Below are 144,179 nucleotides of genomic sequence, written 5' to 3'. Positions count from 1 at the left end.
CTTTCTTAGAAAGGAATGAAATTTTAGTAAAGGCAAGATTTGGGGAAAGGGAGTTCATATGGCCAATGGACCAAGGATCCTAAAGCACTACGGGAAAAGTTGCAAGGAAGTCAACTGAGAAAGGAAGTGGGGAGAGCTAGAGAGAAATGAGAATGACCTTCCTGTGGAACTTAATCATTATGACTCTTGTATAAGAGTTTTCATTTTCATGAATACCTCTAAGATTTGTCATGTCTAGGTCCAGACCAGACCAACAATAATGACACATTAGTATATAGTCAACATTCCTCTTCCCTTGGAATTATCTCTAGGATGACAAGACATACTGCTCAGAGTCCAGGCGTATTCCTTGTTTTGAAGTTTAAGTAATTCAGTGAGCAGAACAAGAAAGATTTTTCTCTCTGTAGATCTCAACAGAACAGAAGGCAGTAGGTATTTGCAGAGATAGGCCCTGGAAAAAGAGAAAAAACGCTCATCTGATAACCAGAGTTAAACTCTTGACATAAACTATTTGCTTGGGTCACCTAACCCACATTTTGTTCTAGCAGCCCAAAGAACTTGCAAAACCCGAAGACAAAAGAAGGTCATCATTGTTGTGAGTATGACCTCCTGACTGATAATGGTCATTAAACAAGGTTTATTTTGAAGTATTCAAATGGGCAAATACTGTACTATGAGGATTCATTTTATAAAAGCCTCCACCTGGGACCCTGACAAGTAGTTCCTGGGAGTGTAAGTTGGTGCTTCTTCTCTGAGACGCAATTAACACAAAAGTCTTAAAATGGTTATGCCCTTTAACCCCGCAGTTCTACTACTCAGTATTATCCTAAAGATATAATCATAGATACGCACCAGGTTCAGTCATAACTGGCGACAACCTAAACACCCAATATTTAGGAGGATGGTTAAATAAATGGTCCTATAATCACACAATGGAATACTACAGAGCCACTGAAAGGGATACAAAGGCATTTATGAAATATGGCATGGCAGTTGGTCATGATTTATGAGGTTACAAGAATACTTATATATGATACCAATTCAAAAATGAAATATGAAGGCCAAAAACAAAGTACAGAAGTGTATATGTTAAAATATGACTTGTGATTATCTTTAGGTATTTGCATTATGTATGGATTTGATTTTCCCCTCTTTACTTTCTTAAGAAAAATTTCCAAAACAAAAATGTATCATATCTATAATAAGAAAAATTATTAATATGCTTTCATCAGTTTTCTGGCAGATGATATTCAAAACCAGTGCCCTAGAAAACCAAGTTTACATATATATTTTTTTAGTTAGGTATAGTAAAATATAAAGGAGGAAAGTGTTCCCTATACTTGAAAATGCAGCACAAAGTGGTATCAGTCCTAATTTTGAAAGAAAAGCTCCCTTATTTGCAAATACCCTTTTTGGTTGGTACTTAAAGGAACATCCCTGCCCCCTCTGTGGTCTGGCCATTTTTGAAGTAGGGGCTGATATCTTTACATTCCCATAATGAGGCGAAGTTTATTGTTCTAGTCAAATGATCAAGAAAGATTTTAGTTAGCACCTATTTCGTGCCCAGCGAATGTATTTAACGTTGTGGGTGGTGTAAATAATGTTATTTAAAAAAAAAAAAAAAAAACTGTGGCATTTACAAATCGACTAAGAAAAAAATTGTAGCTATTTACATACAATGTAGGCATAAAAGAACTAATAACAGCTAGCATTCCAGCAGTGCATACTATTTAGGAAGACTTCTTAATTATGTATATTCCCAAACATATGAGGCATTTTCCTGAAATTCTCCAGAAAAGAGGGATATTCGAGTATTTCCAAAGGCTCTCATATTACAGGACATTCTCTAATTACTTTATTTAAACAACTAAGTATTGCTTGGGGAGGACTCATTAGCCTGAAATGACCTCAGTCAATGCTTGTTTGGGATGCTTTGAGAGGTCGCTTGACAGAACCCATTACAGAGGAGGCCAAGAGATTTAATATAGATTTAGTCCTTGGTCCTGGAGTGAGGCCCCACAATGCAAATGTTTAATATCGTTGTAAGCAAGCATTCTAAAAATAACTACTTAAGTGAGATATATAAATAAATAAATATAAATATATATTTATTTAACATTTACTTTATTTCTGGGTCTGTTTTCAGTGCTACTGTAATACAAAAATGGTCTCCCTTTCCACCATAATGATAAAGACAGCACTTTGCAGTTGACAAACACTCCCCAAAACATCATCATACTTGATTATCCTAGTACAGTAAAAGAATGGATATGGCCAAAACTTTGGGAAAATGAACCAGTATTTATTTTAACGCACGCAAACAAGGAATCAGCCCATTGTTCTTTAGCAACCTGTTCTTTAAGACCAGGTTAATTGGGGGAAATCATTTTGCAATTATTTCTAACGCAACTGTTACTAGCAGGATCAAAAAAAATCCACTAGCAATGGAGTCCTACTTCCTAAAATAACAAGCCTTTGATAAACATTGTAAAGATGATTCCATTCCCTTTTACAAGTTTTTTGGCTCTTTTCACAAAGCTATGTAACCCTTTTAGTTTGACATCACACAAAGAAAGAAGTAAAGGATTTCATTAGCACAGCTGCAAGGCCCAGAGTGTGTCCCCAACTTCAGATGTTATTTTACTCTCTAGGTTGGGTGACTAATTTTAACCCAGAAAAAGTTTAGTAATCTATTAGAAGTGCAAGAAGATCCAAACTAAAATTTTACGTTTGACTTAACTCATTAAACTGTTCTCTTGACATTGTCAACAGAGAGGATTTTAAATGATGCAAAGATCTTAACTTTCCAACTAAGTTTGAAATCTTGCTTCCTTGCTTGCTTGTGACAGGGAGAACAGGGTGGAAAGCAAGTCTTCTGTCTAGATTACTCACAGGATCCAAACTCTGCCAGCTCCTTTCCTTTGCTGAGTAAGAGAGAGGGAGGGGGTTGCTGCTGGAGGGAAATTCACCCTTAGAAGTCCCTACTTACAAATTTCCAAAGTTGACATGTGAGTCAGGACAGACCTCAGCCCCTCACCTGTTCTTTCTATATACATTCTTTATTGTTCTTTCTTGACACTTCACACAGTTTAAAGGGGATGAGGATGGATGGATGGATGGATGGATGGATGGATGAACAGAGAGACAGTAGGCGATGGATAGATGATACGTGTATATATATGGATATAGATACAAAAGACTTTTATAATATATATATTGTGTGTATATATATATATATATATATACACATCATATATGTCATGTGATCTATGTCTCTCCTACCAAATTAAAGCTCCTTGAGGACAGGGACAAACGCATTGTAGGCACAAAATCAATCTTGAATGAAAACGAATCAATTTTTAAAAAATGAACAACCCTTCACAACTACCCCTTGACAAATTCATCCTATGTTTTCCTTCTGCCAGAAATGCCCCCTCTGCCCCATTCCCATCCTTCTACTCCCCTGCCCAAATTCTCTCCATTTTTCGGAGCCCAAATCAAATGTCACTACCTTCTTGAACCTTCTGTGATTCTTCCAGTCAAAAGTAAAAAGTAAACTCCCCCTCATCCTAATGACCATAGCACTATTCTCCACTCTTTTCTTTTTTTTAATTAATTTATTTATTTTAGAGAGAGAGATTGGGGAGGGGAGGGAAGAGGGAGAGAGAATCCCTGGCAGGGATTCCGATGTAGGGCTCGATCTCAGCACCCTGAGATCATGACCTGAGAGGAAGCCAAGAGCCAGATGCTTAAGTGACTGTGCCGCCCAGGGGTCTCACTATTCTCTGCTCCTTTCTTAAAGCACTCCCCATTTTCTAAGCTTCTCGGCATAGAGGTGATGCACTGCCTGTAACCCACAGCCATGCCTAAGGAAATGTGTTTTATCCCTCTTTGATTCACCTCGGTCATCCATTTGTTGATCCAGCCAAAGGCAGCCCAGCCTGGTGGTTAAAACAGGGGCTTGGAAGCCAGATGTAACAGATATACAAATCCTGGTTGTACCACTTCCTAGCTTTGTGATCTCTGTGCCTCGGCTGTCTCAATGGTAAGAGATCATATGTAATCCTAATTAGAGTACCCGCCTCACAGGGTTATTCTGATGACAAGATGAGTCAGTCCACATCAAGCACTTTATAAGATTTCTGCAAGGTTATAGTAGTGTTCAATCCATGGGTTCTATTATACCTGACTCCATATAATGTATTAAGAATCTACTATGTGCCAGGCACTCCACCAGGCTGCCAATCAGTCTGTACTCTATAAATATTTGAGGACTGACTGATAAGACCTAACACTGACTCAGCCCTGCATTAGTCAATCGCATCACTGAATCTTTGCTAGCATTCGAGGAGATGGATATGATGATTCCCACTTTCATGCAGAAGCAAATGGAGTCCCTTCTGCTCTGAACTGCACAAGCACATATCTGACGGGTAAAAAGTCTCCGTAGTGTTCACCTCACAAGCCCTCCAACTTCTAGAGATTTTTTTTTTCCCATCCCCTCCTGCAGCTCCCTCGACTTCACACGATGCATCTATTTTAGCATCTGTTCAGCCTGACTCCTGTCATTAGATACATTCTCGTGTGTTTATAATGCACCACTGATTTGTTTCAGACTGAATCGTGGGATCTAAAAATAAAGTGATGTGGAACATATTTCTTTGCATATTAACTTTAAAGAAATAGATTAATCTTAGAAATAATCAAATATGAATGATCCACTCAGCTTGTCGCAGTTACCAAAAAAAAAAAAAAATTAAAAGTAAAATAAAAAACCCTCAGATTCCCACTTTAACTCCTTTCTCCTTTCTGAATTTATTAATTGAAGTATACACTTCATAATTTTTTCATTTTAAAAATTAAGAGGTCTAGTGAGCCAGTGGTAAACCAATCATGCTCTTCCCTGGAGATGCTTAAATGAAGGCAGGATTCATTTATTCTCTGAGTCAAATTCCCGTTTTCAAAAAAATGACATGGCAGACTTGCCCTCATCATCCTGAGATGGAACAAAGAACAATAAATAAGGTGACACATATAATGGTATAAAATTGTTTTCTGAACTCTCAGCCATTTAGCCAACCCAGTTGGCTGGGTTCTGTCTGTCTACTACAGGGTAGGCACGAGGAGGGCTCCAGAGCCAAGGCAGGCGCGGTGCCTTCCCGCAGGGAGCTTCCTGGGTGGCGTGGAGCTTACACACGAACCAGGACAACACACAGCAGAAAAGGTAGAAGAAGGAGGACTGGCAGTGGAAAGAGAAATTAATTCTTGCCCAAGTTAAAATAGGACTGCATCTATTTGATAAATCATTTCAGATGTGTCCCCCTTCAATGTGCACGCACACATACACCCATGTAAACTAGTTGCTTCTTTTCTTTCTTTGAAACCTGAAAAACACTGTCAATCATCAGCCCTTGGGTGTTTATCTTAAGCCATCAAAGAGGCTTAGTGACATCGTTTTTATTCGCTTGCATGTGTTCCTCTATTACTAAGAAGGGGTTGCATACGCAAATATATATACATCCTGGTTGTGGCACTAAATAATGAAGAAAACTGCAGTTTATAAAATGCAGTCATTCTACGCCACATTTCATTTTGGAAGAGGGAGGGCTACAGTCGACTGTGAACAATTACCAAATTGTCAATGGAATTCAATAAATGTTGTTTAAAAAAACTAATTATTTGTTACAATAACCAGCTACTATTGCCACTTTGTATTTGGAGGTTTGTAAACTACTTCCATTTGAAATGTAATTGATTCCATTTTTATCATTTGTTCAAGTTTATGTGGTTGTTCTCATCCTAAGAGATAACATCTATTTTCAGCAAATTATACATTATAATTCCTCATTCAAAAGCCGTGTAACAGAAAACAAAATGCTAATTCATGCTGTAAACGAAACTACAGAATCATAATCACTCATTGTTAACATTAGGGACTAAACTGCTACTGGAAATAATAAATTGGAGCAAAATGTGGTAGGGGTTGTTGGTGAGAGTTTTCTTTTTCTTTGTGTCGCTTCTTCCTGTTTTGTTTTGTTGTTATACAACTAACACACTTTCTAATATGCTTTCACTCGAGATTACATGGATATTTTGTATTCTCCCAGATATAAGCCAAACTTCCACTTTTGCCCCTTAGCTATTACCTGAAGTTCTATATTTCAAATCTACAAGATGTGCTCGCCAAGCAATCAGAAGTGCATGCAAAAGAGGGAACGCATATTAGAACTGCACACCTGCTTTTCTACATTTCATTAAGCTTCCAAACCTACGCTTCCCTTTAGATCAGGGATCACCGGCCCCACCCCCCCCACCCCCCACCCCACTCCCCCCACCCATGCCTCTCCTGTATGAGGATCCCTCTGCAACACTCATTCCCCCATGGCAAGCTTCCTCTCTGCATCAGGGACTATGCGAAATTTAAAAACAAACAGAAATCCAGGAACTGTAACAAATCAGGTCAATTCTTATTAAGGAAAAAAGTAAGGGGAGGGGTCTCTGTTACCATACTCCAGACACTCTGCTTTCCTTAAATAGCTATGCTCGAGTGAAAAGACAGTAGCATCACCCAATGGCATTTCTCCTTTCCTTAAAAGAAAAAAAAGACACACACACATAATCCCAAAGAAAGTATTTAAATGTAATTATTATATCAAAAATGTGAATTCTTTAACGGACCAAAAAGTCACACTGCCTTCTAGAGTAAATCACTTTTCTGCTTCCCTTTTATTTAATGCCGTCTGCTGTCCACATTTACCTCTTCACTGGCAAAGTGTGATCATTGATTTCCTATGGTCTCTCTGGAAGGAAGTTCTGCTTCCTTGATGACGACTACAAAGGGTAGGTGACCCCATTTTCATTCCAATGCAAACCCTGCAAACCCTGCACTTTTACATTTCCGCTAGGGGCACAGGAATGTGAAAACAGCAAGAAACTCTGCCCTCTTCCTAGAGACTGTCTTGCTGTAACTACTGACATTTAATGTTTTCCCTCCCCTTTCCACGACTATATTTTGGAAGATCACGATATCAGGGATGAACCACTACGAGGCATTAGTTCATGATGGCCATAAATGTTAGATGCGTGATTCAATGCAAAAGACACGGCCATGCTGAAAAAGGTAAGTTTGGGACTAAATGGCAAACATAACTATATAATACAGGGCAAACCCAACATGATGTGGGTTTGCTCACAAAAGGAGAGTAAGTTTATGCCAGAAAAAAATACATATTTTATACACATACATATACATATATGATAGGGTTTTGATGCATCTGAGTGATTATTTATAAAATCATTCTATTCATGAATCTTAAAATTACATTTCTTCTGTATAGTGTTATTTTACTGATACTCACATACATTTGTAATGGGCCCTCCACTAAGTCAGAATTATTTGAGGTTGGGAGCTGGCAATCTAAAGACCCTGTCTATCTCTAAAACTGGATCGACCATTCATTCAAACCAAAAAAAAAAAAAAAAATGGTAAACTCAAACATTTAGTCCATCACCAAGAAAAAATAAGAACATCGGGTAGTTATGGTTGATTTTGCCAAAACAGAAGACTTCACCTCCTTTACCAAAGAGAATTTTCTCTGGTTATATAAATAACCAGGGGGAAAAAATGGGCAAACGAAGGAGATCTTCACTATTTCATGAAACTGGCAAATGAAGGACACCATCACAAACTTGCTGGAAATGTAGATGTGGCCACGTGATGTTTTTACACTGCATTGAAGAGGGGGTCGTGCTGAGAGTAAGAATTAGCTGGCACTCTGGGCTCTGAAACCAGACTTGCCTGGGGAATATCCCAGTTTTGCCCCTACCTAGCACTGATAGCTTAGACAAAATATTTAACTCTCTGTGCCTTAATTCCTTCATCTGTAAAATGGGAATAATAATAAAAGTACTTAATCCATATGTTGTCTTGGAGATTAAATGAGTCAAATACATGTAAAGTGTTTGGAACAGCATTAGTTAATAGTAGCTCTCGCCACTGCTGCTTCGTTCCCAAGTTTTAGGTTAATAGAATTTTACAGAGAAAAGCAAACAATATTTCCAAGCTGGTGCCTTAGGAAAGCTAGCCTTGGGGCGCCTGGGTGGCTCAGTCATTAAGCATCTGCCTTCGGCTCAGGTCATGATCCCAGGGTCCTGGGATCAAGCCCCACATCGGGATCCCTGCTCGTCAGGAAGCCTGCTTCTCCCTCTCCTGTTCCCCCTGCTTGTGTTCCCTCTTTTGCTGTGTCTCTCTCTGTCAAATATATAAATAAAATCTTTAAAAAAAAAAAAAAAGGGAAGCTAGCTTTATTGGAAGGCCCACAAGGAACCCACAATATTACAAGTCTCTTTTGCTTTTCTAGCTACCTAGGAGAAACGCAATGTTGGAAAAACTGGGGTCAGGTGAGCTCGATTTATAAGTAGATTTCTAAAAAGTATTTAAGGTAAATATACAGAAATGCACCTAAAAACGATTTTGCAGTTCATCTGTACATCTTCAAGAAAATAAAAATGTTTAAAATGTATAGAAATCCAGTTTATATTTTCTTGAACTTTAAGATATTGCTTTTCTAACAACCTTGTAAATGCGGGACATTCCCAAGTCTTGGCTCATCTCCGTGAATCCAAACATTGTTACTACTTTAAGAATTATGAAATACCCAGAGAAGAGGAAAAAAAATATTGAGTTCTTTATAGTACTTGGACTGGATGGAGAAGTGTTCCTCAGTGGGCTGCTTTCTGCTTTGGCTATCCATATTCATGGAAGTTGTGCCAAGCCCAAAAAAAAAAAAAAAAAAAGGCAATCAGCAGAAGCTTTCAACAACTTACCCACATCCATTAATGATTCTGCATTGAAACTTCTATCCTGCTTGAAAAGACAGAGTGAGTACAAAGAATTACGGCACTGGCTAACAAAAGTCCAGAGCTAAATTCAAGACGGTCACTGCCTACTCTAGAAAGATAGTGTGTGTCCATATAAGGATGTCATTTTATATTTCTAGTCTGGAAAATGTGAGGGAGTGGCAGGGGTTGGAGGGGAGTGGTGGAGAAGAAAAGTAAAAGAGCAGAGTCGAGCCTGGTGGCAATCTCTTTTTCACAAACTCAGGTTAAGCCATCCAGTAACCAAAGACCTGGTCAATCGGATGAGTAAAGTCAGATGTCTGGCCTCATGGACGTCCAAGCAGTCAGCTAAATGGCTCCAATTTCACTTTCAAGTGATTGATTCAATATCATACAGACCTGGCCTGCTTCGATGTGGGCTTCCACAGTGACAACTAAATAAGGTGACCCAGGTCCAAACCAGCAAGCAGTAATACTGCTCCACAGTCAGCGTCGTGATAGAGATAGAAAAGCTCAAACATCTACAGGAGAGACTCGCAGGTTGAAAAGCACAACATAAAAAGATAATGTTGGGTTTTGGAAGCTTGCACTACTGCCATCCTTAGGCGTGAAACTGTAAATTAAAGAATGGTCTGCTGTCTGCTGCAGGGAGCCAAATCAGAGACATTTCACATACACACTTTAATTGGGGGTTTCATTCTAATTGAAGAAATAAATTCCACCAAAGCAGATGCTTCCCACACACACACACACACACACTCGCACTATGGTATGTTTTGCACTTTGGCAAGTGGGTGCAAAATATCTGCAACATGGTCTATTCAGATATAAGATGGAATTTCCCAGTTTTTAAATGGTAACAGATGCAGTTTCGGCTCTGATACACATTGGGCTCTCTCCAAAAAAAATCACCCCAATTCCCCCTCCCCCAGCCTTGGTGATAAAATGTCACAGAAAAAAAAAAACTAAAAAACCTTCCAGTTGATGATGATTCGTGGCTGGGTTTTGGGGTTTGGTAATGAATAAATGCCCCCAGTTGTTTCCAAATTTCTAGATGTCTATACAAAGAACCCCCAACCTCATTATTTTTTGCACTTGCTTGTTTATAATCAGAGGTGTCATAATCATGTTTCTTGTGAAAATGAAAGCAAATCAAAATGCCTTGTGATTCCAGGAAAAGAGGTTCTTAGGGAGACATGCCTGCCTGCTATTGATGTTGTAAAAAGGCTCTTTTTACATGGCATTAGATGTTGAGAGCACATCATATTGATCTAGAAATAAAAAGCTTGATTTTTTTTTTTTTAGTACAGTCAACCCTTACCTTCATAAGCACTTTATAACACTAGGAAGATGGTTTTATTTTTAATTGAGGTAGAGTAAACAAATTATATTTGAAGAGCATTGCTATTTTTAGGGAATGGAGGATTTGTAAGCTTTTTGGCAGCAATTCAGGTAAAAATCATGAATAAGTCTCACTCTTTCAAATTTGGCCCAGGCCTTCCCATAGCAGCCCTGCCTGAGTCCAAGATGAGATTTAGTGTTGCCTTTGGTTTATCCTTTTTCAACGAAGGAACAGTTGGGAGCAGGTTTCTTAGTCCTGTGCCCAGGCTCAACCGCTGAAAATGTGAACTGCAGAGCACTAGGAACCTAGGTCCTTATGCACATAATCCCGGAAAATGGTGAGCCGGCCGCGTTGGAGACCGCAAATTCTGGCAAGGCGCACTGCCTGGCTGCGTTCGTCACCAAAGATTAAAGCTTCTGTAGCACTTGAGGGCACATTAGTCTAATGATGTACATCTCTCATTTGTTTCTGGACCTCATCGTAAAGTTCATACCGCACCACTGCAAGGAGAGATCAATATTTCAAAGAATCTCCCTTTCCCCACCATACAATTCCACGCACTAAGAGTAGCACGCCACCCAATACCAGCCTGCGAGCTGATCATCCTCCACAGAGCTGCGCCAGCTGCTTAATCAGAAATTCTTTCCGATTTTCTTAGCAACACGAGTCTCCCTTTCTAGAAGAAAGATCTTGCCTTTTGGGAAAATGCTTTTCCAAATCAAGTTAAACTAACTTTACCCGAGGAAACCGATAGTTTTTCTCCTTTTTAAAATGCTTTCCCCCCCGCCCCGCCACCGTCTCTGGCTCTCGGCTTCCTTTACTCCAACCCTGCCCATCTCCCCTCCCTCTCGGTTTCCAAGGAGTTTGCACGTGATTGCCAGTCTTGGCAAATTCGGGCCGCGGCCCTTCGCTTTTAAACGCTCTCCAACGACTTGTTTCCTATCTCATTAAAGATGTTGCCAAAGTTCCCACCGCTGTAAAGCTATATCACTGCGAGCTTCCTTCCACCCCTTCTCTCTCTTTTCGGAAGAAAACGCAGTGCCCGAGTTTCGCGGCCCCGAGATACAGGTCGGAGGTACGCGCCTGGAAACTTATCCCAAAGCATCTGACTCCCGGACTGAGGGCGCGGCGCTGCCGAGGAATCCCGAGTCCCCAATCCCCGCCAGGCTGGTTCTGGGGGTGCGGGTCAAGCCTTTCCTACTCGTCTTGGTCCTTAAAGGCGAGCTGGGGTTGGTTTCTGACTCATCGACAATCACAGGCGCGCGCGCGCGCACACACACACACACACACACACACTCTCTCTCTCTCTCACACACACACGCACACACACACGCACACAGGCGCGCGGACGCCCGCTCCTGGAGAGCTGGAGTTGGCCGAGCCGGAGGAATCGTTGGCCCTCGGCTACCCGGAGCCGGCGCGGGGAGGCATGCAGAGCACCGGGGGCCTGCAAGACGGGGCAGGGTGGCCTGAAGAAAGCCCCCTGCACCGGCCATGGGCAGCCAGGGCACCCCCCCACACCCCACCGAGTCCCCTAACTCCAGCGCCAGCCCGAACACCCCGGCAGTTCTTCAAGTTTCTGCTCACAGCGGGGCCTCCCCTTTCCCGGCTGCCTCGCCCCTAAACCCTCAGTTCACGCGCCTGGGCCGCCCTCTCGCCCCGCCCGCAGCTCCGCGCCGGGTGCGCTTCCCCGGGGGGCCAGACGCCCCCATCCGCGGCGGCGGCCCCGCGGTCTGGCCCGAGCTCGCCGCCGCCTCCAGCTGCTGCTTGCCGCGGCGGCAGGAGCTTCTCCAAGGCTCCCGGGCCGCCCTTATGTATTATTCACTCGGATGGCCGCGGCGCTTTCCGGGGAGCCCTCACCGAGACGCCAGGGCTTCGCCCGGCAACTACTAGTTTGGGGATTTCCGTTTCTTAGAAACTGGGGGTGATGCGGGGCGGCAGAACGCATTTTTCGGTTGTTTTGCTTTGGGGGGTTGGCTCTTCAGCCTGGAGCTCACAGGAGCGCGCTGCGCCCCGGGCCCGGGAGGGAGCGCGCCAGAGCCGGCGAGTGCGGCGGGCAGCCCCGCGAGCGGCCGAGGCTGGCGGGCAGGCTGGGGGAAAGAGACGCCGCGGCGGCCGGGTGAGCCGGGCCGAACAGAGCTCTTTTCCTCGACATCCCCAAGCCCCCGCCGCCCGGCTCCCCCCGCGGCGCGCGCTCGGCGGAGCCCGGGAATCCCCCGCGCCCCGCAGCCCCGACCGCCCACCGAGTTGCTGCTGCCTTTCCCCATTGCTCTTTCACCTTTCCTCCGGCCCCAACTTTCCCCAGCCTGGACATGCGCGTGTACGTACACACACACACGCGCGCGCGCGCACACACACACACACACACACACACACCTCCCCTCCCTCGACTCCAGCTCCACTTCCCCGTGTAGTTTGGAGATGACAGATGCCTGTAGACTTTCACCAAACAAGCGGTGGGGGCAGCAGACTACAACAGTTATTTAATTAAAAGGCATTTTTCCTCTCTCTTTTTCTCGCTCTGGCTCCCAGAATAGCTCTTACACCCCTAGACCCGGAGCACACTCCTGTCTCTCCAGGTTACCCGTGGCCGGCTAACACCCGTCTCCTTCCACGCCCCCCCCTTCCGGCGTCTACCTCCAGCTTCCCCGGCCCCTCCACCCCGGAGTCACACCGACATGCACACCTACAGGCCGGCGGCGGGGAGCGTCGAGGGCACGATGCAGCCGGACTGCATTGCACAGTCATCAAAGTTAAGTGTGTATGTTTGTGGGGTGCTTGTGCGCGCCAGGGGAAGCGCCGGGTCACGGGCGCCCGAGCATCCACTCTGCCCCCCCCCACACCCCGCCTCCGCGGGGTCAGGGGACGCCTCCACTTGAGATTGCAGCCATTTTAGGGAAAGAGGTGGCTCCGGGCCCGGGGGCGGGGGGGTAGTGGAAGGGGAACAGCACGTCGCGGGGGACTCACAGCTCCGCAGCCCCTCGGCGCAACTGGAGGGCGGGCAGGCGCCGGGCGCACAGGGGCGCGGCGCCCGCGGCGACTTGGGGAAGGTTGCGCTCGAGTTCGCCGGTTTTGCCAGGAGTTGTTCGGGGTAACGTGCCGGCTCCTGCCTCTTTCTCGGGTTCCCGCTGGGTTGGGAGGTGGGGGGGGGAGGCAGATTGGGCACGGGAGGGGCGCGACCGCCCCTGGAGACTGGAAAGCTAGAGGTGGGGACGGGGGGCACCTCTTCTCGCCGGTTGGCACTGACCCAGACAGTGAGACCCACTTGGCCCCCCGGCCTCCCCACCCCCTCCCAAGCCTCTGCCTCCCCGCCGAGTGCCAAGTGAGCGCGCGGCAGGGGGCACAGGGCGCGACGCCGCCGGGCCCCGAGCCACCCCTTACCTGGTTGGAAGGGGTTTCCCAGGAGGAGCCGTAGTTGTAAAAGAAGGAAGAGAAGAAGGTGTCTTCCGACAGCCCGCAGCCCGCCATGCTCTGGATGCAAATAAAATGAGGAAAGGGGAAAAAAAAAAAAAAAAAAGCACACACACAAAAGCAACCAAAAATTTTCAAAATCAAATTAAACCAATAAGCGAAGAAGAAATTCTCTCGCAAATAAAGAAAAGGAGGGGGAAGGGAACGGCAAAGGGAACGCAAACTCTCGGCGGTGCTCGCTCTCCGGGTGAGGAGGGATGCTCGGGCTGCCGCCGCCGCCGCCGCCGCCGCCGCCGCCGCCGCCGCCGCCGCCGCCGCCGCCGCCTGCTCAAGACGGTACCTACAGAGGTTCGTCCTGACTTGGGCAGCCGCCGCCGCCGCCGCCGCCGCCGCCTGTGCCGGCTGCGTGTGTGCGCGCGTGTGTGTGTGCGTGTGCGTGTGTGTGGTGTGTGCGCGCAGAGCGAGAGACCGCAGGGGAAGCGAGAGGGCGAGAGAATGAGCGAGCCGGGATGGAGGGCGCAGAGGCAGAGCGGGCGGGCGGGCGTGTGCGCGCGGGGGTGCGTGCGTGTGTGTGTGCGCGCGTGTGGCTGGGTGTGCGTCTGTTTGGGGAGCTCACCGGAGAGCCGGGGCCGTCACGTGGGCGCTCTGGCTCCGCCGGCTGCCGGGGACAGCCTGTACTACAGCCCCGGCCACTAAATCAGCCCGCGCCGCCAGACCTTTGCAGCGCGCCCCCCGCGCCTGCCACGGCCGGCCGTGCGCGCCCCGGGACGGCAGGGGGCGCGGGTGCGGCCGGGGGCAGGTGGGCGCGAGGGGAGGGGGACGGGAGGATGCCTGCGGAGACGCACATGTCCCTCGCTACGCCCCGCACCCTCCCGGCAAGCCTTCCTCCCGCCCTCTTTGAAGATTTTTTTTTTTTTTTATTCCTAAAATTGCTTTCCCGTGCAGAGACCCCTCTTCCAGCCACGGGGAAATTATTTTCACACAGTTGCTCTGTCTCGATTCCCGGTGCCCCTCGTCTCCCGCGTGCGCACACACACACACACACACACACACACACCCGTGGCCGCCTCCTCCCATCCCAAATGCAAACCCACTTCCTTTCGCCGGTTGCTGTAGTTAAGCTAAGTCAATGCTACATCAAACTAGGCTAGGCTGAGAAAACTGGAAAGTGGATTTAGGGGACAATACTGCCCCAGCAGGAAGAAAGGCTCTAGCTTGGCATTCTGTTGATTTAACAGTTTAAAACGAAAAGGGATTTTTCCTTTTCGTTTAGCTTCTGCACCTAAAACTCAGGCCCCTTGAGTTGCAATTCTTTAAATGGAGCTCTTCTCTTAAGCCTGTTGTATGGTCTAAAAATATAAACGGATATAATCCCCCCCCACCTCAAAATGGTATTTTAGGACTAAACCTTTTTCTCAATTTTAATAACTGAGTAGCCAGAAGTTTTTTTTAATGCAAAAACCCATTCCTTACCTGCTCCCCCGAACTCTTTATACAAATCTTTCTAGTGAGTAAAATTCAAATAAAAATGGGCAAATCGGTGTAAGATGCTCTTACAAGTATTTGAACACAGGAAAACTTGAAACAAACCTGTTACAGGAAATTTATATTGTTTTCTTTCTGAATTCTTTTTCCAAATGCTGCCCGTTTTTATTAAAACCAATTGTGTTTTTCTAAGACTTCACACTTCCTCCTGCAAATTCCCCACTTGAGGTCGAAATCCTCTGTGAAATAAACATTTCCACAGCAACCCAGTGATGTCACAAACATCGGCTCATGATTTCAGAGGGGAAATAAAGCAGGAGAAAGGATCTCTCTAGAAAGACAGTTTCTGTCTTCTTGCAAATAGCATCGCTCCCAAATAGAGATTCAGAAAACATTAGATTTCTGGCTAAATACTTGCTTTTGTTTTTGTTTTCTGAGATTGACTTATTTTTCAAAGCTATGTCAACCCATCTTTTTAAAAAAAAAAATAGGTCATCATCCTCTTTTCTGGGTTCATGAACAATGGTGTTTCATGTGGTCCCTAACCACACCGGCCACTACAGATTTTAATGAAGGGGAAAGGATTTTTTTTTTTTTTCTAAAAAAATGATGTCAAAAAGAACATTGAGAGATGACATTTAATGTACTAACTTCAGACCCAAATAATGCTGACTGACCTCGCTTCAAAAATACAATAGTTTTTAAGAAGTATTAGACCCACAGAAATTCTATTCCATTATCAAAATTAGTGCTGATCTCACCACTATTGAATAGAGGGGCTTCACCTCCATCATTCCTTCCATTGTTTCCTTTGTCTCCAGGCTTGGGGAAAGAGGGAAGCATTCTTCATGCTGTCCCCCCTTTTAATTCTCCTATAAATATTAAACGTAAAAAGACTGGAAAATATGAGATGAGGACCAATGCCTGGGGTTTCTTAGCTTTCCTGTCTAAATCAAGTTCTGTAGATAATATTTCTACTATAGAAATATAGACTATTGCTACTACAGAAATCTAGGCTGTAATCTAGGGGTGCCTGGGTGGCTCAGTCAGTTAAGCATCTGCCTTCAGCTCAGGTCATAATCCTGGGGTCCTGGGCTCCCTGCTCAGTGGGGAGTCTGCTTCTCCCCCTGCCCCTGACTTGTTCTCTCTCTTTCTCTCTCTCTCGCTCTCAAATGAACAAATTAAAATCTTTAAAAAAAAAAAAAGAAAGAAAGAAAGAAACCTAGTCTGTAATCTAGTCTCATTTACAGTTGACCTTTGAACAATGCATGGGTTGGGGCAGACCCCCCACACAGTCGAAGATCTGGGTCTAACTTTGACTCCCCAAAAACTTAACTATGAATAGCTTACTGTTGACTCGAAGCCTTACCGACAACATAAATAGCTGATTAACACACATTTTGCATATGTATTATATACTGTATCCTTACAAGGAAGTAAGCTAGAGAAAAGAAAATGTTAAAATGTTATTAAGAAAAGCATAAGGAAGGGAAAATAGATTCACAGTACTGTGCTGTATTTATTTTTTAAAACCCACATATAAGGGGACCCATGCAGTTCGAACCTGTGTTATACAAGAGTCAAGGGTATATTTTAGTCCAAACGTACGTTCTGCGCCTGCGGTTGCTTATTGCTTCCCTGGTTTCAGCTTGGGTCCCACCTCCACCCCAGCAGAGGAAGTTAATTCTGTCTCTGTGATCCCCTTTCCTAGTTGTTGAATGAATGGATTCACAACAATCCTAGAAGAATCTGGACACTTTATCCCCATTTCACAGATGTGGAAATGGGCTGAGAGATGCTAAGGAACCTGCCCAAGGTCACCCAGCTACAAAGTAGTAGGAATTGAACCCAAACTTTGAGACCCCTCCCAACCTCTCCCATCCAGCTCTAACTGAGCCCATCATAGTACCGCTCTTCTATGACTGGTTCACATACTCCCCCAAGAAGAGAGGGCGTGGTTCCCCCCTCTAACTGCCCCCATTGCTGATAAGTGTTCATTTGTGAGATGTGTTCATTTAACACTGATTGCACGTCCACTAGCTCAACCACTCTTCATGAGGACCCTGTCAGGAAGCTATTACTATGTTTGTTTTATGGATAAGGAAACTGAGGCTCCGACTCCCAACCTCCTCCAACCCATAGCTAAGCTAGTAAAAGGTAGAGCTGGATCTCGAATCAAAGACTTCTGGCTCATGACTACTCTTGCCCTGAAAATTTATTTTTCCCATTTCCAAACACACAGGAAAATGGGTGAACGGATCCACGGAGCAGGCCCAGGACCTGCAGAGACATGTGCGGGGCGGAGGGGGGAGGGGGCAGAAACAGGTGGAAAGAATCTCCTCTGAGCAGCAAACAGGAAAACATTTGTATAAATGAAGTCTGGCCTCCAGCCACAAATGTTTGGCTGCCTTCAAATCTCTAGCTCTTTCTTTTTAAACAGGGAAGGCCCAAGAAGGGCCACCTGGAGAGACTTCTGATAAAATGCCTCCCTCTTTGCCCAGCTCACCCCTCTCCCAGGGCAGCCCTATCACCCTGAAAGAATTCTTCCTCAGTAGGTTTGCTCACCTGGCATGAACATGGAGGTTTGTTTGCTAGTTCCCAACAGCATAAAAACAAGCCACCCCCCGTTTACCCCCACTGGGGCCCAAAACAGATGCAGACAACCCCTTGGGAAGCAGAGAGAGCTACAGGCTCATTGAGAAAAGATCACCCCAGCCACCTTGCCAACTTCTTGCCAAGCAGGATTCAGAGGTCTGAAGATAGAAACCCAAAACAGAAAGCTTTTGATTTCTGAATCCACTGTCGTTGGTTCTCTCAAGACAAACCAAACTTTCTTCTGCGTGCATTCCTGTCATGTTGCCGAGTCACAATTTGTCACACAAAAATGTGTGATGTGTGGAACTGATATCACTCCATTAATGAGAAAAGCCATCTTTATTCATAAACACTCCCCCCCCCAAAAAAATAAGTTTTGCATTAATCTCCTATTGGAAATCGGTTAATAGTCCAGATGATGCTGGGGTGTGTTCCTTGTTTATAAATGAGGTGCATTAACAGTCTCATACCACCAGAGTATCATTTAGTGAATGGTGGCTCCGCTCTGCCAAGGCGAGAGGCCAAACTGTCGTGGATGTGGATAAAAAAAATGATCCTTTTGGCCAAAACTGCAGGGGGGAAGCAGATGTGATACACAGAGGAAGTAGATCTCGTTCAGTCTCCTTCCTTTATTAAAATAAAGTCTGCTCATTCGTCTTATTTTTAAAAGCCCTCTGCATACAAACTCATGTGTTCCTCCTAAGGCAAAGGGAAAAGCAGCATCCTTCCTGCCTTCAAGAAGTTGCCAGTCCCGACAAGTGTGGTCCGATCTACCAGTCTTTCTAGTTGTCCATTTTTCTCTGTTAATTGTTGACAAATTTCCATCCTCTCATCGAACTGAGAGTTGCCCTGGGGAGACAGGGAAATGCAGAAGTCGCCAGACGAGGCAGAGGGCAGAGGAACGGTGGAACGGTGAGAAGTGCCGAAAGGCAAGGGCAGAAGGAAGGGCACAGCACTGAGGCGACAAGACAAGATGGCAGAAGATCACTGAGTGATTTGCGGTGTGTCTACCATGATGGCAGTGCAGGGCGACCTTTCTTCCTTTGCGGCTTCCCTGAGACAAGACTGCAGGGTCATTTGCGTGTTTGGGAGGAGACCCTAGGAAACGCAGCAGGGAAGTTAAGAGAAGTGGGAACAAGAAGTGGAGGAGGCGGGACGGGTGCCCCTGGGGGCAAGTGGAGCTCAGGACTGCTTGGGAACCCTTTGGAGCAGGGGAGACGGCACCTGTCGTTGGCGTCACCCATTCAAGGGCGAGGGGGGCGGGGCCTGGGCGTTGACCCTGCAGCTCCTCAGCTAGAGGCTGCTCCCCGATGATGCTAACTCCCCAGCCGGTAGCACCTGCGGCAGGCACGGACAAAGAGGGGTCTGGCAGCCGCAGAGAGTCCACAGGCGGAGGGATGCAGAGCCTGAGGTGAGGATCTGGGGCCACGTGCGTGGAGATGGTTAAGGGCTGTGGGATATGGGTGGGGCACCCAGAGCATCTGCTCCCCAAACATTAACTCATTTCATTTTACAAAAACCTTGTGAAGGGGGAACTATTACATTTCCACTTTTCCCCCAGAGAACACGGTCTAGGAGAGTAAGGAGTGACATCTGTTGTTTTTACCCTGTACCATCAGCTCCCTCTTCCAGGAACAGCCCCCTGCTTTTCCTGGGAGAAACATACCCTCCCCCATCTCTGACCTAACTGTCTCACTCCAGATACGTGCCTGTGACCCAAGCCAAGCCATCCTGCTAAGAGCTCTCCCTCAGATTGTCCCGGGAGCTGTAGGGCAGGAGGTGTGCGCTTTCTGCTGGGAGAGCGAAGCCAGGAAGATGTAAGCCTGGAGCTCCTCCAGGCCGTGTTCCTCCCACGAGAATGAACCCAACTGCTTGAGAATGAAGCCAGCCCAGAGGAAAGCCAGCTTGAGATCCAGCCCTGACAGGAAGCACCACAGGTTCCCGATGTACATCTTTTGAGCAACTGGATCCAGCCCAACCTGAAGCTAGACACCTCCCTGGACTTTCCAAGTTCATACGCCAATAAACTCCTCTCGAATTATAAGCCAGTCTGAGCTGAATTCATAGAAGTTAAGCAACTTGGCCAAGATCACACATCTAACGAGTGTGGAAGTAAGACTCAAACCCAAGTAACCCTAATTGCATATGGCACTATCTAGCGCACATGTTCTGAACAATCATGCTCTACAGAGGCAATTAGCATCTACCACAGAGCAGAGCTCAGAGCCACATCATCCTTCTCATTGCTTGGCCCTCACCTGGAGCCTCTTTCCTTCCAGAAGCAGCTGCCAATTTGTTTAAGAGGATGAGGGATCTGGGTGCATCTCAGTTTTATTTGAATTATTTGTCCCATCAAATCACGAAAGGTGCAGCCCCGTCATAATGATGGTCACTTGAAGAAAGTCTGGAGTCGAAGTCAAAGAAAGTTTTAAAAGAAAAAGAAATAGGAATTGTGGCCTTCAGGTTTTTGTTGGTGGTGAGTTTAGTTTTGTTTTTTTCTTTTCTGTTTTGAAGAGCCAATCAAGAGATATTTATGGACAACGGTTTTAGTCAAGACCTGTGGTTGCAAGTGACAAAAACCCCACTTCCCTGGCTAAAGCAAAAGAGAGAGAGAGAAAGAACTGTGAGAACCAGTGGTTCTAACAGAGAGTAGACAGATGCCCCTCTCTCTCAATAGTCCCAGCAAAACCCCTGAGATTGCAAATCACTGGCTCTGACTGGGTCCTGTGCTATCTTTACATGAGCCAGTGGGATAGAATAGTCCGACTGACCCGACTTGGTCCCATGCCCGTCCTTGGCTCTGTTGGTGGAATCACCCTACCAAAGCACAGGAGACTGTGAGGCTAGAGAAGATGTGGTTCTCCAGAGGAAAACTGGGGCACAATCTGGTAATCTCCTATTTCTGGAAGAAGAATGGCCGTCACACAGGCAAAAATGGCTGTAATCCACCTTGACCTTGCTGGACATTACAGAGGATGCCTGACCTCACCCTTGTCTTTAAAGAGTTCATACTCTGTTCACAGAAAAGCAACACCACACAAAGAACAACAAAGAAGATATATAATAATGAACGAAGTTCATTGCAGGTTCTTATTCCCAGGCAACGGAATCCACTTCAATACTTTAAGCAGATAAGTCTGAGGTAACTTATGTAATTACTGGGATGGGCCAGAGAATTGGGTTTGGATGCTACAAATAGGAACAAAGCAGCCAGAAAAAGAAGCTGCATGACAGTAGGGAGTGGACACCAGTAACTCTACCACCCGCTGCCCTGGAAAAGCAAGAAGACTTTGCCACCTCGTTGGCCAGAATATCTGATCTCCTGCTTAGCGGCCACCATACCTTGCTCACTTCTGCCTGTCAGTCTCAGGCCGCTGTGTTTGCTTGGGGGCACTTCAGTCCCGTGCAAGACCTGCCCTGCAAAGACATCTGGGAAATGTAGTTTTCAGCTTTCTGGCCTCAAAGTGCTGAAGGGTTAAGTAAGAGGTGTTGCAATGGGTAGTGAGTGAGTTCATTTACAGGATCGGCCATAGAGCAGATTACAGGAGTGAGGTGGGAGAGAAGACAATAAAGACTGAACTCAAGATCGGGTCACCTGTCACACTGGTTTATCTGACTTGGTTCTGACATTTACTGAAAGCTCAGAGGCTCTAGATGCCAGGGGATAGGATGTCCCCAGAAGCCAGGACACTCAGCCCACCTGGGGCCACCAGACCAGTAAGGCCATTTGAAGACTGGATGGCACATTGTGTTTGTCTGTGGGAGCCAATCAGAGGGAAGTCTGGACCCTGTTTCGGGAAGAATAACCTTGACACCTCCTTCCCCTTCAACACCCATAGGCAATGTTTCTTTGACTTAAATACTTCTCTCCACTTTGACTCTGTCAACCTAGACCAGGCCACTTTCCTCTCTGGCCAGGACCTTAGAGTAGACTCCCGCATGCCTCCAATCTCATCACAAGTAACTTTCTCCTCTGCCCCTTCTCCCAGGTCTCTCAGCCCACACGCTGACGTTCCACACACATCACATTCTTCCACACGAGTATCACTTTGCCCCTATTGTTCCATGTGCCTGGAGTGCCTTTTCTATCCTTTCTGCCTGGCAAAGACCTTCTCAAAATCTAGCTTGGGACTCGGCTTCTTTGGAGAAAGGCCTTTGTAACAGCCCCAGAGGAAACTCCGCATGTCTCTCTCCTCCCCGTTTCTACCCTTCCTATGGTCCATTTCCCACAAGCCCGGTCCTATTCACTTTGATTTTCCCCACCTAGCACAGGACCTACTCGATAAAAGTTGACTAAACAAGACAGAATAAACTTTAAAAAAAAAAGAAAATCCCCTACACAGAAAGCAGTAATAAAGAAAATGTGTTCTACCACCACCTTGAGACCTCAATTAATGTGCTTTTCTCCTCACGAATCCTTGCTTCCAAGCACACGGAACCTGACAGCCTGAATTAAATCATTTATCTTTCTACTTCTCTGCCTTGGCTCCAACACTGGGGGAAAAGCCCTGATATTTCATAAGAAACTGGCAAAAACAAAAGCTGCGGCCCAGCACCTTGACTTTATCTGGTTGTGCAACCCACATATGCACACAGACAGGAGAAATGTTCGTCTCCGATCTTTCTTTTACCTAGGCAGAATTAAACGCCAGATTACTATCTTTGATCATTTTGTTTTCTCACGTAAACCCTCAAGAGGCTGAGTCTGGGTGTCTGAGTGCGCGCGCGCGGGTCTGCGTGTGCGCGCGTCTGTGTGTGCGCGCGCACATGCATGCGCACCAGCCGCGTTATTCAACACCATACACGAATTACGCAGCACAAACAGCCTTATCAGAGAAGAACACAGCCAGAAATGCACAAGTCTTCTGCGAAATGTTATGTTCCAGTTCCTTCCGATCCACTGTGATGCCTTCTGATTTAGAGTGACCTATGGGTTTTTAACCACGGGCGGGTGAGGAAACAAAAGACTATTTCCACTCGGCCCCATACAAGTAAATACCTAGATGAAGTTTTCTCCGGTTCTGCTTTCGGAGCCAAACAATGCTTGTTTGCATTCCATCATCATATATAAACACCCACAGGCCGGGATAATTTACCTTTGCTGTTTTGTCATTAGACCCTTAACTCAGGGCCTCCTGAATGGCATTTAAGCATATTAGAAAGGCCTCTGGTTATGAAGCCTGCAGTGTTTATTTTTCTTTAAATAACAAAAATATCCTAGTTACAGTCTACTGTCTGGAAAGCGGTAAGGTGGATATAAACACTCTGTAGATCAACCCTCCTACATCAGCTCCACGGACTCAAATCTCTTTTTCTCTTCAAACCTCCGTCTCAGAGCTGCTGAGTCGTCACTAAGACAGTGGTCTGGAGGTGGCTTCTACTGGTTTTTCCTGCTGAGCTCTGGACAGTGAGATCGCAGCGAGCAGTGAGAAGGCATGATGACCAGGGGACGAGAGAGGTGGGCGGTGGGGACAGCCTGGGGGACGACACCACACGGCACAGCAGTTCGACCAGGGTCTCCCCCAAACGTCACCATGCACATTCGTGAGAGGGGCTGAGTGTAATGCCTGGCGAGTTATAAAAGTATTTGGTAAGTGTTACTGTTACCGGGCCCAGAGGCCTCCTGTACCGAAGTAGGATGGTGACAGAACTGAAACCAGAGCCCACCTCCCGCACTCCCTGGAAAGGGTACCTTGCCCATTTTATTATTTCACTATTTTTTGTAATAAATAATTTTTCTTGGTGTTACTGTGTTATTACACAAAGTAATATATTTTTTGCTTAAAGAAAGGGAGAGAGAGGAAGGGAGGAAGGAAAGAACAAAATAAAATAAGAAAAACCATTATGTACCAGAGAGATCACCTGGCATTTTGGTCTATATACATCCAGTCATAGATACACATTCATCGGAAATAATGCAATGACACTGTACATATTTTCCAATCCTTTATTTTCACTTGACACATCACAATGGGTAAAAATGAGAACAATACAGAAATAAACAAAGATAGGAGCTCTTCTTCATGAGGCTCTTCCTGTGGGCTGAACAGCCCCCTCACACAGTGCGTGCCCTCGCTCGTTCATTTCCACAGCCTCTGACACAGACTCTCCGCTTTGACAGGTGAGGACACCGAGGCCCAGAGCGTGTAATTTACCCAAGGTCACACAGCCAGTCAATGGGGAACTCAAGTTGGAAACCAGGCAGCCTGGAGGGCACAGCCTGGGCCTGTTCATTTTCACGTGCTGCGCGCTTCCCGGGGTCACCCCGACACGCTCTCTGATCGCCTGATGTTTGTCCCGCCTACCACATCGTGCATATCTGTCCGAGCCGGTCCACACTTCTGCACATCGTTTTTGGTGGCTATGTAGTAGTCCAGTGTCTATTATTACACCCATTTTACAGAAGAGAAAGGCGAGGCTTGGGTGCGCAGTAGACTGGCAGACAGTAAGGGGAGCAACCACGCGTGCCTGGGAGCCTGGGCGCAGTCTCCCCGACAGCGCTCCCTCAGGAGCCGACACGGACCACCTGCCACGCGCAGGTACGTGCTCGTCCCAGTGGAGAACGGAAGAGCAGCACGATCCTTACCGCAGTGGAACCTGCTGCCGGCGGGTTGAGCCCCGCAGGAAAGTAAGCAAGCAGATGGGGGAACGAGATGAGTTGAGATTTTGGTAAGTGCCAGGAAACCAGTCCCAGCCTCTGATCTGAAGAACGGAAGCGGCGGTGAGAACTTAGACTGTTTGAGGAGGTGAGATTGGAGGTGATACCCCATGACAAGAAGGAGGTGGTCCCACGGTAATCTAGTCGGATTTATCTAAATCTCTTCACACAAAACCAAACCAAACCAAACCAAACCCTAGGGAATGGGACTCAGAAGTAGGTCTACAAAGTTCTCATAGAGAACATGTGAGAGAGGGCACAGGACGGGGAGGGCAAGGGTCGGGAGCCAGACGCTGCAGAGGGCGATCCCGGCCCCGCCTTCTGTATGGCCTGAGACGGAGCTCAGTCTCCCGGTCTGCAAAATGGGCTTGTGACACTGAGCTTCGGGCAAGGCCGCTGGGAACATGAAATGGAATAACCGTGTAAGGGACCTGCCCGTGTGGGACACTGAGCCCCGTAGCTATTGTTGACATTGACACTCAAGTGTTTAGTGGGCCTGGCTATTGCAAGGTCAAATCCATATATTCCAACATCTCTATTAATCCATGGTGGAATAAGGAGATTCCGGAGACCTCACAAACCACATGGACTCATGAGCCCCTGGGGCACTGCCACCGTATCAGGATTAAGACCCAGATAATGGGGCGCCTGGGTGGCTCAGCTGGTTAAGCGTCTGCCTTGGGCTCAGGTCATGATCCGGGAGTCCTGGGATCGAGCCCCACATCGGGCTCCCTGCTCTGCGGGGAGCCTGCTTCTCCCTCTCCCACTCCCCCTGCTGGTGTTCCCTCTCTCGCTGTGTCTCTCTCTGTCAAATAAATAAATAAAATCTTTAAAAAAAAAAAAGACCCAGATAATACTCTGCACATCATTTGCTAAGTCTCACCTCCAGGGCATCGAGAAAATTCGGAGTGGTGACTTTCAGCTTCTCATTTACTCTGTTTCCTCTGGTAAACTGAGGGAGAGGCCACCTGGGCCACCCCGACCGCCCTTGACTTCTCTCCACTCTCACGTGATGCCACTGAGGGAGAGGCCTTGGGGGGCGGGGTGATAACAAAGAAGCCATCTTTGTTCGTGACCGTAAGTCCTACCGACAGTGGCTCCCACCATGTCGGGGGCACCGGGCTAAGAGCTTTACACCCACCATCTAACCCCATCCTCCTACCTCCCGTTCTCTCCATTTCACAGATGAAGGGACGGAGGATCCGAGAGGTTAAGGAGCTTGGCCAAGGCCACACAGCAGTTAGGCAGCTAGCTCTGTGCCAGGCCCTTTTTACATGCCCAAGCTCCGTCCTCTTCGGCCTCAGGGACCACTCCCCCTTCTGGTTCATCCTGGTTAGCTGCCCCCTCGTCTCCAGATCCCAGTGATGTCACTTCCTCAGTGAGATGCCCCCAAAACGGGCTGGCCAAGCTCTGTCTTCTCCCTCCTGCCGCCTGTCCGTGCTCCAACGGCACAGTTGTCCATGCGATTCCCGGCGCTCCGTGCACAGCTCAGGCATGGGGTCCGAGGGACTGGAGCAAGGACCACCTCTTTCCGGCTGAGCTGCGGCCTCGCTCCACCTGCTTCCTTGTCTGCCACCTGAGGGACACGCTGACAGTGGCCTAAGGGGACGATGGCGACAATGAAAGAGACCAGTGCCGCTAAGGCGCTTGGGGCAACGCTGGACACCTGCGGGGAGCCGCCCGAAGGCCGACGCCCCTCACGCCGTGCCCTGCACCAGGCCAGGCCCGGGTCCAGCACCGCGGCTGCCAGCGCGGGGGCCCCAAGTAGCTGGAGAACTGAGCGCAGCGCTCCTGTGGTCAGCACCCCCATCTCACGGTCGGACGGCCGGCGCGAGCCCTGTGCTCACACTCACGTGCTTCCTGTTCCCCTGGCCATGGGGTCTTTCCTTCCCAACCGTGGGGTAAACACCCACGGTCTTGGGGGGGAGAGGTGGCACGGGGGTGGCGGAAGCTTAGGAGGACACATTAGACGCCACATGGGCGCCTCCTCACACCCTCCCCCCACGGGCGGCACGGGGCCTGCACACTCACCTGGCCCCACCATCCTGAGCCGCCACAAACAAAGAGGGCAGCAGGGGCGAGAGGGGCCTTGGGGGCCAGACCTCCCTGCACCCGGCGGCGGCGGGGATCTCCCTCGGGGCCTCAGGCTCCTGGGCACAGAAGGGGGGCGCTCCCATCTCTCAAACGCCCTGGTGTTTTTAACTCGTTCCTTTATTTCCCCCGGGGACTCGCATGCGGCCTGGGCCTAATGATTTCCTGTGAAAGCCCTACCCGGGCTGTTTTCCCGTGTCTTCGGAGGAAGGTCTATTCCAGCCAGGCCGGCTCCACTCCCCGCCCTTCCCCTCTCGGACCAGACCGACCCAGCACTTTTTTTTTCGCTCGAATTTAAGAGCCTTGCAGACACAAGGATCCTTTTAGCTTTTAACATACTTAATAATTTATTATTTATCTGATATTTTTGTAAATGTGTCCCTCAGATCGGGCCTTTGCCTCTCCAGTTTCCAATTTGCACCTACCTGACATGGTTTCTGTTACCGCCCATCGAGGCTCACGAGGCCGGGCTTCCTCTTTTAACACTTCTTTATAGTCCTAATGAACTTCCATGCTTCATTTACTCAAGAAGACAGCTCTCTCCCCCTTTTACATTTTCCTGCTCACAGGCATACAAATCCTATGTGTCACTAATACAGTGTTGGTTTTCCCGGCGTTGGTGCTTTTTTTTAAACATGTTTGCCCTTCAGCTTGCTATTAACCAGTTTCTTCCTACTTTGAAAAACTTGCTCTTTTAAATTTCATCATTCAGTTTTTTCCTCGGGGATTTTACTCTTTATTAAGAAGTCAAAACCAATTTTGGAGCAATCATAGATACCAAATAGTCTCATGAATCTTTTGTATCCTTCACAGCTCCTGGCACAGGGGTGGGCACACAGCAGGGACATAATAAATACGTGTGGCTGCCAAGGTGGCCCACGAGCAATTGGGAGCCAGGGGGGCGTATTGGTGAGGCGCCCAGGTGTGAGCCCAGACCGCGTGGGGTTGAGTCCTGCTTCTATCCCACAGGAGCTGCGTGGCCTCGAGCATGTTCCTCAGATGCTCTGGGCCTCGGCTTCCTGAGCTCTCAAATGGGAAGGAGAGTCGTTCTACCATCTTCTAAGGCTTCTTGCAAGGAAGAAATAAGTGAAACACTTAAGGTGGTTCCTGACACACCAAGCTCTCAGTGAACAATAACTTTTGTTATCACCGACTGCCTACTATTTGCAAGACTTTTAATATTAGAGATTATCTTCGATCCAAGAATCGGGCGAATCCTGCCCCTCCCCTGCCCTTCCAATTCAGAGCCACACGGGACAAAGGTAGTAAGATGATCTTGTCCTTGGTGGTCTACACAAGCATTCAGCTGTGTGGAAAGGACCCATCCATGCGTCCCAGGGTCACTCTGTCACTTCTGGGTGACCTCAAGGACAGCATCTGTAAAATGGGGATGGTACTTGGTCGTTTACTGAGAAAAGAACCCACGATCTCTGTTCTACAACCTATGATCTTCTTGAAGTAATTTCTTGACTCATTAGTCTAAAACGAATTGCCCACACACCAGTTCAGAGCACTTGCTAACAAGCCAACAGAAGCCAGCCGGTCCTCGTAAGGATGGTGGACTCAGGTGGCAGAGGCAGAAATGCCCACTAGGGGGCGAGTGTGTTCATTCACTGTTCCTGTGGTGCGTCCGTCCCAGACCTGGGGAAGGCGAAAGCTGGCGTATGCTCTGGCCCCATCTCCCTGCACACTCCTGCTCGTAAGCTTTCCACTGCCCCAACCCAAGAAATTGCATTAACTCCATATTAGACCTGAGACAGCTGAGCCTAGCCTGCCCAGAACCACAGAGCTAAGAGGAGAAACGGAAGGAACCCAGTTTTCTCTTACTCTACCAGGCCGGCGCCAGGATCCCAGGAGAGGGCAGCACTAAACTTTGCCTGGAGGAACGGAAGGAGTGCAGACACCTGAAACGTAGATGCTAACAAAATGGTGGCTCCAGTGCACCTTCCCACAAAAAGGAACACGGCTGTCGGCCTCCCTTTCCCAAAGTATGTCCCAGGGAACAGAGGGTCCTGGGATGTGCTCTCTAAAAAGAGTCTAGAATCGCCTAAGTCCATGAAATGTGGCCTTCACCTTTCTCTCTGACATACAAAGGACACATTAATTAAAGGTTCTGAGAAGTCCTGCAGTAAAGAACCCTGTCTGACTTTAAGCCAGTTAGCATTTCCCCAACCTATGTGACATCAGGGTTTTTATATGCATATCATCTCCATTAATGTTCGCTTTGAGAAACGTTGCTTTTGGTAAATAAAGAACATAATGAAAGTGAAAAAATTAAGACCTTACACACTTGAATAAGGAACTGCCACAGATATCTCAGGACAGAGGAAAATGTGTCCAAGCAAGATACTTATGGAAAGTCTGAGTTATGAAACAGAACCAGAACTACAAAAAAACCTAGTCTTTCAGCATTCAGGGTGACCCCCGAATATAATCCAGAAGACAAGATCAAATGGCGACCAAGTTGTTTCACACCATGGGGTAGAAAATCTGTATTTTAGGAGTCCGTGCTCAGAGCTAAGATCTTAAGTGGGGGATGCAAGTTTGTTCATGAAGTTGCTCTTGCTCTGTTCACCAACACGATCAGAGGGTTCGCTGTGGCTTGACATCTGAGTGACTTGGAGAAGTAGAGCCCATGCGGCATCATGCAGCAGCCAAGAGCTGGAAACGTCCTAAGTATCCATCGGCAGATGAACGGATAAAGAACATGTGGTATACACACATACGCAATGGAATAGTATTCAGCTCCCCGCCCAAAGAAGGAAATCTTGCCATTTGTGACAACACGGATGGACCCTGAAGGCCTTACGGTAAGTGAAATAGGTCAGTCACAAGGACAGATACTGTATGATCTCACTTACTTGTGGAATCTAAAAACCCAACACTACTCAAAGAAAAAGAGGTCAGATTTGTGGCCAGCAGAGGTAGGAGGTGGGGGGAGGCGGCACTGGATGAAGGTGGTCACAAAGTAATAACTCCCAGTTATAAGGGGTGCCTGGGTGGCTCAGTCGGTGGTGAAGCATCTGCCTTCGGCTCAGGTCATGGTCCCAGGGTGCTGGGATCGAGCCCCGCATCGGGGTCCCTGCTCCGCGGGGAGCCTGCTTCTCCCTCTCTCTCTGCATGCTGCTCCCCCTGCTTGTGCTTGTGCTCTCTCTCTCTCTCTGTGTCAAATAAATAAATAAAATATTAAAAAAAAAAAAAACCTCCCAGTTAGAAGATAAGTAAGGACTGGGGATATCATGTACTACCTAAGTGGTTACCACTACTGTTCGGTATATTGGAAAGTTGCTAAGAGAGTAGATCCTGTAAGTTCTCATCACAAGGAAAATAAAAACATTTTTGTAAGGATATGAGGTGGTGGATGTTAACTGACTGTGGAGACCAAGTCACAACATCTGCGTGTCAAGTCATTATGCCGTACACCTGAAATTTATCCAGTGCTGTATGTTGACTGTATCTCAATAAAACTGAAGAATGTAAACAGTCCTTAAAGGGTTACTCCGTAAAAGAAATGAGAGAGAGTGAGAGAGAGAGAGGAAGACAGACTATCAACACACACAGAGGGGAAGAGTCCAGTCCCCAGGGACCGATAGTGGGACCGAGGGCGGCTCTGCGATCTGCCTTCTCGAGCTCAGGGAGAGGCCAGCAGAGACAAGGAGGGAGCCAACTGCCATCGTGCAGCTGCAGGGCTGACCCTGCAGAGACCCCTGGTTAGCCCAGGTGCCCAGCAGCTTCCGCTGACCTCAGGCCTCGGGATGACACCGAATAAAAGCAACAGTGACCACCCCTGGCAGAGTTGCAGACCGGGCACAAATCCTGGGAGGCTCCTTTTCATAGGGGTGGTCTCACTTCCCTCCCCTTGAACCTGAGCTGGCCCTAGTGACTCGCTCAGGAAAATGCAGCCGCAATGAGGTCCTGGGACCCTTGAGGCCGGATCACAAGGAAGCGTTACAGCTTGTGCCCGAGGCTCTTGGAACACACGCCAGGAGCCCAGCCGCTCCGCCGTGAGGAAGACCAGGGGGCCCCCCGGGAGGAGGCCACGCGGCGCTCGGGCTGAGCCCCAGCCAGCAGGCGGCGCCACCCTGCGCGCCACGGGAGCGAGCCGTCTCAGAAGGGGACCCGCCAGCCCCAGCCCAGCCATCTCAGCCCCGGGGCACCAACACGCCGCCCACCCAAGCCCGCCCTCAAAAACCTCACCCTGTGTGCATGGGATACAGGAAGAAGGTTGCTTTAAGCCACTGAATTTGAGGTCATTTGCTAAAGAGCGGTAGCTAGCTGGAACACAGTTTTACTGAGCTACTTGAGGACAGGCTCCGAGGCTGGTGCTATATGCTACTCCCTGCCGTCTTCACAGGAGGCTGCGCAGGGCAGGTGTTTAATCCTACAAACACGAGAACTAAGCTCTGGCCTCGGGAAAATGAAGAAGCTCACCCAAAGTAAGACAAGAAGTCTGTTTCATCTGTCTCTGATAACCTCTAATGACTAGGAAACCCTTAACGGGGAAGAATCCGCCCAACGTGCTAGGGATAAAATAGGTGGGAGAAATGCAAAGTGAACGGCGAGCTTATGTGGGTGCAAGAGAACGCACCTCAGGTTCTGCCTAAAATAGAAAACAAGGTGTCGGCTATGGACAACTTTCCTAAAAACGTGCTCTCCCTCTGGCTGCAGCCGCATCACTGCTATGGGCCTGAACAGGAAAAAGAAGGGAAGGCGGGGGCGCCTGGGTGGCTCAGTGGCCTAAGCGGCCAACCCTGGATTTCAGCTCAGGTCGTGATCTCAAGGGTCGTGGGATGGAGCCCCACGTGGGGCTCCAGGCTCAGCACCATGTCCCTTTGTCCCTCTCCCTCTGCTCCTCCCCCTGTTCACACTCTCTCTCTCTAAACTAACTAAATAAATATTTTAAAAAGAGAGAGAGAAGGGAGGGAACATTTTCACAATGTTAGAGATTTTTTTCCCCCTTTAAATTAGCAAAGCCAGCACACCGACCGTGCCCTTGACGTCTGTCACTGAAGAACACCAACGCTGTGGCCTTCGCCCCTACCATGCGTCAGGTACCTCGCCTGTCAGGTACCCACAGGCACGTTTCCTTGCATTTGTAAGTGCTTTAGAGTTTACAAACTACATTTGCCCACATGCTCATCTCATCGTGAGAGCTTTTCCTGGGGAGCAAACGGAGCCATATTAATCAGTGAATAATTAATATTTATCAGGCAGTACGTACGTGATGGAGAAATACGGCCCTTCCTTGCAGTCTCTTCCCTGCCGGGGTGCTTTCCCCCCTTTGCTTTCTTACTGCACAGTTCGTACTGTAACAGACTGTATATATTTCCCTCATGGGCCTCTAAGCTTCTCTTGCACCAGGAGCCTAGGGGAGCGCTTGGGGCAGAAGAGGCCAGTGGCACTGGTGGGAAGGACAAGTGGATGGATGGATGGGATGGATGGACGGACAGATGGACTGTATTTACAGTTAATCACCCAGTCCCTGTTACATTCCTGACTCCGTGACTGTGGGCCAGGCACCTAACCTTTCTGAAGGGAGATTCTATTACTTCCATAGTTCCTGGAGATCAAATGAGTTAATGCGTGTTTCTCGTGGTGGCAGACACATTGCTAACTCTCCAAAGCAGAAGCTGCAAAGAGGAGAGAGAGGAGGATACTGCAGAGGATGAAGAGCTGGAAGATGAGGATGGAGAAGACAGCACAGGCTAAATCATCAAAACAGGCACTAAGGAAGGAAAAAAAAAATGTATTTAAAGTATCATCTGGTCCTCAAGGTGCCCAAAGCCTACTTAGGGAGAAATGAGAAAAGACACCAAATCTACCAGGTCTTTAACATCAAGTGTAAGCTGTGGATGCAGACAGAAGCAGGCAGGGAGGTAAGGGGAGGTTTCAAGATGGACAGAAGACGGGCAGGAGTAGATGGCGTGGGCAGGATAGGGGCTGGGGGCGGTGCAGGGGGAAGACAGGAGACCCGCACTAGACAAGGACAAGGACGGACGTGCAGTGAGAGGTACCTTGAGGGCAGCGTGTCTGGGGAATCCAGCATTGTGGAGCGAGCGCTCACAGGGGGCTGAAAGGAGAGACGGGAGAGGGAAGCAGAAGTCCTCCTGATGGACACAAGGGGGCATCACGGCAGAGGTCTGCCGGTTTTCTACTGGCTGCCGGTGAGCAAGGGCTCGGCGTCAGTACCATGGTAAGAGCACCATGAATGAGCGAAGTACTGTGCTAAGTCACTACATGCGAGATCTCATTCAAGCGTCCACACCAAACTCATCTGGTACCAACCACACTATTATCCCCATTTTATAGATGAGAAAACAGAACTGAGACATCAAGTCACGCAGGATAACACATGGGGTATTAGGCCTTGATTTCTGATTTGCCCAACTCCAAAAGAGGAGGCTGTCATACTGCCCCAAACCCATCTTTTGTGCTGTTCTACATGAGCAGAGCGTAGACGTTACAGAGACACAGGTCTGGGCTCAGCAGAAACCGTTCTCTCAGAATTAAGGCTGAGCCTGACTGTCTGCCCACCCCCCACCCCTGCCAAAAGTAGCCTCCTCCACTGGAGTTCATCAGACAGAGGTGACGGAGGAGAGTGCCGTAGGGACTGTCCTACGTCCAGGTTGCCCAGCTTCTTTGGAACGTTTCCTAGACACAGTTTCATACAGATCGTTTCGGTGCCATTGGTTTTGTGGTCCTTGCTTATTTTAATACCTCTGAGGAAAAGTCAAGAAAATGGGACTTGGCCTGAAGAAGGGAGATGAAGCTAGACAGGTTTATGAGAAGGTACAGGCCTAAAAATCCCTTAGGCGATTGATCAAGAAGAAACAGGTTTAAGGGGGAGGATACTCTGATGGGAACGAACCTGACAATTCCACCAAGATAATAAAACATGGGCTCGCGCTACAAACTCCACGGGGGTGCGTGCGGGGGGCCCCTCTATGGGAGGCAGCAGGAAGGAAACTGCCAGGACTGAATCCTCCGGGAGGCCAGACCCAGTAACCTCCACCATTGTGTGGACAATGTTGGTACAACGGATAGAATCCCATCACAGTCTCCCACTCTTCCGGAAAGTTCTACAAGGTTAATTTTGGCTACAGCCTGACCCAGTGACTTCCACCACGTTTTGGAACACGGCAGGCAATGCAATAGGTGGTATTCCATCACAGTCTCCCACTCTTCTAGAAGGCACTACACAGTTTATATTGGCTACAAACAGAATCAACTGTTTGGTCAGGCAATTGGCTGCAGTCCCTGCGGGCTTGACTGCATGCCTCTGTTTCCAGGTGCATCTACTGCCAAAGTTCTAGGCAACCTCCTCCCCACGACTTGACACTGGTTAGTCTAGAAACTGTCATTACTCCCTGAGTGGATCAATTATCTACCAAATACCACTGTAGAAGGAACACTGGCGAAGCACACGGAAAGAATCCTGTTGTGATTTATTTAGGAAAACTACTGGTATTTTTAAACACTTTTTTCAATTTTCCCTGTTTTCTCTGAGTTTTATGGTGTCAGGACTTACATTTAAGTCTCTGATCCATTTCAAGTTAATTTTTGTGAGTGGTGTTAGAGAAGGGCCCAGTTTCATTCTTTCTCATGTGGCTATCCAGTTTTCCCAATGCCATTTCCTGAAAAGACTGTCCTTTCCCCATTGTGGGTTCTTGGCACCCTTGTCAAAAATGAGTTGACTGTATTTGTGGGGGTTTGTGTCTGGACTCTATTCTGTCCCACTGAAATGGGAGAAAATATATACAAACCCATGTATCTGATAAGGGGTTGATAAACAAAATATATAAAGAACCCATACAACTCAGTAGCAAAAAAAAGCAAACAATCCAATTAAAAAATGCACAAAGGACCTGAATAGATATTTTTCCAAAGAAGACATACAAATGGCCAACAGGTGCAAAAAAGGTGCTTAATATCACTATATCATCAGGCAAATGGAAATCAAAGCCACAATAAGAAATCACCTCACACCTGTTAGGATGGCTACATTCAAAAAGAGATAATAAATGTCGGCAAGGATGCGGAGAAATGGGGACCCTTATACACTGTTAGTGGAAATGTAAAATGGTACAGCCATTATGGAAAACAGAATGGTGGTTCCTCAAAAAATTAAAAATTGAACTGCCGGGGCGCCTGGGTGGCTCAGTCGTTAAGCGTCTGCCTTCGGCTCAGGTCATGATCCCAGGGTCCTGGGATCGAGCCCCGCATCGGGCTCCCTGCTCCGCGGGAAGCCTGCTTCTCCCTCTCCCACTCTCCCTGCTTGTGTTCCCGCTCTCGCTATGTCTCTCTCTGTGTCAAATAAATAAATAAAATCTTAAAAAAAAAAAATTGAACTGCCATGGGATCCAGCAATCCCACTCACTCACAGGTATTATCCGAAGGAAATGAAATTAGTATTTCAAAGTAGTATCTACATGCCCCTCTACATTGCAGCTTGTTCAGAACAGCCAAGACATGGAAACAACCTAAGTGCCCTTCCATGAATGAATGGATACAGAAAACATGGTATTGAGATAGATATATAGATAGCTAGCTAGACAGACAGACAAAAATATATACACAAAGGAATACTCTTCAGCCATGGAAAGGGAAACTGCCATTTGTGACAATATGGATGAATTTGGGGGGCATTACACTAAGTGAAATAAGCCAGAAAAAGACAAAGGTAAGTAGTGTATGGTATCACTTATATGTGGAATCTCAATTAAAAAAAAAAAAAATCCTACTTTATAGAAATACAGAATAGAACGGTGGTTGCCAGGAACTAGGGGGAGGTGGAAACGGGGTGATACAGGTCAAAGGCACAAATTTTCAGCTCTAAGAAGTAGTTCTCTGGATCTAATGTACATCTTGGTGACTCCAGGTGGCCCAGGGATGTAACATTTTTGAAGAGCCATCCTTTTATTAACCAACCAGTCAGTTCCAATCTTACTGGAAAGGAGTGCTTCTACAGTATCAAAAATATTTATTCCGCTTTGCTCTAACAATAGTGAGCATTCACTGAGTGCTTTCCCTGGACTGGGCAGTGTTTTAAACGCACTAAGTAGTAACTCCATTAATCCTCACAACACTGCTTCCTGCTAGATACTATTCCCATTTTAGACAAGGAAAGAGGCACCGTGAGCTCAGTTGCCTAAAGTCTGGATCAGGGTCTGCAAGAGCAAGCACCCCTTCTCCTCCACTATCCGAGGCCACAGAAGTGACGTGGGGGCTCCAGCACCCCTGTCTGGATAAAGCAGAGGTCCCAGCGGACACAGCGCAAGACAAGAGCTCCTGGGAAGAACCACTATGTTTACAACTGAGGCAGCTGACGCTGAAGTTGGTAATAGTTGGGATCCCCAAGCAGGATGCAGACAAAGCCAAAACGGAGGAAAGCAGAGGTGAGGGGAGGGGAGGGACTGCGTCCCAATGCCATTGTCTGAGCCCTGTACTGAACCGTGTCTGAAGTCATTTCCGTAGACTCTTCCACTGTATGAGCCAATATACTGTCAGTTTTACTGAACCGTAGGAGTTGGGTTTTCTGTCATCTGCAACCAAACTGTAACTGAATTTCTAACCACAATCCTTTTTTCTGGATACTTTAGTCCCTGAACTGGTCTTTGTTGAGAACCTCTTAGGTATCTGGGTCCAACACTACAGTTCCTAAGGGAGAGCAACAAGTCTAAGACAGTCCCTACCCACCAGGAACTTAGGGTCGCTCTGGGAGTGAGATGCCCACCCTCTCCACCTGACTCCACCAGAAGCTGAGTATCAGAGCTGCCCCAACGCAGTGACCATGTGCCAAGTGCGAAGAGGGATATTAGGTGCTGAGGAAGGAATGGGCTGGCGGGGTGTGAGAAGACAGGATGAGGTGGGGAACGCCCCGAGAAATGCCAGCAGAAGAACCAGGGAGTGAACCGACTGGTGAGGGTGGAGCTGAGGGTGGATCTCCAATTTGAGTTTCCCCCAAAAGCAGACCCTGAGACAACAATTCCATGCGTGTATTGTATTTGGGATGTGGTCCCTGAAAATACTGATAGGAAAATGGGGCAGGGAAGGGAACGGAAGGGAAGGAAGCCAATTAAGAGGGCCGCTGTCAAGCTCGATAGCGCCAGGGCAACTGGGGCTCTGTCCTGGGAACCCCTGGGAGACAGTGGGGAACAGGCTTGAGAATCAGCCCAGTGAAGGGGAGAAGAATGAGGTATTCATCTATAAACTTCCCCACCCCAGCGTGACTCAAAGCTGCTTCTGGGGCCACCACCTCTTCAAGCCTGCCCACAGTCGGGTAGCCAGGCCCAGGAGCGAGTCCCACAGGTCTGCGACAGTCCCCAATGCGACTGACTGCCCTTGCATCGAGCCAGGCCAGCCAGGGTTTCTCTGTCCCCAGTGGTATCATAAAACCTGTCAAGTGGCTCGCTGAAGGCTGGGAAGTTTGGGGCCAGATGGGAACGGGAGAAGGAATGTTCTGAAAAGGGGAACTATTTTCTTAAACTCCAGAGCCCAGGGACTGTTTCAGCAGTTCACACCGGCAAAGGTGGGGAGTGAGTCCAGATGATCTCCCCAGCTCCCTCCCAGCTCTGCTGATCTGAGAGTGATTAGGATGAAACAAATCTGCTCCTCCTGGGAAGCCCAGGTGAGCCATCGGGCTCACCTTTGCCCTCCGCCCAGGACAGTGGCCCAAATCCCCACAATTATGGTTTTAAAAAGCTGCTGGTCTTGGACCAGGCACTTTTGTTTTTCTCATTTGCAATGTAGAATTAATGCCAATTTCTTGCTGGCAACCTGCTGTGTGTTTGAAGCGTTCGTCATTTAAGCAGAGTGCCCTCATTTTATTGAAAGATTTGAGGAAGAAATATACAAACTATACTAAGAATATAGGTGAAGGAGGAATGTCATTTAGGAAGCCTTCAAGTTCGAGGAGTCCTAGCACAAACAAGATCTTTCCTTCCTTCACTCAATCAACAAATATTTCACGGAGCCCCTACTTTGTGCCAGGCAAAATGAGTAAAGCCTAGACTCTCTGCTCTTCTGCGTATATGTATGTATATAAATAAAAATGGACATCTATGGTCAGGTTGTGATCAGTGCTATGGAAAAAGATTAAGCAGGGGAAAGAGTGATATGAGAGCGTGTTATCTGAAATAGGTCCCTCTGAGTAGGTGGCATATGAGATCAGAGAGACCTAAGAAGCTAAAGGAGGTGAGGAAGGAAGCCATGTGGGTATCTGGGGGAGGACATTTTAGAAAAAGGGGACCCAGGGATGCCTGGGTGGCTCAGTCGTTTAAGCGTCTGCCTTCGGCTCAGGTCATGATCCCGGGGTCCTGGGATCGAGCCCTGCGTCAGCAGTCTGCTTCTCCCTCACCCTCTGCCACACACACCTCCCCCGACTTGTGCTCTCTTGCTCTCTTTCCCTCTCAAATAGAATCTTAAAAAAAAAAAGCGGGGCGGGGGGGGACCAGAAGGCACATGCCTGAAACACGCGAAACAGGCTGTATTAGTTTCCAACTGCTGCTGTAACAAAGTATGGCAAATTCAGGGGCATAAAACAAAAAACAAGTGCATTATCTCCCGCTTCTGGAGGTCACAGGTTCCAGATGGGTCTTACAGGCTAAAATCACAGTGTCAACAGACCCGTATTCCTTCTGCAGGCTCTAGAGGAGAACCTGTTTTCTTGGCTCCTCTAGCTTCTGGAAGCCGCCCGCCTCCCCGAATAGATGTGAAGTCACACAGCTGTGCAAGTGGCAGGAACCAGGGCCTAAAGAATGATTCCAAATGTCCCACCCTTTCACCACTGCACCCTAATGCCCTCACGGAGACCGAAGGGCCCAGATAACCCTTTATTTGAAAAGTGCCTTCACTTCCCCAAGCCCTGAGCCATGTTGCCCAGTGGAATATTTGAAGAAGGGAGAAGCAGACTGGGTACAGCTGGGGGCATCGTTATGGAGGCATATCTGGGGTGGGGGTGCTTAGATTAGGAGCCTAGTGTTTTCATTCCCAAAGTGCTTCTCTTGTCCTCATAAAGGTCCCCAACCCATTCCCACTGGCTCATTTAAAGAATGCTGTCTGGCATAACTCAACTGACATTTACATGGGAGTCAGCATGGAATGACAAGATCGCAAAGAGGGAAACAGGATCCTACACCTAGACGTGAGAACTTGGACTAGCTGCTTCTCAAACTCTGTCAAGGTTGGGTTTGCTTCACTGCAAATGGAGACCTTTCCTGCTCTACTTGATACACAGTTCCTAGTCATTGACAAATAAACCACAGTAATAATCTTTTGGGTACCTGATCAATAGCTAGGGGCTATGTTCTTTTAAATACATTACATACTTTTATACTTAATACACATATATGAAGTAGATGCTAATACTACCCCATTTTAGATGACAAAACAAAAAGGGTAAGCAATTTCCTCAGTGGACCCAGGACTGAATGCAAGTCTGTCTGACCAACAAGAGCCCATGATGTTAGGTTAGCGGAAATAGGGCCATGACTGAAACATTTCCTTGAAGGATCTTGGATCTTTTTCCATTACAAGTTCAAAAGATTTCATTTTATGCTTTTTAAAAATTTTTTTCAAGTAGGCTTCATGCCCAACGTGGGGCTCAACCTCATGACTCCAAGATCAAAAGTTACATGCTCTAGCAACTGAGCCAGCCTGTAGCCCCTAAAAGATTTCATTTTAAATACAACTCACAACTGTGCCTTTACCATAGGCCTTGGTGGGTTTGGGTCTATAGATCAGAAAGCACACCACCAAGTAAGATCCGTGTCTGTGCACCTCAGTCAGGACAGGCTAAAGGACACTCTAAGAACACACAGTCCCCAAACCTCAGAGGCTTCTAAACATTTACTTCTTGTTCATCTCCAGCCGAGGTCATCTGGGAACTGCTCTGTGTCACCTCGCTCTGGAAAGTTGCTACGGCCAAGGGAGAGGGAGTGTGGAAAATGCACACTGACTGTGCTCCAACAGCCTCCATCAGATGTGCCCCCTGGCACTTCCACTCCATTCCACCAGCTGAAGCAAGTCACATGACCACACCTCACTTCCAAGGTGGAAATGGACCACAGGCCTGGAACCAAAAGTATTTGGAGGACTGCACTCATATCACCACAGGGATCTTACAGTTTACAAAGCATCTGTCACAATGACTACCCAACTTAATTCTCACAATATCCAAGATAGCAATTAATTAGTTAAATGTGATAATTCAATTATAAGGCAGCAACAAAACACCAAAAACAAGACAAAACCAGAGGGAAGGCAGTATCAAAAGTTTGGACAACTCTGCCCACTATTCTAAATGAGAGTGCCTTGAGTCAATGGAAAAGGAGGTGTCAATGTGCCATTTGCTTACCTCAAGAGCTGCCTGCCTCTTGAAGTGTGTGTGTGTCTTCTATAATGAGTGGGATTCTCCCTTGATATTTTTTTTGTAAATGACCTCTGAATGAAGGCCCATTTTATCAATTCTCAGCTTAAAAATTGTGATCTTCCAATACTGAAGGGAAAAATGGCTATTTCTCGCCCCCCTTAAAATAGCCCAGCATGCATCTCTAACATCTCCTCTTCTTGGGGAGATTTAATTTGAACTATATAACGATTTTAGCCTTAAGGACTGATTCAGAGTCCGACCCCGGATGAAAGATGAGACTCCACTCTACCCCTCTCTAACAGATGAGAGAATGAACAGAGGCTTGACAATCAAGTAACAAGGACAATGAGCAAAGAAGTGGCTCAGGACCCCCATCTCCTCAAGGGAAGTCCCTGTGAAGGGATAACTTAGATGAATCTCAAGAACTGGGTGGCTCTCCTGGTCTGGCCCCAGCTCAGAATTTCAGCTACTGCCTCCACAGTGGAGATAAAAGTATGAGGCAGGAGGCTAAGAACAGTCTCTGGTTTTCTTAGTTAACCCCGAAAAGAAGTGTTTTGGTTTCAAAGCTTGACGGCCAGGTGTCAGGCTTCAGGGGAAAAGAAAATAAATAGAGATGGTTTATCAACCCCACTTAATTATGCCAATACAACTCAAGTGAGATTTGCTAAAGGACAGAGAATCGGCTGGCCCCAGTATGTTAATATGTCAGGGAGAGTTTACTAAACTTTCACTCATCTGATTACATCAATTAATATTTATCTTTTCTATTTCTTTATCTGTACAAATAATTCATTAGGCAGCACAATGATGGGACGGACCTCAATCCCTTCTCTTCATTAAAGATTAAGAAGTGGTCAACTTCCATATCCAACAATTCTAGAGACAGATAACCTGAAAGTTCCTACAACAAAACACCTGGAAATGCACAAAATAAATACAACACGATATTATAATTTATTTTATTTATTTATTTAAGTAGGCTCCACGCCAAGCATGGAGCCCAATATGGGGCTTGAACTCAAAGACCCCGAGATCAAGACCTGAGCTGAGATCAGGAGCTGGACCTGAATCAATAGGTGAACACTCGACTGACTGGGCACCCCCAAACAAGATATTTTAAAATGCACAGCTGGGCATATCAGGAAATAGGGGAAATCCTTGGGGTGGGGATAGGAGGAAGGGACTGAAAATTCAAATGATGATGTGGCTGGGTATACTCTGACATTTGCCAAACTTGGCAAGACAGGGCCATGAGGGATGGGAGGAAGGGTGGAGTAAAATTTCTATTTCTACATAAAGCCTGGGACTTCACGAGACCATGGCCAAAGTGGCACACAGATATGACAATGAAGGTCCGCTTCGCACTGGCTTGGAGTGGCGTGAGGTGGGTTATGGGGAGAACACGGCTGGAAGAGGTAAGTTAATGGGCCTTTGGGGTCTGCTCTTCCCATCCTCCACCTCCATTACCAAAGTTTAAAACCCAGCTCTCACTAGTCCTAGACCCTGGGCAGGTTACATAACCTCACAGGGCCTCATTTTCCTTGTCTGGTCTGTTGTGAAAAATGGATTTAAATTCATTGCACTTTAAGTGCTTAATTAGCACGAGACCTGTACATGAAAGTAGTGCTTAAAACATGGCAGGGCAAATCAAAATGTGTTTGAAATGTGTTGTTCTTCCAGAGATCAACAGATTTTTCTTTAAGAAAGTCAAGAAATGGTATGCATTGCCCAAAAATTTAATAAAAAATAAACAAACTTGATCTTTAGTTATAATATAGGGCCAAGATTTTACAGCCATTATCAGATCCAAATCACATAATTAGAAAAAAAAACTGTCTGGAAAAAAATTTTAAACTTACTCCGTGGTTAAATCACTAAAATAATGCACACACCCAAGTTTTGCTCACTATTATCCACATTCTCTTAATGCCACTGGCATATTTCAAAAGCCATTTTTGTTTATTTGGGGAAAGCAGGAAATCAGGGACAATTAAAAGCCACCATCATGTCTATAACTGCCATGTGGGGGGAAAAGCCATGACTTGGAATGAGGAGACAAAGTAACCAACTGAATGACCCTGAAGAGAATCTGGTTATCTCAGGGCCTTGGTTTTCTTTGAAAATGAGGGTTTAAAATCAAGGACTTCTGAGGTCCCTTCCACCGCTTTCTTTGATTTTATGACAGCTACTGCAACAGAAACTAACTATCCATGTGGCCCTCCCATTCCACAGAAACAAAACACACAGTATCATTTTAAGAGTCAAATTCTTGTTTTGAATTTTAAAGTGCTACATGTCTGCTAAGGTTAAAACTCCTTTCAAAAATCGAAAAGGCTGAATCATCAGAGGATAAAACCCATCACCAATGCAAACCAAAGTGGATTTTCAACCTAGTAGAAAATTTGAATTGACAAAGCATGCAAAAATTAGCTCAAATAGCTGCAGCCTTCCTCTAGGAGTATCCAGGCAAATGCTTAGTGGTTTAAGTGTTTATTGTTTATGCTGCACGAAGCAATGAGGCTGGAAGCGTGAATGTGATATGCCCAGAAACTGGAATCTTCACTCAACAGGGAAGCAGTCTTCTTCAAGGAAAAATAACACAACTAAAAAATTACAAATTCTTAATCAGAACTGTTTAATTGTTTCCACAGGATTTGGGGGGGGGGGCAGGCAAGGAAGGGCTGAAGCATGGGGGTAAATCACCAACTGTCAATCATGCGTTTGCAAATTTCCAATTTCTTACAGTCACTGGATTTACATACATTTGTTGGTGATGTTTCTTTCTCCATGTACACAGTGAAAGACATTGTCCAAAATAAATTTTGATATAAAATGGAACTTAGAAAAATCACTTAAGAAATCAAATCTTATATAATGGAAATACTTTAAACCATAGCTGAATTCATACATTTGACTGTGGATCCCAAATGCTTATCTAAACAGAGGCAACGCAATTAAACTGCCTTCACTCAAAATGGTGTCAGAAGGCAACTACCCTTTTTACTAGCCACTGATAAGTTATGACAACACTATTTCATAGCCTGTCACTGCATTGCTTTTAACCCCCCGGCTCTAGGATTCAGGATTTCCTCAACACTAAGGACTTATCTCAAATATTTTAGTGCCGAACAGTAAAAAAAAAAAAAAAAAAAAAAAAAATCAAGGTGGAAATGCCATATTCAAAAACTAGATTATGATTTGGAAATAAAAGAGGGATGGGCCCTGGGAAGTGATGAACTGCCACTTATGTTTCCCTAAGCTTTCTATTTTTTTAAATAAAGAGCGAAACTTTGAAAACTAACTTAAAAAGATAAATCTAGCGGGCCTAGAAATTCTGTGGGAAATCTGATGGCCATGGAAAACTTTTAGGTCACTAGCAGTCTTTGTATTGTTCAGATATAACTTAATAATAATAAATATGAACATATGATCGATGGTGTTTGTATTTGCTAACAAGTTCAGCAAAAACACCTAATATTCCCTTTTATAAAGTAAATGAATTTTGAAAAAATTTTCTACATCTACCCACACGAAAGCTATCAGTATTACAAGCTATCAGTATTACTTTTTAATATGAAATATGTAACAAACTAATTTCCTTACGCCATTTAAGTTTTATTTTCCCCCTCTTCCTTTATGAGACTGAAAAAAATGCTACAGAAGAAAAATAATTGTTGATGCCAGATAGTTCAAAAACTCTTCTGTAAGTCTGAACACCAGCTCCCCTGCCTGCCTAGTGGTGCCAAAATCTTTGTCGTGAGACTAAAAAGGAAGGCCAAGACGAGTAAAGCCTTCCCTGGGAAACTGAAACTAGATGCCGAGTGCACCTTGTAGACCAATACTTCTGTCATTTATGTGTAATCAAATAATGACTTCAAGAGATTAAAGCACAGTATCTATAAACACTGTCACAGATGCTACACTCTGTCAATTCATAAATACAATGTGGATTATCCATAAAAAGCTCATGATTCCTTTCAATACCTTCTTTCTGGATACTTCCCTGCCAGCATCCCCTAGCATGTAATCAAGCAGGGAAAGCATTCAGGTTACTCAGATCTGCTTGACTTGCTCACAGCAGCATCGATGTTTATACAGGGAAACCTCTTTCCAAGTGACTTTTAAAGAATCCTAAGAGTCAGGGAATAAGCAAGACAGATCTCTGGAAGGAGGTCACAATAATTATTTCAAGTTCTATGTAAAGAATGGAGCTTTACTAAGGTCCCACAAAATACCTATTTATAATCGTATTTTTGACAGTGGAACAGGAAAAGCTGTCAATTATGGGCATCCACTGGACCAGATGTTATATTTAGTGAACCAAACCCTTTGAAGGGCAAAGTATTGTAACCAAGCCTCCCCTTACAAATGAAGAGGCAGGTTAGGTAAGTCACAAATCTACAATCTCACTGCCTCATAAGGGCAGAAATGGGTTTTAAAACCTGACTAGAAAAAAATAAATAATAAATAAAAATAAAATCTGATGCTCTGTTTACAAAACCTTGAACAATCTGGTTTTTAGCCTAATGGGTAAAAAGCAGTAGGGAGTCTTAAGTTCTACCACTACCAGTAAGAAGGGAACAATGATATAAAAAACCAAACACATGAAAGCCACAGCAGTTGTATTTTTAAAATATCTGCTGAAAAGCTACTGCATACCAGGCCTAGAGTTAGGTACCAGGGACAGAGACATGCGACATAGCTCCAACTCTTCAGGAACTCACAGCCCAAGAGAGTAAAACAGCCTCAAATACGCAGACCGAAAATACAGAAGTGGGAAGGATGATCTATCCTCACCATGGCTCCGAGTCATGGGGAAAAGCAGTTTAGCGTGAATAAAAGCAGGAAGAAATAAACGTGATTCACTTTGGTTTGGAAATATTTCTAATCCCAAAACTGAACAAGTGACTTGTGGATTGTTTACTTCAGACTTCACTTCAGATTATGTTCACTGAGCCATTCTAAAAACACAATCAAGAAAGGGCTGCACTGAAAATTCACACAATAATAAACACGTAGGTCACCAATTAAAACAGGTGTCCTCCTCAGATCCCCCCCTTTTTAAGATTTTATTTGAGAGAGAGAGAGAGAGAGCGCACAAACAAGGGGAGAGGCAGATGGAGCAGCAGACTCCCACTGAGCAGGGAGCCCGATGTGGGGCTCGATCCCAGGACCCTGGGATCATCATGACCTGAGCCGAAGGCAGACGCTTAGCAGACTGAGCCACCCAGGCGCCCCATCCTCCTCAGACCCGTAGAGTACTACCTAAAAAAGAGGAGGACCAGGGATACAGTAAAGTTCCCTTTCCATTTTCTTATGAAGATTAAACCAAAATGGAAAACTAGACCCACCCCGTCACAAATGTGTCTAATACTTAATGTGGGAAATGTTCTAAACTTATGGTAAGCACCACAATCTAAGGACCATGCAACCAATCAAGGACTCCAAACAGGCTTTTTATATCCCAGCTCCCTGCTATACAGGCTCAGGGAAAACACATTTAGTACAGGAGGCCCTCAGGCAAAATGAGGAATAGCCAGTTTTGCTGGTAAGTGGCCACATGACCTTGGACCTCAATTCTCCTTAAAAAAAAATAAAAAAAATGGAAATAACGCAATATACCACAGAGTTACAAGGTTAAGTTTTTTTTTTTTTTTAAGATTTTATTTATTTGACAGAGAGAGAGAGAGAGAGCGAGAGCAGGAACACAAGCAGGGGGAGTGGGAGAGGGAGACGCAGGCTTCCCGCCAAGCAGGGAGCCCGATGTGGGACTCGATCCCAGGACCCTGGGATCATGACCTGAGCCCAAGGCAGACGCTTAACGACTGAGCCACCCAGGCGCCCAAGGTTAAGTTCTGATAAAGGACTCTGAAGAGTGCCTTTCCTATAAACTATTTTAAAAGTTGCTATTGATTGCTTTCTCTTTTCCTCCACCATGCCTGATCATTTCTACTACCTTCAGTCTACCTTATTGTTTCTTGGTGAAAACATGACAACTATCCAAGAGCCATCAATTCATGTCAAAGTCCTCTATACTAAGATACCCAATATTACATTTCTCCATACTAATAACACAAAAATGGGGAAACGTGCTCTTACCCATCAAACAAAATATCTTGTACCAAAACTGACATGAGGAGGTCCTGATCATAACTATACTTTAAGAGAACAACTCTAAAGCAGTCGGCCGTTACTTTTTGTACAAAGTCCTATGTTTCTCTAAGGTAATTAAATGTTCCAGAAGGTAAGTCAAGTGCAGACATTCAAAGCCTAAAAAATACCTTTAACATCATCAGTCCAGCCCCTCCTAAATGTAAAAAGGTAAATAATAAAGCATACACTATATTACATTACAAAAAAATTTTCATTAATATAATTAATTTTGGGAAGAAATGATTACACAAAACAGCCAAATACAAAGCTTTAACAATTTTTAAGTTATTTTACAAAATCGTCCTGTATGTTTTTGTACCAAGGAGAACTGAGACTGTACAACTAAGAGCAAATATACTAAAGCAATGTCTACATACACTATCACAATTCAGAGATGAAATTCCAATCATTTGTTACAATTTACTGCATGAGTTTATTATTCCTTAAAAATTAAAACGTTTCCCTTTTAAAGAATGTCGGCACTGGTAGGTAAATCCTCCCTGTGAATCAAAGACTAGGTTCTCTGTTAAGACACTAAACAGAGCTAGTGCCATAAAGCTAAAATATTCTAGTAATTCCACTTCTTTATATAATCTAAAATAAAACAACACACACCTCTGTAGCATTAAAATCAATTCCCATTCATTAAGGGCTTTAAAATAAGTCACTCCCTAAAACTGAGAGCATGTCTCATTTCACTCTGATCATGTCTCAAATTTGGCTAAGACAAAATTTCAATTGCCTAACAATTCATATGAAAAACAAATATATGAGCTGAAATGAAGATACTTCTCAGCAAAGACATCACAACTAGTACTGTGTATACAATGTTCACCAATGCTACTAACCAAACATCACAGAAGCGCAAGGCACAAGGAAAACTCAGGGATACTAGATGAGTTTATAGGGACAGCTATCAATGATTTTTTATTTTTTTTTTTTAAAGATTTATTTATTTGAGAGAGTGCGTGCGCATAGCGCACACAAAACTCCGAGGGACAGAGAGAGAGAGAGAATTCCAAACAGATGCCGTGCGCTGCACAAAGACCGACACAGGGCTCAATCTCACGACCCTGAGACCATGACCTGAGTCAAAACCAAGAATTGGACACTTAACCAACTGACCCACCCAGGCGCCCCTCAATGATTCTTTTTAATGACAAGATCTTAAAGACTTTACCACTTTTCTCCATGCCCTCATTAGACATACTCAAGCTGGGCAGCCTTCTCCCTGTTCATCACTCCCGGGCTATAGACCACAGCAGAGGAACCTGTCAAATTCACACAGTACTCCTCTCCCTCAAGCCTGAACTTGATTCCCTGGCACTCTCCATAAGAGGCCATTTGAATTGAGGTCCCTTAACTGTCCTAACCTAAGGAAATTTTTGCCCTCATCTAAGGAAATTTTCTCATTTCCAAGGCTAACATCACCAAGCTTGGCCTCAACCCCAGTCTCTTCCAAGACACTGGTTGAAATTTTGCCTAAAAATATGTTAAGGTGGTCCCCTTCTTTAAACAAGTATCCCCCCTTCTCTTCCTTGATCTCCATCCTAACCGTGTAAGTTCTTGTAAAAAGTAGCCTTTGCAAGTTTTTTCCACTTCAAAACCCTTTCACTCAACAACAAAAAACCAAGTTATTTAAATGTGGTTTTCCCAAGTTCATGACTTGAGTTCTCCACTGGGTTCCATTTACCACAACCTACTATAATTACAAATGAAGACTCTACATGAAATAGCATATTTTAAAACAGAATAAGAGAGGCCCACGTATTAACAAGAACAACAACAAATCTAAGAAACGTGCCCAATCTCATCAACTCCCAGGCTGGGCTACCCTCAGCACGCCACTGCTAACAGAGGTGGCTGCAGAAAACTGCTTTTGCCAAGTTAGGCTCAAATACCCCCGAAATGAGAAGTCCAAGCCCGAGAATTCAGTTAAGCAAAACAGGAGAGTTTCCATCATCTAGCCAGTGTATACCAGCAGAAGTAATTAGAAGTCACCGCAGCAACGAGTTCTCAATAAACATTTAGTCTTGGCAATGCGAGATACCACCTGACCACCTGTGCCAACAGGGTGTCTACAGGGCCACTTTGTCCACAGGTCCAGTACTGGCTAGGGCACCACTAAAACTGCCTGGGAACACCATTCCTCCCAGACTTTCTCTAATATAAAAAGAAATTGTAAGATTCAAATCATTGTGTAAACATGTACATACCGAATCTGTCAACTTTCCTTTTAAATTCAATACTGATAAAAACTGCATTTGAAACAACGTGTAGGTTAGTTTCACACTACAAGAATTCTAGAACTATTAGAAAACATGTACTTGAGATATTCCTATCCCAATTACTCAGGAAGCAATTGTTCTCATGTCTTGTAATTTTTTAAATGTTACTTAATGAGCGATATAGAGATGCATTTAAAAGCGTGCGTGGGGTGAGGTCTCTAAAGATGTACACTGTCCATGGTCTGTGAGGGTCTTTTCCCAGCCCTGAGCCACATCCAAAACTATCACATAATAATTGGACGCCTTAAATTTATGCTAAGATTAACATGAGCCAAAAGTACGCTGTGGCTGTTTGAAAGGTTAATGTAATCATAAGCTGCATTAACAGAAGTGATGTCGTGTCTGGTCCCCTGAGAGATACAAGTTTCACCACACTCTGCCCAGTTTAGACCACAGCACTGACTACAATCCAGAGAATATCTAGCAGAGGTTAATCAGGGATGTTCAGGATATCTAGAAACTGTATCGAAGAGAAGGGTGATGGGAAAACAGGCTATTCAGCCTAAATCAGAGTAAAGGAAGAGGACAGTTAAGTATCTAAATAGCATCATGCAGTAAAACAAACATCCTTATTTAACTAACTTTGCTCTAGAAGCAAGAATTAGAAACAATTAGTCAGAGAGAGAAATTTTAGCTCAGCATTTCTAGCAGAACTATTAGGATGTCTTTGAAAGTAATGGTTTTCTTTAAAGTATCTGAGCCATTAAAATTATTCAGAAGAGAATCTCAAGGTGTTTGTTATAAACCTGAAATTCTAGGACTAAGTCATATGCTTTTTGTTCTGTGGGACTGTGGCTTAGTGGCTTGACTGTAGGGTATATTTTATCCTGTCCTATTCCCCCAAGTTGTGTTCATTTCCTCAACTTGTAGTCAAAGGCTTTTCTTTCTTATGCTACGTTCACAACAAAAAGCAGCTCTACTATTCTGAGAGGTGAGGAGACCTCTTCAGAAAAATCTTCAAATAAGATTTTCTGAATATTATGGAAAAAATTTTTATTTTCTTGTTCTACAGTACCACTGAGGATTCATTTGCTAGATTTAACCACCTATGTAAACAAGGGAAATTGTAACCACTTTTGTATTCTGCTACCAAAGCTATAATGAAGGGGTTAGAGGACACAAATTTTTTAAAAGCCATACCTTTGCCAATAACATCAATGCTTAGGATTCAAAGCTTTGGTCAGATATGGCCAGCCTTGCAAAACTGAACGGTGGGGGGGGGGGGGGGGGTACTGTGATGACAGGGAATGAGAAGAGCTCAGCTCGCTCCACTGTTTCCATGGCCACTCCCAGTGCACACTCATCACTTACAAGATGGAAAGAGTACTCACTGTTCCTAGAAACTCTGCCAAACTTCCTTCTTTACAGCAGAGTTCTGCAACTTAAGTTTCTCTTTAAGAAAACCTAATGGTCTAATTTAGAATTTTAAAAAGCACAAGATTAAACAACACATACACTACACCGAGATCTATTTAAAACTAGGAAGATGGTCAGATTATAAAAATATGCAACTGTTAAAATAATGCAACATAATACTTTGGCAAAAGCTGCCTGCTTAGGGGAAATAGTCTGACCAAGTGCCTAGACGTTCTTAACAATAATCTAAAAAAATCCTAACAGATAATTCACCAATACTTAAAGTAGGATAAATTTTAACCAATTTAAATTCAACCTAAAATATTATTTCACCATGTAAATTATCCCATGGGAATGAGGTGCTTAGAGAACTCTTGCATTAACTCTTAAGCCACCAGCATCATTTAGTAACAGCTACCTATATACTAAAAAGCATACAGCCTGAAAAACTCTAATTTGCCCAACTAACTCCCTTAAACCACATAAGATATATGCTACAAAATATATTTAAATTCCAAGTAAACACACCTATAAATTTTCTTTAACATTTAAATATTTGCAGGGGGAGGGGGAGAGAGTAGGAGAAGGGAGTCCAGAAATTAAGCAGTATTTACTCTTTAAGTGAAAAGAACTGATTACAGGCCCCTTGAGGGGTCACACCAAACACCTCATCTGCTGTTAAAAAAAGGGTTTTTAACTTGTCTACTACCTGTTACAGGAAACGGAAAGTCAAGTTCACATTTTAACACACTTTGCTAATCACTCTGTACACTGCATAAAATATCCAAATCTGAGATTTTAGTAAAACCAAGACCTACAATATAACATCATTCCCTAATATTTATTTAATACAAATAAACATTTGTTTCAGAAGTATATAGGGTGTTTAGAAGGTTTCTCTAAGTATAATAAAAAGATGTGGTAACAAATCAGCCTTATGAAATGAATTTAAGATGAAGAGAAAGCTATTCTTTCATTATTCTGTCCTTGGAGATCCAATTTTGAATAAAAACTATATACTTTTATCCCATTAGATCACACCCTGATTAACCTAACGAAGTGCCATGCTATCTTCTTAAAAATACTGCTTTAATGACTATTTTATCTAAGGAATAGTAACCTTTGTGGAAAGATGCAATCATAGTATACTTACATTAAAAAAAAAAAAAAAAAAAAAGGACCCACAATTGAGAAGAGAAGAAGCCATACTTAGACTAGAACAAAGATATCAAGGTGCTTTGGCTGAAATTAGTATAAATAGACTTTATTGAAGTCAGTGCCTCTGTACTGAGACAGAAGATTGTGTCTACATAAGCACAAGTTGTAACATTTCACAACTTCTAAAAGGAATGTCAACAATTACAACGATCATGCATACCATGGTCGATAATCACATTTTAGAAGCATTTTCAACCATTTCTAAAGAAATGCTTATAACATTGTTATATATAGAACTACTTTCAATAAACTGCAAAACATTGATCGACTTTTCCAGTATGAGCTACAGTGTCAACACAAAAGGGAGGCATAAATGTTTAATTTATGAAATCAGAATGGAATATTTACTGTAAAGAAAAATTAAAAAGCTTTCAAATAAAGGCCATTATTGAACCAACGTGAAGAGCACAACTTGAACTTTTGAGTTCATTCATCTTTTAAAGCTGTCCTCTGAATAACTTCAGTTCTAAGCACTGAATTCAGTACTGTGAATATTCCTTGGATTGAAGTTTGGCAATGATGCGGTCCAACTGTCTCTTTGCTTCACACTGTGGGAAATTGCTCATGTCATAATATTGAGGGGCAATTTTCACCAACCTGTCCAGAAGGGGGGGGAAAAATTACCAAATTAACATTTAATTAAAGACTGGAGTTGCTAATAGGATAGGAATTACTCATTAATATACTAATGAACAAAGGCAAATCTACAAATCCAAATCAACATTACAACTGCAAACACCTAATCCATACAAACACTACTTTTAGAAGTGCATTACTTTCGTTAAGCTGTAAATTTTCTGATGTTGGACTTTCCATAACTTAAAAAAAAAAAAAAAAACTCAAGACAAATCCTTTTAAAAACACTTTTTTACATTAATAGGAAGATATTAAAATAAGGTTATTAATTTCTTCACTATAGAACACTATTTTTAGACCAACCTCTCCAAGGTTATAGTAATACAGGTTCTATATGAGAAATATCTTTGTATTCAAATGATTGTATCTTCTCATTTTTGAAGTTTAGTAACAATATAGATCTATACCCCAAAGAATTCACTTGACTGAATCTTTTTTAATGTTTAGCCATACAATTTTTTCTCAACAAAGCATTCAAGATAAAATGGTAATGTCCTACACAAGTGTCAAAAGTCATAAATTTGTGTAGGAAAGAAGCCTCACAATATCTAGCAAGTGACATCAACTAAAATAAGTGCTTTCAGTCCCACCATTCTTGGCTGACGTCTCCTATCATAAGTTACAGAATGGATTCTGGCAAGCCAGCCAACCAACCAACCAACCAAAACAAAAAAACCAGACATACAGAAGGGGAGGGGTGGTAATTTTGCTTAAAATAACACAATCATTTCCGGTAACAATTTGTAAATCAATTATGCTAAGATACAACGAGATGTGTAGTTTTTATGTTTGCTTAACTCTTTCTAAAGCATCAACCTATGAACAGTTCACAGCTAATGATAAAAGACTGTTTCTAGTACAGTACTAGGAGACTTGAGTTGATCACAACAAGAGAATAGCTCCAAAGACACTCCTGATGCTAGTCAACTATAATTTTATATTTGGCTTCAAATCCTGCCCAGGCCCATACCAACAATCCCACTGTCCTCTTAGCAAAGCAAAGATTCTAAGAGATCAACCATACCATCAGGTCAAAGCCCTATACCTAAACACGGGAGCACATATCCTGAGCTAATGAGAAAGAACATTAAGGTCCAGGACAGGACTAGTGCAACAAAGTCAGATTCCATTCGGAGCAAAAATGCTAACAAAATCTGTTAGAACAAAGGGTGGTGCTTACCATTCTGGCTTGATATCTGTACACGTCCGGATGTAATTCTTCGTCGTAAGAACAAACTCATTATAAAGCACCCATTCAGGCTTGTGGTCCAGAACAGTAGAGGGGTGCAGCTGAACCACCTGGTTATCCTTCACAGTTAAGTAATGCCCTGTCCGTTCTAAATGCGCCACCTGAAACCGAAACCCAGTCAATTAATACAATGCTTGTGATGTGCTCATTGTAAAGCACAAGTGGTGTAAAGCTACCTATATAATTAGAACGGGCAGACCTCAGCTTTTGCTTTTTATCCGATGGCCTCACTTATTTATCACTGCCTGATAAAAGCAAGGATCAGCAAACTACTGCAGGCCAAATCCAACTCATTGCCTGCATTTGTTAAGGCCTGTCGGCCAAAAGTGGTCCATACATCTCTAAAGAATGGGGGGGGGGGGGGAGGACCAAAAAAAAAAATTTGGTGATGAGTGAAACTCATGTAATTCAAATTTCAGGGTCCATAAGTAAAGTTTCACTGGAACACAGAGCTGCACATTTGCACTGCGTGGGCAGGCAGGACTAAACAGTTTCAACAGTGACATAAGGGGCCCACAGAGCCTTGTATATACACTAACTGGTCCTTCCTTAAAACTATCTGGAGTGGGTTCTTTAGTGCCAGGTGGCAACTGTGTATTAGATGAACAATTACTACAACATTCATGATTAAGATGGAAAAATAAAGCAAAAGGTAGTCTACAGGGAAAAGAGAACAAGAGAAAGAATGGAGCGGACAAAGGTGCACATTCTTCTTGCCTCTATTTCTTCTATCTATAATCAAACACATCAACTGTGGAACTTATCTAATATGTAATTAGCAAACACTGAAACAGATGATGATATGCCTTTTCCAATTCTAGAACTATAGTAATATGAAAAATGTGTATGAATGATAGAAATGAATAATTATTAATAAATAACAGAAAATGAACTCAATTTCCTTCAATAATACTAAACACCTACTAGGTGCCAGGTACTTACTGCATGCCCTGTTTCTAACAAAGTTTAATCTTCAGAGAAGTAGAAATCTATAATGTTTGAGTATGGCTTTGTCAATCTTTTTTGAATTACTAGCAAATTTAAGAATATGTCAAAAAGAAGCCACGGTGTACTAGTACATATTAAACAAATATTAAGAATAAAGTGTCTAAAGAATGAATTTTCATACCTTGCTCTATTATTTTCCTAACTCCAATGAGCATGGGATCTTATAGAAGATGCCACAATAAAAATTCTTACTGTTAGTATGATTTCAACTACAGACTATGCACCCATCAATTCTTATTTTGATTTTGTGCATTTGGGTCAATTCTATTTATTCAGCTCATTTGGCCTTAAGGCAGGCCACATCTTGCTTAACAGACATAGCCAAAACAGAGAATGAAAAAACAAGCCGGCAACAGAAGAGATCATTAAAATCAATCCAATCCCAAGTAATGGACTGATTTGTTTTCAATTTTACCACCAGAGAATGAGTTTTTAAACATAGTTTAAAATCCCTTAAAATAAATGTTCACTACGTTTATCTGACAACCTATACGTCAGTTAGTACAGTCCCCACCATAACACACTTAAAACTAAATGAAACATTTTAAATTACTTTCCATCATTATCACTTAAAAGACATTTTTGGCTTTTGTAGCACCCAAGTTTCTTAGTTACAAATATCAATGATCACATCACTCTACAGTGCTGTGAATGAAATACAGGTGTTTGAATATTTGATTCTGGAGTCTTTAATTTCTACATAAAGAGAAAAGTGAACTGCACTTCCGGATCCACCCAGGCAACTGCCTCGTTTCAGCAGTTTATAATCATACAACTTCCACTCACAATCTAGATTCACAGACTTTTCAAAAGCCAAGAACTGAAATTTACATTGAAGAAATAGCTGCTAATCCCACCTGAAAATGGCCAACATATCATCTGGTATAAAAAAGACTGTTAATTAAGAGTTAATTCCAAATTGATTTCTACATAACTGGATTACTAACTTTGTCATTTAACGAGTTAATCTGTTACTCATTAGACAGATAAAATTTCTTAGAATATTAGCTCATTCGAGAATCCGGACATAACATTTAAAATCAATATTCAGAGGCATTCTTTAACTTGTTGAAGTAGATTCAAAGGGCTGTTAGAGAAAGCAAACAATATTATGTAAACATCTAATTATGCATGCATGTATTATCCACGTACCTGCATAAAATACCCAGTAACCAAAGCTTTTCTTATATTAATATAATAGTCCCTGCTTGTAAAGTCAGTACTTCGACGAGGCAAATTAAATCTGTCCATAATTCGTGATAGCTGCTGGCGTACATTATCTGCTGACATCAGGGACCTGTAGTTAATGAAGTTGTCATAACACCACTGAACCGATTCATGATCTACAAAGTTGGAGGGAGGGGAAAAAAAGAGGGGACATGAATCATCTATATAGGTATATTATCTAATTAAAAAGGAAAATCATTATTAAGAATAAACTAAGTAATCCAGAAAGGAGAATTACCCACATCAGTGTTATAAAAGAATCACTATGTTATCAACTTTCCTAAAAATCTGTAGTAAAGTTCAAAATCAGAAATAGCACTAAGGTTTCTGGTTACTGGATTTTGTGATTTTTAAATAAACCACTTTTAATGAACTAAAGTTAGGTTACCCATGAACATCCACCTGGTTGCTTCTAATATACTCCAAAAGACAGGGATGGGTTGAGGGAATCTGATAAAATGCCAGGTCTTCCTCATTTTCAAAGAAAGGACAGCCTTAGATTAAGATTACCAAATACAATTTAGAAGTTATAAAACAGAACTCAAATGACTACTGCGTAATTTTTATTTAATTACTCCTGAGCTAGAGCACCAAACCTAGAGCTAAACGTTTAAAAGTTTTACTGCAACCCAGGTGCCTCTTAACGGTGGACAAACAAGATTTAAAACACAAGTGGTAAGTGCACTCCTTAATCCCCACCACCTATTTTTCCAACTCCTCCTCTACCACCTCCCCTCTGGTAACCATCAGTTTGTTCTCTATAGTTCAGAGTCCATTTCTTGATTTGTCCCTATCTTATTTTTTCCCTTTGCTTGTTTTGTTCCGTCCTTGTCGTTGCAAACAGCAAGATCTCGTTTTTATGGCTAATATTCCATCATATACATACACACCCCACCTCTTCTTTATCCATTTATCAATCAATGAACACTTGGGCTGCTTCCATATATTGTCTATTGTAAAATACTGCTGCTATAAACATAGGTGTGCAGGTATCCCCTTGAATAGCAATGAGAATTACTATATTGAACATCTGAAACTACTATAACACTGTATGTCAACTAACTGGAATTAAAATAAAAACTGGGATAAAAAACTGAAGAGCTAGACTATAAAAGTAAAAAAATAAAACAAAAACTAAAATACAAGTAGTTTATAGGGATGTCTGGAATCCCCACTCATGTTTAATAAACAAGTCTTACTATTATTAATAAACAAAACTAAACACTTCAAATAATTTCACTGCATGTATTTATTATCAAAGGGATATTTCCCCACTGATGAATCCTTGACAAGCTTCCAACCAACCCACTGTTTGCTCATTTAAGCAAAGAGCTCAAACTGCAGCATAATATAAAATATTATACAGTGACATTTTTATGTCCCGGAGAATCACAATGGAAAACTTGATCATTTACTTCATAGGCCTTTTGATAAATAAACCTAAGAGGGTTATTGTGAAATGGGGGGTTCGGGGGAGGGGGGGTCCTTAAAATCAGAATTATGTTGATCCTTCTGCAGCTTCTGTAATATACACTAATCTTTGGCATCTTCGTTCTAGGATTCTACCAATTATAACATACAACATTTTCTTAACTGCTTTTCAAAGGAGCAACAAATATATTAATAAAGGTTTGCCCATTACAAAATGCAGCCACCATTTCAGAAAGGGTGGGTGGGTAGGTGAGGTAGTAATATGGATCTTTAAATTAAAGAACTGATGTGTTCAAGTCTATTAATTAACCCATCTAGAATGAGAAGAAGTATCCATCTGAACTTACTGACATTTAAAACAAAGCACCAAATATCTTCCGGAGATAACACAAAGAGAAGAAAGTATGCTTTAGAGGCATCCTCGCTTATGCTGGTGCAATGTACGGAGCTGAAAGGCAATGGAAATGTCCATACTGAGACAGTAAGAAAGGGGGCCCTTTGAAAAGGGCAGCTGATTTGCAGACTCTTATCTGAAGTATAGCTTTTCTGAAGTTCTAAACTTCAGAATTCATACCCTAAAGAGTAACAAAATGGCAATTTTAAGTTGTCAAGATAAACAAACACTATCTGGTAATACTACTGTATTTTCTAAATTTGTGAGAAATAATTTGATAAATGGGAGAAATAAAATCTAAAAATGGAAATATTTTCTTAAAATGCTAGGTAAAAATTTCTTAACCAATACAGTAAACCTACTTTTAAGATCTAAAGTAAAACCCTTTCAGAGTGAAACAGACCTACACACAAAGAAATCAAGGTGTTGCAAAATAACTTAAATCTAGTTGTTTCTCAAAAGTGTTATTTCAGGGACGCCTGGGTGGCTCAGCTGGTTAAACATGTGATTCTCGATTTTCAGCTCAGGTCTTGATCTCAGGGTCCTGAGATGGAGCCCCACAATGGGCTCCAAGCTCACCGGGGAGTGTGCTTAAGATTCTCCCTCTCCCTCTACCTCTCCCCTTCCTCTGCTCATATGCGTGCACGAGTGCGCTCTCTAAAATAAAACTTTTTTTAAAACTATTATTTCAACATACAGTATCAAGATAAATTTTAGCTTTTCTATGTAATCAACCATTGTCTCTAATCAAATAGTTCCTCTTGACCAGTATTTGAAACAGTTGCTATTTTTCAAACATATTTAATGTTTCAATTCATAACATAACACAGCATCATTTAAAAATCATTAGTGAAAACATTCCAAATTCAATAAAGGGATATGAAATGTCCAAATAGTACGCAGAGATCTGGAAGTCCGGTATTTTTTGAATAGCTCCCTTTATTTGAAAAGATGACAGGCAGTAATTAATAGGCTAAATCCTTTGATTAATGGGAACACTTCTATCAAATGATTCTGTTTGCCTTGACCTTATTTATCACATGTATACAGAGTAAAAGGTCTAAAACCACCCAACAGCTTACCATCCCTATGGCAGTGAGAAGCATGCAGTAGACCAGAAACAAGCATCTAGAGAATGGATGCTACCACTCTAACGCATGACACTTCTGCTAGTCCTATTAAGAAGCGGTAGGATAAAGCTTTTATAGATACCTACTGTTCAATATTTTCATAGAAAGCTCCCAACTACCAATATGTACATAAAGAATAAGCATTTAGTAATTTTATCATGTGAAACAGTAAACTCGAATTTCAAGGACTGAATTGTTACGTTCATACTTAAAATCCAAATACACAATTCTATCAAACCTAAACTTTATTCTCAAAGCAACTTACGAAATCCAGATACACTGACTGGTGTGCCAGTTATCAGAACTTAAATAACAAAATAACACAATCTCCTAATTTAGAAGAACATTAAAATGTCTTGTGAGACATACATGGTAAAAATCCATGCTGCTCCTTTAGAAATCTTTTAATTTCCACTTAAAACAGTATTTTAATGATATCAAAGGATTTTGAGAACCAAGATGGACATGAATCTGCTCCTTCTCAAGACCTTCCCCTCTGTAGCCAGTCCTCAATGTCAGTTAATAGGTTATGTGTCTGGTGGTCACACAGTCCACCACCACGACATAGTTTCGCACACACAGGAATATAGTCTATTTCTTGGACTGACCTAACCTATCGGGAATAGGCTTTAACATTATGCATTATCAATACACTGGACACAAGAGGGATAAAACAAATGTTCTGAAGTAAACTGTGTACTGGCCTTCATTTTTTATTTTAACCTGGTATTTATCAATTCTCTTCAACTCACAGCGAAGTTTATGTGTAAGGCACAGACGTGCAGCACCTTGGCAGCTATGCTCTTTGTTCCACTCACTGGCTCTGCAGCACTTTTGGAACTCTTGAGATAAATAAACTCACCCCCACCCCAAAAGAGATGTGTCAAAATGAACAGATGATTTTAGGAGTGTAAATAGATTTTTAGGAGATAACAAAATGAGTTACAAATAAAACAAGAGGTGAAAAATCTGAATTTGAGCCCCCGCATTTCCTTGTTCTCAAATGGAAAATGTTTTTCATGTCGCTAAATATTCTCTGACAACATGATTTAAAGCTAGAACAGGGTGCCCGGGTGGCTCAGTCGGTTAAGTGTCCGCCTTCGGCTCAGGTCATGATCCTGGGGTCCTGGGATGGAGCCCCCCATTGGGCTCCCTGCTCGGCAGGAAGCCTGCTTCTCCTTCTCCCCGCCGCCCCCCCATTCGTGCTCTGTCTCACTCTCTCAAATAAATAAAATAAAATAAAGCTAGAACAGTATTTCACCATATGGTCAAGGCATACATAAATCACTGAACCATCTTTTTATCGGTGGGCATTAAGGTAGTTCCCCCCTACATTTTTTTTTTTTTTTTTTTACTATGATATGTAATTCTGGGATGAAATCTTTAACAATATCTATGTCCACAGGATACCGAAGGATAATTTCATAGATTATTTCTGGGTCAAAGGGTATGAAACTTCTTAAGGTCTCGGTGACATAAAATCTACTGCTTTTCATAAAGACCACATCAATTTATATTTCCACCTCTGGTGTAGGATTGTTTCACTAAACCCACTTCTACAGAGCTAAGAACTATTCTTCTATAACCTTTGCCAGTTTTATAGGTGAAAAAATGGTACCTCTCAATAACAATGCTCTTGAACTACAAGCAGAGTTGACTTTCCTCCTCACGTTTATGGACCACTTGTAACCTGAGAATGGTCATTCACATCTGCAGTCCATCTTTCTATTCTGTTACTTTTGTATTTATTTAAGAGCTATTTATTAGTAAAATTATTAAGCAGTAAAGATTCTATAAATGATACAAAACTATCCACATAAAACGAATGAAAATAAACAGGAAAAGAAAGTATATAAAAATGTGTAGGTTAGCGGTAAATATAGTACTAGTATTTTGTTTTTATTGCTCTGTATTTTCGAGCTTTCTATAATCGGTATTTTCCCCGATTATAAAAGTAAACAACTTTGGAAAAAACAGACAATTTCTATTATTTTAAATGCTAGTCAGGCGTTTTTTCTAAAGTACCTCTGGGTTTCTAATGTAAAGTTGTCACAGATAATAAATGAAAGTGAGATGAAGAAACGTCTTATATGCTGCAAGTGACACTGAGACAAAAGAGTGCCTTCAATCTAATTTACACTTACTTTGTTTAAAAGCGTGATAGACATTCAGCAGTGTCAGATGATCTCCATCTATGTGGGCAAATCTCATCTTGGCTTCATCTGCGGCTTTCTTGGCCTCCGTGGGGCGAACAAAACACTGTGGGACTAAACAAGGTTGGTATGGGCCCAACACAAACGCCCATATCGATGAGTCACGCATTCACAGATAGAGGAACAAGGCCTAGCTAGGTCAGTTCACAGAGCATAGGGCAGGGCAGGATGGCCTCCAACTGCATCTTGGACTGTTTACTACCTTGATTTGGTACATCAACACCTAACCACATCTGTAAGACAAGAGGGTTTCAAAGCTACAGAGTACCTGATTATTTTAACTAGATCTAAAAGTAGGCATCAAACAGCTATTCTGAAGGCCATCAAGATACTAGAAATAGAAAGCTCAACTTATTTCAAAAACCAGTGCCGATAGCTCTACCAATAACCAGAATTATGGTGTCAATAGCCTTTAAGCTAAATGGAGTTTTTCAAAAGGCCATCCACTGAATCCACTGAATGGCTATGGAAGTTATGAAGCTATATTTGCCCACTGCAGGGCTAAAAACGACTTTCTAACCAGTCTATTGCCACATTTCTACTGTAATTTTTTCCCTAGTGCTACGGCTGTTACCAACTGGTGGGTATCACTATTAGCACCGGTGAGCAGAAGCATATGTAAACATAAAAAATATCGTGAAATCCTGGGTTTTGATGATAGCAGTAGTGGTGGAAGGTTAAACCGCCTTTGAATTAAGAAAATTCAAAAAGGCTGGGGATATTCAGCCTAGTTTTCCAGCATTTTAATAAAAAGATTAGAAAATGACGTCCCAAGTTAAAAAAAAAAATGTTATTTGAATCAAAACCTCAATATAAAAAGCAAAATCCAATATTTAAAAAGTTGACAATTAGTCTGAAACAGTCATTATTTCAAGGGTCACCAAAATATATAACTACAGTAATTTGTTTAGAGCCTCAATGTTAATTCACATAAAACTTTAAGTTGTTACAAAGCGTGCACTACATTTTTAAAATACAACTTTCCTTAATTCACTTAAGCAATTCCATAGTCATAAAAGCAGTATGAAGGTAAAAATACTTAACAGCTTGGGACTTTGTCAACACATTTTTAAAGCTCTTAAAACCTTGTCAATATAAAAAAGTATAAATGATCAGTCCAGATAGAAGATAATGGGAATAATCAACAACAAGATCAAATACAGTATCAAATTACTTTCCCATACAGTTTCCCCTTTAAAAAGATACCAAAGAAGCCAAATAGAGACAATGACACATGATCACAATAAATATTAATTAAATGTCTTGCTTAAATGTAACTGAAGCAAGGTAATTCATAGAAGTACAGAAACCTCTCAAAGATGTGAAAGTAAATGTGAACTAGCTCCCAGAATTAACAGTGGGAATAAGTAGCACTCTAGAAGGCCCTTGATTTGCACTATTTATATCAGGACCTGAAAACTTCAAAAACTATTTAAATGAAAAACAAAGCAGTATAAGCTCAGCAAACTGTTGTTGTTCCATGACTTCTTCCTCACCCTTTAACATTTCCCCCCCACAAGTGCCATGCTTAATAACCGCTACACATAAATGTCCATTGTCTTGATGTGCTAATAAACCCCTGTGTTGTGCAGAGCTCCTTATTACAAATAAGAGATATAGTTGGAAGATTTCAACTGTGTCACAATGACCAGTTTTTTAAAGAGCTAGTAATCTAGACTCAAACGATGGTAATTATATAGTATGCCTGATAAGAGAAACAGGAAGAATAAAAACTGAGCAGATAACAAATAAATACACAAACAATCTGTTAATTCTTGCCGCACACTTTCTCTGCAAACTGAAATCTTGGGTAAATACCAACTGGGAGCATCTAACAAAAACATGTAAGAAAGGCAGACAACAACCTACCACCACCTCCGCAAGTGAGACTACAATTTTATTAAAATGATTCGATACTGCCCTGCCCATCTGCTCTGAGTCTGATCAGTCATAACTCTGCAAAAAAACATTTTTAGCTAGTTCTTAAAATAAAAAATTCAAACCATTAAAACATACCATACATCTAAACTAAGCCAAAATTTTATATTTAGAATATTTTTCAATTTATCCTTTAATTCCAAATAAGATTTTCAATTATTTGAGGCATTAAGTTATAATTAAGACTAAGAAACCACTCTGAAACTGAAGTCATTCTCCCCAGTACTGGAACTAGTAGTATAAAGTACTTTGATCATCAGTAAAAACATGAAATGTCCTCTATTTTTAGCTGTAAGAATATTTCTTCTTTTTGGAAAATCTAATTTCCAAGTTATAATTCATTTGTGGGTTATGCTTTACTGCTACTAAAAACAGCATGATTTGTTCAGCTTAATACTCCAATTTCCAAAATTAGCAATTGTATCTATTAGGTATATTTCTTTTATCAAGTGTTTTCTGCCATTGTAAAAGAATTATCATCTGGTTAGATTTTAAGCCTAAAAGTACACATTACTACTTCTATTTATTTGATACTAAGTTTGAAACTCAGGTTTGCTCGACTGCCACTAGAATACGTATTTATACATGTAGGAAAGCTCTTTAAATGATAGTTTGGGTTTGTCCCAGGCTCACTTAATAGTGCCAAGTACTAGAACAAAGTTCTTCTTGTACTTTGAGTAGTAAACCGCAAAACTGATGAACCTACCAAAGAACTGTTACAATTGTGTTCAGACTTGTTCTTTTTCTTATTGCAATTTTTATTCGCACTCAAGAGAGCCAATGTTTTAACTATATTTTGTGCACAATTACTTTACTTTTGTAAATATTATGTCTTTATAAATCTATTTACAAGATATTTAGGAAACAAAATGAGTTCCTCGAAAAAACCATCTATAAAATCCACTATCATACTAAATATTAAAAAACAAAACCAAATGTGAAGTCCACCCAAACTGTGAAGAGCTGGGCTTTTTTTAGTTCCTTTCCCTCTATTACCTGACAACATAGCAGTAATAGATAGGACCTCATTAGAACAGTTGTAGTCACAACTTGCAATAACCATTTTAGCGAGCTGTGGATCTAGAGGAAACTCTGCCATCATGGATCCCAATTCAGTCAGATCTCCATCATCATTTAAAGCAGCCAGGTAATTCAAAAGTTCTAAGGCTCTCATCAGAGTTTCAGGAGCTGGGGGAAAAGGCAATCTATTAGACAAACTGCTTTAATAAGCAAAAAATGTGATAAAGTACAAACTATTAGAAGCAATCTCATTTTTCATTCTACAGTGGACCAAACTCAAAATGCAAACTGTCATCAAATTCAGTTAGAGATCTAGCAAACAATGAATCACATAAACTTGCAAAATTTTCCTGCACAGTGGTTAAAAACTGTCATTTTCCTACATAAAGTAAGTAACTGCTAAAAAAAAAAAAAAAATTCGGAGATTTCTAATTTTCCTGCCCAGTCAGTAATTCCCAGAATAATTTATTCTGAGGAAAGAAACAAATTAAAAAGAACTTTCTCAGATAGTTGTCACTCTTTTAGTTTTAATGCTAACATATGAGACTTTTCTTGATGCATACACTAGAAGAAAAATAATAAGGGGGGGGTGTGTGTGTAATGAATAAGATGCAGAGATGGTGAATTCTGGTTAAAAGGTTTGCTAAAATATGCTTTGAGAATTCATACCTGGTGGATCCATAAAGTCAAAATGCACCAAATCATCAATACCAAGCTTCTTCAATTGTAACACAACTGATCCTAAATTAGAACGCAAAATCTCAGGATAGGTGTTATCCTAGCAAAAAAACAAAAATGTTTATTCTGTTAAACATGCCTTAATCCTCTTGCTCCAGAAAACAAAACGTATCTGTTCTCTGCCTCTTCAGCTATTTACTTTGGCATTACTTCTAAACCACCGATCTACATGAGAAAAATACTGGTGGAATATACCAGAAAGGAATCAGACACTTTCTGTGAACTATCTTTAGAGGGCTCAAAGTGTTACTGCCACTGTTCATTTCAACTTAGAACTGTAACAGAGAGCTGTACTGGTAGATTACACCATAAATCTCACTCAGGGAAAAAGTAAGGAGCTTATGGTGCCAAAAGGCAAGATGAAGTAAATAAAGCAATTTTCTTGTAACAAATTCAACTTAACCTTCCAAACACATAGAGAAGGATACAGCAAAATCCCTTACCTGCATTTCTGTTTTATAAGCTTTCTCTGTATAAAGTCTGAAGCATTTCCCTGGTCTGGTACGCCCAGCTCGACCAGCCCTCTGTTGAGCTGAAGCTTTACTAATGGCTGTCACCAAAAGAGACTCAACTCTGATTCGAGGATTGTACACCTGTTGCAATGAAAATAATTTAAGAATTTTCTCTTCAGTTAACCACAAAACTGTAACAGAAGTACACAAAGTCCATAGTTAATCTCAAAATAAACAAAGTAGTACTGATGAAGGCTGTAAATCACAGAGACAGAAACTGAGAATTGGTCATCTTGTGCCTTAACTTTCTTTCAGATGTTCTATCACTCTGAAGACTCAGAAGCTAACATGGAAAGGCTCTTACCTATTACACACAAAGCTTCTAATACCTTTACTTTTCCTAACTGAAAATAATTTCAGTTCTACCAATTTTACTTTGCTTTCATAGAGTGGACAGTTTTGAAGGCTTTTGCCTGAAAAGAACCTGGCAATTTCAAGAAAAATATTTTGAACTTAGTCCAGAAGAAGTCAGTTACACACTGCCAGTTTAAAGAGAAAAATTTCCATCAGAAACACAAATACTACATGCAACAAATTCTCCCAATTACACCTACAAAATGTAACCAAATGTAATGAAAGATCTGTGAATTATTCAACATCCCCAGTATTTCCTGAGTAGTCACTTACTCTGACCAAACTGCTTGGTATCCAGCACTGTTCAACTAGAGGTTAATGTTAACATCTTTTCAGACACTATGCCCAGCACATAACAGAAACTCTAATTTCCTTGGGTAAGTGAGCAATCTACAGCAATGACAATTCTATCCCTCTTATTATTACCCCCACACTCCTTAAATGAACACAGAAACCAAAACACTTGCCACTGCTACAGAGAAACAAACAAAAAAACCCAACAACAAAAACAAACAAAAACCAATTAACCTTAAGGGCGGGGGGGGGGGGGGGGAGCCTAGGATTAAACATTATGCATGGGCTTAATACATGAGAACCAGCTAAGAACAAAAAGGGTTCCTATCACCAAAGCCTGACAACAAAACACAAGACAACAGAAAAATAATTCTAAAAAGTAAACTGCAGTCACTAAATGAATAGGCAGTAAGTACTCTTAAGCTAACACCAATTTAATAAAGTATACAACTAAAGTACTAAAGCATATACCTTTTGTTTTGCAAATCCAGGATCGATCACAAATACCACACCATCTATTGTCAAAGATGTCTCTGCAATGTTAGTTGACACAACTACCTGTTAAGAAATAAACAGTATATAAGTATTATAAATCAAGTAAAATTGAAATAACAGTAAAAGTAGCCATGAACTTTCAAAAATGAATTTCAATCCAGTAAGTAAACTAAAAATAAGGTTTTATCCTCAATGGCCAATGCAATATAAAGAAATCAGTCTTTAAGATCTTAAATCAAAATTTCATTTAGTCCATCATGGCAAATTCCTTTTTCAAAGAAAGCTATTACTTCAGGTTATCACTGAATCACATAATGTTTTGATTACTTAAATATAAGGACAGCATCAAAAGAAAAATATCAATGAAACAGTGTAAGCTTAACTTATACAATGTCTCCCTGACAGAACACTACTTTGGTTATTACCAAAGTCTACACAACATGTGTATCTTTCAGTATTTTCTGGCAATATTTACAAAGGAAACTTTGTATCACCAAAACTCAACATTTTAAACAAAATGGCACAGGAGGGCATGGGCAGAGAAAATCTCAAGTTACAATCCAAGAACTGGCAGATCATCAAAATCGAATGCAGGTATTTTAGAAAGTGTACAGTATAAAAGAAGATGTCATGGCATACCAAGCAACTGTTAATCATTTGAATCTTTTACTGCCAGGGAAAAATGTTTACAGCATTTACATACTAATACGATCGCTGGTTTATGTTAAGTGTACGATATATTTTAGATCTATTTTAGGAAACTGGTTGGGGTTTGAGAATGACATGTCACATATTTTTCTTATTAAACAATAAGAAAATGGGATTCTCATTAGTACTTTTTCCCCTGAACATCTGATTTTCAGGAACAGAAAACTGCCATTAAGTGAAAATGCCTGTATATGAAAGCAGATGACAGAAAATGAATCAGATACAGGGCCTACTCTTACAGCATGTAAAGGAAGATCAGACATGGACAGTGTAAATGACACCAAAGACTCACTCTGAGACTTAAAAAGGGTTTACTTCCACAACAAAGACCAAGGAAACTTACCAAGAAAAAGGCACTTAAACGAGTTGGCAAGGGTAAGGAGGGATCTCCCACGAGAGAGAAGGGAAGAACACTAACAGCGGAAGGTTCCGCTTAAACTAGGGCTAAGCAAAAATGCCCACAGGCACATCTAAGAAATGAAAAAGACGTATACTGCCAAAACTTACTAGAGAGTCACTGACAGGGTAATATTTCAGAATCGTTCACATATCTTAAAACCAAAATCCTTCCTTTTTGTATTGGGCAGTTGCAGTTGCAAAGACCGCGGACTAGCAAATGGTAAGAAACACAGATCATTTGATGTTACTGAAATACGTGTTTCAGTACATTTAGACGACACACACACGGTTCAATAATTAGAACCAAAGCAAACATAAACAAGGCATATAAGGTTGACAGTTGAATTTGAATAAATATCCTGAGTTTAATATTCTTCTACAAAGGCAAGTGTGCTGTGCTGGAAGGAGCAATGAATTCAGGAGTAGGGGACAGAGCTAGGAAGCAAACCTAAGTAGCTAAGTTATAGTGGAAAGGTTTTAAGACTCCCAAACCTCAATTTCCTTTTATAACTCCTGCATATTAATCTAGCAAGGACAAAGTTGTTAATAAAATTAGATAATAAATGTAGAAAGTCCTCATAAACCTATTACAGAGCCAGCTACATGCTTGTGATTATATAAGAAGTCTTATGGTTTTCTGGAATTCTGGGGTGAAACTGTTACAGTTCTGGATATATATTTAGAGCAGTGGAAGAAATAAATACATTTCACATGTTTCTTCTAGAACAGAATACAACTAGTATGATAAAAATTTCTTGATGCGATCAATTCTTTAGAGTTATTTAAAAATCACTTTCTTTACAAAATAATTTCACTTGGTATGCATGCGTCTTTCGGTCTGTGTGTGACAAATTATATAACACTTAAAAGGAAGTGTGGATTTGTGATTCCACAAGCGTTTAACAATCACAGGATTATGCCAACCTGGCAAACCCCATGTCATTATCAAACTTATCTAAAGCAGTAGTGTTAAAGACCTTAGAGAAGTATGACTTTCAAGCTTTTTTCCAAAATCAAAAGTAAATTGGTTAAAAAGCATTAAGGTAATAAAAATTTTTCTGAATAGGACTTATCTACCATACTGATTTAACAATTATTAGAGTGTCTATGAGAAAAAGGGCAGAGTTCTGAAACCAAAGGAGGTAGGTTTGGGGACAAAACAGGGAAAAACTCATGTAACAAACTGTATGACTTTCAGGGTGCTTCTTCTAATGACTCTATTACTAGAGCTGGAGAAGTAATACTAGCTAAGGCTAAAGAAAACACACATACATAATGCACAAGAACAAATAAATGAGATGATAAAAGTTATCTAGCTCCCTTGAAACCTCAGATAAGTATGTTCTAGATGTTAAGTGGCACATGATCTCATTAGGAAACGGTCAGAACACAAAGTGATCCTGATTTTGTCAAGGGACCTACATATGACCAATGGGAATATACATATAAATGGTACAAGCTTTCTAGACTGTAACATGGCAATAAGTGTTCAAAGAGCCTTAAAAAGTGTTCAAACCTCATTGACCAAGCAATTATTTCAGGTAAAGAAACCCCTAAATATAGATATATTCTATATATCTATATATAGATAGGGGTTTCTTTACCTGAAATAGAAAACCCTGTGGAAAAAAGTTTGACATCCCACTGCCAATTTTGTGTGTTTATGTTAAGTGTGTTAAGATTAAACTTTCATCTAGATTTATCCCCTTCCCCCTCAATAACATGCCTTACAATGAAATCTTCTTTATTTCAATAATTCCACTTCAAAATGGTAGAACTGAGAGTACTTGCGTTGCTCTACTTCAATTCTATTTGGACACAATAATGCATTTAGGTTCAACTAGTTTGGATTTTTAGTCCCCAGGAACTCTGTGGGGGTCGCCAATTCAGTAAGGACATTAACTTCTTTATTTGTCCACGTCCCAGCAGTACCACACTAAGTTATCTTCAGATAGTGGATCATTAAGCCTCTCTTTAAAACTACAGAACCATCTCCACAAGGGCCATTGCTCTTTTTTATTGAGCAGTGTATGCTTTGAGCCATGTTAATTAGTAAACTGTAACATAAGCTACAGAAAAATCAGCTATTTGTATGGACAAAATTAATGAAAACTAAATAAAATCAAAGAATAGTTGCTGGATTTTAATAACACCAAATCTATAAAATAGCAATTATAAGACTTATTCAAAAGATGCACACAAGTAGTTTATTGATGATACTTTAATGCTTATACAAAACTGTACCTTGAACTTAAACTCAAATATCTGAATAAATGTCAAGCATGATCAAAACAAATAAAATGATCTACCCTCACAAAAATACATGCATTCTCAACCTTTCTCGATCATTACCAGTAGTGCTGTTAGAAGCCCACATAAAAAGAACTCAGTAACTATTTGTAAAAGGAATGCTAGTTAAGTCCCCCATGCCCATAAAGCTTTACCTTTAATATAGCCTACATTTTAAAACTTTAATATTACAAGACTGTTGTTAGTTTTACCACAATCATACTATAAACTATTTTGCACAAATACAATGAGTAAGATAAATAAGGCACTACCTACCTCACAAAAGGTGTCCAAATATAAATACAGAATTACACTTATTTTGGCAGAATTTAAAAAACATTAAATATTCTCTTTGGTTCCAAACATTTTGACTTCTTACATTCTACTCTATGCTAGCTATTATCCTTGTACTAGAACAAATTTAACAAAAAATGAATCAAATTGTATTTGGTTTTACACAACTGGAAGCAGACCATAAATCCCTAAACATTCCTTTGTACTTTTAAATCAACTGTGAGTATCAACCAGTGACAGTTTAACACTCGTGAATGAAAGTTCCATTCTACTAACTGGCAGAATAACGAATTCAGAACAGAAGAAGCAAGCCTTGGCCCCAGTTCTTTATTTTATAATATAAACGGGATATTATCAAAGTTGTGGCATTTTTTTTTTTTTGAAGACAATAGGAAAATAGCAACCAACTGCCAGTTCTTCCTGTTCCCGTATGCAGCCACTTTCCCTCACATAACCTGTGTGCATTTTAATGAGGAATTGTGCATCTTTTTTTTTTTTTTAAAGATTTTATTTATTTATTTGAGAGAGAGAGAATGAGAGAGAACACATAAGAGGAGATAGGGTCAGAGGGCAAAGCAGACTCCCTGTCGAGCAGAGAGCCCGATGCAGGACTCGATCCCGGGACTCCAGGATCATGACCTGAGCCGAAGGCAGTCGCTTAACCAACTGAGCCACCCAGGCGCCCCAGGAATTGTGCATCTTAATGAGGAATTAACCCTTCCTCCTTCCCCACAATCCCACCAATCCTTCAGACGGCTCTGTCTAACCCAGCCAGAGCCGTGGCTCTGCCAGTCACCCGCTCCTCTCAAGCGCCAGTCAGGGCCTGGCCAGAATGTGTTTCTGCTCTCTCTGGTTCTCAGCCAACACTCCTAATACCTTCTTCCAGGCAGCTTGCCTGTCCAGCACCAAAACCGTGATCGGATGAGTGAATCCTCCTGTGAACTAGGCTTCTATAAAAATGTTCATTTTTCCTTAAACATGCCAGGCTTCAAAGCTTCCCCCACCTCACCCCCCATAATGAGATTGTCGCACCAACTGCCAAGAAGTCCTCCCTCCCTCTGCTGGGATCATAGGTGTGTGTGGGGGGTGGTGGTGGTGGATGGGTGTGTGTGTGCATGAGCGTGTGCATCTGTGTGTGTGACAATGTTCTCAGCCTCTAAGATGAAGCTGACTCATGCCTAAAGAGAACATGATTTCCCAGCAAGAGGTCCTGTAGTTAGCTGAATGAAAACCGTCAGTGGATGAAGTAGCCCTGTGGCCCTTGGTCTGACTCTGACGTGAAAGCCCAGGATGGGATCCCAAGGTGAGCCCATGCCCTGGGGACTCCAGTGGTCCCCTCATCATCCGTGGCCATATATATCCACTACACATATTCCAACTACTGCTGAGTTACTCTTTTCAGTGAGACAAAATTCTCCTCAATATCCTTAGGATTTACAAGAACACAAAAAGCAATACAGTTAAATTCTACTTCATGGGCTTAAGTTGTAGATCCTACAAAATTATGTACTGGACTGGCACCAGACTGAACCTAAATTTCCCATAAACTAATAATTAACAGAGCAAAGAACTCAGATGTGAAATAATTTCAGTAAGTTCAGGCCCATACTTCTCAAAGTAACCTAAAAATGGAATGTAAAGAACTATATGAAAAGACACACAAATATGGCAAATCTTGCTTAATACCAATTTTACTCAGTGGTAAAAAAAAAAAAAAAAATCTTAAAATTAAAACAAATGCAGATATACAAAGTATACATGATTTTAAGAAAAATTATCTGCCTGCAGTCTACTCTTTATTATAGAAATGTTTAAGAAAACAACTACTTTATTTACATACATCAACTGATACAGAATTAAACCAAGAACTCTACAGAGAATAAGTACTTTTCAGTCAACATATCAACTTCAAAATTACCTACTAAAGCTCATCACTTAAAATGTAAGTTTTCCCCGAAGTTGAGAATGCACATAAAGTAACAGGGAAAAATGTTTTAACATATTCGACAGATAGCACTATGACAAAAAGAATTGGTAAGTTCAACATAATGAAGCTATGATCAGACTGTTTTTTTAAAAGTCATATTCACTACTCATCAATGAGAAACTCAGAAGCTTTTTTTTTTTTTTCTTATCAATCTCTTGTTAGTTTACATTCCACTAGGCTGGTGTTGTATATATCCTTTTGGTAAGTTCCTTCAGTTCGAAAAATGTATTTGGTTCACTTAACTTTTACACAGCCATGTAAAGAAATAATTAGCCCTGATATATTTAAGTACCTTTATAATGTGTAATTTTTCAATAATCATGATAAACATTAGCAAAAAGACTGAAATAAAAAGCAGAAAAAAAGTGAGAATCTGTTAGTCCTGAATATAGAAATAAGAAAGCAATAAATTCCAAATCTGACAAGTAAATCATACCTAAGTAATATTTCAAGTAAGAGTTTTTTCTACATGAATATACTCAAGAAACTTATAGCAGTTACCATGAGGGACTAGTTTATTCTAGATATATTAGGACCCTGTATATACAAAGCTTAATCCTTGATGATAATCTCCCAAAAGTGATGAAGTAAATGATACCCACTTTAAAAAAATAAAAACTTTAAAATCAGAGATTAAGAATCTTGCCAAAATTCATATTCAGCTACTATTTAACCTAATAAATGATTAACTCCACTATACTGTTTTTCAAGCCTTTTCAAACAATATAATTTTAATATCAAAGAACCTACTAAAACCCCCAGCTCTCAAATAAAAAAATAGCTGTTTTGTTTCAAACTTCAACTTAGATCCCCTTCCCATCCCAACAAAGAGCTCAGAAACAGGTTTAGAAAACCCTTGCCCTTTCCTATGCCAGGCAGACATCCACACTAAGAGAATCTGCATTCCTGCCCTAAAGAAACCCACATATTTATGCAATGCAGCATGATGAGTGCTATTGCAGGGATCTGTGCAGTCAATATTTCATACCTATAGACATGACATTTGGTTAGGTCTTTAAGAAAACTGCAGGCAGAAGCCAAGGCACTGAAGAAAAAAGTGCTTAGCTTTTGCCAAGTGACTTAAAGAAGAGAAAGACACTTGATCATCTGCTTTTCCTGACCCACCCTAACCAACCACCCATTTACTAAGGAGGTGCTTCCTGTGGGGATGGAAAACAGTACATGCTCTTACTCTAAGGTCAAAAGATAAGCAAAATTCCACCAAAATACACTTTTTTCTATTTACTTTTGAAATACAGATCATTTTGTAATGTGCAACCCAGATCACCACCACCCATAACTTAGTCATTAATAATTCAATATAGTTTCATATCTCTCAGACAGTTCTGTGTTAATGAAACGTTTATAGAGAATATTTCTATGCTAACCTTTCTTCCAATTGCTCCATTCTGCTTTTTTGGAGGCGGAGGCTCAAAAATGCGTTGTTGCTGCTGAGGAGGAAGTGTAGAGTATAATGGAATGATTTTAATGTCACCAACTTCGGGGCCCAAATCATCAACCTCACGCTTTATTCTCTTACAGGCTTCGTCAATTTCCTACAAAATAAAAGGCTGAATGTAAAAACAAAACAAACAACACTGGAACATTTAAGTATTTATCATAATCCTAGTCCTATGAAGCTTACTTTGAATTTGGTAAATCAAAACTAAGTTAGTAAACTTCATCGGGATTTCCAAAACTATAGAAGAAAAATTTTGATTTCTGTACTCAAAGTCAACTATCTATTGGCATTCCACACTTTTTCTTCTAGTCAGACGTCCTAATTAATTCTCAACAAATTGTACTAAAATTAAAATTTCTCACCCAGGAATATTTAACTGCACTCATAACCTTTTAAATGTTCACAATCTAAAAGAAACTGATGTGCTAGATATTTTAAATAAGCCAATTAGGCTTTAATGTCACATATCACTAATGTAATTATATGGAAGATTTGCTTCATTGTGTCTAATGAGAACAAACACCTTTACAGTATCAACACAGATATTTAAGAAGTAGGCTAACCCAAATAACTTACAGCATCTTCAAAACTTTCCCGACCACAGAAAATAATTCCAACACATTTGCATTCATCTCTAGGTTTTAAAGAGAGGACTCACAATAAATATTCAGAGTATGGGAGACCGAGAAAGAGAGGTGGGTGGAGGCTCTATGAGTGGCAAAGGGACTTAAAAAGGGGGGGGGAGGGGGGAGAGCAACAAATTTAAATTTTACTGAAGCATTAATTCAGTTAAATTCAGAAGTATGTTAAATGATTTGGCAGCCTGTCCAAGGCACGACCCAATCAGAAGCTATCCTTATCAACAAATTATCTCTTACACAAAAATCAGAATGATTAAAGAAAAAAATGGAAAAAATCTATCAGGTAAATGTAGTCTGTATTTTTATTATATTAAACTAAAATTATTTTCCTTGAAATAATTTTAAATCAAAGGCAATTCTGTTTCCATGTTAAAAAATACAAAGTCTTTGGATACTTAAGAACAAAAACTTTTTTCACCCTCTCCTTCAAACATAGTAGTTCTCCTAAAAAACGAATTAAGGGTCTTGAAAATTATCATGCAGAAAATTACTATTAAGGATTCAATGTTCACAGTTCCCTTTGAGATCTGAAGTTTCTAAAAGAAAATGAAAGAATGCTATTGATAGAAAAAATATAACAAAACAAGTATTTTTAGAAAAAAAAGCATTTAAATGCTGTATCTAGATTAGAATGCCCCCTGCTGGTATGCAAATACAAAATTAGATCTCTTCCAAATCAAAAAGATTTGAATATAAACTCCAAATTAGATTTTTCTAAAATAAAAAGATAAACACAGGAAAACTGATGCCAATATTCAGAATATTTTTTAATTTAGCTGACTTAACCATATATTTGACCAGAAAACAAAAGGTCCAAAGTCACCAAACATCCAGATTTCATATACTAGAAAACAAAGTGCCCCAAATGGTACATTGCAGGTTCCAGAATTTTAGCAAGATAATTCCAACTTTATACTTGGGACTAGACTTTCCAATCTGCCAAATAAGTATACAGCTAAAACAAAATCACTACTGCATGGTATAAAAACATCTCTGAAGATGGGGCGGGGGGAATTCCACACCACTTGTTTTTTTACACAAGCAAGGTTCTAAATATTTAGTTTTAAAACTCCAACAGATTTTTCCCTAAAGTTTACCAAATTTCCATAGTCAACAATGTTAAGTTCAGAGGAGCACAAAGCTCATTGACATTCAGCAGCACAAAGTAACCATCTGCTTAGGGTTGCTTAGTTATGAGCAATATTGACTATTGAGACAGAAGTGCAGGAGTTTTTAAGACTTTCAGCTCCAAAAGTATTAATATATGTGAGTAAATAAATTTGGACTACTAATTTGAGGAGGCTGAACTCACTGCATATGGAAAAGACATTTTACTCAGCAAAATTAAAGATAAAAGAATGTGCTGCTTAAAGAACAGTTTTAACATCTTCATGTAACCCCTGACAAACAATTGATATTTCAATTATAATCATTCTTAATCTAATTCAGAACTGTAGCTCCCCTAAGGACTTCTACTAAGCAACACTTAATTTTAATCACAAGTCCAGATTCTATGCATTAACATATTATAACATAAAAAATATTCTAGAATTCAAATCTTTTCCAACCTTTAACCAATTAAGATTGATTTCCTACTCCCAAATTCATTCAGATTACTACAGATGCATTATTGTTTAAGTAGTCAAAATGGTAAAATGCTCTTAAAAATCATTTTAAAATTTCATGAGAAAACTAAATTTTACAGGTGCTATTCAAATTTATGAAAACAAGAATACTGAATTCTGAGATCTACCATTTAATTGACCATGTAAAAGTAACACAGGTTCACAGACATGAAAAACAGTAATATTTTATATTATATTAAGTCAGCTCTACTAAACACAATCAGTGAAACAAAATACATTAATTAGGTACTCTGCTCCTTTAACCCTAAAGATCTTCAAATTCAAGACTAGTCATCTAAAGGTGATTTAAAAATGTAAGAGGACACATGCAAACCTAGTTCACAATTACAGTTAATAACTTTATCGGAAAACATATACTCTACCACACATTTGAAAACCATGGGGCCTGTTCCCTTCCTTTCCCCAACTATGGGATAGCTGCCAAAATATCAAATACAAGAAGTTAAATCATAGAAAAGCCTCTCAGGTCCTCACCATGAGACCATCTGATGTTTCTGATAAAATTCTAATATCATTAGTTACCTGAACATAATGGCTATTTTTAAGTCATTTACAAAAATACACTATGCAGCACTCTAGATGAAGCAAGAAACTAGAGACAAGGCACAAAAGGACAAAATAAATACCTCAACTGCCTAAAGACTGCATTAGTGCATAAATACCGTTTATATGCCATCAAAAAAGCATCTGGTACTCTTGCTTACAAAATATTTAAAAATTCTTCCATTCAAAATGCATAAAAGGGAAGACTAGTACCAACATAGGTCTATCTGTAAAACTGAATTTGCAACACATTTTATTTCCCAAAAGAGCAAGTGTGATGCTGTATTGGGAACGATTTTCCAACCCAGGGGACATGTGGCAATGTCTGCAGACATTTTTCGTTGTTACCACGGGGGGAGAGAATGTTACGCATCTAATGGGTAAAGACCAAAGACGCCACAATGCACAGGTTACCCCACAGCAAAAAAACTGATCAGCCTACCATGTAGATAGTGCTGAGGTTGAAAAACCCTGTTCTACAGTAAAGAACGATGGCCAATGGGGGTACAAATCATAGATCACATAAATACTGAAGAAATGCAAGGATAAAAAAATTATTCAATATTTATAGCTCTTAAAACAATAGCATTTGCCAGAATATTATGTGTTATCAAGCATTCCTGTAGAAACTGAATACAAATAAAATAATTCACATTCCAATGGAGGCAGGCAGTCACACAGAAGACTTCTGATTTTGCTATCTGGGAGAACAAGGGCAATTCCCCCACGACAGTGTTTATAGTTGTGTCATTAATGTACTATAGGAATTATACTGGTTTGAACATTCTCTGGCATAGTGACCTTTAAACCTAGGGAAATACAAAAATGGCCCGTAGACTTCATTGAAGATGCAGATTCCTATATCGCACCTCAGATTTCACCTATTTCAGCAAGTCTGGAACAGGGCCAAGAACTTGCTTTAACAAACTCTCCCCTCCTCAGTCCACTGGCCACAGTTGAGAAAAAATGTTCTGGGGCGGGGTCAGACCTTTTACTGTAAAGGGCCAAAACAATTTAGGCTTTGCATCCATGGATCATCTCTGCTGCACATTCTTTGTTCTTACTTAAAACTATTTAAAAATGTAAAAACAATTCTTAACTCGTGGGCCATACAAAAACAAACAGGAGGGTTGGCACATGTAGCTATTTAAATTTAAATTAATTAAAATGCTGTAAAATTAAAATTTAATCCCTCCTCTCACAGCCACACTTCAAATACGCAAAAGCCTTAACATTCCTGGTGACTACCATACTGAACAGCACAGACACAGAACTTGTCCAGCACTGAAGAAAGGTCTAATGCGGGGTGCCTGGGTGGCTCAGTCACTGAGTGTCTGCCCTCGACTCAGGTCATGATCCCAGGGTCCTGGGATTGAGCCCCGCATCGGGCTCCTTGCTCCGCTGGGGGGCCTGCTTCTCCCTCTCCCACTCCCCCTGCTTGTGTTCCCTCTCTCTGTCAAAAAATAAATAAAATCTTAAAAAAAAAAAAAGAAAGAAAGAAAGGAAGGTCTTATGGGACAGCGCTACTCTAGAACCTCACCACTCAAACCTGGAGCACTTCAGCATTACTTAGAAGCTTGTTAGGAATACAGAATCTCAGGCTCCACCAGATCGACTGAATCAGAATCCACAAATTTTCTAAGTGATCTGCGTGTATGTTAGTTTGAGAAGCACATTCTAGAAAATTCGTAAAATCTACTGAAACAAAGGACAAGCTTGTAAGAAAACCTCCAGTAAAAGGCTCTCTAAAACTGTTTTATCCAGACAGCTTTTTCCTGAACTTTAGCTTGAGAATTTCATAACACACCTATAAACCTACTGTGGGAAACAAGTTTTAAAAATATAGCACCTGAGAATAAAACGTGTATCTTAAAATGAGTTAAATTCTAACTAAGAAATTTCAGTGATTCCTTCTAATCCTCAGTGAACACATGGAAAACAAAACCAAAACACAAACATTTGTTTTGATGTTGAATGGACACCTAAGTGACTCAAGTTCACTCACAAGCTAACTGACCAGGACAATCTGATCTTCACAGCAGCTGTGTGGTTCAAATTCTTGCTTCAGCAAAACTGCAAATTACCACACCACTTCTTACCACCCAGGTCTCTCGAAAGCTGAGACTGCAATTGCTAAATCTTGAAATTCTAAAAGCATTTAACATTCTTACGATAATTAACAAACACCAACAGTATAAAAGGGTATTCATAGAGTACATAGACAAAGGGGTTATATATTTCATACTTAAATACAATCAAGTTGAAGAAAATCTTTAAAACTTGGGATAAGAAACACATGGTTAATATACGCCAAGTTCTTAGGTTTAAAAAGCTGTTGTATAATTTAATATGCTAAAGGCTAAATAATGAAGAAAATAATGACTATACCTCTTGACCAGTTAAGAAAAGTAGAAGATCTCCCTCTTCCTCTTCACACATATGAATTTGGATTACTGTTCGAATGGCTGCTTCAAGATAATCTCTCTCTGGTTCAGGAGTATAAAAGATCTCAACAGGATGTGTACGCCCAGGAATAGTTAAGAGAGGACAGTTATCAAAGTAAATCTGGAATTTCCCTGCATCTAGAGTAGCGCTCATAACTATAACCTGGAAAAAGAAACAGTAAATTATTTGAAGCTGTCTTCAAGGATTCTTACATGGTCTTAAGGGAAAAAAACAAGTCATGTTTATTGTTCTATATATACCACTTATTTAAAAAAACTACAAAAATCTTCATACAAATAAATTGATTAAAAAAATCAAATGCAGGGGCACCTGGGTGGCTCAGTCAGCTAAGCGTCTGACTCTTGATTTCAGCTCAGGTCATGGTCTCAGGATTCTGAGATCACAACCGCTGCCCCCCCTCCCCCCTCCCGCTCATACTCCTTTCTCTAATAAATAAATCTTTAAAAACTATATCAAATACAGAAATGCTGAGCTATAGAGTAAGAGAGTTACTGACATCTTAAAAAAATCAGAAATAAACCCAATACCCAATAAATAAACTACAATATATCTTCATGAAACAATATCTTAAAACCCAAAGTTCATAAAATGCTAACATATTTATGTTACATAAAGTTTACACAGTATGTAAAGGGGATTGATATGAAACATTATTAATAAATAGTATGATTACTACCATGTTTATTAAAACAGACCATGACAGGAAAAAACAGGAAATGTGAAAAAGACAAAAAAAAAATCACTGGCACAGATATAAATTTTCTCCCTTCTTCCAAAGCATTTTTAATAAGCATGACTTCTTTAGAAAAATTCCTACACAGGGATTTTCTACATTGTTGTAAAAAGCCACAGCCACAAAAGGCTGTTCAGGGGCAGGGCTACAGGACAGTGCAGTCACCCTCCCTCCATGTAATCACACATTACAGCACCCATTAAAAATTTACTTAAAAAGAAGGCACCCCATAAAACATTCTACTACAGAGTAATTTCTACTTCGACTTTCTTTCCTAAAAGCTTTAATAGCCCACACCTGATTTCACTTATATGTGAAATCTAAAGAACACAAAGCAGAAAGAGGCCCATAAATACAAAGAACAAACTGGTGGTTGCCAGAAGAGGGGGGTGGAGGGATGGGCAAAATGAATAAAGTAGAGTAGGAGTTTCAAACTTCCAGCTTCGGAAGGAGTAAGTCACGGGAATGAAAGGTACAGCACAGGAAATATAGTCAATGGTACTGTAATAGTGTTGTACAGTCACAGATGGTAGCTATGCTCAAGGTGACACAGCGTAACATATAGAGCTGTCATTACCAATCACTATGTTGTACATCAGAAACTAACATAACCTGTCAACTACAATTAAAATCAAACAAAAACTTCAATTGTTCATAAGGTCATCAATAATGACAGTACTCATTTTTTTTTTTTAAGATTTTATTTATTTGACAGAGAGAGACACAGTGAGAGAGGGAACACAAGCAGGGAGAGTGGGAGAGAGAGAAGCAGGCTTCCCACAGAGCAGGGAGCCCAATGCGGGGCTCGATCCCAGGACCCTGGAATCATGACCTGAGCCAAAGGCAGACGCTTAACGACTGAGCCACCCAGGCGCCCCAACAGTACTCATTCTTTAAATACATTCTTTAAAGGAATAAATTTAATTTACAAGCAAAAACATACTAAGATAATTTTTTAAGACCCAGAATCTTTCTGCCCAGTGTACAATCCCTATAACACATATACTAACAACCGAATTATGAGTCTAAGCTCCAATAAACGGTACACACACACAGCAAAGAGGCACTTCATAAACTCTGGGAGGCAAAAAAGTCAGAAAATTCAGTCCGTTTTAGGCCCTTATCAACAGAGTTAACACTGACCAGGGTAGTAGCAGTATAACAGACAGAAAAAAAACCAAGCAAACTAGGTTAAGTGAGCACATTTCTGAGGAGTGGTTTGCTTGTTCTGGGTATAGCTGTTCCTACTACCCAACATGACTGAGTTATAATGGGTGTGTTTATGTTGGGACAGGACAAAGATTTGAGGTTTCTGTATTTAATGAAGGGTAGGGTGAGCAGCAGGGTTATAAAACCACCATGTTATTAGATCACAAGAAAACACAGGTGGGTTAGAAATGGAAAAGATCTGGCTTAAAAATACATTACTAAAAAGTGGAATCATACCAAGAACACATATGAAGACATAGCTACGTACATTAGAAACGAAGAATAACAACAATGTAGGTACTTACTGGTTCCTTATTTTACACTTGGTATTTTATAGTTGATTAGAATGACTGGCATGTATTCCGTTTTTTATATATACCTTTTTTAATGAAACAAATGAGTAAAAAAATTACTTCACCTTTAAGTCTGATCTCTGTCTTACAACTTCCTTCAGAACACCCATGAGGATATCTGTAGCCAAAGTCCTTTCATGAGCCTCATCAAGAATTATTACACCATAACGCTCAAGGAGGGGATCATTCATAGCTTCACGAAGTAACATCCCATCAGTCATATACCTATATTCACAAAACACAGTTGGTCAAGGTTCATTTAGAACATTTTAAAACTAAACTTCATGACATGCAAAGACATCAGGAAAATCAAAATTAAATTTTCCCCAAAACAAATGTACTATTGTTTCATAATCAATTGCAAAATTAAACATGAAGAAAAACTTCTACGAGTATCAAACAAGTTATACACTATCAAATCTTGTCAACTGAGACTGTAATACTGAAATGCATTAAGAAAACAAGATTAAATCTGCTATGGAATATAATGATCACATGGTTTCATACAAATGCCAAAGCAAAACGCATCACTTAAATGAGTTTCTTTTTAAGATTTTATTTATTTATTTGACAGAGAGAGACACAGTGAGAGAGGGAACACAAGCAGGGAGAGTGGGAGAGGGAGAAGCAGGCTTCCCGCGGAGCAGGGAGCCCGATGCGGGGCTTGATCCCAGGACTCTGGGATCATGACCTGAGCCGAAGGCAGACGCTTAACGACTGAGCCACCCAGGCACCCCTAAATGAGTTTCTTAAAAACAAAACTTAAAACGTAAATGTTCGACCTGCAAAACAAAACTAAGAAGCCACTTTGTTTTATAACCACACATCACTAAAATGTTACCACATGCAAAAGTACATTTCTTTAAAGCTTTAGTAATTCTCCACTTAAGCTAACAACAGCCTTCCTTGGTTCAAAAGGGCTGAGAGAGCACAAAAGTCTACCATCTCTGTTTGCCCCAGTCCCATCCAATTCAATGACATGATGGCAAAGAAGCACAAAAAGGAATACATTCATGGAATAAGGAGCAGCATTAGCACTAGAAATGTTGATAAATATATATGAAAGAGAAAAGGCAAAGGACACCCACTAAATCAACGAAGCAGAGAGGGAAACCAGGTTTAGAGATGGCTCAAGATGAAACAGCTAATCCAGCACTCAGATGCAGGGTGGTTTGCAAACGGTGTTACGGGCCAGCCATCTCCTAGCCATGCTATTCTGGCTGCTACTGTCACTAACACAAAACAACTATCCCCAGAGTTTGGCCCAGGAACAAAACAAAGTCAACCTGCAGAGGCTAAAGTCACAGTTCATTCAATTCATGGTTTTATTTACAAATTTAAAAGCAGTATAAAAATGTGAAGTCATCATTTCTAACTTCATTATTTTGGGTTTTTATTTTTCACACATGAGTCTAACCTAATCTTTCATGGACCAACTTGGTATTTTTAGCTAATGCGATTGTTGGCGCAGTGAAGTTCACCAAATTGACAATGTACAGAAGTGAATCGTTCTCCTTATTTCACTTCAACTTCTAAATTTAGTAAGACTTTTGGCAAACAAACCCATCCCTACTCTATATATTTTAGGCTTCTTTCTTCTTTGGCCATATTTTTTAAAATAAACTACATTTCTGCAGTTGGCCCAGAATTACCTGAAGATTATTTTATATTAAGACCATGAAAGAAAAAAGTGCCAATTAAACTATGACTCAATGGCTTAACAACAGTGTAGCACAGCACATGAATCAGCTACACTATAGCCTCTAGGTGCTTTGAAGTATCTCTGATCTATTTGAGGACATTTAGTAATTTCTCCTGACTTCAGCTTACTGACGAGATAGGCAATCCTTTTGCACATTATCTCAGTAGCAAAACATAATACAGTTTCATCTGCTTGTGAGTAACTTGCCTCAGATTCCACAAAGCTCTTGTCTGTTCTTTCATAGGGGGAAAAAAAAAATGAACTGGTCACTCTCCAAACAATAAATATTTGCTTAAATACCATCAAATGTATACCATGCTGCTCAGTATCCAAGCTTACTCATTTCAACATGGAATCCCAGTGTAATCTTTTTGAAGACATTTTAATTAGCAAAGAAACCCAGTACACATAGTTCCAACAATAGCACATTACTTATCTGAAGTGAAATACGGACAGCTAGATCAAGTTCAAGCATTCCCAGGTAATACCCACCACCAAACCGCTAAAAGTTTTAAGACCCTCAGATTGTAAAAATGTACCTCAATCTCACGTACTAAAAAGGTGAAGTCACAGAACTGATAAAAGTATCAGGCTTAACTTGAAAACTCCTTGAAACTCATTTAAAAAAAAAAAAGCCACCCTCTTTATTTTGATCTTTTTCCTCTTACATTCCTCAAGCTTCACGCAACCACAACAGTGTAGAGGGCATTTAAAAGCACAGCTAACCCAAATACTCATTCTTTTATATTTTTCTGAAGGGAAGTGTTGCAAATGGCAGAACAGAGATATTGCACGTTAATGGAACTACTATTTGCCTTGTTTTATTAGAAAGTATGCATAATATATGTACTAAGTTAAATGGTCAACTAAACCCTCTGACTTCCAGACTCCAGAGACAGACTCCTAACAGTTGTCTCAGTATTTGATCATCACCCAGTGATCTCTCCTGCATCACAGGAATGTAGGAAGCTTGTTGTATGCAATAGAGAGCTTCGGGAAAAATTACATCTGTAGGGGCACCTGGGTGGCTCAGTCAGTTAAGCGTCCGACTCTTGGTTTCAGCTCAGGTAGTGATCTCAGGGTTGTGAGATGGAGCCCCAAGGTGAGTTGGGCTCTGCGCTCAGCAGGGAGTCTGCTTGAGACTCTCTCTTCCACTGTCCCCCACCCACTTGCGTGTGCACACACTCTAAAATATTTTAAAGATGAAAGGTCTCTTAAAAATATAATCAATATTGCCGCTTTTCCAGTGTAGAAAATTCACTATCAGTAGTTAACTTTCCCAGGGTCTCAAAACCAGTTAAATAGCTTAGGACTAAGTATCAGTGTACTGATCCCCAATCCTGGGCCCCTCCTATACAAACACACTCTCCTCAAAGTCCAAGAAAAATGTACATATAAATACAATAGCAAAAAGTTACCTGGTGTGGGGTTGGGGGTTGGAAACATACAGAAAAAATCGTTTGTAAGCTCATTTGTGATCTACTGAAAAGAGGTAATATTAAAACAAATATAAGTACTACTGCTCTTTTCTTTGTCCTCTGAAATGACTGCAGGGCATGCTCTTAGTCAGCCAAACTTTTTTTTGCCCTGATTTAATTGACCCCCAAACCTTAGGTGACCTTTAATTTTTTTAAGATTTATTTATTTGAGAGAGAGAGGAGAGCACACGCGTGCACACGCACAAACAACAGCCAGAGGCGCAGAGGAAGAGAAAATCTCAAGCAGACTCCACACTGAGCGTGAAGCCAGAGTGGGGCTTGATCTCACAACCCTGAGATCTTGACCTGAGCCGAAACCAGGATTTGGAGGCTTAACCAACTGAGCCACCCAGGCGCCCCAGGTAGCCTTTTAAATCAGGGAAACAGAGCTAGACCCCCCAAGTACATCTGGATCTTCTATATAGAGAGATTTTTTAAAAACTCAACAACCCAGTACCAGATGCAAGTCACATAAGTGTCCCCCCAAAACAGGTATGTCCTTTTCCTCCTCCTTATCTTACTGTAACACTGAGTAATGTCTCTTTAACTGTGTACCAAAACCGAACAGATTTCTGCCATCTAACATCTTTCTCATGAGTCACCTCAAAATTCTAATTTTGTCTCTATTAGTATACCTTATTTAACATCTGAAAAACATACATTTTTGTTTTATTGGAAAACTACAGTTTGTTGGGCCTTCAGAGTTCTGGGACAATTCTTTGCTGTGTGTCACCAACAATCTTTATGGCATGCTTTCAATACTAGATTTCAGGTAGTCTTTTCTGTTATCATCGTATTTATACACAGTAAATTTTTCTTTCTATGTGTGCCGTATGTCTGAAGTTTTGAAGTTCTAAATAAAAAGTGTGCCAGTATGAACATAAGCAGTTGATTTTAGGAATACTGGACTTTTCTTAAAGTACATTAATAGGCTCGAAGTACAGGCATGTTCACTGGCAAAAAATAGAGGGAATGAGGCTCTGGATCAAGACCCAAGTTCAATAGGTCAAATGTCAAAATAATAAAGACCAATCAACTGACCTGCCTATGTCAAGAACAGAGGCGAGGCTGAGAGCAAGACCACACACCTATCCCTCCCCAGGTTTCCCTCCCCCTCTGGGTTTGTCCTTCCATCTAGACTCCTCCGGCCTGTTGTCACTGTTGTTTACTTATGCTATAAAGAGGAAAACAGAAGGAAGGGTCCTACACTTTGCCTAATTAAGCCACTACCAGAATTACTGGCAACTTTAGCACAGTATTTGAGGTGATTTTCTTTCTTTATATTTAGAGTGACTTGATTCTGATTCTTTGTTGTTTTGTACGGAACAGCACTTTATCTGTGTATTAATTGTTCCCCTGTATCCTTTATGGTTTTTCCTTCTTTTCGTTTCTTTTTTAAATTATGCATGGAATTTTGTGTGTGTGTGAAATTAAGGTCTTTATTAATCCTGAGAAAAAAGAAAAGTCACCCAATGACTTGCTATACTACTAGATATATGAAGCCCTCTGCTTAAAAAAAAAAAAAAAAAAAGGTAACCAAACACAAAGCACAGAAAAAGGCAGAACCAGGGTACTGATGATCCTATAAAAGCCATAGCCATTTTCCTTTTAAGTTTTACTACCTTCCATAGTACTAATGGAATATTTAACCAGACTAAGGCATCAGGGTGTCACAATAATAAAACTGTGATCACCCAATTTTGAAGTTTCAGCAATAGGCTAATAATCAAAAACTGCATAGGAGAGTCAAACTCTGCATTTGACTGCATACCCTATTATCCAGTGTTCTTCTGTTTTGAAACAAAAACTTGCTTAAAGAGTCATCTGTATTACCTGTGAACTGGTTAGAAATACAAAACTTGGGTCTCACCCCTGACCTGCTTAATCAGAAATTGTGAAGATGAGGCATAGCAATCTGTTCAAACAAGCTTTCATGTGATTCTGATGCTTGCTGAAGTATGAGAAGCACCAGTCTAAATCAAGTTAAACAAGAGACAGGTTAAATACATGCCTAAAGCAGCAAAAGATCCCTGAAGAGTAAGTCAGACACAGTTCATATTTTCAACCATGACTGTTTAATTAATAAAATAAACAAAAAAAAATTCAGTGTGCTGAGTAGTATGAACTTAGCTTGAGTATTTTTTTGCAGTGCGCACATGCAAATGGCATAGTACAACTACAAGCCAGCTGCCAACCCTGATCCCTAGCCAATTTCACCAATTCCAATGTGAATAAAGTATGATAAAACATTACAGACTGCAAAGGTATTGTTTAGTTTTGTGTTTACATATATTTATAATTTTTTGAAAAATTTCTCAAGTTGTCTGGTTCAAAGAAAAAAATCATAAAGAAAAAAGATGCACAGAATGGTGAAAATGTTTCCCAAAATGTATACCAGAAATTTTTAATAAACTGTTATCAGATTATTCATAACTTTAATGAATGTCAGTAACTAATGCCTAAGTTAAAAGTCATGAAAAATTATGTCTATGTGGGGAAACAATCCCCAATAACTTAGTGTTATTTTCTCTGGTGTAGGAATGTATTAAGAGAGACATAGAGTGTAAACCTTCCTAAATCCCTACCTCAAACCTTGTATCATCCTAAAAAAAGTTCCAAATTGATCAAAGATGTGTAAAACAAAAACAAAATACTAGAATACATGGATTCAAATAATTGTTCAATACACTGAATACATCTTCTTCAACTAATTCAATTAATTAAAAACACCGGTATAAAATTCAGGTTTCTACATGGCATGAAGTGTGATAAACAAAGCAAAAAAACATGGCAAAGTGAGCAAAAATTGGAACTTAAATCCAGAAGGCCAATTTTGTTAAGAAAATTGCAACTGAGGGGCGCCTGGGTGGCTCAGATGGTTAAGCATCTGCCTTCAGCTCAGGTCATGATCCCAGGGTCCTGGGATCGAGCCCCACATCGGGCTCCTGGCTCAGCGAGGAGCCTGCTTCTCCCTCTCCCTCTGCCTCTCTCTCTGCTCATGCTTTCTCTCTCTCTCTCTGTATCTCTGTGTCTCAAATGAATAAATAAAATCTTTAAAAAAAAAAAAAAAGAAAATTGCAACTGATATCTAGAACGCTAATTCTGTTAAAAGCTCCTACAATCAATATAAAAAAGGCCAACTGACCACAGAAAGACGGACAAACTCCAAGTTTCACTAATCCTATAATACTGTACATTTTTTCAAATTTACCTTCTCTGTGATTGGGATGCATTTTAAAATAGCACCTTACAAATGACAGTCAAGCAGGTAGCAATACTTATGGGAAGATGAGAAAAGCAATAGTCTGAGACCCAAAAAGAAACACAAATGGCTCATAAATACATATAAAGATGCTCAATTTCATACAAAAGAAATGCAAATTAAAACCATAATAATATTCCATTTTTCACTTACAATACTGACAAAGAATAAAAAAGTTCCACAATACAATGTTGGCAAGGATACAGAAACAGACACTCATTTGCTCATTCCTTACTGGTCAGAGTAGATAAATCTCTACGGAAGGCAATCTGGCAGTAATAAAATTCAAACATACCCTGTAACCCAACCAATTTCATTTGTAGGGAATTCTTTTCAGATATATACATGTGCATGTGTGAAAAAATGTGTGTACAAGGTTTTGTTAGGAGGGTACTAGGGGCAAGTATTTTTTTTTTAATTTTATTTATTTATTAGAAAGCACAAGCAGGGGGAAGGGGAGAAAGAAAGGGGGGGGAAGTGAGAAGCAGACTCCCCGCTGAGCAGGGAGCCCTCCGTGGGGCTCCATCCCAGTACCCCAAGAACACTACACAAGCTGAAGGCAGACACTCAACTGACTGAGCCATCCAGGCACCCCAACAAGTGTTTTTAATAGCAAAAACTGCAAATCCGAGTGCCTATCAATAGAATAAAACAAACTATAGTCATTAAAAAAAATAAGGCAACTTTGTATTTACTGTTCTAGAACAATATAAGTGAAATCAGCAGCCATATCTTGAACCAGCCCTGCTATAACAATTAAGTTAATATATTCCGAAAATCCTAGATAGGTAGTGCTCTTGCAATACTGTTAGGACCTGGTTACCTTTCAAAGTACAGGCTTTATTCTGGCATAACTGCACATGCAGCTAAATCAAAACTGTGTTTCTATGGGGCGCCTAAGTGGCTCAGTCGTCAAGCGTCTGCCTTTGGCTCAGGTCATGATCCCAGGGTCCTGGGATCGAGCCCCACATTGGGCTCCCTGTTCTGTGGGGAAGCCTGCTTCTCCCTCTCCCACCTGCTTGGGTTCCTTCTCTAGCTGTCAAATAAATAAATAAAATCTTTAAAAAAAACAAAACAAAACAAAAAACCTGTTTCTAAAGAATCCAAAACTTGACTCAGCATGACCCAAAGAAATTCTTGGTAACTGCTTCGAAGTTTATAATAAATGATTGGCACTGTTTAATCTGAGTAATTAGATTTACTGCTTTCCAAATTACCTAGCAACACTTTACAAATACTTACACATAAAAGAATTACATGGAGATGAGGAGTAACACCACATACAGTGGTTAAGGATACACCCCTACTGCAAGACAAACCTAGGTTCAAGTCTGTGCCTTCTTCTTGGCATCTGATCTTAAACAAGATCAACTTCTCTAATACGCTACTTGTAAAATGAGAATATGATGGCTTTTGTTTAAATTAAAAGAATGTATTTAGAGCACCTAGTATACCAATTGTTGGGCACCTGTTGAATACTCTATATAGAATTCTACGCTATGCTCTTAACTAACTTTTACCTAATAGATCCTTGGGATAACCTTACCTCTGTACAACATACTGTGGTAGCCACATTTCTGTCCCTACCAGTTGGATCAACATAATTATATTTGACATGAAATGGTAAGCTCTTAGTGTAGAAAAGAGAGTTGTACAGATGTTTCCTGTTATATGCTTCAGAAAAGCTCGAAAAAGATGAGTCACACACACAGTATCAGATGTGTGACGTAACTATAAAAAAGTGAAAGGGGTCTGGAATTCCAGAATTCAAGATTCAATTCTCTTGAATTCCAGAAAAGTAACACATATGTATTTTCCAAGTGTCTGAAGTTTAAATACCACTGTAAGATGTAGACATTTTAACTGCCTAAGTGAACTCCAAACAAAGGGCCCATATTCAAGAAAATGGTGTTCATCCTACATTAAAAGACTGATGAATGAATGTACAGGTTTTAAATTAAAATTTTTAAAAAGTTTAAGGTTTGTATAAATTTTTACTATTTACTACTAAAACTGTTAGATTAACTCACTACAATCCAATCAAGTCCTATGAGTGCCTCTATTAAAGAAAAACTATGCATATTAAAATGCCTGCACAAACAGTATGTAGTATTCTTTAAGTTACAATGGAGCAAGACTTCTGAAATAGACCATAACCAAAAAATATATATATTTTCCCTCTACCATATAACCTATTTTTGTTTAAAGCCCCTATCAGTACATGGGGCGCCTGGCTGGCTTAGTAGGTAGAGCATACAACGCTTGATCTCAGGGTTCTGAGTTTGAGCCCCATGTTGGGTGCAGAAATTATTATTTTTTTTTAAGATTTTATTTATTTATTTGACAGAGAGAGACAGAGAGAGAGAGAGGGGACACAAGCAGGGGGAGTGGGAGAGGGAGAAGCAGGCTTCCCGCGGAGCAGGGAGCCCTATGAGGGCTTGACCCTAGGACCCTGGGATCATGACCTGAGCCAAAGGCAGACGCTTAACGACTGAGCCACCCAGGCACCCTGGGTGTAAAAATTACTTAAAAATAAAATCTCTAAAAAAAATAAAAGCAGCCCCTACCAACCAGTGGAATACTTTTTGAATGACAACAGTAAAAGAAACAGAAGAATGACAAAGCTAAAACAGCTTGCACTTAGCAGGAATTATATCAGAAGAAAAGAACTATATATAGTATTAGTGACTTTATAAAATACAGCTCTTCTCACTACTATAAATACAGTGAAGCCTGAACACCCACACCCTACCCATACTTCACAATGCCAACATTATGAAATGGTCAATTACCAACTTTTAAACATGTTCACAGAAAATGCTATTATACTTATTCAGTAACTACTGAGAGTCATCAGATTACCTTCCTCCAACAATTTCTTCCAATATCAGTTATTTCTATATGGCATAGGCACAAAAATAAAGCATAAGTCAGTTTAAAATGAAGTTATTTACCCCTTTTAGGTGATCTGGCTATTTTTGGATTCATCACTAACTTAAAGTCTTCAGTGTCCACAATGCTAGCACTGTATTTCTCAATTTATATAGTTCTATGATGTAAAAAAAAAAAAAAACCAACAACAACAACAACAAAAAACTTTACGAACCTGATACATGTGAACACAGCAGTTAAAAAAAAAAAGATATTTGGTTGTTTAATATTAAGATCTCCTAAAGGACAGCTTATGTATAATCCCCTAGCACAGTCCAAGTTTAGATTGCTCTAGAACTTTAACATCTATTTATATATCCAGCCAAGAGAAGAGTAAACTACTTCCTTCTTTGGGTATAAACAGATATATTAACTTGCTACAGTAAATTGATTCAATTTGTTAAATGATACCCTATTTCCAGAGAACAATAATTATGTTCTTGCCTTAGGATTCAAAACAATTTATATTACCGTTTTTCCATACTCAACATGTGCTGCCACAGCACTACTAGCAGAGGAACTTCATTATGCATATTCCTTTCAAAGATATTATCTTTGCAAGGCTGAATTTTTGATAGTCGCTCTAATAAAAAGCAAATAAGGCAAATATCAGTGTAGAACAGTAAGTAAAGGTGGCAATGTCCAAACCAACTCCAAAGTTTAAAAAACTGATACCACACTAGAAGATAACGGTGGTTTAAAAATGAAATAAAAATATTTTTCTTCCAATGTGTGTGTGGTATTTGTTTAAAGGGCTAATTTAGGACATAAATACTTAATGACTGAACCAATAAATACATGGAATTCTGAGTCATTTCTTCTGGCCTAGGGTACCACGAAAAATTACTGAAACATTAAGCATGAAGCTGTGAACCAAGGTAGCACAGGAACTTCTACTCTCCCTAAAACCTAGCTCACTGAGTTAATCTGCAAGTCCCTCCACCCTTCTCAGCTCATCTATATAGTTCATGTGACTGAATCAAACTACGTTCTTAATTGCTTCACAGCTTAAGTCCCCAACCAAGTCAGAGAAGAACTAGTGACACTAACACAGTTCCTTTGTATACTTAATGTTCCTTTCACTTGTAAAGAGATAAGCAAACATTTATATAGGGCCAAGTTCAACTTGATACACTCGAACAATACTACTACTACAATCACAACAACCTATACATAGTATCGGTTACAAACAACAAACTACTAGATCTGAACAGTCACATGGAAAGGTACCACACAGTGTTTTGAATAATTTGGAATCTACCATGTTTCAATGCATTTATAATACCAAAAAAATGGACAAAAAGAAAGCAAACAGAAAACCGCAAACCCCACTTATAACCTGTGTAGACAGCCTCATAGTTCTGAGATCAGCATTCAAAGCATACAGCTTTATTTGGGCAAACAGCTAAAATATATGTGGTATGTTTCAGTTAGCTATGTAATCAAGCCAAAGAAATGGCTAAGAAGTTAACAGAAGGCAACTAAAATCACTTTTTCAAAATAGACTGCCCATTCCTCAAGTTTTCACAAGTTTTGAAGGAAATGCCTGTCATCCTCACAACAGAATTTACAGAAAGCTAGTATGAATGCATACATTTGATTTAATATTTTTTAAGATGTTAAGCACTATAAACAAAGAGCCTCCTAATAACTAAACCCTTGCCAAGTAGTGAAATATAAACACAAAGATCAAATGTAATATATGCATACCTTTAGAAAATCAAGTTAGCTTTTATGAATGAATAAAAAACAAAGAATTCTAATACTAAGTGACGACGATGAGTTTTCAATCTGACAGGAAATGCTTAAGTGGTAAATAACCACATTTATTCTTTATTACCACCCCTTTTCTAAAGATTTAGTAAAACTACCTTTATCTAATCCCAGTTCTATACTTGAATTAGAACACAGCCTACTATACAACAGATGTTCAATTACTTTATAATTAATGTTTATAAAATTAATGGTCTTTAAAGTACCAGGCCTATTTCACAGCTTACCTCCAGCCCTAAAAGAATATTTGGATTCATTCATTCATTTCATAGTGACAAGTAATGTCCAAGTTTTAATTCAAGTTAAAACCCCCAAACTGTAATTCATGTGCTGCATTAAAAGGAACTTTATCAAGTTTTTGTTCTTTTTAATTAACTGGGTTAACTGGTTAATAAGATCCAATAATTTCTCAAACTGGAATCTACCACCACTATCAGCAGCAGCAAAAGTAGAAATGTTGACTTAGCACTTGCTGGGCGATAGGAATTACTTTAAGGGCTGTACACAAATAAATGTATTTCATCTCAGAACAACCATATGAGGTAGTTATTATCAGCTCTATCTTCTAAAAAAGCAATAAACACAGGGAGGTTAATTAACATTGCCAAGATCACAGCTAATAAGTGGCAAAGCTGGGACACAACTCCGGCCCTGTAATCTTAGTCTGTGGTTTAGGATGTATTTCCTTTTGATTCTCTTCTCAACTCATACACTTTTTAACAATGTTGCCTTATTGGAAACCCACTGTGGCATCTCTTAAGTGGTCCTTATGCAGTTGGTGCTTCTAACTCAGGCCCCAAACAATCTGCTATGGGAACGTGCTACAGCAATGCCTGGTAAATCCTCCCCAGTGTCAACCTTAAAGGTCCTGTACCAGCCAACTCCTTATTGTAGCAGTGTTCGTACTGGAATCTCGTATTTGCTATATATTTTTAGATTTTCTTTCATCTTCTTGTCTAGGTTGCCTTTTGGAGATTAAAAAATGTGTAAAGTTTCTGATTCGTATTATGTAGAATAGCACTTCTTTGGCTCGTTAGTTCAAAACTTTTCTCCCTTAAGCTTTAACAAGGGGTTTATCACACCTTTAGACCCCAAGTTCTGTTCGTTTCTCCTTATCACCTGATTATAGATATAAACTATGTCCTGTCCTTAACTTTTCTTGATTTTTCCAGCTGCGTGTCCTGAAGCTATATATATACGATAACTCAGGAAGGTGCAGGTCTTAAAAAACAAACATGCGTCCTTGAAGAAAAGAGCTACAACACCTTCTGCTTCATAAACATTACCCCAGATTAATTCCTTAGCCTGTGACAGGTCCCAATATGGAAATGAATCTGACACCCAAAAGCAAAAGATTCAGAATAGAAGGCAAATTACAAATTATATACACCAAATCACCCTATCATCATACCCTCTCCACCAAGAAATCAGGAAAAATGTCTTTTCATGAAAAAGTTACCCGTTTTTCACATTTATGTTGAGGATTCACCCAGTCTACAGTGTAGTGACAAATTTCACACTCCTCTGTTGCCTTTTCCATCTCAGGTTTTTTTTTTTGAAGTTCCATGCACAAGGCAAGTATACAGATATAGACGCAAACTCTTTCCCAAACAGTTTACATTTACACTCCAACTAGGCAAGAGAAAGAAACCCATCTTTAATTATCTCTACTGTCCATAAACCAGTCTTGTATCATCTCGAGGGATCAGGCACAGAAATGCTGACTTACACAAATCATTTGGATACTTTAAAGAATACACAAACTGCAGTATCTTCTCAAGTAAAAAGTCCGTTTTTACCCCCTTCAGGAAAGTTTTTAAAAACGCTGTTCCATGGGCGCCTGGGTGGCTCAGTCGGTTAAGTGTCTGCCTTCGGCTCAGGTCATGATCCCAGGGTCCCGCGCTCGAGCCCTCCATCGGGCTCCCTGCTCAGGGAGTCAGCTTCTCCCTCTCCCTCTGCCCCTCCCCTGCTCATGTGCACGCTCTAATTTGAGAGAGAGAGAATGAGAGAAAGAGAGCCCATGAGAGGGTGGGGAGCATCAGAGGGAGAAGCAGATTCCCCGCCAAGCAGGGAGCCCAATGAGGGACTCGATCCCAACACTCCAGGATCATGACCTGAGCCGAAGGCAGTCGCTTAACCAACTGAGCCACCCAGGCGCCCCTCTAATAAATAAAATCTTAAAAAAAAAATGCTGTTCCATCTGCCAAGAAAGCTCTGCTCCCTGTACCCCAATCCCTGCCCTGGCAAACCATTACTTTCAACTCAGGCCTTTATTCCATCTTCTCTTTTCAATTTGAATTGTCAAATCATGCCTTCATACAAACCCCAGTATTCTCTTTCAGAAGCCTAATCACAGTATGAAATTGTATTTACTTTATGTGGACAAGAACCAGATCTGCTTTTTAGTACTGTATCTAGCTAGCACTGTCCAACACAAAGAAGTCACTCAATTAACTGTACGACTAACTAAACATTACTTATGTACATCACTGGGTTCCCTTAATATCAAAATATCTCAGAATTTTGCAGCTTGGGGGAGAGGGTACAAAAAGGAAATAACTAAATTACGTACAAAATTACCAACTTCAAATATTATATCTGCCTGAGGGTTCAAGACTATCAAACTGTTTTATTCCATAAAAAAAATTATCAGCCCCCTCAAAATAAATGAACAGATTTCTTAAAATTTGTCACAACTCCAAAGTGCTTCTTAAAATCCACTCCAAGAGTATATCATCTCTTCTTTCTTAAAGTGAATTAAAATATTTTTCACTGACAAGTCACAAACTTGGCAACATCTTGCACAGACTGGTGTGCTCTTCTTTAGCTATCTCACTTGTTTTTTGGGGGGTTTTGTTCGTAATTTCCAAGCCAAAATGGAACATTAAGCATACTGCAAAAGGAATACTTCAGAAAAGTGATGGGAGCAGGCAAAAATTGTAACAAATAAAATATAAAAACGATTTACACCTGTGGCGGCTTGAAAACTACTTGTCTACTGGGACTGGACAGGTTTTTAAGGCTAGCCTAACAGAGAGTGCACTAATTTATACTAGATCCAATTATCTGAAAATAGCACAATATTAGACCTAGAATCTAGAATTTATGGATATATATCCCAAACACCAGAAAAAGTACCTTTGGACTCTTAATGTGAATAGAGATGATTTAAAGATACACTAATTTAACTAAAGTACTCTCAAACAAATTTAATTAGTAAAAAAGTATTTGTTTACTGTCAACAACGAAATCAGGAGGAGTATGGTTGAATTGAGTCCCTCAGGCAGAATCCTCAGAAGTTAGTCCTCTTTACCCTTCTTCTATGGTGAAAATTAGAAGCCTGTTTTTCTGGCTAAATAATGGATTCCTAGGCATTTTTATATCCACACCTGACCCCTGAACAACACAGGTATGAACTGCACAGATCCACTCATACACAGATTTTTTTCAATAAATACAGTACAGGACTGTAAATTATTTTCTTATGATTTTTCCCATACCTTACTCTAAGAATATGGTAGATAATACATACATAACATACAAAATATGTGTTAACTGTTTGTTATTGGTGTAGTGAATAGCAGGCTATTAGTAGGTAACTTGTGGGGAAGTCAGGTTAGACACAGATTTGTGCAGGGGAGGGGGGTTTGCTTCTAACCCCTATGGCTCAAAGGTCAACTGTGTATGAGAATAGCTAAAGGAGGAGACTGATAGCTGTCATAAGTATTCACTCTTCCTACCCAATTAACTATGTAACTGATCCTCAAGATAAGGTTCTAGCTGTTTTTAACATCTGGGGTTCTCAAGAAATGAGCTGACAGATGACTTTAATATAAAATACATCTAGGGATTCATAACAACACTCCATTTGGTGAAGCATTCCTACTGTCAAAACTATCATTCGTTCCATACTATTAAATAGGATTTAATATCACTGAAATACAACATTAGGTTAGCTTCTAGCTCTTCAGATTCTAGAAGATATCCCAGTAAGTTTGCCCTGTCCAGAATTAAGTATGCTTTTTTTTAAAGTTTAAAGTTTAGTTATAGCCTCTGGAAACCATTTCATAAGAAAACATCACAATGCCAAAAATACGTTCATTCTGATCTATCGAAACTATTTATACGTTACTCGTCATTCCCTATTAACGGAGCCAAAATCTTTCACAAGCATACATCTTTTGAAAGCCTACCACTTTCTAACACACACACACACACACTCTGACCCAGTATTACATGTAACTTTCCTCTCACAATTTCCAAATTCCGTTTTCCCTGCTCAACTGTGGCTTGCCAAGAAACATTTAATACTTAGTGAATCAAATGGCAAAATAATTATTTCTCCTAAAGATGAGTAAAATCTGCCCTTTACTGTCCCTCAAGTCTTTGACATTATCTGCATTTTAAATTAGTATGAAATCTTAAGTTATGATTTTATGTAATTCTGTCATCAATTATATCGTAGTTACAAGTGAATAATGATTATCACTAACTAAAAAGATGTACTCGGGACACCTGGGTGGCTCAGATGGTTAAGCGTCTGCCTTCGGCTCAGGTCATGATCCCAGGGTCCTGGGATCGAGTCCCGCATCGGGCTCCCTGCTCTGCGGGGAGCCTGCTTCTCCCTCTGTCTCTGTCTCTCTCTCTGTCTCTCATGAATAAATAAATAAAATCTTTAAAAAAATAAAAAAATAAAAAATAAAAAATAAAAAAAAAAGATGTACTCAATGAAGCTTAAGATATAAACCAAAAACATGCCTTAAAGTCAGACAAGCTGATTTAAATAATTGTCCAGCTGCTATTAATAATACTGAATTCTTTAACCTGAAGTTCTAATAATACTTATCAAAAAAACTAGAAAAAATTGACATGAAACTTGAACCATGACTGGATGTTTTGATTAAGGAAATTTTTAAAGTTATGAATACCATAGCTATATAAGAAACTGTATCTTTGACCTACATACACTGAAATATTTAGAGATGAAAGTATATAATGTCTAAGATTTGCTTCAAATTATATGGGACAGGGAAAGGTTGGATATGGATGAAACAAGACTGGCCATGGTTGAAGATGCATGATAAACACGTGGGAGTTCATTATACTATTGTACTTCTGCATACATTTGAAAATTTCTGTAATATATTATTTCCCCCATAAGACTGTATGTATTTCTGCCATCAATGACTCATTTCACTGCCCATGTAACATTTTGTTCCAAAATTGTCTTTTAAAAACCTCAGGGAGATGACATCGTGAGAAAGAAATCATTTTTTAAAAATGATTTAAATGTCACATATATATACAGAATAAACAGAAGCAATAAAAAGGGAAGATTTTTCAAAAGAATTACCGTCAGGCAACATGTCTCACAACTTACGCAGAATATAAGTGTAAGATGAAAAAAATTAGGACGGTTAAAGAAAGTATTAGAAAGAAGCTCAATGTGGTAGTCAATCATGCACCACAGCCATAAATGAAAAGGTAAAGGACTTTGAGGAGACTCCCAAGAGTATATTACACACCAAAAGATTCCTCCTTTTAGCTCATAACATATGTACAGTAATAGCTATATAATTAACATTAAAAGCCCTATCCCCCAAATAATTTCTATCCCATCCCACACATCATTCTTTCTAAAAATAACTTTTACTAAGATGTATCACTTTTCTATCACATTTAAATGCTAGAACATTTCACCTAAGACACAGCACCAAATAACTAAAATCTGACCTTTGAAGCTCATTGTCTACTGAACAGCTATATGTATTACTAGCAAGAAAGAGAATCCATCTTAAAAAGTCACTTATAAGTCTAAGAAGGTCTTCTCTGGACTATCTTAAATTTGGATGATTTGAGACTCCCCCAGCAAAGCCCTCTATCTAGTGGCAGAAAACTAGAAGTAGAGAAATAAAGTATGCATTTTTAAAGAGAGTACTTACTTAAGAATGGTTTTTGCACTACTGCAGTCTTCAAATCGAATGGAGTAACCAACTTCCTGGCCCAACATTACATCCATTTCATCAGCAACTCTCTGAGCCACACTCATTGCAGCCACTCTCCTGGGTTGGGTACAGGCAACTCCTCTCTTGGGTCCTGGTAATGATCGCATGTACTCCACACACCACTGTGGAATCTATCAAATAATTTCACATTTAAATTAATTCTAGTCTGCCTGCATATCAGGTATATTTAACATGTAGTATTTTATTGCATTCCAATTAATTTAAAACAAAAATCAATTAGGCACACCACAAAGTATTAAGACTCAAACTTAGAGCATATCATGAACTCTCCAAGCCAGGAGGGGTCATACACTGATATGACTCCTGAGCAGGCTAGGCCCACTGAGGCTGTGCTGGATACGCTCTACAGCGTCAACTGTTCCATCCTTAAACATTTCTCTATACCCTGGAAAAAACCCAACTTATGAAAAATTCTACTTTATAATATATGTGAGTTTCCACAAATTTTCTCAGAAATTATTAAATTCTTATACAATTTGAATTACAAAATGCAGGTGAAAATAGATCACAACCCCTTGTGGTTACAGAGATATGACTTTTTAAGTCAATTCAAATTTGGTTTGTAAGCTAGCAGAATCTGACCCCTATTCTTCTGCCTTCGGGAGAGGTAAGGTATGCACAACAGAACACCTTAGGTGCCATCTTAAAAGTCAATTTCAGTAATTGTCAATCTCAAATTCAACAGCCCCTAAAGATGCAAGAAAACACACCAACAAGCACAAGTTGGTTGGCTGCCATGACGACAGCGCATTTCCTCCTTGTTCCATTATCAACAGAAGCTAATAGAACCTCTAATTTCATGGCTCTTCACTCACTTACCTGGGTAAGAACCATGGGAAAAATCTAAGTAATCACTACATTACATGGGAATCCACTGCATTAAAGTCATGATGGGTCTCCATCAAAGCGTCCAAAAGTCTGTCAAACTCAAATGCTAAAGAAAATGTGGGTGGCAGGGGTTTCAGTACCAAATTTGTACAAAGGCACTTTTAAGAACACTGGATACCATTACTACATTTTAGTTAGGTTACTTCTGCAATTTGGGGATAACTGTCTTCACTTACAAATACCTAAAAGGGGAGGGGTGACTATGTGGCTTCTCTAAGAATGTAACAATGTGTATCTTTAAAGGACTTAAAATGAACAGAAATAAATACTACCCTAAAAGAGAAGGGTCTCTCTAGGTCTGTAAATCCACAAACCAAAGTTTAAGTGGTTTTCCAGCAAAGTTTTACATATTTATCTTCATTTCAACAAGTCTCTTACAAAGGCAAAATGTACTTTATAAGACCAAACAAAATGAAATTCAAAGAAACATTTACCATTCAGTTAAAACTATTTAAAACTATTTTGGAATTCTCAAGGCAAGAATATTCAAAGTTTTTTAAGTTCACTCCAGTGAAATGGACAACTTACTCCCACTTTAAAAGCAAGATAAACATTTTTGGCTAATTCAGCAGTTTTTGAACTTTTGATCTCAGGACTTCTTAAACTCTTAAAATAACCAAGGATGCCACAAATAACTAATAGACTTACTATATGAGGAAATTAAAACCGAAAAACTTTTAGAATATTTATTAATTCCTAACAATAAAAACCCATTCTATGCTAACAGGAACATTTTCTATGAAAAAATAATTACATCTTCCAAACAAAAAAAAGAAAAAGAAAAAATTAGCAGTAAGAGTACATTGTTTTGCATTTTTGCATATCTCTAATGTCTAGCTTAATAGAAGACTGTTGGATTCTCTTATCGGCTTCAATTTTGAATGTGTTGCACTATTTTTGTTTTGTTGGAAGTATACAAAGAAAATCCCAGGACCTTTCTCTGAAAGAGTTTCAGGAACCTTCAAGGGTTCCCGGACAACATTTGGAAAACGGCGCAGTCAATGCATCTATTCACATTTCTAAGAACAGCATTAAGAAGGGAAGCAGGAACTGAAATATGCAGTGTACTAACCTATTCAAGCCAGGGATCATTCCTTCCTTTCAGCTTCTTCTCTTCCTCCATTTGAGGCTACCTCCCTAAAAACTGATCCTCAGCCCTCTAGTCTGACTGGTCTTACTTATTCTCCTGACTTCTACTATTACCTATAACACAATGACAATCCTAACTATGTTTCCCATCCTAACCTAGTGGTCATTTCTTCCACTTGAGGAATGAATATTTTACTGATACCCCAAATTCAACAAGTTCAAAACCAAAACCATTTCACACCTTCCTCCAATACTTATTAATCCCTCCCATGTCCCATCAGTAATATTAACATCCTAACTCCAATCTACTGTTTATTCTCCATTCTACTACCTTATATGCAGTCAAATTTTTGTTATGATTTCCTACGAAGTCTGTCATCAACATTCTCACTACACAGAGGACATTTTTGTAAAAATCCCTATCAAAAAGCTCTGACGGCTCCCCGATCTACCGCCTGATACACTGAGGCACAGCCTGCTGTTCCAGTCTCACCTGCCCCATCTCCATCTTCATACACCCTATATGCTGGCCGGAGCATACAAAGCTTTCTCTTCTCTGAACTTGGGCCTCCGTCCACCCTGAACTGGCTTTAGTTTCTTATGAATATACCAAGTTGCAATGCAAAATGACTTTTACTGTGAGTCTCAGTCAGAAGAGTCAATACCTGAGATTTTGTTTGGAGGGTCTCATTTTCTGACAGGCACAAAAAGATAACCAAAAATGGCTTACTCTTTAATGGTTTTGAGTCAAAAATTTTAATAGGAGCATGCCAAAAAAACATTTGGGTAAGAAATTCACTATTTAAGCTGTTCAGCTTCCCTCTGAACTCCCCAATTGCCCTGCAATCCTAAGTACACAAAAACAAACAACAAGAAACACCACAAATATTCATCCAAATAATCACAAACCTCTCATTTTGAATTTGACTTGACCTTCTAAATTAAGTGCTACTAAAGAAACTCGTCTCTGGAACAAGGTTAACCACATGGGTAAGATCAAAGAATAGCAGAATGAAGTAACTATAACTTTGGCTATAAAACAAAGAGACAAGGCTTTAAATACTGAACCCACCTAAATCTACTATGTAACCACAGGCAACCCACTAAACCTCTAAGATTCTTATGAATCTAAGGCTCATTTTGCTCATTGTAAAATGGTGATTAACAACTTCTTTGTAGTGTTCCTGAAACAAATACATACAAAGGACACAGCACCTAGCTTTATCCAATTGCTAATTAAATACTACACAAAGCAGATAAACCAGTTGAAATAATTCTTTAAAATACTAAATCTTTAAAATAAGTTTAAAATTATATCTTTTCATACATTATTTAAATTTCCACACGGTGATAAAAATAAACCTATCAGTTTCAGTTCCTAACATCAACACTAAGTTTTTTTCACTTACAAAGAACAACCATATTCACTAATGCTCAGTCTTTAAAAGCTTTCTATTCCGGCTGCCATTGTAGCCTTCAAAATATCTCCATGATATACCCAAATTGATAGGTTTGTGGCATACGTAACTTACAAAAAAAATGGTAACTTGTATATGCAGTATGCTCAATTATAAACATGTATCACAGGAACATAAACATGGAAAACAAGCCAGGAAGAAACACAATATAATAATAATGACCTCTACATGGTAAGAGGAGTTATTAAATTCATTTCAACACTTCCTGGATTTTCCAAATTTTCTACAATGGCCAGGGACTACTACTTTTGTAATCTCTTAGAAATTCTTAACTAGTGGTCAGGCTCAAACATACGAAAATATGGTTAACACCTCACTGGTAACAGGAAATGCAAATTAAAAATTACACCAAAATACCATTTTTCACGTATCAGATTCATAAAAATTCAAATTCCGTAGTATACTCTATTGGATCTACTTGCTCATGAAAAACAACCATTAGAAGCAGCCTAGAGGTCTGTAAGATGGGCCCAGTAAACAATGGTTCATCCATTTTTGAAAAATATCCTAGATTTATTACTAACAAGACACTAGTGCTTACTGCGATGTGTCTCCGGGGCTGTTTAACTAGATGGATGTGGAGGTCACGGGCAAAGACACTTCATTTAGCTCTTCCATTTTTAAAAAAAAGGATAATAGTCACATGGTTCAAAACAAACAAACAAACAAGAATAACAAAAACAAAACTGCCCCAATGGTTCAAATCTCTACACTCAAGCAATGGAAAACAAAATCTGTACCTCCAAATTTGTACCACCTCAGAGTCAAAGTGGCCAGAAAGCATCATTCTGCCATACTTAAAGTTAACAAAACAGCACTGCTACTTTCCCCTAGACTCAGGAAAATAGGCACTCCCTACAAGATGCCCACTCTGTGTGTCACTAAAAAGTGCTAAGCGTCTAAGCAGCTATTCTTCGGGATGTTTCTACCAGGAAGACAAGGTGAAGGACTACTAGGATCAAATAGGCAACATTTAGTAAACATGAACATTAATACAGTAGGTACCAAGGTAAACAATAGTAACTCACCTGTGTTGTTTTACCAGACCCAGTCTCACCAACCAGTACAAAGGACTGATGTCTAACCAGAATGTCTGTAAACCTATCCTTGTATTCCCAAACAGGGAGCTGAAGCCGTTTCTTTAGAATATCATAGTATCGAGGAGTATGGGGTAGGTTGGTAAATGGATTAATGCACTGTGGAAGTGATGTGTGTCCTGCATGGCCGGTGTGTGTTGAATGAGCAGAATGTGTCGAATGTGTTGAATGTGCAGAGTGGGTTGAGTGAGCTGAATGGGAAGCTTTTAAAGGTGGTAATCCAGCACTGATAAGCATAGCATTAGTCGAAGCTCGCAATTCCTTCTCCTTTTCTTTCTCCCTCTCCCGCTCTCTATCTCCTCTATCACGTTCTCGGTCTCGATCTTTAGACCGATCTTCACGATCCCGGTCACGATCTCGATCCTTCCTAAAAATAAAAATTTAGAATTCAGATTCTGAATTTTACGCAAAATGTTCTTGGCAGTGTTATAGTCACAAAGAATGAAACGTCCAACAGCCAAATGAATAAACCAATGAAAAACTCAATAATGAAAAAGACCTTATAATCAAGAATTCTCCATGCCTCACCCATAAATATCTTTCCCTCTTTGATGAGACCTCAAATTCTGTTAAGGGGCAGTCTCTTTCCACACCTTTAACCACCAGCTGAGAGAACACAAGTCTGAGAACTCAGACTAGATTGAGTAAAGTAAAATCCCTTCCTACTTAGACAGGAGAAGTTAAAGACTGAGGGCAAGGTGGGGAAAAGGTAGGAGTAAATAAAGCAAAAAGGATGCCATCACAATTTTCCCCAGACTCTCTTTTTAGTTACATGAAAAGGTATGTTCAAAATTCAAAACTGCTTCTGGACACAAAGACAATTCTATTTCACCAACGATAATATAAACACGAATTAAAAGACTGTAGGTGAGTTTGCTTTCAAGTTACACTCTACAGCACTTTCCCAATTTTGTTGGGAAAACATGTATTTGTCCTATTGAAAAACTAAAATTAAAAACATCTTCATTCTTTTGTTTTCATCTGCACAATATCCTTAAGAGCAACTGCAAAACTGTGTAAACCTATGTATACTTTGGACATCCATCAAGTGAAACATAACCATTAAAAACAAGCTCCACTGAACAACAGTAAGTTGTTTTAGAATGTTAAAATAATGCAGATGGCCACTATATTAAATCTAGGTCAACTTTAAGTACTCAATTTTAGTATCTACTTCCAGTTACCAGACATGATTCCCAAAACAATAATAATTTTTAAATAATCTCTGCTTATTTATTCTACTAATTCAGTTTACTTCAGACCAAATCCTATAGCAAACTTGCCACAAGGTATCTGGACCCAGACTTGAAATAGTGAGGCAACATAAAGCTGTAAGACAAGCCACTAAACATGTCGTTATTCCTTATCTATAAGACACAAAAGACATACAAATTTCCCATGTACCAATTATCAGTAGCGAGTAGGAAAGACCATTCATTCTCTATAATAGCACATCAGCAGGACAACAGAAAACCCTTGGTAGAATAGAGCTAAAATTCTAGAGCCAGCAGGAGTTAGGATGGTTCCAATTACAGAAATGGTAAGCAGACCAATTGCATTTTATTTTGTCCTTCCTAAAATATAATTGTATTCCATAGGAATTTAAAGAAAAGCTTTATCATGTGTGTAAACACATACACACACCTTTCATATATATACTTTCATATAACAACATACATACTTTTCGTATAAATATAAAATACATATATGAAAAGTGATCCTTTCTCCAATCCCACTGTTCACCTTCTACAGAATCACAGGACACACAAGCTAGGATTGAAGCCTTTCATCCTATCTCGCACGAGAAAGTCAAAGGGAAAAAAAACCCAAAGGATAACCTAATAAACATAAAAAATCAAGTCTCAGAACTCACAGCTTCCTGGCCTATCTTTGAAATATGCCATCAACCATCTTTTCTTTGCTTTTCTCATTCTACCTCTGGTCTAAGGTGCTCATTAATTATTTATATTGCCCCAAAAATGAACGAGAAAGTTTCTAACAGGGTATACGGAAATGTGCCCAGCAAAGTGAGAAGCACTGTAGCCATGAATGGTTCAAAGACCATGCATCTTAAAGGTCACAGAACATAAAAGAACCCTTAAAGAACATCTGGTCTAAATGCAAAGGATTCATATTTCTAGTACTCTAGGAGTGGGGTGGGACAGAAGACCATTCTATGATCACCAAGAGACAACAGGACAAAAATAGAAGTTTAATGAACTTCTATACTCCTAGCACCAGGCACTTAACATATGAACCTAACCTTTCCAGAGTTATAAAATATGGGGGATGGAGAGTGATCGACAAAGTAAATCATAACACCTTGCTTTGTTACAGTAATATCTATACAAAGATGTTTTTCAAGGGCCTACTTCACCAGAAACTTCATTACCAAAAACAACTACAGCATAGGGAGCATAAAATACATTCTAAGGACACAAAAATTTAACTGCCGACCAAAAAAATGGGGGCAAAAAGAGTAAAAAAAGGAGCACTGAGATCACAGCTGGGTGTAAGCCTCAATTTACTATCTGCAAAGAGACAAGTATTAATAAAATAGTCTGAGATTAAAATAAGGCAACAGGAAGGATGCAGAAAGCAAATCCAATCATCTTGAAATGTTGCCCAAGATTCAAACTATCTACTTTCAATAGGGGAGGGAGGATAAAAAACAGCTGAGGGATCTCTCAAACTCATTACTTCATAAATAATGTGTAGACTACCATGTATATGTTTTCTTTTCTTTTTTTTTTTAGTTTATTTAAGAGAGAGACAGACAGAGGGACAAGCAGACTCTGGCTGAGCGCAGACCCCGACTCGGGACTGGATCCCACAACCCTGACATCATCACCTGAGCCAAAAATCAAGACTCAGGGGCTTAACCCACTGAACCACCCGGGCAACCCCGCCTGTTTTCTGTTTTTAAACAGGCACTTTCATTAGACAGGAGTTTTACTGTTAAAAACACTGAGTAAAAAGCAGTGCTTTATTGATCACACAGCCACAATCCTGGTAGGTAGACACAATTATGACACAGTTGTTAAGCACATGTTTCTTAACTGTATCAGCTCAATCCTGGCTCAGCACTTAAGCTAACTATATGACCACAGTTATTTCTTTCCTCGTCTATAAAATGTGGCTCTTCATAGATCTTGTGCAGTATTTCAAGAATTAAATGAGTTAATACATGTAATGTGCTTAAAGTTGTGCCTGGAACAGTGTAAATGCCTGATAAATATTGCTTATCACTGAAGGGTTTTTTTGTTTGTTTGTTTAATTTGTAATACCATGTTAAAATTCTACATGGAGTAACAGGTACTACAGTACTGCTAATGAAGATGTAAAAACTGGTTATCAAAATCAGAATATTTTAAATACGCATTGCTTTTTATCTGGCAATCTCACTTCAGGAACTTCAAAGGATATAAGTATGCAAATATGTATACATGAGGATGTTGTCCATCCCTTTCACTTGTAAAACAATAAAGACTAGGAAACTACCTAAACACCAAAGAACAGGAAAGTGGGTAGATAAGTTATGATACCCCTTTTGAGTGGAATATTATACAGCCAATGAAAAGGATAATGCATATCTATTCTAGTTTATGATACATTTCCTAGTAAATGAAAATCAAAACACAAAACAACCCATATTGAAACATCTCACTGATACTAAACATTAGTTTATATTTGTGAATAAACATGCAAAGACTAAAAACAATGTTCATCAAGCGGTTAAAGATGAGAATGAAGATCTCAGGGAAATTTTTTGCTTTTCTTTATTTTTTTCTGTATGGACATTTCTTGTCTTCCCTGGGGCAAGTTACTTAACCTCACCTATATCATAGGACTGCAGTGAAAATGTGGTTATACATATCTAGCACCCAGAATAGTTTTGGGAGCACAGTATGTATTCTACATATGCTGTATTTGTTTCACTTTTCCACACTTGAGGAGAAAAGCTCTTATCAGGAAGTAATCTCCAAAACAAACATCAAAATGGAAAGTGTCTTTATGTTCGCAAAGTTTTTTCCATACTTCAGTTGGCTTGTTAATAATTTTATAAACCAAATTTTGTGGTATGATGAAAAAAGTAATAAGGTCAGTATGTAACAGAAACCTTCAACTTCTCTACCTGACCTCCAAATAAAAATACAGCAAGAATAAGTAACGCCATATACTGTTTGGGAACCTGAATCTAAATGAAATCTCCCACCAAATTACCTTCCTTCTCAGTAATGGAGTTCATTGGACTGGCAAGCTTCTCTCCCTTAGATAAAACCACTTGTTAATAACTATCAGAGCTTAAAAACAAACAAACAAAAAAACCCCAACTGCAATCAACAAAGGTGACTTTCGAAATTATGGAACAGAGGAGGGGAAAAAAACCCAAACACTATTAACAATTGTAACCCACTGCAAAAGAATTAGTTGTATGAGAAGTGATACAGAAATGTGTATACAAACCTCTCCAGAATTATCTCAGAACTTGGGCTCTATTCCAAAGATGAACTCTCCTTTACCAACAGGTAGGTATCATATAATACCAAGAGAATCATAAGGTCACCATCATAGACCTAAAAAAATCCACATTTTTACTAAGGCTATCTGTTTTGCAAGAGAAAGGGAGCAACCCCATATATATGTCTGTCATGGGGCCACTAATCCCAAAGCATTTAATGGTGCACATACATACAAATATGAATAAATGAATTCATTGCATCCTAGTGTCTTTTGTTCAATTTGACTCTTGCGAGACATCAGTTGCATCTTAGGCAGATGACATGCCAATTTATTCTTACCTCACAGGAACCAAGAACCAAGTGTTCCCTACTTTACCAACCCATTACAAATGTCATTAAAATAGGCTGCATTGACTTAACTACAGCCATATTCTGTGTTGTAATGGAAAAAAGCAAGAGACTAAGAGTGAGAATGAAAGATCAAGGTTCTAGATCCAGCTGTAAACTGTGTAAGGTTGCACAAGCCACCTTAACAACTCTGCATCTCCATTTGTTATCCCTTGAGTGGAGCTGATGATAGATAACTCTTCAGCTCTAAGGAGTCTTTAACTGAAAGTGCTAAAGTTTTGCTGGGGGCGGGGTGGAGAATATCCTAAAGAGAAAGAAAACTAATGTCTAACATTGTAAACTAAAAATTCTACAAGATTAAAATGTTACATATTCTGCTTTCCACATTCAATACACCCTACCCGGGCTCATACTCCACAGACACTAAACAAATACCTGGAAACCAAGGGAAATGAAGGACTTTGGGCAAACAAAAATCCACAGAACTTACATAGATAACTCGACACAGTGATTCCTTCCATTCCTTATACACACAAAATAAAATTATGAAAAGTATTTGGATATGCATACTTCTGTTTTCTAGCCTGAATTACCCAAATAAATCTCTGAACTTCAGGAATGAAAACACACAATAGACAAGAAGTGATTTTGATGAAATTGCTAAATCAACTGTTAAATTCCTCTGTAGCTTTCAGGAAATGCTAAGGGAAAGCAATCTGAAACACCACGAGTCTAACTATTTCAACTCCCAAACAACCTCCCCACGGGCGACATTTTGCCAAAAATACTAAAAACATTTTTGAAAAGTGTCTGCGTGTTTCCAAAGCTACTTATGAAAGGGGGGGGATATAAAACAAGAACTTTTGGGGGGGAAAAATGCCTTCTAATTCCCATCCCAGGACTGCCCAATAACCACTATTTTAGCCAAAGCAGGAAATAAAGGAGATGGCGGGAGCGTAGGCAGAGAGCGGAAGTTTGCCTAGTATCTACTTTGAAGTGTTTGAATGGACTGAGGCACAAGCTCTCCCGCCAAACTACAAATGCAGCGGCTCCAAACTACCAGCCCTCCAGCCCATCAGGTATACTCCACGTTTTCCTTTCTCCCAGCAGGCCCTCTACTTTACTCTCCCTTCCCCCGAGAACTCGTCTGCACGCCTCACTCAACTCCCGCCACCCCCATCCCAACCTACACAGGAATCCACGCGCTTTCCTCACTTTCTGCTCTCCGCCTTTCTCCTTGCGGGGCACCCAGCCGTCCCCCAAGGCCCTCTCCGCGGTCGCTCTGCCTGAAGACTACCTGGTGCCCTTGGAGGCGAATACTCCCGCCGCGCCCTCCCCCACCTTCTCCCCCCGGCTCCAGACCTCACCGGGGAACCCAGGCCACGAGGTCCGCGGCTCTCTCCCGCCTGCTCCCCTCGAAGTGACTCCGGCTTGGCTCGGCTCGGAGGCGCCCTCGTGGCCACGCAGGCCTCTCCACCCTCCCGATTGGGCCGGGCGGCGGCCGCGCCACACATCTCCCCGCGCCCTTGCCCAGCCAAACACCGGGAGTGGCGCCGCTTTCCCCGACCCGCCACTGGTGAGCGGAGCCCACAGGGAAACAAAGGGTCGGGCTCCAGGGCCGACGTGGCTAGGCCGATCCTGGCCGGCTCTCCTCCAGGACCCCAACAAAGCCCGAGCCGCTGCCTCGCGCCCCCGGCCTGGCTTACCCATCGGTCCCCGCACGCTTCTTGCCGGAGGGGTAATCCTCCCCCAAGTCCAACCGGTGCCGCTTGGACATCTTCGGACTCTGCGAGCGGGCGGTTATGAAGGAAGAAGAAAAAAAAGAAGCCGGCGGCTGTATCGGTACAGTCGAGGGCAGCTACTTAACTCTGGAGGACCCCCACCCCTCCCGCTACAACAGCCTACACCGTGCGGCCGGAACCAGGAGCTAAAATGGCGGCGGCGACGAGGGCTGGGCCTGCGAGCGCGCTTCCGCAGCGTGCTGTGCGTGCCGTGCGTGCATGCGTGCGTGGAGCGCGCGCACGCACTGGAGGCGGGAACTCCAGCCCCGCCCGCCCGCCACCTCGTTGGCCCGCCCTCCTTCCGTCTCACCGCCCTCGTCCCTCCTACATGCTCTCTGTGCTTTGCGTGCGGGTGCTCGGAGGGGTAATCCCCTATGGCCTGCCTGCCCCTTTGACTAAAAAAAAAGAAGAAAGAAAGAAAAGAAAATTGAGAGAGAAGAAAGTCTATCCATCTTTATTATCCTGGCTTTAGGGGAATCTGACACCATGAGAGGTTGAGAAACTACTTAAGATCATACAGCTAGCTGATAAGGGGCGGAGTCAGAATTGGAATCCAGTATTTTGTAACTCCCAATCTTGAACTTGCAGCCACTGACCGGACCCTTTCAATTATGTTAAGGAAACTGAGGTGAGAAAATATCAAGACTTGCCATGATCCATTTTGCCCTTTTTCTAACCCAGCAGAGGCAACATGCTCTGTAGATGTTTTTTACTGGAACAGAAAAAATTGACAGTAAGGGCATAATTTGCTTTTTTTTTTTTCCCTCTATGAGCCTGTTATGTGATTCCACAGTATTAACCCTACTTCAGTCCTCAATCTTACAGTAACGCTGCAAGGTAGGTGTTATTCTATAAATGTGGACACTAAGGCTGAGGAAGATAAGTCACATAGTCGTAATAGCTGTCCCTAAAGCCATAGCAAATTGTTGGGGTGAAATGACTCTTACGACTTTTGTGGATCTCTGCCGCCAGGGCATATCAGTTTCCCAGCTTGAAGGCTACTATTAAGTACTTTAAAATTTTGGAGAAATAGTGAGGGAAAAGGTTAGAATTGTACCTGCAGAAGTGCCTCGCTCATGCCTGGGTGGCTCAATGGGTTAATTGTCTGCCTTCGGTTCAGGTCTTTATCTCAGGGTCCTGGGATCGAGCCCCACGTCAGGCTCCCTGCTCAGTGAGGAGTCAGCTTCTCCCTCTCCCTCTCCCCCTCCCCCTGCTCATGCTCTCTCTCTCTTGCTCTCTCTCTCTCAAATAAAATAAATAAAATCTTAAAAAAAAAAAAAGTGCCTCACCCTAAGAGGCACCAGCCTATCATAAATGTATGTGCAAGGAGACTTGGTAAAGGAGGGACTGAAATCAAGATGATGATGCTTCTGCCTTGGGCCTAGGATATATCTAAAAACTATACTGTAATCATGTTGTAATCTGAATGAAGAAAAGCCATACTTACCAAAAGACAGTGGTCTTTCTGGAATCTATAATAAGGAGAACAAAGGGCCGAAATCTGCCAGGATGTTCACAGTGCTGGGGAGGGGCAGAGTTCTGTGCCTAGATGATCCACTGTAGAATAGAGAAGAGCCACCCACCAGATCCCTATAGCTTCCTGGAAATGCCAGAGAATATTTCCTTTACACCATCTCTTTTTCCACTAGACAACCCTCTGATCTATTATTTGCTTATGGCATGAATTTATTCACCTAGAGGGAATATCTTATGCAGCTAACCAGCTCCAGGTGTCCAGCCAGAGATGTCTTCCAACCTAAATTAATAAATAATCATGATAATAGCAAACACATATAAAGAACTTACTGGGTACCAGACACTGTTTCTTATACATTTTAACCTACCTGACCCTTACAACAGCTTTCAGCTAGGTGCTATGAGTTAGACTCCTTCACAGGTGAGGAAACTGATGTACAAACAGGGCAAGTACTGTGGTCAAGATGACCCTTCTGGGATTCCCAGATAGTATTTGTGCTTAAGTGCCATGCTCTGCTGCTGCAGCTGATAAATAGTATTCTTATTCCACCTTGTTCTCCTAGGGTTTCGTTATTGAGGATAAGTTCTACCAGTCTGGCAAACTCAATGTGGACTGATAAACTGAAGTTTGTCCACTGTGCAAGGGGAGGACTCATTTACAGAGCTCTCCATGGACAAGTTAGGATTTGGAAGGTTTGCACCCAGCCTGATTACAGAGCCACACTATTAACCACTATACTTTATCACTATTATCATTCTTAATTACTTCATTTACATATTCACTCAATGAGTATTTATTAAACGTACATGTCAGGCATTGAGTTTAGTTCTGGGGATACGGGAGAGAACAAAATAGCCATAGTTCCTGCCTTCACACTTACCAGAGGAAGAGAGGCGTTAAACAGCTAAATACAAAAAAAGCTATGTGGTTTGTTACAGCTGATAAGTGCTAAAAGGGCCAGACCCTTTTAGTAAATGGCAAAGACAATCCTATTACTTGGCAAATTCCAAGGATTTAGAAGTTACCTCTCAGGAACCAGGAACAGTATTATATAACAGTGTCACAGCCCGTTTTTTTCACTCTGTCTGATCCTACTGTCCTTTCTTCCCTTCCACTGGTGTTGATCCTAAGTGTACTCCTTAATAAACTTCCTGAACACTCATCTTTGCTTCAGTTTACTTTTCATGGAACCCAACTTAGAAGATTTGGTGCTAGGAATGGTCCAAGAGAGCAGACACTCTGATTGCATTTGGGAGTTGGCCATTGGTCACAGGGCCACAGTGAGTCACTGGTGATGGGTAAAACACAACAACCACAAGAAAGCAAGGCAACTGTTAAAAGTTTCACCTGTGGTGTAATAGGAAAGAGCATGTGGTGTATAATGAAAGAACAGGCATTGCTGTCAAAGTACAGGGGAGATAGTATCCGTAAGCACGTAGGATTACATGGCTACTGCCAAATGGAATGGATGCTGGGAAGAGGTAACAATGATTAGAGTGGTAGTTCTGCAATTCAAAATGAAGTGTGAAAGCCAGAAGACCTTCTGGGAGCATGTAAAGAGGTTCTCATCTCCTGCAGTGGGAAGACAGAGAAAACTGAGGACCAGTCCCAGGACTTAAACGTAACAGTACGAAAGCCAGGTGGAAACTTGCAAAAACTAAAGTCTCCACTTAGGCAGGAGTGATATGTCAAGGTCAAGACCCTCATTGGGAAAGAGCAGAACTGTGACACATGGGATGGGGACATTTAGGTTCATTCAGTCTTGAATCCCTAAATTCCCTTCACCCTGCTGAGCCTGCCCAGATGCCCCACTCCTCCCCATCCTCCTTGCTTGTGAATTAATGAAAAGCCTCCTCTCTGTGGGATAATAATGCACTTATCTCAGGATACACCTACACTTCCCCTGCTGATTACTAGGTAATAATTAAAGTGAAGCCACAACATATGATATTCCAGGGACATTCTAGGGCCAATAATATTGGAAGGTGACCCTACCGCAAAGAAGCTGTAGAACGTAGCTCACAGGTACCACAGGAACCAAGACTATACATGGCAACCACTACATTTAAGTGTAATCGACATGTTAAGAGAGGAGATAAGATGGAACCATATAAAACACTCAGTGAAAACCAGCGAAGGCAGACCAAAGAAGATAATGAATAGAAAACAGTTACAAAATCAACCTAGGGAAACAAGGACAATGACTTAAAAAATGGGCAAAGGATTTGAATAGAAATTTCTCCAAAGAAAATACACAAATGACCTATAAGCACATGTGAAGATGCTCAACATCACTAATCATCAGGGAAATGTGAATTAACACCCCAACGAGGAGCCACTTTTACACCCATTAGGATGGCTATTATAATAAACAAAACAAGTGTTGGCAAGGATGTAGAGAAATTGGAACCCCAGTGCATTGCTGTTGGGAATGTAAAATGGGGTAGCCACCGTGGAAAACAATATGGTGATTCCCAAAAAAATTAAACATAGAATTAACATAGGATTCAGCAATTCCACTTCTGGGTACGTACCCAAAAGAACTGAAAGCAGGACTCGAATGGACATTTGTACACTAATGTTCATAGCAGCATTATTCACAGTAGCCAAAACGTGGAAACAACTCAAATGTCCACTAATGGATGAGTATATAAAGAAAACGTGGTATATACATACAATGGAATATTATTTAACTTTAATAAGAAATGAAAACCTGACACGTGTCCAACATAGATGAACCTTGAAGGCATTATGCTTAGTGAAATAAGCCAGACACAAAAGGACATGTATTATATCATTCCACGCATATGAGGTACCTACAGTTGTCAAATTCATAGACACAGGAAGTAGAATGGTGGTCGTTGCCAAGGGTGGGAAAAGGTAGAAACAGGGATTTCTTGTTTAATGGGTAACAGGGTTTCCATTTGAAACATGAAAAAGTTCTAGAAATGAGTACATGCACATCAATGTGAATATACTTAATACCACTGAATTATATACTTACAAATGGTTAAAATGGTAACCATTTGTTGAATATATTTTACCACATTAAAAAGAAATGAGAGAAAGAAGGTAAAAATGGTTGCCTCCCTTAAAGATCTAAAAGATGGATGGGTGGTAGTCCATGTCATACCTCCATTTAATTTACTGGTCAGGCCTCTGCAAAATCCAGACAGATTCTGGAGAATGGCAATTGACTATCACTAACCTAGCTCAATAGCATCCCCAAATGTAACTGCTCTGTCAGGTGTGTCATCTTTGCTAGAGCAGATGGACTCAGGTATGTGGTATGTGGCAATGATCTGGCAAATTGACTTTTTCTATCCCTATCAAAAAAAAAAAAATCAGAAACTATTCACCTTCCTTTGGAGCATGCAACAGTATTCATTTACAGATTTGCTCCAGTGCTATGTTAAAACTCTGCTGTCCTCTGTCATAACATAGTCTAAAGAGACATGAACCAGCTGGGCCTCCCACAGAATACCACAGTGGTCTGGGAAATTGATGACATCATACTAGCTAGACCAAATAAACAGTGACTAGGAGATTGGAGGCCTTGGTAATTCACATGCACTCTTGAGGGAGACAAACCTTAAAAGATTCAGGAGCAGGGCGCCTGGGTGGCTCAGTTGGTTGAGCATCTGGCTCAGGTAATGATCTCAGGGTCATGATCTCAGGGTCATGAGATGGAGCCCTGTGTTGGGCTCCGTGCTGGGGATGGAACCTACATAAGATCCTCCCTCTCCCTCTGCCCCTCCCCACGCCCCTCTCTAAAAAAAAGAGAGAGAGAGAGAGCTTTCCACATCAGTAATATTTTAGAGTCTAGTGATCTTGGCTGTGCGGGGACATCTCTTCCTTGCCATCATGTACAAGGAAGCACAGTGCCTGCTAGGTAGGTCTCTTCAAGTTCTGGAAGCAATATGCTCCCAAAAGTACTGCTCTAACTCACATACCAGGTGACACAGATGGATGTCTTTTTTCCGGGGGTCCATAGTAAGAAAGGACTGCCACAAGTCCAGGCTAGAGGGCAAACCGCTGGCTTCTTGGATCATACAGCCCAGCAGATCCTACAGTATTAGGGGTGTCGGTGATGGAAAAAGATGACATGTGGATTTTCTGTAACCCCAGTTGGAGAATCACAATGTAGATCCATAGGTTCTGGATCAAAGCCATATCAACTGCAGCAGAGAATTATACACCTTTCAAAAAACAGCTTTTGGAGTACTCTCAAGCCCTGATTGAGACAGGTACCCCATCATTGAACATCAAGTGACCAAGACACTAGAACTGCCCCTCATGTGCTAGGTTCTATCACATTCCCCAAGCCATAAGGTGGGATGGGACCAGAGGGCAGAGGTACCTCTAGGATTAGACATCAATAAAACTAGAGAGCACAAGCAAGCTGTGTAAGCACAGGTAGTAGGCATGTAGCTCAATCAACCACCACTGTTAGACGCCCCCTCTCCCTCAGCTCTAATGCTGTGCTGGGGCCAGTTTGTACTGGCTCATGAGAGCTCATTGTTAAATTTTCAAGAATGTTACCATCCTGTTGACATGACATGGATAATTGAAATTGACCATGGTAGAAGTATTTATACCACGAAAATGAGCGAATGCTACAAATCACATATTTTTTTCTCCTTTTCAGTAAGCTGGTTGTTAAATATTTACCAGTAGACCACTGCTCATCTCACATCTCAATGATCAGTTGATGTAAGAGGGAAAAGCCTGAGATGGATCACAAATGACTCAGCAGTGCCTGCACGGCTGCGTCATTCAGCATGATCTTGAAAGATTCGCCATTTTGTGTGGAAAGAGAAGTGGCCTAAAATGAGAACACACAGGGATTCATGGGCATGCTGAATAACTTGGCCATCTGGCCAGGGGTGTGGAAGCAGAAAGCTTGGAAGATTGGAGGACAATGAGGATTAGGGTAAAGCCACACAGATGAACATAAGGAAATGGGCACAGAGTGTGATGATCTTTATTTCATGGGCCAATGCCCATCAAAGAATAGTCATCATAGAAGAGGCGCTAACAAACCACATACCATCCAGTGATAGGCCTCTGTCATCAGCCACTCCAGTGCTTGCTTGATGGCCACGTGAGTGGAGTTGTCATGGTAGCAGGGTTGGAAGCTATTTGTGGATACAACAGCATGGGTCCCACTTAACAAGGCTGATCTAGCTACCACCAGCCCTGAATATCCAACCTTTTCACAACAGAAACCAATGCTGGATGCCCAATATGATACAATTCCTCCAAGAGAAAAACTACATCAGATACTATCACCCCTAGAAGAGGTAGCCATTCCTTTTGACAAGAATAGACACAAATTCTAGGTATGGATTTCCTTTTTCTATCCAAAATCCTTCAGCCAGTACCATTATCCAAGCACACGGAATGTTTAATCCTCTATTGTGAGATTCTATATACCACGGTGTCGGACAAAGGGACCTACTCAACATTAGAGGAAGTGCTGGAACAGACATACGACCAGGAGACACACTGCTCATATCACATACTGCAGTAACCAGAAGTAACCTGCATGATAGAATACCTGGCTCAGAGACAACATCTTATGAAGATGGCATGCCTTCCTCCATAATGCAATGCACATTCTAAATAAATGACTTTTATATGGTGCTGTTTCCCCAATAGGTAGAATGCATAGGTCTGGGAATCAGAAGGTGGGAGAAGGAGGTCCCCACCTTCCTTCACTTCTAATGGCCCATTTTGGGAATTTGTACTTCCCATTTCTGAAACTCTGGATTCTGAATAGTTAAGAGTCCTAAAAGGAAATACTTCCACCATGGCTGTCAACTGTGCTCTCGGAGCTCCTCATGCCAAGGGACCAGAGGGCAAGAAGAGGAATCACCGTCCTGGCAAAGGTCATTGGCCTTGATCACCAGGAGGAGATTAAAGCTGCTGTTACACAAAAAAGAGGATGTCTTCCTCTCAGGTGATCCATTTGAGCACCTCTTAGTACTCTCATTTCTAATTTTGATAATAAATATACAAATGTAGTAGCTACAGCCTGAGACTGGCATAGTTACCAGGGACCCGGACCCTTAAGATTTGAAGGTCTGGAGTTTTTGTTTGTTTGTTTAAGATTAATTACTTTATTTATTTGAGAGAGACAGAGAGGGAGGGAGAAGCAGACTCCCCACTGAGCAGAGAGCCCAACATGGAGCTCGATCCCAGGACCCTGAGATCATGACCTGAGCCAAAGGCAGATGCTTAACCGACTGAGCCACCCAGGGGCCCCCCGAAGGTCTGGTTTTTATTACCAGGTAAGTCATCAGGAGCACAAAAGGTGCTACCTGAGGGTAAGGCTAAAATAGATGGCCAGTAGAAGAAGGAAGCGATGAGTATTGATTGCAGCCCTGAGACCTACCGCAGGGCTGGTGTCTGCACACCTCCTACCCAGGGTAACCTATGTCTAATAACCGATTATTATGGGAATATAAGTGTTGGTCCCACCCACTGTGATCTGGACCCAGTTGGAAGAGCTATCCTAGCTTTGAGGTCCCCACTGGGATTGACTTTGGCCTTTTGAGGGACTATCACAGCCACACTTTTCTCTCTATCCAATCCTACTTTCTTCCCTTCTTTTCCACTGGTGTTGATCCCCAGAGTACTCCCTCATAAACTTCCTGTGTGCTAATCTCAATATCAGAGTCTGCTTCCCAAGAAGCCTAATTTAAGATATTAGAGTTGGCTTCCTTATTTTCAATATGAACAACCTCCAAACACTTTCTAGATGACTCGTCAGAAAGTTGAACATCTCACATATACATTCATTCATTCAGTTAACAAATATTTACTTAGCGCCAACTATATGTCAAGAACTGCTCTGGATGCTAAGGCTATAGTGATGAACAAAATAGAAAAGATTCCTGCCCTTGTGGCCCTTATATTCCAGTGGAGAGTAACAAACAATGAGCAAGAAATTCATAGGATAATTTCAGATATTGATGAGTACTGTGAAGAAAATAATACAGGATAGTATGACAGAGAATGACTAGAAGTGCTAGAAGTGGGAGGGATTCTACTGAGAAGGTAGTTAAGAAAGTCTTCTCTTAGAAGTTGCATTAGACAAGGCAAAGGCTCCTTGGCATGAAGAGCTTCAAGAGCACAGTTGTCAGCCATGGTGGAAGTATTTCCTTTTAGGACTCTTAACTATTCAGAATCCAGAGTTTCAGGAATGGGAAGTACAAATTCCCAAAATGGACCATTAGAAGTGAAGGAAGGTGGGGATCTCCTTCTCCCACCTTCTGATTCTCAGCCTATGTATTCTACCTATTGGGGAAACAGCACGATATAAAAGTCATTTATTTAGAATGTGCATTGCAGTATGGAGCCTTTTTAAGGACTGGAAAAGAGTATTCCAGGCAGATAAAAGAGTGAGCATAAGGAATGAAGTTCGTATGAGTGTGGTAACAATAGGAAAAGACCAGCATGGATGGAGGTAGTGAACAAGGGGGCGTGGGCTGAGTTGAGGTCATTAAGGTAGGCAGGGGCCAGATTGTGTAGGACCCCATGGGTCATTGTAAGGAGTTTGGATCTACTGTAATCTCAATGGAAATCTACTGAAGAATTTTAAACAAGGAAGCAACATTTCTGTTTTACTTTTTAATAAGTCACTCTAGCTACCTTTAGAGGATCAACTACGCAGGGGAAAGGCAAAAATGGGAGCAGGGAGTTTAGTACAGAAGCTACTGAAGTAGCCCAGATGAGAAGTGATGGTGACTCAATCCAGAATGATGACAATAAGCAGGTGAGATAGAATTGGATTTGGGATCTAGTTTTGAGACAGAACCCACAGGACATGCTAATGGATTGTCTCAAAAGAAGTTTGGGAAAGGAGAAAGAAAGGAGAAGAATATGGGACATCTGGCCAACTGGGTATATGGTGGAACTATTTATTAAGGTGGGTAGGATTGTGATGGATGGGTTGGAGGGGATGAATTAAGATGAATTAAGAGTTCTATTTTAGTCATGCTAAGTTTGAGATGCTTGTCATCTCCAAGTGGAGATAGCAAGGATATCTCCAGCTAAACCTCCAACTAAAGCTTAGGGCTGGGGATGTAAATCTAGGCATCATCAGCATAGAGATGTTATTTTAAAACATGGAACTAGGGGCCCTGGGTGGCTCAGTTGGTTAAGCATCTGCCTTCGGCTCAGGTCATGATCCCAGGGTCCTGCGATCAAGTCTGCTCAGCCGAGAGCCTGCTTCTCCCTCTCCCTCTGCCCCTACCGTCCCTCCTCCCCCGCTTATGCTTTCTCTCTCTCTCTCAAAATAAATTTTAAAAATCTTTTTAAAAATAATAGTAAATAAAAAAATAAAACCATGGAATTAGGTGAGATCACTTCATCCATGAGTGAGAACTAGTCCCTGGCATCCTCTTGGTATCCTTTCATCTGCCAGTGAAGGCAACAGAGAAGGACCAACCATCAAAACCAGGTCCCTTGGGGTGCCTGGGTGGCTCAGTCGTTAAGCGTCTGCCTTCGGCTCAGGTCATGATCCCAGGGTCCTGGGATCGAGCCCCGCGTTGGGCTCCCTGCTCAGTGGGAAGCCTGCTTCTCCCTCTCCCTCTCCCCTTGCTTGTGTTTCCTCTCTCGCTGTGCCTCTCTCTGTCAAATAAATAAATAAAATCTTAAAAAAAAAAACAAAAAACACCAAGTCCCTTGGTAAGAACAGTAGACATATCAAGAAAAAAAAAATGTTCAATGTTTCTAGGAAGCCCAGTGTAGTAGGCAGGACTTTGGCCCCATGATCTTCATTCTCTGGATATTTCACCTACATCTACTACATTATGTGACAAAAGATACCTTGCAGATGAAATTAAGCTCACAGACTTTATGATGGGGAGACTATCTTGGATTATGCTCGCAGTCCCAGTGTAATCAAATAGCCTTTAAAAATGGAAAAGGAAGGCAGAACAGTCAGACTGATATGATAAAAGAAGAGGAAGGAGAGATTCTAAGCATGGGAGGGACCCATCCTCTATTGCTTTGGAGTTGGAGGAAAGGGGCAACGAGCAAAGGAGTGAATGTGACCTCTAGAAACTGAGAACAACCCTTAGCTGATAGCCAGCAAAGCAAAGAGTTCTACAACCGCAGGAAACCAAACTCTGCAAATAATCTGAATAAACAAAGGAACAGATTCTTCCCTAGAGCCTCCAGAAAGGAATTTAGTCCTGCTGACACCTTTATTTTAGCCTGGTGAGTCACCTGTCAAACGTCTGTCATACAGAACTATAAGATACATTTTGTTGCCTCAAGCTGCTAAGTGTGTAATAATTTGTTACAGCGACAATAGAAAATGAATGTAGAAGTAAGATGGGGCAGACATCTGACCACTGGATTGGGAAAGATGGAGGCCATTGATGACCTTTATGTGAGCTGTTTCAGAAGAGTGGTGGTGATGAAAACCTAGCCAAAGTGGTGGAGTGAATGAGAGATGAAAAGATATATAGGAGGAGGAGAGAAGCAGAGACACAACACAGAGGGATAGGTAAAGCCATGAGTTCTGATACAACATCCAGGCCCCAGAGAAAGCATTCGAGCTGGTAAAAAATAATACTGAGGTCCACCACCAAGAAGTCAGGCCACCTCTGGGTTGGCTAACAGGTCTAGTGCTAACATTGAAGGGATCTGGGGCAAGGATACAAATGATTGCTCATGGCCTGTGGCATACACACCTCTGTCCCCTCCCTCTATGGACACCCTAGCCCAATTGTCATGGCTCCCATCCAGGTTCCCAGGGGTAGGGACTCCAAATGGCCACATGCCCTTGGCTCTGTAGACAACTTGCCAAGTGCGTGAATATTGGCTCGAGAAGACCCCCACTGGAGCCCTCAATGGCCCAGGCCTCAGAGTCATGAGAATGGTCATGAGACTTGGGCCATTCAGGGTTTGAGCCCGAGTTCCCTGAGTCTATGGGAGACCCTGCTCTAGGCTCTGGTAGTTTGTACCAGTGTCTCCTCCTCTCATGATAACTTTATAAACAGAGCAGTAGGAAGCTCAGGGCAGCCCCATACGGGTACTGAGGCAAGTGAAACCCTAATGGAAGCCTATAAAGAAAACAGAAAGGAACAGAAAGTGAGGAATCAAGACTGAGAGACTTGAGAAGGCAGCCACATCACCCCCAAGTTGACACTGCAGCACAATCACAATGCCTAAACTCACTTGGTGTCTGAAGACAGCTCCCCCCACCCTCCCCCGCTCAGCTTTACACACTTCTCAGGCAGTCTTCCTCATGCGGAACTACGAGGGAACAGGATTTCACCATCTCCACTGACCCAGTGAGAGCCTGACTTCCGCTGGTCCGTGTTTCTCAGTTGGGTGGGATTAATGAGTCACCGTCTGACCCAGGATTTTGGTTCTTGTTCTCTTGGATCTGCATGCCCACAAATGGAGTCCATTCTCTTTCTCCACTCCTCCTCCTCGTAACTTGCCCAGAAAGAACGCCCACACTGCTCACACCCTGGTTTCCCCACCAAGAGGAGAGAGGCTTACTGTTACCCAGCTGTGTTACTTGCATTCCAAGGGTGAAGAGATATTAGCCCCACTCTCAGTCACAGGTCCAGGCTACATTCGTGGTCAGTTCTCCCAAAGCCACTTTTCTAAAAGCGAATTCACCAAAGGCCGATTCACTGAATGCCTCAGTCTCTAAAACCTCAGTCACTAGAAATTTTGTGTGGATCTTTCCCATAGCTTCCATGTCCCTCCTTAACACACTCGTGCTTTCCTCCACCTTCTTAAACTTGGGATTATTCTTTTAATGCCATTGTCTACGAATTTCATCAACTGTGTTATTTCTGGGGTTGTTTTATTGATTCCTTTTTCTCACCATCAAGAGTTATATTATTCTGCTTCTTTGCATGTCTGGTAAGCTTTTATTAAATGCAAATACTATGAATGTTGTCTTGTTCAACGTGGGGAATTTTTTGTTCCTTTAAATATTTTTGGGCTTTGCTCTAGGGCAGAGTTAAGATATTTGGAAGGAATTCGATCCCTTTATTATTTTTTTTAAAGATTTTATTTATTTATTTGAGAGAGAGAGTGAGAGAGAGCACAAGAGGGGGGAGCAGAAGAGGGAGAAGGAGACTCCCCGCCGAGCAGGTAGCCCGATGCGGGACTCGATCCCGGGACTCCAGGATCATGACCTGAGCCGAAGGCAGTCGCTTAACCAACTGAGCCACCCAGGCGCCCAATAAATAAAATCTTTAAAAAAAAAAAAAAGAAAGGGGAGATACAGGGACGCCTGAGTGGCTCAGTCGGTTAAGTGTCCTAGACTCTTGATTTCAGCTTAGGTCATGATCTCAGGATCCTGAGATCAAGCCCCATGTTGAACTCTTGCACTCAGCTGGGAGTCTGCTTGAGATTCTCTCTCTCCCTCTCCCTCTGCCCCTCCTCTTAGTCGGGCACCCTCTCTCTCTCTCAAATAAATAAATAAATCTTAAAAAAAAAAAAAGAAAGGGGAAATACACAACACACATGTACACATACTAGTATGTATACACATATGCATTAATCTACTTAAATTTAAAATTGCCAAGTTGATCAGCTGTTACCACAGTCTTTTTTTTTTTTTAAGATTTTATTTATTTATTTGACAGAATGAGAGAGAGCACAAGCAGGGTGAGCAGCAGAGGGAGAGGGAGAAGCAGGCTCCCCACTGAGCAGGGATCCTGATGCAGGGCTCAATCCCAGGACCTTAGGATCATGACTTGAGCCAAAGGCAGACACTTAACCAACTAAGCCACTGAGCCACCCAGGCATACCTGTTACCGCAGTCTTAAATGACTTCCTGTTAGGGGAGATAGTGAAGGACCAGGTACAGTAGCTGGACTTTTTCGAATATATCTTGCTTTTAGATTTGACTTTAAAACCATATATAGATTACATAGTTATACACCTTAAATTTTTAAAAAGCAATCTCTGAAAAACTGAAAGTAACCAAATGAACCCAACCCAAATGGAATCAGGTTGGTGGTACAGCTACACAGAGAGAACCTGTATAAAACGACTCTTAAAGCATGGTAATTTGATAGCCCGTCCCTAGTGAGATATGCCCTAAGGGCAAGAAAAGACTTGCAGAAACCGTCTTAAGCTGCTCTCAGAAATCTCGCTTTTCTGAAGCAGAATGGAGATCCTTATTTTGAGACTGGACTGTAAGCAGAGTGGCCTACAGTCAACGAATTCTGTGGGGATTGTCAACAACTCAAATTTTTCAGTGTGGCCAAAAGGAGATCAATTAGTTAAGTAAAAATCCTGTAGTCTTTAATTTGAATCAAAACTATTGATAGAAACTCATGATATGCGTAATCTTATAAACAAACGCCATTTTCCTACTCCATCCACTGAAAAAGTCCAAACACTGTGACTCAGCCAGTAATGTCAAGTGCCCAGATGGTGGTCTCATCCCATTTTCCCTAGAAGGCAGCAGGGCCCTGGGGCTACAGCCACTGACAGGTCTAGGGCAGGAAACACATGGCCTGCTCTAAGCATCTGAGCTTCCTTTTCTCTGATATGACTTCCAAGATTCCCAGGGCTGTGTGCAAAGCCAACCCAAAGAGGCCCCAGAGGCCACTGAAACATACAAATAACTATCATTGAAATACATGAATATTGAGGCCCACTAGTTCTTTTTTTTTTTTTTTTAAGATTTTATTTATTTGACAGAGAGAGACACAGCGAGAGAGGGAACACAAGCAGGGGGAGTGGGAGAGGGAGAAGCTGGCTCCCCGCTGAGCAGGGAGCCCGATGCAGGGCTCGATCCCAGGACCCTGGGATCATGACCCGAGCCGAAGGCAGACGCTTAACCATCTGAGCCACCCAGGCACCTGAGGCCCACTAGTTCTTAACAAAACAAACCACCCAAGCCAAACTCTGTGGTCACCCTTAGAGTATTCCAAGAAACCAGCTCATCTGAAATCCATCCTTTATCTTGTTCTCCTGGGTAATCTGTCCACCAGGGACCCAGGTGGCTGTCAAGGACACAGCATCTTTGTAGAAGAAACATCTAAAGCTGTTCCAGTTCACAATAAAGAAGGAGTGATGGAATTAAAATACCCGCCCCCCCCCCCCCCCATGAATCCGAACAATGCAGTGGATACACGAGTGCTGAGCATCAAAGAGAGACAATCAGACATCCTGGGCCACCTTCTATGAAGAGGATTTGCCAGAAAATTGAACCTGAGTCTGATCAAACTTCTAGATCTAACCACCAATACATGGAAACTACAGGAGACAGAGGAATACATTCAATGACACCAAAGAGGTGCAATTATCAAAATTCAGCCTAGGAAAATGCTACTGGACAGTCTATTTCCTTCAGTAAATTGTAAGAACAAACGTGACAGAGGGAGAGTCTACAGATTAAAAACAACAAAAAAAACCAACTAAAAACCAATTACCCCCAACTGCAATTTAGGGCTTTATTTTGATCCTGAGTCTAACAAATAAGCGAAATAATCATGAGATCACTGGGGCAACTTAAACAGTGACTAGACATTCAATTACATCAAGAACTTTTTAATTTTTACGATGAGATAATGCTATTTCCTTTTTAAAGAAATACTGAAATTGTTACAGATTTTAAAAATATCAATTCTGCCCTTAAATAGACATAACAACATTCCATTTATGATCTCAACAGTTCTCTTTTGGAGGGGTGGAGGGAGTTGGATAAAATTATATTAAAATCCACAGGGAAATATAAATGCCTGAATAGCAAAGAAAACTATGAAGAAGATAAATAATGAGAGACTTGTCTTCAACTGAAAGCCACTGTAATAGAAATCACTGTAATACAACCAACATGGTATTGGCATAAGAGTAGACAAATCAGTGGAACACAAGAACGGATTCAAAAATAGATCTCAGTATATATCATAATTTAATATGTGCCAAAGGTAGTATTTCAATTCTATGGGAAAGAATGGTTTATTTAATAAATAGTGCTGGCGTAACTGGCTGTTCATCTAGAACGAAATGAACTTGTATCCTAATCTCACAACAAGCCTAGAAATAAATTTCAAGTGGATTAAAAACTTAAATATAAACAATAAATCTTAGAAGAATATTTAGGTGACTACATGCAAATCTAGGGTACAGAGAACACCTTTTTAACTAAAATCAGAAACATGGAAAGTATACAAGATAAACATTTGGTGACATAAAAGTTTAAAACTTTTATATGGTGAAAGATACCATAAAGTCAAGAATCAAAATATGCATTTAGGACACTATGTGCAATGCAGGCAACAGATAAAGGGTTAATATTTCTTATATGCAAAAAATTCTTACAAAGTGATAACAGAAAGATAAGCCCTTCCAATTTTTAAAAAAGGCAAAAGGTATAAACAGGCAATTTACAGAATAGCAAATCCAAAAGGCTAATAAACATATGAAAAGACACCCAAACTAACCAGCAGTCCGGGAACTAAAAACTAAAATAATAATGAGACACTACTCTACACCCATCAGACTGGCAACAAGTTGAAAAAGTGATATTATCTATTGCAATCTCATGCATTGCTTGTGAAAATGTTATTGCCTTTTAAGAAAAAAGATAGTTTAGGAGCATCTATCAAAATAAAGAATCCACATACCCTTTGACCCAAGGATTGAACTCTTCTGAATGTGGCCAGCAGAAATAAAAGAACCAGTACAGAAGCCTATATGCGAAATTGTGGGCTGCAGAATTATAGTGGCAAAAACCCACAGACAAAGTGAATATGCACCCATAAGGAAGTGTTCACTAAATTGTGTATCTGCATCACAAAACACTATGTCGTTACAGAAGAAGGTATTAAAACCCTCCCTATGAATTAGAAGGATTTCTATGAGATGTTGAGAGAGAAAGGCAAGATGCTGAGAATTGTGTACAGCATGGTTGCCAGTGATAACTAGTATATATGTATGAATGTGTGTGTATGTGTAAATGTATATATTTGTAAGCAAACCTCTCTTTGTTTATAATTTTGTGGACTTGGGGAAAAAGCATGGAATATTCTACAAGGAGTTGTTAACAGTTGTTAACAGCCAGGTTGAGGGTAGGGGGCTGAGATCTGGGCAGATGTAAGGAGGATAAAAGAAAAAAAAACAGCTGATCTACAATTTTTTAGGTTAGCATAATGATATATATACAGCGTATATATAGATCTAATGTATATTTATATATATATGTTGTATATATATACATACACATTAAGGTGTATATATGTTACATATACATATATATGCATAGTGTGTGTGTGTGTATATATATATGATGTATATTAAAGGAAAAAACTAGAGTTGAATCTGCCTCTACATATTTGCAGGGTGTCCATGATACGCTGTTAAATTTTAAAAAGCTTATAATGTGTATGGTATGATTCTGTTTTGTCAAAACAAAGCGCATGCAGGCAAACCTTTAAAACTTGGGCTGCACCAACACTTGTAATACTGAATGAGCCATGACAAAGATATGAAGGGATAAATGCCAGATTGTTAACATTTGTTACCTCAAAGGGGATTGAGATGGGGATGAAATGGTGATTCACTTATTCTTTATACATCACTGTACTATTTTACTTCTTACAATTGGCTCCCTTGCTTTGTAACTTGAGAAATACCAAGCTGAGAAAACAAACAGAAACTAACTAAGTAACTAACTAACTATATATAGAGAGAGAGAGAGCGAGAGAGAGAGAGGCTTCCATCTAGAGAATACAATATCTTTCATTATAGATTGAGGTCTTCTTTTTCCCCTTAAATAAAGTTTCTTTATATTTCTAGCCTGCTAAAATTCTTGTTGTTACTTTTGTTCTCTTAATCAGGATCGAGGGCTTAAAAGTTATTAAATCTTTTTTGGCATCTGTCGAGAAGATCGTCAGGATTTTTTCCTTTAATCAATTAATCTCATTTTTCTCCTCGATATCTGTACTGTCCCATGTAGTGATCTTGTCCAGTCTCGTAGCTTTAAATATTATACACGTGCCAACAACCCCCACATAGATCTCTGCAGCCCAGACTTCTCTTCCGTACTCCAGATCCTGGAGAACAGACTCTTGACATCTCCGCTTGAATGTCTCATTGATATCTCAAATTCAACATGTCCAAAATGGAACTCATGACCACCTTTCCCTCTCCCAAATCCCACCAAACCTTCTTGACCTGCAGCTACCCCTCAATCTCATCCATCCAGTTGCTCAGGCCAGAAAATGTGGGTCATCGACAGTGACTTTTCTCTTTCTTCCGCAAGTTACATCCAATGCATCGGGAAATCCTGTTTGCTCTGCCTTCAAGAGATATTCAGAATTGACCACTTCTCATCACCTGCACTGCCATTACTAGAACGTACACTCCAAGAGGGCAAGAATCTCGTTTTGTTCACTGATGTGACCCAAATGCCTAGAACGGTGCTTGGCACATAGCAGATGCATGACAGATAGTTGTCGAATGCAAGAATGAATTAGGGAGTTTCATTAGCTCAGAGCATAGAACTCCCCCAAAAGCAGTCCCTTGAATGCCACAATTCCTATCTTGCATGTATTTTGAACTGTGATAGTCTACTGGATTTTTTCCCTCTTAAATATGACTCCTTTTGCTTTTCCCATTTTAGAAATAATTCCAAATTTCTGGCTCATTAACGAAGCTTCCTATTATTTCCCCACATGGTTATAGATTCATTCTTCTTAAAAGTGCCTCTAACAGTGAGTGATTTCATAGAATTTGGTGCGGGAGGAAAGGCAGATGTGTGTGCTCACTCCCCCCAGACTTGACCTCAGAGAATTGGTAGTTTGTCAGTGTGAGTCAGTCTCTCCGAGTAAATCTGATGGACTTGAGTTACTGGGGACCCCATCAACACAATGTAGCCTTGTGAGGCCTGGCTTGGCCACCAGCTGGACTCCTCTAGTATCTCCAGCTCCAGCCCTTGAAATGTAACACTGCTCACATTAACCAGATATTATAAAGTATTTCTTTCAGTTCAGAGAGGAAATGAATTGCATAAATGCTACATAATAAAAATGAGGTTCTAATGTCTGACAACACATTTCCTTTCTACTAATCAACTCACTCTTAATATCAAAGATATCTACCCACATCCTTCGGGAACACATTGAAAATCTTACGCAGCTGAAAAAATTTCTAATCTCCCTTGGCCATGGCTCTACTAGTCAATTAAAGACTTTTCAAAATGTAAGATATGCATTTTTATGTCTGTTTTCAAAATCACTAAAGACCAGATTTTGACCATTGATTTATATGCTGAATATGCCTGCCCTATAAAAAGAAATTTGGTTAATTTGAGAGTTTGAGAATGTGCTAAACTATTTTTATCTAACTTCCCCATCAGCATAGCATTTCTAAACCACAGAAAAACATGGTTTTAGTTCCCTCATTAAAAAAAAAAAAATTATATTCTCAATGGTCTTGGTTCTTTGCTTTTTATGTAATTTCATGACTATGTTGGATTTGAGGGGAAAAGTGTTCACTGTGAACCTATTTGTCCAAGGCCAAGCATGAATTAATACAGATCACAAAATCACAAGGCTGTGACCAAAATTACTATTTTTAAGAATGTGACTTGACCTTTAACTACCAATATCAGCCAATACTGAGAAGAGACTTGAAGCTATCAGCTGAATCAGCACCCCACCTGTCAACACCCCATCTGTCAACTGGATAAACCAGTTTTTCCAGATCTTTACTTCAAACTGATAATCCTGCCCTTGGCCTTCTGCTAACAGCCCTACCTTTCCCTTTCCGCCACCAAGATACTCCAAATAAGGACTCTTGTTTCTAAATCATTGGTATAAATGAGTTCCATTATCTTGGGACAATCTATGAAAACGGAGGTCCTCATCTTCTTTGGGATTTTATTCCATTGTTCTAGCAGGTAAATTCTGCCTTGTGTTCATCCAAAATATATCTACTTTGCTGTAAACTCATTTTCTCTCAATCAAAATTATTGGACATGGAAAATCATTGCTCACATCCTCTGTATTATTCTTGGAGACAATGTACAAGTTCTCTTTTTGGTCTGTTCTATTTAAATTTTTACTTGTGAAGAAACAGAAAAGTACTTTTCATTTCTCATCATTTCCGGATGCTATTCAGCAATTCATGTGATTATTAAAATGTGGTGGCCACAAAGGGACCCCATTTACAAGATCTTTGCAGAAATGGTAGCTTTTGAAAGATTGAAACAATAGGAAAAATTAAATGGGAAATGACAGATTTAACTGTCTTAAATTTTTGGACTTTTTACCATGAAAATTAATAAAGCTGGTGGGGAAAGTATTTGCATCACATGTAATGGTTAAAAATTCACATCTCTACCATCTAAAGAATTCACTCACATATGTGAAAATCTGTTTATATATAAGATCCAATTCTTAATGAATACTTTTGTATTCATTTTTTCATTTATTTTGTTATTTTTAACTAAAACAATCTTTCTGAGTAACATCAAGACTCCAGTAGATACATACATGGACAATACCATTATTGGCCAAAGCTCACTTTTCCTCAATATCTAGTTGACAGGTCATGTCTTGGAAGCCCCCAACAAACTGCTACAAAAAGTAAGCTTTTCTTCAAACTCTGTGATCCTATATTCTATGTTATAACAATATTCCCTATATCCTTTGTTAGAGCAATCACTGCATTATTCCACAATTACTTACCTAACTGTCCTCAGTATTAGAAATGACCACCTGATAAGGTGTCAGAACAGGGACCATGTCTTTGCTTCATTATCTTTTCATTATTTAACATGGTGTGTGGTACAGGCAATAGGTGCTTCATAATTGTTTATAGAATGAATTAGTTCATGTTAAATGTAAATAGTAATTGTAGAATTACAGAAAATCTCTCCCTCCTCAAGCTCTTAATCAAAGATATGCAACATAATGCAATATTATTTTGTTCAAGAAGACTTTAATACATTGATGGACTTGTGTTCTCTTTGCCTAGGAATTAAAAAGATAGGAAGATTATTAAAAAGATCCTAAATGATAGAAATTGTCTTGAAATGAATTTACAAATTTAGTGTGATGCCAGCCAGCAAGCAGAGCTTTTAAAAACTTAATGCAATTATTCTAATGATCATCTAGAAAAACAAACATGAGAGAAGAGCCAGAAAAAATATCCGCAGATAAAAATAAGTAAAGAAAAAAGGGGCAACTGCCTGGCTCAGTTGGTTGTAGGTTCAAGCCCCACATTGGGGGAAGAGAGTAAAAGAATAAAAGATTAAAGATTAAAGATTAAGAGATTAAAAGATTAAAAAATCTTTTTAAAAAAGAAAAGAAATTCAGAGGTCATCTGAATCTCTACATCTTCTCCTTCACAAGGAAATTCAATGGCTTAAACGCTCAAAGAAATGTCATGACAACAACAAAAACCCTAGAAGAAAACATGAATAAATTAGAAAAAAATAAGTTTGGGGGTGCCTGGGTGGTTCAGTCGGTTAAGCATCTACTTTCGCCTCAGGTCATGATTCCAGGGTCCTGGGATCAAGCCCTGCATGGGGCTCCCTGCTCCGCGGGAAGCCTGCTTCTCCCTCTCCCATTCCCCCTGCTTGTGTTCCTGCTCTCGCTGTGTCTCTCTCTGTCAAATAAATAAATAAAATCTTAAAAAAAAAAAAAACTTCCAAAGATAAAATCAAAAACAAACAAGAAACAGAAAGAAAAGTGTTTGTAATACATGACACATGAAGAATTAACCTCTTTAATATGCATAGAGTTCATACTGATCCATATGGAGAAAATTAATGATCCAATAGAAAGAAGGGCAAAGGATAAGAACATAAAATTCATAGGAAAGCAGTAAATGGCTAATAAACCTATAAAAAGATAATAAAAGAGTATCAAAATAGAACAATGATGTTACATTTTTTACCTATAAGATTAGCAAAAAAAAGTTTTTAAATTGATGACATACAGTGTTGACAACAGAGGGGAAATAGATTCTCTTCCCTCCTGAAACAATTGGTGAAGGATGAAAATATACATCATATATTTGAGAGGGCAATTTGGCAATATTAATTTAAAAAACACTTAAATAAGAACAAACAAGCAAAAATACATTTAGGGGGCACCTGGGTGGCTCAGTTGGTTAAGCGACTGCCTTCTGCTCAGGTCATGATCCTGGAGTCCCGGGATCGAGTCCCGCATCGGGCTCCCTGCTCAGCAGGGGGTCTGCTTCTCCCTCTGATCCTCTTCCCTCTGACCCTCTTCCCTCTTGTGCTCTCTCTCATTCTCTCTCTCAAATAAATAAATAAAATCTTTAAAAAAAATACGTTTAGGGATTTTTGTTGTTGTTGTAGGATTGTTTGAAACAATAAATGCTAGATACATCCTGAATGCAATCAATAGGGAATTAATTAACCAAATTATGATATAGCTATACATTGGATTCTGTGCAGCTAAAATAGAATGTGTTAGAATAGGGAGATATAGAACTGTATCTATCACTAATTGAAAAGAGAAGCAAATTGAGAACAGTGATAGAATACGATTCCATTTGTTAAGGTGCATACATATAGCATATATACATTGCATGCATTTATATCAAAACTATCTGGGAGGATACAAAATTTATTAACAACGGCGACTTCTGGAAACAGGATTGAGAAGAGAAAGATATGAGGGACGTTTACTTTTTACTTTACACTCTTATATTTTATGTGTATGCAGTATTTTTTTGTAATCAAATTTAAAAACATTGTGAAATAATGCTCACATTTCACATAGCAGTTATTAGCAGCAAAACCCTCTGACAAACAATCTGGCAACACACGGTGAGCTGCAGAGCTGGGATCAGTTTGAGGCAAAGGAGGCACTTGTCCTGGGGGCAAAATTTAAGGGGATGGCAAAAAACTCAGTAGTCAAGATAAGCGATATTTTAATGCAACATTAAAAAAGAAAAAAAGCAAAGTTAATGCAAAAAAAAATCTATTGGTGAACAGAATATCAAAAATTTAAATGAAGTCCTACAATTGCATGAGTGGCCTTACTCATTTCTCTTGAATCCTGGTCCCTTTGGATTCTGTCTTTATTTAAAATATTGGGCCACCTGAGTGGCGCAGTTGGTTAAGCATCCAACTCTTGGTTTCAGCTCAGGTCATGATCTCCGGGTCCTGAGATCAAGCCCAGAGTTGGGCTCTGCACTCAGTGTGGAGTCTGCTTGAGACTCTCTTTCCCTCTCCCTCTGCCCCTTCGTCCCCTCCATGCTCTCTCTCTCAAACAAATAAATAAATCTTAAAATAAAATAAAATATTACTACTTTATTAATCATTGATTTAAATTTTTTAAAAATAATTATGCATTCACAGGAATTTGCAAAGGTTATAAAGTAGTCCCTCCTTATCTGCAGTTCCATGGTTTCAGTTACCCACGGTTAACTGCGGTCCAGAAGCAGATGATCCTCCTTCTGACATATCATTAGAAGGTCAGTAGTAGACTAGCGCACCCCGGGATGTCAAAAAAAAGAAGAAGGAGAAGGAGGAGAAGGAGAAGAAGGAGGTCAGTAGTAGCCTAATGCTGCGTCACAATGCTTAAGTCGTTCACCTCACTTCATCTCATCACGTGGGCATTTTATCATCTGACATCGTCTTAAGAAGAGTGAGGACAGTACAATAAGATATTTTGAGAGAGACCACATTCACATAACTTTTATTGCAGTGTAGTTATAATTACGCTCTTTTATTATTAGTTATTGTTAATCTCTTACTATGCCTAATTTATAAATTAAACTTTATCATAGGTCTGTATGTAAAGGAAAAATCATAGTATCTATAGGGTTTGGTATTGTCTACAGTTTCACGCATCCACTGGGGGCCTTAGGACTCATCCCTGTGGATAAGGGCAGACTACTGTACAGAGAGGTCTTTGTGTATTCTTTACCTAGTTTCCCACAACAGTTAATTTTTATATAATCATAGTATAACGTCAAAAGCAGAGATTTGACATGGGTGCAATGTGTAGTTTTTGTGTTATTTAATAACATGTATAGATTCATGTAACCACCATGAACAAGATGCAGAATGATTCTATTCCCTCAGAGATCTCCCCTGTGCCACTCTTTATAGTCACATTCATCCCTTCCCTTCCCCCTCCCTAGCACTGGCAAAAACCAACCTGATTTCCATATCTATAATATTGTCATTTTAAGAATGTACATAAATGGACTCACACGGTATGTGACGTGTTGAGATTGGCTTTTCTTTTCACTCAGCATCATGATCTTTTTAAAATCCCTCCAAACTGTTGCAAGCATCAAGAGTTTGTTTATTTTTATTGCTGAGTATACTCCATGGTATGGATGCACCAGAGTTTGTTCTACCATTCACCTATTGAGGAATATTCTGGTTGTTTCCACTTTGGGGCTATTACAAATAGTGCTGCTACAAAAATTGTGCACAGACTTTTGTGCCGATATAAGTTTTCCTCTCTCCACAATAAAAGTCCTAGAATGTAATTGCTGTGTTACATTTAAGTGTATGTTTACTTTAGCTTTTTAAGAAACTGACAAACTATTTTCTGGAGGTGGTTGTATCATTTTAGATCCCCACCAGCAATGCACAAGAGATCCAGTTTCTCTACAACTTCCTCAGCATCTGGTATTTGTGATAGGTTGAATTGTGTGCCCCCCAATTTCATGTTGAAGTCCTAACCCCAGCACATCAAAATGTCACTGTATTTGGGCGCCTGGGTGGCTCAGTCGTTAAGCGTCTGCCTTCGGCTCAGGTCATGATCCCGGGGTCCTGGGATCGAGTCCCACATCGGGCTCCCTGCTCGGCAGGAAGCCTGCTTCTCCCTCTCCCACTCACCCTGCTTGTGTTCCTGCTCTCACTATCTCTCTCTCTGTCAAATAAATAAATAAAAATCTTTAAAAAAAAAAATGTCACTGTATTTGGAGATACGGTCTTTAGAGAGGTAATTAAGGATAATGAGGTTATTAGGGTGGGCTTTAATCCAATATGAATGGAGTCCTTATAAAAAGAGTTTCAGACAGACAAATACAGAGGGAAAACCACGGGAAGACACGGGGAGAAGACAGCCAACTCTAAGCCAAGCCAAGAGGCGTCAGGATGAAATCAACCCTGCCAACACCTTGCTCTGGCACTTCCAGGCTCCAGAACTGTGAGAAATAAATTGCAGTTGATTCCAGCTGCCCAGTCTGTGATATCTGTTATGGCAACCCTACTAAATTAATACTATTGTCACTACTTTTTTATTTTAGCTGTTCTGAGAAGTGTGTAGTAATATCTCATTATACTGTTACTTCGCATTTCCCTAATGGCCAATGATGTTGAATAGCTACTCATATGCTTACGTGTGCCACTCACAAAGCCTCTTAGGTAAAATGTTTCTGCATGTGTTTTGCCCACTTTCTAAACAGATTTCTGGTTGACTTTTAAGTATTCTCTGGATATTCTAGAAATGAGACCGTGGGTTTTTTGCAAATATTTCCTCCCAGTTTGTAGCTTGCTTTTTCATCCTCTTAACAGGTCTTTCACAGAGCAAAGTTTTGATTTTGATGAAGTCCAATTTATCCATTTTTTTCTTTTATGGATTGTGCTTTTTGGTGTTACGTCTAAGAACTCTTCACTACTCCTAGGTCCTGAAGACTACATTATCTTTTAAAAATTTTTTGGTTTTATGTTTTACATTTAACTCTATGATGCATTTGATTTAATTGTTGTATAAGATGTGAGGTTTAAGTCAAGTTCACTTTTTGTTTTTCGGGTTTTGTTTTGTTTTGTTTTTTGCCTATGGATATCCAATTGCCTGAGTGCCATTTATCTACAAGACTATCCTTCCTCTGTTGAATTGCATTTGGCCATTATAAAAAATAAGTTGACTGTACTTGTGTAGAGCTATTTCTGGGTCCTCTATATTGTACCCCCAATCTATGTGTCTATCCCTCTGCCCAATACCACACAACCGGGATTACTATTGCTATATAGTAAGTCTTGAAATCAGGTAGAGTGATTCCTTCTGTTTTATTCTTCTTTTTCCGAAGAGTTTTAGCTATCCTACTTTCTTTGCCTTTCTATATAAATTCTAGAATTAACTTGTCTGTATCTACAAGAAACTTTGCTGGGATTGTGATGGAAATTGCACTAAAGCCATATATCAGCTTGGAGAGAACTGACATCTTTAATATGTTGAGTCTTTCAATCCATGTAAATGGTACTGTATTTTTAATTTTGGTTTTCTTATATTCATTGCTAGTATGTGTACAATTACTGCTATGTACACTTGTATAACAGTGGTTTTGTTACGCTGATCTTGTATCCTGCAACCTTGCCAAAGTTACTTGTTCATTCTGTTTTTTTTAATAGATTCCTTGTGATTTTTTTAATGTAGTGTAGATCAGCATGTCATCTACAAACAGAAAGTTTTATTTCTTCCTTTCCAATTGTATCCTTTATATTTCCTTTTCTTCCCTTATTACTTTGGCCAGAACACCCAGTGTTATGTTGAGAGCAATGGTAAAACTGGACAGCATTGTCTTCTTGATCTTAGGAGAAAAGCATTCAGTCTTTCAAATTAAGTTTGATGTTAGCTGTAGTTTTTGTAGATGTTCTTTATGAAGTTGTGGAAGCTCTCCTATTTTCCCTATTTTCTGAGAGTTTTTATTATGAATGGGTGTTAAATTATGTTGAATGTTTTTTCTGTCTCATTTGCTATGATCATGTGATTTTTCTCCCTTAACCAGTTAATATGGTGGATCACATTGATTGATTTATGAATATTGCTTCCATAAGAAATCAAAATGAATTTAAAAGGGGGAATTTTCTCTCCAAAGACTGAATCCCTGAGTTCATATACCTTTTGTACTTTATCTTCTTTATCTCCAATAATATACATTTCCTTTGTCTGTCTGTGCTCTGGTCCCATACATAGAAATCAAGAATATGGTGATGAATATAGGAATACAACAGAATGAAACCCTGAGGAGTCACTTCCCTTAGCCATTTGCACGGCCATTTACTTGGTTGAGGCCCTCATCATCTCTCCCCTGGAATATTGTAACAGCCTCCATTGACCTCCTGACCTCCAGCCTTGCTCTCTTCCCATTCATTTTCTCTGTAGCTACCACAGTGTTGTTTTTGTTTTTAGTTTTTAAAACACATAATTTGATCTTGAGACTTCCCTATTTAAATCTTTTTGTGATTCTTTCATGCTTAGAGGATAAAGTGAAACACAAGCCCCTTCATATGGTCCTGGCACTCAAGCCAATGTATATCTTCTGTCACTACCCGAAACAAAGCTCTAAAATCTAGCCACTGAACTACTCAGAGTTTCCTGAATAAGGCAAATATTTTGGCTTCATTCATGTTATTTTCCCCTAATTTTAACTCTCCTTACTCCTGTGACAAAAATTTACCTATCTTTAAAGACAAAAGAATTTACCATTTTAGAAATCTAATTTCTTTCTTCCCTCTCCTATTTCAAAGAAAATGAATCATTGGGGCACCTGGGCTGCTCAGTCATTAAGCGTCTGCCTTGGGCTCAGGTCATGATCTCAGGGTTCTAGGATCGAGCCCCGCGTCAAGCTCCCTGCTCAGCAGGAGGCCTGCTTCTCCCTCTCCCATTCCCCCTGCTTGTGTTTCCTCTCTTGCTGTCTCTCTCTGTCAAATAAATAAATAAAATCTCTAAAAAAAAAAAAAGAAAATGAATCATTATCTTTTTTATGTCCCATGGTCCTTCACTGCATCACCTGTAACCTTATATTCTTGATCAACAAGCATAACATATTTTCTGATAAATATACTAATACTAATGAGGACAATGGGTAAATTTTAAATCAAGACTCCATAATGCATTTGATAATATAACTATAGTATATTAAAATACTCTGTCATCACATTTGACAATAAAATATAATTACCATAGTTCCTTTTTTTAAAAAAATATCTTATTTATTTATTTGACACAGAGAGAGAGAGAGAGAACATAAACAGGGGGAGTGGCAGGTAGAGGGAGAAGAACAAGCAGACTCCCCACTGAGCAGGGAGCCTGATGAGGGACTCAATTGCAGGACCCTGGGATCATGACTTGAGCTGAAGGTAGTCGCTTAACCAACTGAGCCACCCAGGTGCCCCACCATAGTTCCTTGATTTGAAGACACTTATTGGATTTAAGATGGCACATTTATTTAGCAGTAACTTTCAAAAAGAACCATTAAGGGGCACCTGGGTGGCTCAGATGGTTAAGTGTCTGCCTTTGGCTCAGGTCATGGTCCCAGGGTCCTGGGATCGAGCCCCACATAGGGCTCCCTGCTCAGCGGGAAGCCAGCTTCTCCCTCTCCCTCTGCCTCTCCCCCTGCTCATGCTCTCTCTCTCTCTGTATCTCTGTGTCTCAAATGAATAAATAAAATCTTAAAAAAAAAAAAGAACCATTAAACCACATCAAATTTCTTAAACTACCAAACTTATCTGGATCATTACATTCTACCTTTTTGTTTAGCATTACAGAGTTTGAGAGTAAGTCTTCAACATATTGAGAATATAAGGGTCCTTCTGAATCACATCTCAACACTTGCAGCCATTGTGGTTTACAACATGGTCACGTTTGTAATCTGAACTGATGATAGTGAATTCTTTAGGACCCTTAGGACCCTTTAAGACTGTTAAATATTAAAGTATATTAAAGACTATCAGAGTTTTGTTTTTGTTTCTTATTTTGTTCAACTCAGAGTCTTGACTTGCTCCATTGCTGGAAGTTAACTGGCTTCTCTTTAAATGACAGGAAGCTTTGAACAAAGAAACTTCTAGATCCTGAGTGACAATTCTTCATGTTATGTGAATTGGTCACACCTGTCTCCCCCAGGTTTGGGAAGTTCTATCAGCTATTCCTGAGAGACTGGCTGTTTGTACTGCCTTTAATTGCATTGCCTGTTGAAGACAGGCTTTGTGTGTGTGTGTGTGTGTGTGTGTGTGTTCAATATTATTTATTTATTTATTTATTTATTTAATTTTTAAAGATTTTTATTTATTGGAGCGCCTGGGTGGCTCAGTCGTTAGGCATCTGCCTTCCGCTCAGGTCATGATCCCAGGGTCCTGGGATCGAGCCCCTCATTGGGCTCCCTGCTCAGCGGGAAGCCTGCTTCTCATTCTCCCACTCCCCCTGCTTGTGTTCCCTCTCTTGCTATGTCTGTCTCTGTCAAATAAATAAATAAAATCTTTTAATAAAAAAAATTTTTATTTATTTTAGAGAGAGAGCATGTGAGCAGGGGAAGGGGCAGAGGGAGAGGGAGAGAGAGAATCTCAAGCAGACTCCAAGCTGAGCACAGAGCCCAATGCAGGGCTTGATCTCACGACCCTGAGTTCATGACCTGAGCTGAAATCAAGAGTCAGATGCTTAATCGCCTGAGCTACCCAGGAGCCCCAATATTATTTATTTTTAAATTTTTTTTCAAAGATTTTACTTTTAAATCATTTCTACACCCAATGTGGGGCTCAAACTTACAACACCAAGATCAAGAGTCACATGCTCTTGAGCCAGCCAAGCACCCCTGATATTATTTTGTTTTAATGCTTCATCATAACATCATCTTCTGAAAGACATTTTAAGCAATAATTAAAAATTCGAAGTTTAGTTATAATTTGTCACCAATGCAAATAACTTGCAGAGGTGAGAAAAGGAGAAGTACATTCACTGTTCGGCACTAAATGTTTCCACGCTTGGGCCTTCCCACTTGTGTTATCCCAGATACTGACAACTTACTTTTCTGCCTGGCAGCTGGTAGGAAAGTAAGGGTTGACATTGATTGTAAATTGTAAAGACATACTCCAATTCCAGCAGTATAAAATAAGAAAAATTTTGCATTTACAATTACAACATTAACATGGTTGCCTAAGTGTTTGCTTCCTTTGCAAGACTATGCACTCCTTAGTTCTGCTATTTTTTCTACTTCATCTCTGTGTTGCTAGTGTCCAGTATAGTGCTTGGTATGTATTATGTGCTCAGTAAAAACTGTGGCATGAATGGGTAAATGCAAACTATAAGCTAGTCAGGTAACAAATGGTACATGTTCATCTTTCAGTTTTTTAGTTGGACTGACATAGGTTTGAAAGGATGGATCTCAATTTATTCTTCCTTGTTCGGTGAATTGTGATGGAGATGCTTTGTTGCTCAATTTGAAGAATATTTTTCTCAAATTCAGGAGGAAAAGGGTCACATAAATGGATACAATTTGCTCACTTAAATTGTCCATGAATCTTCAAAATTTGCTTCTACTTCTCTAAAAGGGAGCAGCTCACAAGTGAATAAACAAATAGCAAATATTAACAGGACATTTTAGAAATATCTGATAGTTCTTATGTCCAGAGACTGATTTTTCAAGGAAATGTATGCTGAAGGCTGCGATTCTTTATTGCATATCCATATCCATACAGTATATAAGCTAGTAAAATTGTTCTTGGTTGATAGGATTAAATTAAATAAACCAATATCTCATGGTGTTATTCTTAACTGTTCAGGAGTTGGGACTAGATGCCCTGTCCACCCAGAGGTTTTTAAAGAGGGAAGCATGAAAAGCCTGGGAATGGGGTGTTCTAGGTATCCATTGCTATGTAACAAACTATCCCAAACTTACTAGCTTAAGCCATCAACCATTTTAGTATCTCTCACAATTTAGTGCCTAAGGAATTTAGCAGAAGCATTCTCCATGGCATCACCTAAAATCACTTGGCAGTATTCAACGGAAGGCTGAGCTGACCAGAAGGGTACAAGTTGACCTTACTCACATGTCTGGTGGCTTGGCAAGTCGGGTGAAAGGCTGAGTTCACCGTTACTGTCCACTGGCATGCCTACATGTGGCTTTCCTATCATGGTGGCCTCAGGACAATTTGTCTTCTTACTTGGCAGCCCAGAATTGCATGACTATTGTGACCCAATCTCAGAAGCATGTAGTGGCACCTCCATCATGTTCTATGGGTCGGAACCTGCCCAGATTCAAGAGGCGGGGACATAGACCCCCATCTCTCAAAGAAATGAGCATCAAAGAATTTGCAGGTTTGTTTTAAAACTGCCGTGAGCGGGGTGCCTGGGTGGCTCAGTCGATTAAGCATCAGACTCTTGATTTTGGTCACATCATGATCTCAGGGGTCATGAGATCAAGCCCCGTGCTCGGGTTCCTCACTCAGCGGAGAGTCTGATTGAGATTCTCTCTCTCCCTCCTCTTCCTCTGCCCCTGCCCCCCTCTCTAAAATAAACAAATACATCTTTTAAAAAAACTAAAACTGTCATGGGCGTGGAAGTGGGGAGAGTCCAATAGGAAGCCAAATGTATAGGGGAAAAGACTGCATGTCCATCAAACCTGAAGGTGTATGGTGAGGCTGCAAAGTGGGAGAATGAAAACAAGGTCAGAACTGAAGGACCAAGAGTCAGCAACTGCAGGATTGGAGGAACACCGGCATCAGCTATTCAGAAGTAGATCTATGAGCAGCAAGAGATGCCAGAATGTCCCTTTAGAAGAGTGGTGCAGTGCCTTGTGGGTGTGACATGGGGTAATATTGCCCCTCAGAGGTTGCTTCTTTGTGCTTGGACATCTGAACCGGTCTCATAATGGGGTCACCAGAAATCACCATTTCCTCTTCTCAACAACTCAGTCCTTCTTCTGTTCTACAGATCCCTCCTCTAAACCCTGACCAGGGATCACTGTATTCCTGGTCCTTCCTCAGGTACAAGCTTCTGCTCAGTTCCCTGGTCCACCCATTGCTTAATCTCAGGGGGTCTTTAGGACAGCGTGCCATGGAGAGATTCAGGGCTTCCCTGGCTTCATGAAACTGCTAGCAGGACCTCCATCTTCATCAGTCGATCTCAGATCTGTCCCTTGCATCCTGCCTTCCTCTTATTTTCCCCACCATCTTCGGTCTCTTTCCTTTGCTGCTTACCCTGCTGTTCCAATCCCTGAGTGCTAGTTCCCCTGGGGTTCTCCTGAGGCTTTCCCGGAACCGATATTCTTCACCCCACATTCCCCCACTCTCGGGATAGCGGCTTGTTGAACTGTCAGGAAATCTGCAAGCTCCTTGGCTTCACATGGATAGCTTCAACTTGGCCGTGGTGGCGCTGCCATAAACCAGCCTCTCTGCCCCAGAACAGGTTGTTAAACACTTACCAGCACACGACGGCCCGCCTCTTTACGATTTTATTCTCTCTCCCCTTGCCTCCCTCCAGCTCTGGTCTGAATTTCACTCAGAAAGCACCGTTTCCACTTGCTGTCGGGTCACAGAACATTTGCACTGGAAAATATGAAAGGGTTTGGAGCCGGTGACTTGGCTTCTCTAAGCCCTCATCTCTAGTCCGTAAAGGGGTGACAACGACATCCTCCTCGTAGGTTGTGGTGGGACGAGACCTGGTCACGCAGGTCTGGACTCAGCAAATACTCAGTACTTGCTGGCAGGTAGCACCCTGCTGTTCCCACCCCGCCCAGCCTTGTGTTACTCATTTATTCTCAGAGGCTTTTTGGAGCTGTGTTCTGTGAGAAGCTGGCACCAGGGATTCATCAATGACGTGTGTTTCAAGTTGAGAGAAATCATTTTCATGGTGGAAAAAGCTCACAACAATCCATGCACACTCGCTTATACTGTGATGAACTGCGGAAACCAGGTCTCCTGCAAGGCTAGCCCATGGGCAGTTCTCAGGCATTCTGAATACCAATTCTTGCATTGTAATCCATGCTGGTATTCTTTTACTTGGACAAAGCTATTATTCTTCTGCGAATACCTACATGGCATGTGTCTACATTCGACTTTGCCCAAATTTTGGAGGACCAGCTTCTCCATGTGCTTGTGCACTGAGATCTGATGTGAGTCATTCGGGCAAAATGTGTTAACAGCCCTTCCCCCCTCTACCCTGGACTCTGAAACACACAAATCCCATTCTATGCAACATCTGATGTCGACAATGGCTTTTGCCCAATGGAATTCCTATGTGATTCTTTTTTTTTTTTTTTTTTTAGAGAGGGAGATGGGCATGGGTGGGGGGGCAGAGAGAGAGGGAGAGAGAGAATCTTAAGCAGAATCCATGCCCAGTGTGGAGCGCCCATGCAGGGCTCCATATCACAACCCTGAGATCATGACTTGAGCTGAAATCCACAGTCGGATGCTTAACCAACTGTGTCTCCAGGGCACCCCTATCTGATTCTTTCTAAAAAACTGGTTTTACTGGGAAAAAAAATTTTTTTTCTTATGCTAATGTTATTATATTTGATAAGATTAATTACCCCCACTTTTAAAAATGCATATTTCAATAGCTAATAAGGATGTCAAAAAATGCATAAAGTAAAAATTAAAGGAAAAAATAGATGTTATTCATTAGACTTTGGAAAGCGCCAAGGTCCTTTTTTCGCTGCTCCATGGCTCCTATGGACAAATTCATTTTAAAGTCAGGTTAATGAGGCATAATTTACATGCAGTAAAATTTCCCTATTTTAGTGTACAGTTCTATGACTTTTGACAAACTCGTGTGTGTAGGTATAGGACATTTCCAGTCCTCCCCCAAATTCTCTAAGGCCCTTTGTAGCTGATCCCCTTCTCTCATCTCCAAGCCCTGGCAATCACTGATCTATTTTCAGTGCCTATAGTTTTACCTTTTCCAGAAAGTTGTATTAACAGAATCATACACTACGTAGCCTTTCAAGTCTGGCTCCTTTTCCTCAGCTAACACATTTGAGATGCACCCATGATGCACTTGTACTGATGGTTTGTTCTTTGTTATTGCCGAACAGTATTCCGTTGTGTGCACATGCCACAGTTTATCCATTCACCAAGGGGAAGGACATTTGGGTGGTTTTCAGGTTTTGGTGATTATGAATCAAGCCTCTATACATATTTGCATACAGACCTTTTTTTTTTTTTAAAGATTTTTATTTATTTATTTGACAGAGAGAGAGACAGGGAGAGAGGAAACACAAGCAGGGGGAGTGGGAGAGGGAGAAGCTGGCTTCCTGTGGAGCAGGGAGCCTGATGCGGGGCTCAATCCCAGGACCCTGGGATCATGACCTGAGCCGAAGGCAGACGCTTAACCGACTGAGCCACCCAGGCGCCCCTGCATGCAGACTTTTATATGAACAGAGGTTTTCATTTCCCTTGGGTAAATCCCTGGATCATGTTCTTGGCTCCCCACAGCTCCTGTGGCTCCCCGAGGTCTGTTGCCTTAACCTCAGCTCCCGGGCCTGGAGAGTTGAGTACTGTTCTTACTTCAAGCGAAGACACATGGATTCTAAAGTCAGGGAGCAGTTTCAGTATTTAGATCTCCAGACAGCTGTCATACCCTCGATGGAGACAGGAAAATAAATAATAAGCAGACAAAGAGATGGGTGATAGATTGAGGGAGGAGAAAAGAGGACGAATAAGGCAAGTGAGCACGAGATAGGTCTCCTATGTCAGGTGCTGTAATTAAGGGCTTCTTCTTAATTAGCAGCCCAGCTGCCTATAAAATTGAATTGTGCTTCTCTGCTTATAAACTGGAATCGTGACTCACTGAATTATGACGTGCTTGAATTCACTCTTGCCATTTGAGTGTATGCACTAATGTATTGCAGCTGATATTTGGACTAAAGTGAAATGATTAGGAGGTCTCTGGTCATCAGAGGTCTTTTATTAATAATTCTATTTGAAGAATAATAATAGCAAACACTTACTGAGCACTTGCCACCGTTCCTGTTCTAAGGACTTTATGTATGTGAGCTCATTTAACCATCACAACCTTAAGAGCTAGAAATAACTGTCCTTACCTTAGATTTTACAGAATTCAAAGTCCAGAGAGGTTAAGGACAATGAGCAAGCGAACAAGCTGCATGCAAACACAAGCCATCTGGCTCAAGAGCCCAATTGCTTAGCCACTAGGCTATCCTGTCCCTACATGCCTGCCATCATGAGCCAGACATTTGGCGTCTCTTTGGTCTTCATACTGGCTCAGCAAGGTGACTTCTTATTATCCCTATTTTTCAGATGAGGGAATTGAGACTCAGAGAAATTTAATAACTAGGGCAAGATCTCCTGACTGGTGGGTCATGGAGTTGGGAATCGAATCCAAGTTAGTTCTCGTTCTCTGTACCACCTTCCCCTGCCTCTAATAAAATTACTTGGTTTGCCTTGGACTTGACCTAAGTTGAGGGGCTGTCGAAGACATGAAATGAAGATGAATTTGTCTGAGCCTCTGTTAACCTGCTGTCCAGGCTCCGCACGTTCGGCCTGCCTGTGCCTGCTAGGAGCTTGCTCCATGCAGCCTGCTGGCCCCAGAGAGTGGCTCTATGGGGACCAGGAGGCATAGTGTAAAAATATTCTGATTTTTACCTGGCCTTTTCTCAAACAATAAACTCCCCTAGGAAAGTTGGGAAAAAAACAAACAATAAATGCCTGTTAAGGATATACTTAAAATATATGTCCTTTTCATTCGTTTGACTCACATTTCTTTAATAGGCTGCGTATTCTGAGCACCATGCTTGCTCTAATTAGTTTTTTCATCATGTGATGCTGGTCTCTGGAGGAAGAGCGTGCTTGAAAGTTTGAGTAGCAGCAATGGCTATAAAACCACCAAATAAGCCCATCATTCCCTTGGCTGAGCTTCCAAGTGGTGGAGGCAACAGCCAGCCTGGTCCTTATCAATCTTACCTTCCACAAAAATGCCCTGATATGGCGGAGGCTTGGTTCTTATTATTTATTTTATCAATATTGGGCATCTGCTTTGTGCTAAGCTTTGTGTTTGGCACTTTTGGATGTTTGCTATCTCTAGTTCGCACAACAGACTTAATGTATACATCTGTCTCTCTCCTGAATTACGGGCTCCTGAGTGTAGGGAAATATGTCATCAAGGATGAACTGGATCTGGTTTTCTATCACCCAGGAGCCCCTAGTTTAGTCGGAGAAACTGATGTATATATATATATATATATAATCTGAAACCATGGCACACAATGATAGTGCAATATTATTCCAACAATAATAAACATTTAAGGAAAGGGCATCATGGTCCTGGCACGGTGCTAAATCCTGCATGTTTATAGGCTTCTTTAATCTTTAGTAAAATCGGTGCTGTATGGGTTATCTATTACCATAATAATGCTGCATAAGGACCATAAAACCTCAGTGGCATGCGACAACGTTTATTTTTGCTCACAGGTCTGTGCATCAGCTGGGAACGCCTGCTTGTGGAGCAGCTGACTGTTGGCTGAGACACCTCCGCCAGGT

At 40.8% G+C, this 144,179-nt stretch overlaps 2 protein-coding genes across 2 annotated transcripts in view; both read right to left on the bottom strand.

The window, feature by feature from the left end:
• Positions 1-13,827, bottom strand: part of PPARGC1A (PPARG coactivator 1 alpha) — a 627,947-nt gene extending 614,120 nt beyond the window's left edge. Inside the window, exon 1 of the mRNA XM_081812542.1 lies at positions 13,562-13,827. The gene's annotated coding sequence lies outside the window, so the exon portion shown is untranslated. The remainder of the gene's footprint in view (positions 1-13,561) is intronic.
• Positions 13,828-50,834: 37,007 nt separating this feature from the next.
• DHX15 (DEAH-box helicase 15) lies at positions 50,835-108,675 on the bottom strand. The gene is made up of 14 exons (XM_006737707.3): positions 108,415-108,675; positions 101,829-102,264; positions 97,262-97,455; positions 80,239-80,398; positions 77,801-78,019; positions 72,509-72,676; positions 65,420-65,506; positions 64,232-64,381; positions 63,720-63,828; positions 63,027-63,218; positions 60,024-60,146; positions 54,850-55,040; positions 52,621-52,790; positions 50,835-51,401 (listed from the first exon to the last, which is right to left on the bottom strand). Exons 1-14 carry the CDS (start codon positions 108,483-108,485, stop codon positions 51,284-51,286), a joined length of 2,388 nt encoding a protein of 795 aa, XP_006737770.1. The 5' UTR covers positions 108,486-108,675; the 3' UTR covers positions 50,835-51,283.
• Between the last annotated feature and the right edge of the window lie 35,504 nt (positions 108,676-144,179).

This window comes from Leptonychotes weddellii, chromosome 2, assembly GCF_054177405.1.
Source record: "Leptonychotes weddellii isolate Sample4059 chromosome 2, ASM5417740v2, whole genome shotgun sequence".
NCBI lineage: Eukaryota > Metazoa > Chordata > Mammalia > Carnivora > Phocidae > Leptonychotes > Leptonychotes weddellii.
The sequence above is the reverse complement of the archived record's forward strand: the minus strand, read 5'-3'. Positions and strand labels throughout refer to the sequence as shown.

Coding starts and splice junctions, on each gene's coding strand:
- DHX15 (XM_006737707.3), bottom strand. CDS start 108,485: ATGTCCAAGCGGCACCGGTTGGACTTGGGGGAGGATTACCCCTCCGGC. Junction 72,677..77,800: donor TTTTCTTAACTGGTCAAGAG/GTATAGTCATTA, acceptor TTTATTTTGTAG/GAAATTGACGAAGCCTGTAA. Junction 64,382..65,419: donor CTGGATTTGCAAAACAAAAG/GTATATGCTTTA, acceptor TCATTGCAACAG/GTGTACAATCCTCGAATCAG.